The sequence below is a fragment of the Mauremys mutica genome, chromosome 5 (genome assembly GCF_020497125.1).
Source record: "Mauremys mutica isolate MM-2020 ecotype Southern chromosome 5, ASM2049712v1, whole genome shotgun sequence".
Taxonomy (NCBI): domain Eukaryota; kingdom Metazoa; phylum Chordata; order Testudines; family Geoemydidae; genus Mauremys; species Mauremys mutica.
In genome coordinates, this window is record NC_059076.1 from 132,513,148 (window position 1) to 132,657,326 (window position 144,179).

A 144,179-nucleotide genomic window follows, 5' to 3' on the forward strand; every position below is an offset into this window, starting at 1 on the left:
TGCGGCGCTTGTACTCACCCAGCGGTGGTCTGGGTGAAGGGCCCCCCGCTGCCGAAATGCTGCCAAAGACCTGGACTGCCGCTGGGCCAGGGTTTGTGGGGCCCCTGTAGGACCCAGGGCCAGGGGCAAATTGCCCCACTTGCCCCCCCCCACACCCGCGGGCAGCCCTGCTTGAATGTTCAGAACATTAACATTGTAGGGGCAAATCATCAGGAAGGGAAGAGATTGGAGAAATTGCTTAATATGGAAGGGGAGACAAAGGGCAAAGCCCTTCATTTTCCTCACAGACAAAGGAGAAAAATACAGATCCCTGGGGTAAGATCCTCACCCTCTCTCTAGCCTCCTGATGTTGCATTAAAGGAGTGGAGCAGCATAAAGGGGTCTGAAAAACCCTGTAACTAGCCAGGCCAGGATTTCCCTGGTTCAGGCACAGTGGAAACAGCCCTTTTGAGAACTCCCCTGTAAGCCCCAGTGTAGGAAGCTTGTTGGGAGTAGGTCTGTGGACAGGAGGACAGTGTTGGAAGTGAGGCCATAGCACATGGTGTTCCTGAGATGCTGAGCGATGCTGCAGCACATACAGCTTTCCTAGGAGGCTGCAATAACTTAGGCCCCCAGAACTGTGTCTATGCTGTCAGAGCAGCCCAAGATTGTGTGGGCACTGGGCACAAAGGTGCCCTAAGCCTGGGCACTAAGCCCCCTTCTCTTGACCTGCAGGTTCTCCACTGAGCCTTTTAGAGGCACAGCACAGAATGTGACTCCTGGCCTTTTAACCAGCTTTGTACAGAACACACATTTTTTTCTCTGAAAATACAGGCTCCATTCACAATATAAACCTTTTACAACATGCAACTTACCTTTAATTTGAGATGGACCTGAACCCAAGCCCCAGAAGCAAATAGCCCTACACTTTGGCCAAGTTTGGATCTGGACCCAAATTTTGCAGCTTGGCCACTTGAGAGGAAAGCCTGAGGCATTTTCTACTTCACTGTCCAAAATGCAAATAATATGAAACATTTAATTCCTCCAGCTATCAGGGCTAATAAAAAGTTTCCAACTGTGAAAGAACCACATACTACCTTGGGTGAAAGGAGAGAGACTGCCAAAATGGCCTTCCAGTGTGTGGCAGCCTGCCACTGAATCAGAAATGTTAGAAGGTAGACTCACTATGTCAAACCCAATTACCAACGAGACATGGGCACTAGACATGGCTCCCTGATGTATTATCATTGGCAATGCTCTTGTACACTGCTATGCCAATCAACTCATTGAAACATCAGTTGAAGAAAGTTCTGAATGCAGAAACCCTGACCTTTGAGCAATGGTGCATGGGAAATTCAGTAGCTCTAGCCTCACAAACCTTTAAACCAAATGCTGTAGGGCCTTCAGCTGTTAGAGCTTTGGTGGCATCCAAGCCTCAGTGAGTCCACCCATCAATGGCACTTGTGTTCAAGAATCATAAAATAAAAGGAACTTCTTACTGTTGGTTGAGTGGAGGAATGTAACAGATACTTAATTAGCAGTGCACATTGCAGCTCAGCATCTAAAGCAGATAAATACAGCTCCAATCAATTAACAACTCGTCCTTTGGTTTCAGCCCGTTCAAATGTCTGCGGGTCCATTCACTTCGTTGAAGGCAAAGTACATTTTAATAAATGTCCTTCTCATAAAGGGATTCTTATATACTAAGGTCTAAATTTTCAAAAATGTCCGGTAATTTTGGGTGTCGTGATTTTGTGTACCCAATTTGAGACAGCAGATATGACTGAACGCTGAAGGAGTTGCTCCACAGGGTAAGAGGGTGCTATTTTTACATTCATTTTCCAAAAGGGTGGTACAAATGCACCTTCAACTGGATTAATCTTTGTCAAAGAGAATGGCATTTGGAGGACAGACATGGTTAGGATTTTGGCATGCTAAACACTCTCTTGCAATGTCACTCAGAGACTTGGTATGGTTTACAAAGTAAATTTGCCTGTTTACAATTGGACATGGAACACACAGCACAGGCAGGGGGAGGACAAAGGTGGCTTTAAGTTACCTGTCCCCTCCGACATTCTGGGCTGCTGTCCTGATGCAGTAGAGCGCTGAAGTACAGAACCCCACGAGTTGCTCTAATTTATGTCAGCTTTGCATCACTGGCTATTTCTGGGCTGCTCCACAAAATTATCACCATTTTTCAAAATTTAAAAATGTTAACAATTGTTGAACAGACCTACCTCCAAGGTACTTCAAAGGAGGCCTTAGCAGGTTGACAATGATTCAACTTTGTACAGTTGGGAACTGCCTTCATATCCTTCCTTTTCTTCTTGCTTGCTTTATGTATATAGCACTAAAAGTGTGGTAGGCTATAAACATAATTTTATTTATTTAGATTTACATAATACAAAGAAAGCTATAGGCAACCTATCACATGCTTAATAATACAATAAAAATCCCAGCCGCATTTAATTTACCTATAAAAATGTCCTTTGCAGCCTCGCATCATTCCAGGAAAAATACCCTCAACTTTCTCCAAAAAATCCTATCGAACATGATTTTGTGCATATTGACACCCCTTTTGACCTGACATTTGGAGTCTTTTAGGTTTTTCAGTTGTTGGAGAAGTTGATGATGGAGTCTGGTAGTTTTGATGCAGTCTTGTTTATTTACAAGGAATGCATCAAGTCCAGTTTATCTGAACACAGGAGAAACCAAAATAAGAGGAGATAGTTTATTTGTGTATAGCCCCAAGTCTCTTTTATTCAGCTTGTCCAAGGTGTGTGTGTGTCTTCTGCCCCCTCTCAGTCTGTTTTCTTCTCCTCCTCACCACATACCTCCTCATACAAAGACAATCCACAGTGAACCTCAGAATAATCCAAACTCCTTTGTTTTAGGTAGGGGGCTGCTAAGCTGCTTCTTACAACTGTCTTAAATGAGAGGTGGAGGGCACACACAACAGTGTAAATTAGGTTTAACCCAACCCACAACAATATATTTTAATGTGAATTTTGGGACCAGTCAACGTCCACTGAAGTCAATACAAAGACTCCCATTGACTCCATTAGACTTTGCATGAGAACCTCAGAGTTCATTTAAGGTGTTGAATTGACAGTCCTGAAGTTCTTTCTTTGACCACAAAGGTACAGCATGGACAAGAGCAGTGTAAGCTTCCTCCATGCTGTATCCTGTCCATCACTGACGAGGAGAGAACCACCTCTAGGAAAGAGGCAAACCAGCAGAGTGTGTTTGTGATGTGATATGGACATTTATTCCAATAAGAACTGTCCTGAGACCCATCAACTCATTGACTAGGCTGGCTCAATTCAACTTCCCTTTAAAGAGTTACTCATTCATTTGCAACAAGCGTGGCTCTTTCAATACCAAGTGCCCTGCATCTCAGAGGCAACCGAGCAAACGCTGTCATTGCCTCAGGCAGCATTAATTGATATAACCTTCTCTCCTCAAAGGATTCCAGGTTGTTTCTTTTTAGTCTAGAAATATGCTTATTTTACAGTGCTCAGCACAGCATGTGCCTCTTTCACCTATTTGATCCCATTCAGGCCCAAAGGACCCCTGTAGAGACACAGACGGCGTGATTACTCTTTATAACTTGCCTTCATCACAGTATGTCATAGCAAAGTGGGTGTTTGCTCAAAATGGGGAGAAGTAGTCACTAAAGTCCTGATCCATAACTCCTGGAAGCCAACGGGAATCCTTTCATCAATTCCAATCAGCTCGATCCAGCCCAGATCTGCTAAATAAATAAAATATATGGAGATATACCTATCTCATAGAACTGGAAGGGACTCCAAAGGGTCATGGAGTCCAGCCCCTTACCTTCACTTTTGTCCCAGATCCCTAAATGGCCCCCTCAAGGATAGAATGCCAAACCCTGAGTTTAGCAGGCCAAACTAAGTGATTGGGCAACAAAATGGCAAATGAAATTTAATGTGGATAAATGTAAAGTAATGCACATTGGAAAAAATAACCCCAACTATACATACAACATGATGGGGGCTAATTTAGCTACAACGAGTCAGGAAAAAGATCTTGGAGTCATCGTGGATAGTTCTCTGAAGATGTCCACGCAGTGTGCAGAGGCGGTCAAAAAAGCAAACAGGATGTTAGGAATCATTAAAAAGGTTCAGAAAAGGGCAACTAAAATGATTAGGGGTTTGGAGAGGGTCCCATACGAGGAAAGATTAAAGAGACTAGGACTCTTCAGCTTGGAAAAGAGAAGACTAAGGGGGGATATGATAGAAGTATATAAAATCATGAGTGATGTTGAGAAAGTGGATAAGGAAAAGTTATTTACTTATTCCCATAATACAAGAAATAGGGGTCACCACGTTAAATTAATAGGCAGCAGGTTTAAAACAAATAAAAGGAAGTTCTTCTTCACGCAGTGCACAGTCAACTTGTGAAACTCCTTACCTGAGGAGGTTGTGAAGGCTAGGACTATAACAATGTTTAAAAGGGGACTGGTTAAATTCATGGTGGCTAAGTCCATAAATGGCTATTAGATAGGATGGGTAAGAATGGTGTCCCTAGCCTCTGTTTGTCAGAGGATGGAGATGGATGGCAGGAGAGAGATCACTTGATCATTGCCTGTTAGGTTTACTCCCTCTGGGGCACCTGGCATTGGCCACTGTCGGTAGACAGATACTGGGCTAGATGGATCTTTGGTCTGACCCGGTACGGCCATTCTTATGTTCTTATGTTATGTTCTTATGCTCAAACCACTGAGCTCTCCCTCCCCCCTAAATGGAGCACTGGTCCTGACAAAGAGTGTAGCTGGTTGATCTCATTGGAAAAATGTCTCTTTTCTCCTTCTGCCTTCACCTTCACCTCCACATCTCTCCCTCTCACAGCTGTTGTCCTTTAAAATGTAAGCGTTGTCACTTTTAACCCCATGAAGCATTTGTATGGGGGAGTTATGCAAATGTACAACACATAGTGTCATGCTTCTTTGTGTGTGGACCTCTCACTCTGTAGACTCACTTGTTCAATGGAACGTCTGTTTCCTGATCAATTTATTTATTTATTTTTATGTAAAACCTTAAGGACCAGAACGTTGCCTCTTGAGAAAGTTTCTCTGGAAACCCAGAAGGCGACTTTGGCTGTTTTATGACACAACTTAAGTGCTATCAGCAACACCCACACAGTTCATTTCAGTCATGGAGAAATAACTCTCCTCTTTGTTTCTGAGACAAGCATTAACACAATAGACATAATGATGCAAGGTTACAAAAACTATATTCTCTAGTTAACTGACAGGTAACTGCTTCTGAAGCAGGAGCTATAGCAGATTCAATGAGAGAAGCCCCTGCGCAGTATTACCCTAGATAGGGGGTTTCCTGGAGGAAAGTGATACCTGTGCTGACCTTAAGGTGGCTGCGTGGTGCAGCAGGGAGCCAAGGACCTGGTCAAAAGGACCTGGAGGCAGTGCAATGTCACAGACTTTTATTGGATCTCGTGATATTCTTATGTGGTTTGGGGCAGAACCAGCTGCCCATTCCATCCTGGAGCAACCTGCTTCCCCAGGGAACAACAGAAAGGAAGCTCAGTGAGGGGGAACACACAGAGTTTTCCTGTTTTGCAGGCCCATCCTATGGGTTTCTCCTTGGGTGGGATAGATCTGGGCCTCATGGAGAAGAAAGGGTTGCAGGTCCCTCAACCTCCACCCCAGCCTGGCCATCCAACAGGCTATGACTATTCCCACAGCAAGAGAAATAACATAAGTATTCCCTCAGTGTCTTCTCTTTTCCTGTATACCAAGCTAATTGAAATGCTGTTACAATGTCTTAGTGAAAAGTGTCTTGGATTTGAGCAAGTCACCTAAGTCCTCAACCCCTAATTTCACTATCTAGGCAACAGAGATAACAGCACTTATCTACTTCACAAAGCTGTGGTGAAGATTAATTAGATTATCTATTTGTTTTAAGGTTTTCTATAGCAACTCTTTCTCTAGTGAATTAAATCTGCGTGGTGAAGTCCCCAGTGGGCTTCAGAATAACATAAAATGTAAAAGGTCTATTCGAGTGCTATTTATAGAAAACACATGATATAACCTATGGTATTTCCAGCTGGAACCTACTGCACAAAACCCAGGAATACTGATCAGAATATTGAAGACTATCTCTAGCTTGGCCGGTCAAAAAAACCCAAAAAAAAACAATGAAAGATTTTCCCATTGGAACATGGAGTTTCATCAAAATTTTCTGCCGGGAAATCTAAACAAGCATTCCCCATTAATCTCTGCAGTCACCTGAGCCTGCAATATTTTATGCAAATTGTAGTTCTGGATCTCTCATGCCCCTATTTTACCTATGGGCCTGGCTTCCCAGCTGAGCTATGTCTGCTGTGATGCATCATGGTCTTTCCCTATGGCTGAGCTGCCATAGTGCACAAAGAACAGTGACTTTTCCAAACATCTAGACATTTCCTTTTTTTGTTGTTTGTTTTGGAACTTTCATTCTGCAAAATGTTTAGATATTTCAACTTTTTGTCTCAATTCAAGACAAAAATGTCAAGATATCAGTATTTTCCCCAAGAGAAACTGCAATTCTATCAGCTTTACTGTGTAGCTCCAGTATTTTTCAAAGGCACCTATCACTGTGACTTCTAAGTGCCAATTCTGTCAACACTTCAACGTGGGTTGCACTGGGGAGAGTATTCAGTTGAATGAAGGACTATCAGATGCTCTGCCGGAGAGATTCGGAGTTCCCAGACAGTATAGCATAGTCATGGTGAGTGTGGCACTTCATTTAGGTGATGTGTAATTGCCTGGCATGTGTGTGAAGCTACCTGAGAGGCCAGTGATGTTATGTCACCTTAGACCAAGGACTGCGCCTATCAGCTGTAGGATCTCTCTAATTTCAGTTGACAGTATCTTTCCTGGAAACCCGTGAACGGAAAATGAGGCTGAGATGCCAGCAGTAATGAGCACAAAGTGGATACAACATGGAAAGGAAATCACTAACACCAGCTTATACAGGGACTCACTTTTCGCAAAGCATCAGACAGTGGCTACTGAGGAGCTTTTAAGAAAACCAGATGACTGGAATAAGCAGAGCAATTTATAACGTGTCCCTCTTTTTCCACCTAGTCTACACCCTTCAGGGAAGGGATACAGAACAAGGTATAGTTGCAGAGGGACCGTGTTTAGAATTGTAACTATAGAAGGGCAAGGAACTGAAATAGATTTGCTTCATGGAATTGCATCATTTTCACAGGAGAGGTGACCTTTAAAATATGTATCACATGGGTGGGGGTTTGGGTAGCTATTTATACTCTATTAATCTTGCTGGCATATGTCATATTTTGTATCTGTGACCACCAAATGCTTTTAGAATCATAGAATCCTAGAATATCAGGGTTGGAAGGGACCTCAGGAGGTCATCTAGTCCAACCCTCTGCTCAAAGCAGGACCAAACCCAACTAAATCATCCCAGCCAGGGCTTCGTCAAGCCTGACCTTAAAAACCTCTGAGGAAGGAGATTCCACCACCTCCCTAGGGAACCCATTCCAGCGCTTCACCACCCTCCTAGTGAAAAAGTTTTTCCTAATATCCAACCTAAACCTCCCCCACTGCAGCTTGAGACCATTACTCCTCTTTCTGTCATCTGGTACCACTGAGAACAGTCTAGATTCATCCTCTTTGGAACCCCCTTTCAGGTAGTTGAAAGCTGCTATCAAATCCCCCCTCATTCTTCTCTTTAGTATCTTAGTTGCAGGGGCAGCGTAGCATAGTATGCAATAGCTTCCTGTGTCAATCACAGTCCAGCTGGGTAGCACCATTTAGGGAAGTTTTGATATCCATCATGCTAAATAAGGACCTGACACAATGCCCACTGAAGTCAAAAGGAGTCTTTCCATTGACCTGAAAGGGTGTTCCAAAGAGGATGGATCTAGACTGTTCTCAGTGGTAGAAGATGACAGAACAAGGAGTAATGGTCTCAAGTTGCAGAGGGGGAGGTTTAGGTTGGATATTAGGAAAAACTTTTTCACTAGTAGGGTGGCGAAGAACTGGAATAGGTTACCTAGGGAGGTGGTGGAATCTCCTTCCTTAGAGGTTTTTAAGGTCAGGCTTGACAAAGCCCTGGCTGGGATGATTTAGTTGGGTTTGGTCCTGCTTTGAGCAGGGGGTTGGACTAGATGACCTCCTGAGGTCCCTTCCAACCCTGAGATTCTATGATTCTATGATTCTCCTGGGATGGCTGGCTGAGAGTGACTTCCTGGGACTCTGCCCCTCCTGAGTTATGCCCTAGCTATGAGTCACACTATAGACACCATGGCAGCAACTTCATTTTTCCAGTTGACAAAGGCAAGGTGAGAACTGAGGCTGCTTGGTACAATTCCATGGAGGGCTCTGAACATCAGAACAGAGATTTGAGCTCAATTTCATGGTCTATATTGCCCCCTTTCCCATAGTATATGAGCACCGCACAATATCTAATGCATTTATCCTCTCCACACCCGGGAGAGGTAGGAAAGTGCCCATCCCCATTACAGATGAATAAGCAACTTGACCCAGGTCACACAGGAAGTTTGTAGGAGATCAGGGAATCACACCCAGGTCACCCAACTCCCAAGCTATTGCCCAACCACTGTCATATTCAGTGTGGGAGCTGGTGCACAGAGCAGAGCATGAGGGTGATGTTTTCACAGTGACTTGTTTTGCTAGCAGATGGGCTGCTGCATTTTGTGCCATGTGGGTTCATTTCCCGAAAGAGTAATTGGCAAAAACCAAGCTTGGAGGTCAGGAAAGCATGTATCCATATGGCCAAGTCTGTGTCTGATAGGATGGGGCTCAATCTTCCAATCTGTTAGAAATGAAAGTCGGTGGATGCTTTTTTTGCTGCCATGGTCTTTTTGCATACAGTAGCATTGGGATGTCCAAAAGGACCCAAAGTCTGTATGTGGACATAGCAATCTGTGGGGAGATGCCCTTGGTAATGGTCAATGTTGTAGAGGAAACATGTTCTTCAAAGAGTCTCCATCTTTCCACCAACATTAGCTCAGTTCTCCACTTCTGTAGACCTCAGGCAACTCACAGGAAGAAGAACTCTTCCCCGGTCTTCTCTCTACACATGAAGCCTGTGGTGGAAAAATGTTTATGTTTTCACTTGAAAAACCTCTTTAGTAACTGACTCACATTTTGATGCTTCATTTTGTGTGCAAAAAGGGCTAGAGACTTACTATTATTAAAAATAAAAGCTTAGTTCTACAGCAACCTTTTGAATGTTCACCAGAGCCAATGATCCTTAGCAATGTTCCAAGTTCAAACATTAACAGCTCTTGAAATTAAGCTTTATTCACCAAAGCTTCAATGTCATGCACTTGACCTCAGCTACAGGGCCATCCAGTAAACAAAAGTTGTATTTCTCTCCTAATTTCTGTGGTTTTGCTATGAAGTGGCATAAATAAATGCATAAAAATATATAGAAGGTTTCTTGATATTTTTTAGTGACTATCCCTGTTTTTGGGGTGACCATTCTGGAATTGTCTGATTCACTGTACACAATGTAGAAAATGGTGTATGCTGTAATGGTGCGCCCTTGGCCAGGTTAGCAGCGCAGGAGCTGGAAACTTATGACTGCTGTGTCTAAAATCATGACGCTCTACTGCCTGAGCTAAAAGACCCAAGTGTTAGAGCCATGTTTAATCTCCTGAGGGCTGTACTGCTTTGGTCTTATTCTGGCGGTTGGGCTTGGTGTTTGGGTGGGCAGGTGGTGTTTAGTGGCCTACGGTTAAGGATACATTTTAGTCACAGGTATTTTAGTAAAAGTCATGGACAGGTCATGGGCTAAAACAAAAATGCTCCTGTCCATGACTTTTACTATATACCCATGATTAAAACTTGGGGGAGGGGTTCAGGGGGTGGCCCTGGGGGCACCATGGGTGCTGGGTGGGCACGGACCAGGGGGGCGAAGCAGGTACTCAGGGGGGCGTGGGTGCTTGGGAGGGAAATGTGTGTCCTTGGGGGGCAGGGGCACAGCCCATGGGGAGGTGACACGGGTGCTTGGGGGCAGGGGTTGGCTGGGCTTTGGCAGGTTCCCTACCCGGTTCCTGGGAAGCGGCACCCTCCAGCTCCTAGCTCCATGTGCTGCCTCTACTCCGCCCCCAACCCAAGTTCTGCAGCTCCCATTGGCTGGGAACCGCAGCCAATCGGAGCTGCGGAGGTGGTGCCTGTGGGCAGAAGCAGCACATGGAGCTAGGAGCTGAGGGAGGGGAATTCCTGTCGCCCTTCTGGGGAGCTCCCCCCAGGTAAGCACCACCCCGCACCCAAACCTCCAATCCTGAGCCTCCCCCCACATCCAAAATCCTGCTGCGGGAGCCTGAGACTACCCCAGCAGCAGCACGAGTTTCTCAGTGGCTCTCAGGCCAGCCACACGGGCTGCTGCAGAGGTCACAGAAAGTCACAAAACTCAGAAATCCTATGCTCTGGCTGCCCTCAGCTGCTCCAGAATTACCGTTTTCTTGCCATTGGAAAGTCATTTGAGGTGTGTGTTGGTCCCAGTGGCGGAATGGAGAAGAAAAATCCTTTTGAAGGCAGGGCCGCCCAGAGGATTCAGGCGGCCTGGGGAAAAGCAATTTTGTGGGCCCCTTCCATAAAAAAAAGTTGCAATCCTATAGAATACTATATTCTCATGGGGGCCCCGGTGGGGCCCAGGGCCTGGGGCAAATTGCCCCACTTGCCCCCTCCTCCCCCCAGGCAGCCCTATCTAAAGGTGCCAGTGGCTTCTAAAATTGTAATTCAGAAAGACAAGATATTCGTTATTACTATATAATGCCCCCACCTAAGGGACATTTTGCCCATCTCAACTTGGATTAAAATCTCCCATTCTCTTACGATATAAGTGTGATAGGCTGAGAGCAATACAGAAATGTTTGCTGTAGAAAGGGTGATGGCAATTACTGAAATGATGCAAACTGTTTGAATTACTCACCGTTTAACATATCTTTATAGCAAACCAAATAGATGGAAATAATGTACTAGAAGCCTTGCAGGAAGAGACTGTTAATCAATAGCTGCTTCTTAGCATGTGTGCTAGACTTTATTTGTGGTTAAAGTTTGTTTAAAACATGAAAGGCAGAGGGAAGGGTTTGCTATTGGTTTCATCTGTTATATATTTGGCTGTATACCGGTATATTTTTCCATGGAATCATTTAAAACTCCCAGTTAATATGTTTCACATGGTTGACATTCTTTAGCAGCTGAGTACAGTATACAGTCAAATTAAAAAAAAAAAAGACATACAAGTTTAATTTGACAAAAAAGCAAGACCAAGGAGGAATAAAGAGGTGCAGCGAAGGGTAAAAGTGAGAAGTTAACACACATAATTAATTAATTTCTACAATCTGCTTTATTATATGCTCTCATAGACACAAAAGCTGTTGTAGGAGGTGAAGATTTTAAAAGCAAAGGGAGAGACATTATCACTTCCTTTGTTAGCAAGGCAGAAAGCCCTCAGTTAATGTCATCTGAATAACAGGAGTCATGTTTTAGCACAGACTCCTGGGCTAAACCTGGAGAATGAATCACTTATGAAAATGGACGAATAGAACAAGGACTCCTGGCATTTGGCTATTGTTCTGTTTTCAATTGTGTTTGAAGAGTCCTCAAAGAGGTTGTAGGAAGTTGTCTTTAAAAACATGTATGTCTTATAGAAAGATTCCTATGCTCTTGGATCAAGCTCATATAGCTCTTTGCTAATGGAGCCCGCAACCCCCCTTTACAAAGAATGGGGAATATTTTCTAGAGAGGGAAACTGAGATTCAGAGAGGTGAAGTGATTGCCTTTTGGTCACCCAGCTGATCAGTGGGAGAGACAGGACTAGAACTCTGGTGTTCTCACAGCCAAGCTGATATCCCAGCTCCATGCACCATGCTATTTTTATTATTACTGCAGTAGATCCTGCGAGCCCCAGTCATACCCTGGGCCCCATTGTGCTAGGTGCTGTACAAACCCAGAACCAAAGTCCATGTGCCAAAGAGCTTCTGTCTCCTGTTTAAATATTCATTTCTCTCCTGTTGTATTTGGGGTCAGCTGGAGAGATGGACTGAGGGTATGTCTTCACTATCTGCCGGATCGGCGGGCAGCGATCGATCCAGTGGGGGTCGATTTATCGTGTCTAGTCTAGATGCACTAAATCGACTCCTGAGCGATCTCCCGTCGACTCCTGTACTCCAGCTCAGCAAGAGGCGCAGGCAGAGTCGACAGGGGAACGGCGGCAATTGACTCACTGCAGTGAAGACACCACGGTAACTCCATCTAAGTACGTCGACTTCAGCTACATTATTCACTCAGCTGAAGTTACATAACTTAGATCGATCCCCCCCCACACACAGTGTAGGCCAGGCCTGAGTGTTGGCAGTCATGCTTCTCACGTAACAGCCCTGAATGAACGGGCCGTGGACTACAATGAGAGGTTATACTAAACAAAAACAGGTGAGGCTGACTTGAAGTGAAATAAAATAAAAAAACCAAAAACACACTTTTGTCACCTTTACTTTTAAAATGTCTATTAAAGCAGTTTTCTTTGTTTGCTTTTAACATCGGCTAAATCATTGGCTAAATCAGACAGTGCACTTGCAGGGCTTTTCTGTTGACTCACCCTGTTTGGAGATGTTAAGTTCTGCACAAAGCTCTGCATTGAATGCTGACTCATTGTGACAGGAGTGGCTTGTTAATTCCTCCCTGGTTCTAAGAAAGGCGGCGTGGAAGGTAGGCTAGAGAACAATTGATCACCTGGTATTGGAAAGCAGGGAGTGTTCCCAGGATAGAAAGGCTCTTTATGAAGAATTTAAACATTTAAAATTTAAATGGGGTAACCTTAGAAAAAGCACTACTGCATTTGTATCACTGACAGATGCTGGCCATTGGTGGGCGGGATTGAACCTGGGACCTCGGGAGTTTAGTGCATGAGCCGCTACAGCATGAGTTAAAAGCCACCTACCTGTTAGCTAAGGCTGTAGAACAGACTCATTTTCTCTCTCTCTAAGCGGTCTCGGTGCCACCAGATGGGACAGAACACCACATCCAGGCAGCGTGTGGGTGTAAATGGGCTACTCACCGCCGCGGCGCCTCCTGCTGGTTTTTCCGGGGAATTAGCTCTCTTTCAGCCCGGGGCGCCCTCTGCAGGCCGGTGATCCCCCTTTTTCCTATCGGCCCCATGTCCCTCCCAGGACCCGGTGCCCCTTTAACTATAATTGGGTCTCCCCCTCCCAGGGGAACCTCCACCCTACTATCCCCACTTCGCCTCAGTAGTGGCCACTGACAGTCATGGTCTAGCCCCACACCCTGGGGCAGACTGCAGTATCAGCCCACTCATCACAGGCAAAGGGGTTTGGACCTGCTGCTTTGTCCTACCCCTGGGTTGTCCCTTGCAACCCCCAGTACCTCTTGCCCTTTTCTAGGCCGCAGCCTGGGGCTTTCCAGGCTGGAGCTTCCCTAGCTCCTCAGCCTGTCCCCCAGCCCTGCTTCACTCAGGTACCTATCCTCAAGCTAAGCAGCCAGGCCCATCCCTCTCTGAAGGCAGAGAGAGACTGTCTGGGCTCTGGCTTCCCTGCCCTCTTATAAGCCCCAGGGCTTCAGTTTGGGGCGTGGCCCCAGCTGTGGCCACTTCCTTACTCGGCCCAGCTTCCAGAGCCACGCCTCTCAAGCCCTGGCAGGCAGCATTTCAAGCCCCTCCGGGCAGGAGCCGGGTCCACCCTGCTACAGTGGGTTACACATTTTCTTAAGACTAAAGAGCAGGGTAAGAGAGTGTAGTGGCATGAATGTACAAGGAATATAGGTGCTTGGTCTACACTACATATTTATTTTGGTATAACTAAATTGCTCAAGGGTGTGAAAAATCCAACCCGCTGAGCAACCTCACCTTACCTATCTTAACCCCGCCTGTAGACAGAGCTATGTCAGCAGGAGAGCTTCTCCCATCAACATAGCTACCACCTCTCGCAGAGGCGGAGTTATTAAGATGACGGTAGAGCTCTCTCCCATCAGGCTAGAGCATATTCACCACATGCACTAAAGCAGTGTGTAGTAGTGCAGTAGGGTAGACCTGCCCTTAGTAGGTTGGTGGTCATAGACTCAGTAGGTGAGTGTACTTCATCATCAGATAGATGAAGATGTAGGAAAGAGACGATTTTGGTGGGTATTGAATGGGAAAAGTTAGGGTGGGTAATTCATAGTTTATGTGCCCTGTTGCCAACCCCCTGTGTTTAAAAATAATCAGATTAAAAAAAAATAAGGAGGGTGGTTTTTATTTGTGTATTGTATAGGAACTGGGTAGTATCTTTTTGTTATCTGTTTTTTTCCCCTTTAAGGTTCTTGTTTTCAAGCTTTCCTCTGTAACTATGAATGCTAGAAGCATTCTTTATTTTTTTTAAATGAAAGGGGACATTCTCCTGTAATAACATGACCCCAGTGTGCAGGGCTTTAAGAAAAAAAACACCAAATATTGTGAGGCTCTCAGGAGAATTGTGAGAGCTGGCAACACTGAAATCCACAACACAATGTAGGGCGCTGTCCTGTAGTCTATATACAGTACAGGCAAGACATGGGCTGACTGCATAGGAGTTTTTTTCTGTGTAAAAACTACAGAATCAAGTCTGTGATCTGAATGCAGAGACTGCTGTGTTTAATTAAGGCTAAAATGTGTCTTATCTGTGTAGGTACTATCTGGCATTTATCACTGCCATTTGAAAACAGTACTGTTACTAAGGCCATGCCTACACTAAAAAGTTAAGTCAACCCAGCTACGTCACTCAGGTGTGCGAAACATCCAGAAGCTGACCTTACCCATGGGGCAGACAGCACTAGGTTGATGGAAGAATCTTCTGTCAACCAAGCAACCGCCTCTTGGGGAGGTGGATTAACTACAGCGGTGTGAGAACCCCTCCCATTGCTGTAGCGAGTACTACATTGAAGCACTACAGCTTTAAAGACGCTTTCAGTTTTAATGAGGTTTTAATTCAGCCCATCACAAGGTTTCACCCAGCTCATAACAGTATATTCACTGTCCTTTTATGCTTGCCCCAGCATTTGAAACAGGACATTTTATTTTAAAAAACTTGGAGCGAGGAGGCCTGGCAGGAAGCAGTGCTATGAAAGTCAGCTCACCCCCATTATAAATACTTGCTGGAAACTACAAGCTGAACTGCCAATGTCATGTTGGTAGTAGGCGAGATGAGTCCACCTTCATCACAGAAGTGAAAGAGGCATTCCACAAAGAACTAAACGGGGAGCTATTTTTATTATATTGAAGAATCATACAAGTCAGAGATGAGAAAAACCTATTAGGTCATCCAGTCCGTCCCCCTGCTAGTGCGGTATTGTTCCCTACTGCACGCTACATTTGTCAGCGTTTTGTCCACTCTCTGTTTAACAGCCTCGTGCAATGAGACTTCCGCCACAGCCATTGGAAAAACTCTTAAACAGTCCGGCACGTTACACTATCAGCTTTGTGTGGCTTTAAGATAAAAATGGCCAGGACATCTATTTGATTTCAACACAGCCTCGCACATTGTCAGCTTTATCTCAGGCTCCATAATGGGTTGCTAGGCTAAACGCATTATAATAACTGAAATGAAGCAGTGAGGGTTTGATCTAATGAAGTCAATGGGAAGATGCCCACTGACTTCAAAAGGTGCTGGATTAGGCCCCAGTTCAGCACCTATTGATTGCTGCCTGCTAAAGAGGGTGCAGAGCATTGGGGAAGAATGGGAAGGTGGAGAGAGGAATATTGTTCTTTATCTTCAGGTCTCCCACTGCAATGTTTCACCTAAAACTAAAATAGAGACTCTTGTTTGGGTTATTTCCTTTTCTTACCAATGAACCACAAGACAGCAGCAAAAGGAGAAATAATTTGAAAAAAAAATGTAGGAGATGGCAAGAAAAAGAACACATCAGACATGTACATTGCAGAAGCTCAGCTGCTGCTGTGTTTCACTGAAGCTGGGAGGTGAGCTGACAGGCCTCATCACTCAGCTTGCAGATGACCAGGCCCTGGGGTGATGGATAGCCAGGCTCATCAGCAAGGTCAAAAGGAATTTCACAGCACAGGTGGGGAAAAACTCGGAATGATCAGTTTGACCACTGCTACCATCTATTGCTGTTTCTCTTTTAACTAAAGGCACATTGTGTAAAAGAATTATTGTATTCAGTGTGTGCTGTAATTATTTCTGCAGTGTGGTTTTTATATAACTTTACACAACAGAGAAAAGGCAAGGTCTCTGCCCTGAAGAGCTTACAGTCTAAGAGCTCATTCTACAAATGCTTATGCTCACCAATACAGTGACACCCGATGGAGTCTGATTGAAACCAATGGGACTTTGCATGGAAATAATGAAGGCACTGATCCTGTAGCTGACTCCATGTGGCATCAGGGTCCAGCTGCATAGAGTTGAGGTCTCTGCTTACAGGTACAAGTGTCTTCTGGATGAGGCCCAAAGAACATGTCTTGTGCTTTACACGTTACCTACAACAAACAACACCAAAATAAAAGACAATGCTAATTAAAGTTGCAAAGTCAACCACCCCAAAGATAGGAAATTCTAACATTTATTATTTATTGGTATGTAATTTCCTAAATTTAGGTATTTAAAGAAAAGTGAAAAAACAAATGTTTATCATGTGAAGCTGTAACAACCCTTTCAGTGATGGGACATCACTGGGGTGCGCACCCATGACGTCCAACACTGCCGCACACCTCTCTACTACTTGAGTTTTTAAAAGAGTAACAGCATTAGATGGTAGCAGTGATAACCTGTTATCCTCTGTAGATCATCCACTGGGGAGAGACACGTAACACTCTGAAACAGTGGCTCTCATAATGACAAACACTTACCCAAGTGAGCATTTTTATAGCTAGATATCTCTATAATAAAGCAGTGCCTCTGAAATTCTTAACTGCGTTTCCAGAAAATAAACCTATAATGCTAACAAGACTTCAGCTTTCAACATATATTATATAAGAGCTAGATATTTATTATTATTATTATTATTATTATTATTTAAAAGCTGTTATTTCCACCTAAGTGTAACCCCTGTGGGGCATAGATCAGTGTTCATATCACACTCCCTGTCAGTACCTGGCCCGGGGAAGCTAACAATCCAACACCTGGACCAAATTCGGTGATGAATCCTGTTGTGCATATGCTAAGAAGAAGTGGAACCCCATCAGTGATGGGGGAAGTGGCTCTTATACATGGCCAAGATGTTCAAAATTGAGTGCCTGTAATTAGGTTACTACTGCACATTCATATTTAGGTGACTAAGTAAGGGACCTGATTCTCAAACGTGCTGAGCATTCAATAGCTGCCATTGACTTTCTTCATCCTCTAAAAAAAATTTTGCTCTGGAGTCCTTCAGGACAAAAGACCCTCTATAAAAATAAGTTCAAATGATTATAATATTATGATATTTTTATTGGTTGAAGGTTTTTTTTCCCCTTTCATGCTTCCTTCTCACCACCCCGAACACACAAGATATATATTTTTTTCAAATTGCTCTTTAAAGTAATACTGTAGGAACATAAACCAAAGTCATTCTATAAGCAGCAGGTCAATTTAAAAACAATGATCTAAAAGCCTACTATTTGTATAAAATAGGGCAATTAAATAGCAGTTTGAAGGCTGTAATTCCAGCTGGTGAGTGTGTGGGTTGTGCTTTATTTTCAGATGCTCGCCTTAGGCCTTCACCAGTCACATCCTATTAAATATTGTCTCTGTTGACCATCGGGTGTGGAGAGCACTGAGCCATTCTGGTCATTGGCTAATTATTCCCCTAAGGAAACTTGAATGCTTGTGCTCTTGCTCGCTTGTGCACCGTTTTACCTCCTGTGTGTGCACAAAATGGACCTCATGCAGCACTAATTTGTTAATGAGAAGGAAGTTATTTAAATTTCAAGAGAAGTGAGTATAGCTTCAAGAGGAGGGGCCTAACTAGTTGCCCACAGTTAAATGACAGACTGATTGGGCCTTTATTAAGCAAAGGCATCATCATGGAAGACACTGTAATAGCCTGAAGTTCCTTCAGTGCTGTCGTTTGAATGAGCGTTCATCCCCTCAGCGTTCATTGTCTTCTCTACATAATAGCTATGGGATATGATGTGCCTGGAGAGTGATGGGGAGTTAGGGCTTCTGGGTTTTATGCCTGGCTGATATTGACTCACTGAGTAGATTTCAGAAAGCCATAACTAACCTCATCACTTATAACAAGTTATAATTAACCAAGGCTACGCATCAGTTTCCCTATTGTCAAATAGGTGTAGTCAGACCTATCCCACAGAGATGTTGTAAGGGTTGGGGAATGTTAGAAAAGAGTGTTGAGATCCTTGGGTGAGAGCTGCACCTTACTAGCCAACTATTGGTGGCAGTGGAAACAAAGATGGGCCTGAGTTGTAAAATTTGGTTCTGGTTCTAAATTTATGAACAATCAAACTAAAGCTCAGGGGTGTATAGACCTGGAGCAGCTGCCCGCGAATGGACCCAAGGAGCAGCCTTCTGCTGAAATGATGTCAGAGCAAGCACCAGAGATGGAGCCTGGTAAGTTTCTGCTGCCTTGCTTGTTACTATTAATATATGGATGGGTGGGATTTCCAGATCATGGCTCTATTCAGTTATTAATACAAAGTGGGGCTTTGGTGTGCTCCCATTCAGAGCAGAATCCTTGCCATTTATCTACCATACCTCCTGCTTCGCCCAACTCTATGTGGAATTTAAATTGGACACCACAAAATGAGGACAATATTTAAACAAGCCATTTTTATGAGATTGCTACTAGTTACTCATTGTTGTAGGTATGGGTTGGGCTTCACAATCAATAGCTTCACATACCCTTCCTGCGTCATACAGTGCACAGTATAGCCGGCTATGAAGGTGCTTTCTCCAAGACTGCTCCTAGCCTTTCCTGCAGTAGCTGGTCTGTATTGCTAGCAGCTGAGCTCCTCTGTCTTTCATCTTTAGAGAAGTCATTGATTTTGCCACTAATGTTCACCCATTGCTGGCTGGTGATGAAAGTGAACTTCTCACGGAGTAGGAACTCCAGTTGATTGGTTGCATTCTGGGGCAGGGCAGATTTATTAAGTCTGCCTCTGTAATTCATGAATCCTCTCCATTCTGAGATGTGCTGGTTGGTCACTGGATGCCTAAATATTTCCAAGAGTAGATGACTGGCTCTCCTCATGGGCCTGGAACAGAAAGTCATGGTTCCGTTCGGGGACATCCAAAATATCAGTGTTCTCCAGAGTTTGACCTTCCCGAAAGGACTAAAAAACAATAGCAAGTGACCAGACCACTCATAAGTCCCCCACCTTCCTGGAAAAAATGAAAGGGATGTGGAAATCATTTTGAATGATTTTTTTTTAAATTTGTACCTTACTATGATGTATGGTCGTTTTCAGTGCTGTTCCAAAAGGCGTCCAAAGTGGCCAGTGTTTTTTGACTGAATAAAATAAAGCCCAGTGATTAAAAATGATCATCTTTTGGCCCTGAATTAATGCAGCCCTTTTGAGAGTGGGAAATACACTTTTTATTATTGTTAAACAATAAAGAACTCTTTCTTTTTCCTTTCAAAGCCCTTCCACTTCTGCAAGGCAAATACACAGCACCAGAAGCCTGAAGGTAAAGACCCACCAACTGCGAGCAAGGAGGAAGAGTGAGCTGATGGAAGAGCTGCCAGATAAAATGAATCAGCAGCTAGAATTCCAGAAGGCTCAAATGGAGTATGAAAAGGATAAGGATGAATGAAGGCGGAAAGAGAGACGGAGGCTGTACAGCCCAAGGAGAAATTGGTGGATAGATTCGTGGTGCATGACTGCAGATTGAGGGCGGGAGACAGAGTGCAGAAGAAGCATCTGTCTGAGTGATTACTTGCAGTCATGGCCACCAGAGCGCGGGCTCCACTTCCCCCTGGATCCATGGTTCCTCACAGCTTTTGCTTAGCCAGCTATGAAAGTGCTTTCTCCAAGACTGTTCCCAGCCTTTCCTGCAGTAGCTGGTCTGTATTGCAAGCAGCTGAGCTCCTCTGTCTTTCATCTTTAGAGAAGTCGATAGCTCCCACCTCCAGACAGGAGCTCCCCTTCGCCCTTCTCTCTGGGGCTGGGAGTTGTAGCTCAGACCATTTCACCGGTGTAAAATAAGCAATTTGCACACAAGGCAAAAAGAGCAAGTTTTATTATATGTAATGTTAAAAGTGGCACAGATTTTCATAACTGGCATAACATGCCCATTCTCAATACATCATAATAAAGATTTACAAACCCTTAACACAGTAATCCATAAACTGTGATTTGCTGTATGTGGCCAGTATTGAGAAAATACACAACACATCTGCATACATGTCATGAAAGTGATTACAAAATTCATAATGCCAATACATTTTAAAAAATCCACCAGCTAACCCACACCCATACACAGCCATTTCATTATCCCTCACAAATAGGACTGTGCAAACCCATTATGTGGGCTCAGGAAGCAGCCCCAATTTCCACTGCACATGTGGATCCAACACCAGTGAAGACAGGTTCACTGTCGGGCTGTGGGTACTGGTTCAGAAATCGAGCAATATCCTGAGTTCACCCCTGGCCAAAAGGTTCCCCCCATCTCCTCGCAGATATTCTGCAGAACACAGAAAGACACAGTAATGAAGATTGCACTGATGACACCAGCATCCAAACAGTTTTGAAGGCAAACCCAACAGGATTTCAATCCACCATATGCATATCCAGCAGTATCCTCCAGCTCCTAACCCTAAACATTCATATGCCCCTTCATGCTTCAGCCACCATTCCAGATGTCATGCTTCAATGCTGATGATGCTCGTTAAAAAAATTATTTGTTAATTAAATTTGTGACTGAACTCCTTAGGGGAGAATTGCATGTCTCCTGCTCTGTGGTTTTACCCAAATTCTGCCATATATTTTGTATTATGGCAGTCTTGGATGATGACCCAGCACATGCCATTGGATTTAAAAACACTTTCACTGCAGATTTGACAAAACACAAAGAAGGTACCAATGTGAGATTTTTAAAGATAGCTACAGCACTCCACCCAAGGTTTAAGAATCTGAAGTGCCTTCCAGAATCAGAGAGGGACGAGGTGTGGAGCATGCTTTCAGAGGTCTTAAAAGAGCAACAATCCGATGCCGAAACTACAGAACCCGAACCACCAAAAAAGAAAATCAACCTTCTTTTGGTGATATCTGACTCAGACGATGAAAATGAACATGCATCAGACCACACGGCTTTGGATCGTTATCGAGCAGAACCTGTCATCAGCTGTGAGTTCCTTGGATTTCCCAATCCAAGGCAGGTGGCACTTGGCCAACTACCATAATTACACCTTCCAAGGAAAATGCCTTTTCTAGGAGAAGAAGTGTTTGTAATTCTGTAGGTAACAAGTTAATATCTTCTCAGCTGGGACTGAACCTTTGTTGTGGGTAATAGATGTTTTAGAAATAGATTCATATGGTTTATATCTTGTAAAATTTGTGCATACTTGTTATTGTATGTGTGAATAGTGATATAGATTAGATAACAAGAGAAAGGGGAACTGCCCCTTTAAGAATGGGGTGAGTGAGCTCCTGTGGAAGTGTAGTGTTCAGTGAGCACAGTGCAATTGCTCCCTGTAGCAGGAGGCTGGCTGGCAGCCGCGCACTGAAGAGTTCTCTTAAACAAGAGACTTGGATTCCCAGACTAACCAATGTTCTCCTTAAAAAGCCAAGCCATACGATCAGGCTTGGCACTACCGAGGGGCAACGGGGGACATTTCTCTTCCCAAGTGATCTTGAAGGGGCACCAAATTATTGTCAGAAAGGCCAAATGCGTGCAGAGTTCTCTGCTGTTAAGGGGTGGAACAGCAAACTGGAGAGCCATCATCCTTTATTGAAATTATAAATCACAGCAAGGGACCGAGACAGTAGCCCAGTTTTAAGCTCTTAAAACCCAAGGTTTTCCAGAGGTTTAACAAGCCCCTGGCCTCCTGGAAGGTTGTTTGCTTTTTAAATAAACAGACATGGAGGAGCCCCAAAATACACAAATTTCCCGCACCCCCCACTAAAGGGACCCTAGAACTCGCCTGCTTGTGATTAAGGTGGTGTCATGGGACATGATGCTGCTGGCTGAATTCATTTTTTTTTTAAATGACATGTTAAATCGCATCCCTAATCATTTCTGATTGTTTAAAACCAATAAAACCCACAGAGCTTTTCAAAATAATATAGACATTGTCCCTGATGTCATTTCAGTTTGGGTAATTACATTCTCCCTACCTAGATTTACCCCTGTCATTTCAGCATTCCTCACACCTGACCAAAAATCAAGCTGGGCAGAGAGGAGTTGACGAATCAGCAGATATTCTATATGTGTTACCTGCAGCAATAAAGTAAGGGCCAGATAAGTGTAGCAAAAAACCCTGCCAAGGATACATCATCCATCATCCTCATGACACTTGGAGGCAGAGAATGGCACATAATACAAGAATCCCTGCAACCCTGGGTCTTTGCAATCTGTATATTCAGCTGGCTCCTAATGTGTTCTGTCCCACTGACACTGGACACTATGTCAAAAAAGGCAGGGGATCATAATCACACAGGGATGAGAGACGAGGAAACACAGCTGGGGACTTTGCTCCCTTTGGAAGTGGAAGAGGTAGTGACAGCTCTGGAGAATAAGGGAGACAGAAGTATTATCTGGGAGAGGAATAAAAGAAAATGATAGAAACTGAGTAACAGATGTATCCTTCCAGGACTCAGCATGGGAGCAATTCAGAGGGCGGCGTACAAGAATAAACACATTACTTGTGCAAAGGGTTTTTATAGTCTGTCTGTGTATGTATGAATGACTGTGGATGAGCCTCTCGCCTCCAGAGCACCAGTATTCAGGTGCAGTGTTGCAGGGTTTTTAGGGACCCTTTTAGCTGTTTTGGTGCCACAGCAATCTGTCGTTTTCCATAGCCTAGCCCTCCAGCCATGTCAGTACACTGTCCATTTCCCTTCCGGGGTCAACAGAAAAGTCCAAAAATAGGCACCTCACACCTTCCAGCCCATCTCCCGACATCAATCTGGAACTTGTCATTCTTGGCCTCTCTTACTCCTTTATCACCTGTGCACCTCCTTTTGATCTGGGGAAGAGACAGGAGAACCCAGGCCTGCCCTCTCCTCTGGGTTCCAGCTCAGGGGCTCTGTTTTAGGGTAAGGACTGTTTCTTCGATCCCTCTGTCAATCCCCTCTTCACTAGGTTTCTGGGCTCTACTATTTCTGCCTGGACCTGTGTTTACTCACAGATTCTCCTTAGCCAGCTATGAAGGTACTTTCTTGAAGGCTGCACCCAGTCTTTCTCTGCAGCAGCTGGGCCATACTGCGAACAGCCCCTCTGTCTCTCGCCTTTAGAGCAGATGATATCTTCCCCCACAAACTCAGCCCTATTCCTGGGGCTGGGGTTGTCTTTCAGGCCTCTTGCCTTAGGAAAGTCAGCTCAGGGCTTTTGCCAGCACCTTTCAGCTGAACATCCTCTCCAGTTAGCCTTCCAATCTGAAGGGATCAGCAGGCCACCCTTCCCTATCAGTGTCTGCCTCCTGTGAGAGAGGAGGCTGACTTTATGCTGGTCTCCTTCTCCCAGTTCCTTCCCAGTTCACTGTGTGAGAAGGGAGTCGTGCCTGCCTTCACTGCAAGGCTTCAGGACCTTAAAAGTCGTGTCAGGATTCCTTCCGCAAGCACCATTCATTCCCAGGAACATTAAATCTCTCTATATATCTATTAGGCCCTTCCAAACTCATAAAGGACCATGCCAGGTGGGGGTGAGCTGAGCACTGGGCATTACTGCCCTTTAGGGCAGGTCCTGCCATCACAATGACTAATTATACGAGTAACAGCAGGCTACCATTTGTGTAAAAGCATGCTCAGTTATGGATAGCTTCCTAACTTATATCTCTGAAAAGTATCAGGCCAGATTGAAAAGGGAAAGCAAAATATATTGTAAAGCGCAGCAGGGAGCATGGTTGAGAATGAGAGCCATGAGAGATCTGGACTTAAATCAATGGAGCTCCACCGATTTACACCAGCAGAGGCACATGGTATGAACTTCAGATTAATATAGCTCTTTAGCGGCACCCCTGGTCTATCTCATTTAGAAGTTAGTGGGCTAGATTCTGATCTCAGTTGCCCTAGTATATATATATAAAGTAATTCCATTGAAGCTAAGAGATTTGCACTTGTGTCACTGAGATCAGAATCTATTTCTGTTTATACCGTGTGTCCCCAGCTATCTGTTCTCATTCTCTCTGCTATCATTCTGTGTGATGCCTTCATGTCTCAGGTTGCCATTTATTGTTCTAAAAAAACTTAAATCAATTTTCCATTTATATTTTTATATCTGGACCATTACTGGCACTGAAACATGTTTGGCAAGATGATCCTTGAATAGAATGGCACTTTGTCTATAAAAGAATAAACTAGTAGTTTAAGCATGAGACTAGGAAACAGGACCTTCTGCATTGTAATCCTGGATCTAATACTTATTGTTACATTGATCAAGACACTTGATTTCTCTCTCTCTGCTTTCCCATCTGTAAAATGGAACTAAACTTACCTAGCTCACAGAGGAAAATAAATTGTTTAATTACTGATAAAGTTTATAGCTGACACAAACATTGAGGAAGTGGTAAATAATGAAGAGGATGAATCACTGATTGAGAGAGATCTGGATCGCTTGGTTAAACTGGGTGCAAGCAAACAATATGTATTTTGATATGGCTAAATGTATATATCTAGGAACAAAGAATGTAGGCCATACTTACCCAATGAGGGACTCTGTCCTGGGAAGCAGTGACTCTGAAAACGATTTGGGTGTGTGGGGTGTCATGGTGGATAATCAGCTGAACATTAGCTCTCAATGTGAAGCTGTGGTGAAAAGAGCTAATGTGATCCTGGGATGCAAAAAGGGGAATCTTGAGTAGGCGAAGAGGGATTATTGTATCTCTATATTTGATAACTACTGCTTAAGCACTGTGTCCATTTCTGGTGCCCACAGTTCAAGAATGTTGACACACTGGAGAGGGTTCAGAGAAGAGCCATGAGAATGATAAAAGGATTAGAAAACCTGCCTTATAGTGATAGACTCAAAGAGCTCAATCTATTTGCCTTAACAAAGAGACGGTTAAAAGGTGACTTGATTACAGTCCATAAGTATCTACATGGGGAATAAATATTTAATAATGGCTGTTCAGGAATTATTTTGGGAAAGTTCTATGGCCTGTGTTATATAGAAGGTCAGATTAGATGATCACCATAGTCCTTTTATGGCTTTGGAATCTATAAACAATATTTGTACAGAACTTTGAAAATGAAAACTGATGGCCTTATATTTACTGTTGTAATATTCTCTCCGAAATCAGCACTATTAAAGAAGAACTGGCTTATTAGCACAGTGTAGGTTGGTTCATTCCCTGGGGTATTATTTATCATGCCTATTTGTTATACATTATTATTACTATTCCCTTTTTAAAACATGCTTTTGTGATACTTTTAAAAACAGACTTGTCCAAAATCCAACAATATTTTTTTCCAGATTACAATTGTTGGTAGACTTTTTTGGTAAATACAAAAAAATGTGAAGGATTGATAGACTGTAAACCTAGTGCTCATTATGGTCATCAACTCTGATCTGCATAACGTAGTCCCTAGAGTTTCACCCTTAACCCAACAGTTCGCAAACTGGGATATCTCAAGGCCAGTTTATTTCAACTTTTCCTTTGAAGAGCTGGCTGCAACCTAGACAATGGCTAATGCCTTGGTTTTCTTTTTAATTGAATTTTAATTGAACGCAGTGCTGGCGATCCACCAAATTGACTATTTGCTGCTTGTTTTCATTTTCCTGGGTGAGCATACTCCGAGATTCTCTGGCACACTGATCATTGCTGCTGCCCAACAGATCCAACATTAGGTTATTCCTTCTCAATTTCTATCTAATCTTTTCTCTCTTGGATGCAGTTCATACAGCCTGGCTGAAAAGCTTATTTGTCTCTAACACTCACATAGCTGCAAAAAGTTCTAGCTAACTTTTTTCTGCCCAGTTGTCTCAACTCAGTGGTTGCACTGGTAGTGATACAACACATTGATGGGTCTATTTCCCCCTTAGGCAGAAGCCTCGTAAAATCCCTGTACACCACTTAAAGCCTGATTTTCAAAAGTGTTGAGGAGGGCCTAGTGGTCAGGGGGGTGGCCTGGGACTTGAGAAACCCAAGTCCAATTCCCTGCTCTGCCAGGGACATCCTGTGTAGCCTTGGGCAAGTCATTCAGTCTTTGTTTGCCTTAGTTCCCCACCTGGGAATTAGAGGTAATAATAAGCACAATAAATACATTAAAGATTATGAGGTGCTCATAGGGGGAATCTATGAAGGGACTTAAACACTGCACTGTTGTGCTGCATGGCATCTACAAAATCCAGAAACAACACTGTGATCCACGATGAGTTAGGTGCCTGGAGTCCCTATGCTATGAATGGGGAGAAATAGGCCCCTTAGACCACAGTCCACAAAAGCCAGCATGGTGGGGGGGGGGGCGCTGTCTAAGATAGCACAAGAGGTGATGCTGATGAGATGCATGTGTGCTAAGCCCCCTGGGAGATAGGCACCTCGCCCTGCTTAGCAATCCACAAACAGCCCCTCACCCCCTGGAAAAAGGTGGCTTAGGCCCCTGCCTCGCTACACAGCCAGAGGAGGGCGCTCCCACCTTGTAATTTCAGCCCACTTTTGTGGCTCCTGCCCTCACTACTACAGTAATGGAGGCCAGATAAGTACCTAGAATAGAACAGGCCTGCAGCAGCGGCAGCTCCAGTTAATTTTATTCAGAACTTCTGATTACTCAGATATTTTGAATATCAGGCGATGAAGGGCTTAAAGGGATTTTGAATAGTGCCCAGGTCTCAGAGGCCGTGGAGGCTCACTGTGAAGGTGGGCACAGGGGGATCAGGGTGGCTGCTATGCTTGGGGAGCGAGGGGAGCTGAGACTTGGGTGGGAGGGCAGTTGGCTCTAGGAAGAGGGGCCCTGGCAGTTCCTACCTGATACTTAGCCTGATCCTGGGTACTCGAGCAGCCATTCCAGCCCCTCCCAGTCCTGCTGTCACTTCTGCCCCCTACCCCTGCTGTGTGTGTGCAGTTTACAGGGAACATTGGGTTACGGGTGCAGCCTGGGACAGTGGGGCCACTGTGCCCACCTTAACTCCCCAGCCTGGGCTGGCTCTCAAAATGCTTTGCTAGTGACAAGCAGCAAACCCCTCCAGGTGTTGTTATCACTCAGCACAACCGCATGTAGAGCCCCCCACACCCAGCTGGATTGCAGGAATGCTCCCAGAGCCACTCATGAATCACACAGAGAAAAGCATCAGCCAAATCCCCCCACCCCCAGCTCCCAGCCTTGTATCTCAGGAATATACTGTCTTGCAAATTTATTAATTGGTTCACCGCTTCATCAGTGGAAAGTGGATATACACCAGCCTTTGCAGACCTGAGCAGATTTACCACACACTTCGGGCAAACTCACTGGTAAAGATAAACAGTTAAACAAATTTATTGATTACAAAAGATAGATCTTAAGTGATTATAAGTGATAGGCAAAAAATCAGAGTGGTTACCAAAATAAAATAAAATATAAGCATGCGGTCTAAACACTCTATCCTATTAGTCCCTTAAACACTGGGCCAGTCTCTTCTGTTGAAGTCTTCAGTCTTCTTCTGAGTGTCTTTGTTGCTTGCAGCATAGGTGGGGGCAGGAGAAAGGCCAAGCATGGGGCCCCTGTGTGTTCTGTGTCCCATGCACTTGGAGAACACAAATCCAGGCATGTCTGGTGGGCATTGCTGTTTGTTTGTTTGTTTGTTTTCCATTGCCACTATCTTCCAGCATGTCAGCTGCTTTGTTTGTGCTGTCAGTAGAAGTGCTGCAGTAATCTCCATCCTTGTATTTCAATATATTTTGCTCTGCATGCAGCAGGCAATAATGGGACTTAATAGTTGCAGTGGAACCAATCATTACTGCTTTTCAGTTGGATCCCGATTCAGATGCTGTTTTCTGCCACTGTCAGCTCACACTACCAACTCACTCAGGGTAGTTACGGTGATACTCATAGAACCGCTAGAGGCAGCAAGATCCCCAAACATCCCAGTTGAGTAGTTTAGAACAAAGTCATGTAGTGTCTGGCATTGGTGATATTTGTTAAGCATGTTGACTTTTTTTCCTTTGTTGGAATAGCTCAGTGCTTTGAGCATTGGCCTGCTAAACCCAAGGTTATGAGTTCAATTGCTGAGGGTGCCATTTAGGGATCAGGGGCAAAAATCTGTCTGGGGATTGGTCCTGCTTTGAGCAGGGGATTTGACTAGATGACCTCCTGAGGTCCCTTCTAACCCCGATATTCTATGATCATTTTATTATTTTGTTCATTGTTCTATGCTTAGGTTACTTTTTTATGAAATATGAAGCTATTTCCCCACATAGTTAGATTCTCAGTCCAAACAGAGGTTCAGAGGAGAAAGGAAATAAGACTAACAAGTAGGCATACCCCAGCACACTATCACATAGAAACACACAGAAAAACACTGTGCTCTTTGCATTGCATGGTGACTAACATTATCCTCTGCTGTACATCCTTTAATAAAAGCATAGCACTGTTACTGTAGAAGCTCTGTAAAGGGGGGGTCTAATGGGCCCTTCTCATCACTGGATGGTGCTGTAAAGCAGTTTTATTGTGATATAATAAAGTAATTGGAGCAGTATTTTATGATATTATATTTGTGATGTAATCGTTTTCTAGGCTCATGGTATAATGGTTGGGGGGTTAGTCCCCCATTTAGAATTGCGTTTAATTTAAGGATAACTGACCAGGGACTATTTGCTGTGCAATAATAAAAGAAACACAATGTGATCTGAGAAAGAGGACTTGAAAAAGAACTGTTTAGCAGCAAGTCAATCACCCACAGAGCATCTCTGTATTTCCATTCAGAGACGATATCTCATCTAATGCTTTAGGCCAGCAGATGCTTCAGGAAATGAAGGATTTTAGAAGTACAGGATTCAGAATGTAGAGGGCTCTAGAAGTAGGAATCTGGGACTTCTGGAACTGCAAGATTCTATACACAACTAGACTGGGGATCTAAATTGCTATGAGGAAACTCTTAATTCCTTGAAGCTAAATCAGGCTACAACACCAATCATCTTCTCTAGCTTTTCCAAAGTTGACCTCATTCTGAGAGTTGGTGATTCTGAAGTTGTTGGATCTCTATGTTCATCAAGTAGGGAAGTTGATGACATGTGTACAGACCTGTTGTATTCTAAGGTTAAATACTTTACTCTGCAACCCTATGGGCCAGATTCTGCTCTCAGCTTACACCAATGTCAATCCACAGTAATTCTTCTGACTTGTGGAGTGACTCTAGATTTATCTCAGTGTCATTGAGTTCAGAATCTGGATCTTCAGCTTTAAGCTGATAAACGGGAAAGAAGTGAAGGTTCTCAACATACAGCATTCCTCATAGACCTTTTCTGTTACTAAGAAAGGGCACAGAGAAATCCTACAGCTATGATAAATATATTACCTACTAGTTGATTGGTGTCATGAATTACATATATACACACAAGTTCTTCCAAACACTTTATACATAATAAATACAGTGAAATCCTACTTTTTAAAAGCACTTTAACACTGTTGACAACTATTAAAGTTTTGTATTTCTTTTCAACATCCATTCATTGTTCATCCATCCTCAGGGAGGTATTGGTATGTCTCGCAGTCAGAAGCAAATTGAAATACCTCCTGGCAGTACCCAGATGACTGAGATCATGGCCTCAATGAAAGAGGAACTTTCACAAAGGCACAAGGCCCCTTTCAGGGCTGATGAAGTGAGTTAGGTCAAAACACCCAACCCATCACTGTTGGGGAGGTACCATAGTCCAGTTTTTTTTTAAAGCTACTGTAGATGACTTCAGTGGAGTCACTTCTGACTTGCATTGGTGTAAGTGACAGAGACCCAGGCCCAATGTGTTTAATTATACAGACTCCTACCAAATTCCCAGTGTGATGGCACCTCGGGGGTAGGAGTTCAGGTCCTGGCACCAGCCTCCTGCTCTCTATGTCCCCAAGAGCTGGAAGTGCTGCAAAGGCTCATCCTCTCTATCCAGCATTGAGGGATTCCGACAGATTTGTAACCAGCCTGCCTGGATCTCAGGTTGGCTTAAAGCAGAAGGTATTAAAAATTGGCAACCAAGGGGAAGAGTAAAAATTGGGTGATGTTAGCAGACCCAGAAATCCTACCAGCTCCTATTTTGCTTCATGTATAAGATATGGATATTGTTTTCCTCTCTATGGATGCTTGTTTTTTACTCCCTGGTCTGTGTTATTGCATGAGTACTTACAGTATTAGAACCAGACAACCAAGAGGCTGTGAAACACCAATGTTTGTGCATCACCACCAGGAGTTCAGGCCACTGAAGCTAGACAAAGCAAGAAGTACCACCCAGCAGAGCCTGAGTTGCAGCCCCTTTCCAGCCTACTGATTGGCCTATGCTGCTGTGGCATATAAACCAAGAAGCCATCACAGGGAGCTGTTGGAGCAACAATAGAGACTTCCTGATTGCCTCTGCTCCTGACCTGGCCTTACTGTGAATCTTAGACTCTGGCTCCTGACCCCATCCTGTCCCCAACTCTGCTATTTTCCTCCTTTCTGTAATTTGGTGCGTGACCCTAAATTCTTGATATCTGGACCCGGCTCGACCCTGACCCTGCTATTTACCTTCTGCTAGCAATTCAGTGCCTGACCCTGACTTCTTGATATCCTGAGCCACCTTGACCCCAACTATGCTACTCATTTCCTGACTGCACTTGGTAACTCACCAGGATACACTGGTTTTTAACCACTGCCCGATCCTGACAGTGTACACAGCCTACCTAGAAGACAGAATGGATGGATGACCCTCTGACCCCTGGTTCGATTCCTCAAGGGCCAGGACCTGTGGAAACAAGTAACCTATCTGCAGGCAGAAAATCTCATTCTACAAACCCAAGCTATGCAATTTACAGCTGAAGTAAAGACCCTAAGTGAACAGCTAGCAAGCTCACAGGGAGAAGCAGCAACTATACTATGTGCCTGAGCAGACCACCCCTTGCCTGAAGCAGATCCTGCAGTGCTGCTCCCCAAACAGTTTGACAGGGATGTTCAGAAATGTTGGGGGTTCCTGAACCAGTGCGGGCTGCTCTTCCTGTTCTGCCCGTGCACATACCCAATAGACAAGACGAAGGTGGGGCTAGTAGTCAGCCTTCTCACCAGCAAAGGGCATGACTGGGCTCCCTCCAATTGGAGCAGAACAACACAGCACTCTCTGATTGGTATGCCTTCCAGCAAGCCTTTGCAACCACCTCTGACAACTCACATCATGTCCTCTCACCACCAGGAGATCAGACTAAGCTTCTGATGGGGGCCCTCTGAAGCTAAACACTGCAGGAAGCACTGCCAAGTGGGGCCTAATGTGGTGGCCCCCTGATTGGCCCATGCTGGTGTATAAACCAGGAAGCTGTTTGAGCAATGACACCAACTGCTTGTTTCTGCTCCAGACCTTGTCTCACTCTGGACCTTAGATCCCGGCTCATCCTCAACTTCACTGCTTGTCTCCTTCCTGTAAACTGGTACCTGACCCTAACTTCCTGGTATCTTGACCCAATTGGACCCCATCTCCACTACTCATCTCCTGACCACACTTGGTAACTCACTCGTGTACACTGGCTCTCCACAGCTGGTCCTGACATACTGTCTTACCTGTAACAGTTAACTAGGGCTGGGCAATCACGTTGTGCAGGAGCCGAAGTCAGCCATGTTAAAGTCTATTCCTCTGAACTTTCATTTTTGTGTGTTTGGACTTGGCAGAATAAGAACTGGGCCTTTAAAAGAAACACCAAATATTTCCAGGCTTGAGATAAAATCTTGAGAGGTGGGCACATTGTGTAGTTCTGAGTAGCTGGACTGGATGCTAGGTAGCCAGGTATAAAAGAACCCTTATCATCCCTGGGATGATGAATAGCTGAGAAGTTCTATCCTCAGTCTGAAGCAACTGATGTGCTGTTAGTACCTCCTTTTTCTGCATGTGGGTGAGAGGGCAGGAAGATCTTCTCACCTCTCCACCACTTTTACCCAGTCTTCCCCCATATACTGCCTGTGAGCAGGAACAAAGTCCACTTGATCTCCCTCCCTCCCCCTGTACACACACACATACACATACACACCCTTGTACAATATAACAGCACTGGTTCTGCTGTTGGAAGAACTTTTGCATCAGCAAAGGAAGAGGGGGACATGATTGTCCTTCTCTCCTTCTACGTCAGCACAACAGTTGTATTGTCATGAGGACTTGACCTATGAAGCCAGACTTCAGTGTGGTTGCACAGGATTTGAGCCATGGCACAATATGAACCAATGGCCCCAGTTCTGCAATACTTTCCCACTCAGGCAAAACTCTGATTAATTTCAATGGAAGTTATGCCAGAGTAAGGACTGAAGGGATTTGGCTTCATGCAAGCAAGGTGTTGCCTCAAACCACAAGTGTGGCTCCTAAGGCTGAGATTCAGCTTCCTAAATCCCTTAGGCAGTCTCAGGAACATTTTCCCATGCATCCTGCCGACGTGATATGTGATGTAATAGAATCCTTAAAAAAAATCAAAGGCTGTGAAAATTGCTCCATTATGATAATATAGTAATTGCAACTGATAAGAGTTATGTTGCCTTGTTCCTATGACAACTGCATTTAAACCTTCCTGTTACTAGTTGGAGCATGTAAAACAACTGAAGTTATAAAAGAGAGTTCACAATTAATTCTTTCTTTTTTCCCTTTTTTCAGCTTGGAATATTATGCAAAGAAGAGTATAAATATTTATAACCATTTAGCTTAATCAGCAATGCCTATGATATTAATTATTCCATTAGCAGAAGTATTCGGGTACAGGGCATGGAGGGGAAGATCCATTTTTTTTTAATTATTTTATTTTATTTTGGGGGGAGGGTTGTTTTACTACTTACACATGTTGACTGTTTTGCTTAGAAGACCATCAAATAACAAGGATCCTTTCTTTTGCATGCTGGGCTATTATTATTTCCCTTTTGCTATTATGCTAGGGTCCAGTTTGGATCCATTGAAGTTAATGGGAGTTTTGCTCTTGAGTTCACTGGAAAGAGTATCAAGATTGATAAATATAAATGAAAACAGGAGGTCATTTGCAAATAATTATTTACCAAAAATAAATATGAACACATCTAATGTATTGGCAAGTTCCAACTAAAGATCTGATCCTATAAAGTGCCGAGCACCCAAAAATGTTTATTCTTGGGGTAATTCTGCACCAGAGCGCACGTGCAGAATTCATGTCCCCTGAAGATATTTTTTTTCTCCACAGAAAATATATTCTGCCAGATAAGCGCTGCAAGTATGCCTTTCAACCACCAGGTGGCAGCAGAGCAGAGAACAGCTGGCTGACCAGGAGTAGCAGCCAGCAGCTGGCTGCATTCCTTACAACACCATGCCCGCAGAGCCAGGTTAGGATGCACGGGATGGGGCGGGGGGCAGATAGAGCAGGTCACATGGGGCTGCTGAGGGGTCACAGACTGAGGAGCAGAAGGGCTAGTGGAGGGACACACTGGGGTAGGAGCTGAATGGGAATGGAGGTGCAGGGCTCATCGGGACAGAGGGAGGAGGGTGCAGGAACACCTGGGGACAGGGGCAGATGTGCATGACTGAACTGGAAAGGCTAGGGGTCAGCCAGGATCTGCATGGGGGAGGCTCCCCAACTCCCTAACAATCCCTCCTGCCTAAAAAATCCTGTTCCATACTTCTCCCACCCACATCCAGCAACCCTCCAGGTTCACTACCAGGTTCCTTCCCAGTAATTACTTCATTTTCCATCAGCACCTCCATTACCCCTGACTCCCCCAAGCCTTTGCACTGCTTCTAAGGGGTGCGGGGAATATGGTTCTGTATTGTAGTTTAAATGAATTATTACTCAAAGTTCTGTATTAATGTGCCTAGTAAGGAATCTATTCATCAAAAAACATTTCCTGAATCCTTTCTGTGATCTGTATTGTTAGACATATTTGCTGGCAGGTATTTTGAAATAAAATACCAAAATAATTCTGAAATTGGTATGATTACATTGTGTTATATCAACAAATAAAATATGCAGAATTTTGCAGAATTTTAAAATACAGCGTGCAGCATTTTTAATTTTTTGGTGCAGCATTCCTCCAGGAGTAAAAACTCAGAATGAAGTCAAAGAGTGAATTCACACCTCTTCAGAGGGCACAACTTAAGGAGTACATAAGTTATGCACTGATCTTGTTCTGTCCCTATGCACTTGGTGTATTTCGCCCAGTGAGCATCTGAAATTCACAACATTTGCAACACAAGATCAATACATTACATAATGCCTCAATATAGGTCTTAAAAGGGGCATCATTAGGGCTTGATCCAAGCTCATTAGACTCAATGGAAAGTCTCGCAACAGGTTTATTGGATGTAACCCAGGAGGCCAGATGAGCCCTGGACCAGATTTCTTAGTGCTAGCACCATTGGGCCAACTTTTCAGAAAATTAAATTTCCCCTTTGGGAAAAGCCAGATTTCCTAAACAAAAGCCGGATTTTCAAATCTGTTCAGCACCCAGAAGCGCCCATATGGCCAAATTTTCAACCGAGTAGGTGGTGAGCTCTTTTGAAAATCTGTCCGTTAGTATCCAGGTCTCCAGTTGACCCTCTGCATAGGGATGAATTTCACCCAGGACTCACTCACCACCTCACAGGATTAGCCCGTAGTTGGAATCTGCCTGCAAAATAGACTTGTCTATGTTTATTCTTTTTAAAATTACTATTCGCTAACAGATTCTAATCTTCATTTGTATTCTGAAAAACATGCAAACATGACATAAATCCTTTGGTAAGGTACAGAGTTGTTCAGAAGTTGAGTGCTCTGTTTATGAAATCCGAAGTATTAATTGGCAAAACAGTACAAAATATTGCTTTCAAAAGCTGAGTCAATCATGTTAAGGTAACACATTTCAAATGGAAAACAATTTCCACATCAAAGACTTTTCTTAATGTTGAAGCCTATTTAAAATGGACCTAAGTGAAACTGGTCATTAATAGTGCATTGTACTGTGAAGATTTTAAACAGAGCCTGTCTAGTTGAAGCTTTGTATGTATAACTGATACACTACTTGAAGAGGTAAATAAATGACAAGGGGTTTAATGAATGCCAATGCCATCTTCAGTCTCAAGTGTATTGTCCACCTCCAGTAGGGGGCACTTACTTTTCAATCAGCTTCACTAGTGAAATGCAGCTGTTGCCAGTGAAGGCTTAATTAAATATAAAAGAAGAATATATATAGTACAAAGCAAGTGTCGGATAAACTGTACAATGTTCTAAACTTAAGCAATAGAGAGAGAACAAAGAAAATCCTTTGGGTAAAAAAACAACCTTTTGAACTTCTTTTTTCAGATCACCAGGGTTATGCAAACCTTTGATTTGTTTTCTTCTCTCATCATCTGGCAACATTTCCCTTTTGAGTTTATAAAACACTATGGAGCAGGTCCTCAGCTGGTGTAAATCGACCTAACTGTATTAACCTCAATGGATCTATGTCAATTTACACCAACTGAGGAGCTGGCCCTAAAAGCTCAAAGTGAAAAGTTAGGGAAATCCATTGAATGTGGCACCTTAACCTGTGTATAACCACAGTTCTGCTCAATAGCCTAAGAGTCTGCTTCCCCAATGCCTTGTACCTCTTGGAGTCACCTTGTTGAAAGAGGCATCACTTTTGGATGATCACCCCAGTATAGAGGGCTCCTCCAGTGTTGTAGAGATAGTATAACGGAGAAAAATAATAAGCTGAAAAAGGCTATTTATTCATTTATCATGAACAAATGGAAAACTTTGAAGAAAATTCTTCAAGAAGTATTTTGACCAGATCTCTTTTCTGCCTTTGGAAATGTATTTGCAGCTGCTATTGGGGTCAGTGCTGGCAACAGATGCTGTCTGAGGTTAGGAAAATATCAAAAAAATAGGTTAAAACAATTCTAAGTTAAGCCACAAAGACCTAGAAACTAATTTATGTAAGTTCTCAGTCAGCACATATATATTACTGTGTGTTGCAGGACTTAACTATAACAGCTGTTAAGGATACAATAAGAGTAGAGGTTAAACTCTTTTCATCCTCTTTGCCATTACTCTGGTTCTGCAAGTTTAAAAGCGTAAGCAGATCTCTGAGCCCACTGGAATTTCATTGATGTCCATGCCCATACTTAAATTAGTAAAGACTAAACCAGGTCTTTAATATGGAAAACTTGGACCAGATCCTCAGGACTGACTTCTACCATGCCTGGCTCAACTCAGGGTGGGGAGGGTGAAGGATAATTTGGACTGTCCTCAGACTATTCATGAAGTTTTAGCGGCAGTTGCTTATGAGAGATGTAGAAATATTCACTTGCTTTGTTTCTCCAAAGGAGAAGTCCCAAGAGAGAGTCCCAGTTATGTGTAGTTAAAGATTTGTTTTTGTGATTTTGGTACTGCAGGTTTTTTACACTGAATTCATTTGCTTAATGGGAGGTAAATAGGGCTAGATTTTCAGCTGGGGTATATCGACTTCAGTATAGCTAAACTGACTTACACTAGCTGAGATTCTGACCCATTAGTGGGCTGAAGAGAGAGATGATTTTGTTCACTGAGAAGAGAGAGAAACTTAGAGAGGAGGTAGGGAGTGACAGGGCTCAAATATACAGAGGAAGAACTGCTGGATGTGGCCTTATGACAATGGTTTGGTTTATTTGTTCATTCTAATGTTGTTGAGTACATGGATGCATCTCAGTATTTGTCATAACATAAGGAAATCCATATAGCTATTGGTCTTGGAACAATATTGTTCACCTTGAATTTTTTTTTTTTTTCAAAATACTTTAAGGAAACAACTTTGGAGTGACCCACATGCCATTCTGCAGGAGCGCCCCATGGCTTTGAAAAATAAAATGTTCCTCTGAACACTAATCATGCCCCTTGTCAATCCACATGAGCCCAGTCCAGTGTTGTGCTCAGCACCTTCAACGCCAGCTGACTCAGGCTCTAATCCTACTCTGAGAACCATGTGGGAGGACTCCATCTGTGTGGAGCCCTTCTGAGGGTAGTGAACTCCATATAGAATCATAGAAGATTCAGGAGGTCATCTAGTCCAATCCCCTACTCAAAGCAGGACCAACACCAACTAAATTATCCCAGCCAGGGCTTTGTCAAGCTGGGCCTTAAATCCTCTAAGGATGGAGATCCCACCACCTCCCTAGGTAACCCACTCCAGTGCTTCACCACTCTCCTAGTGAAATAGTGTTTCCTAATATCCAACCTAGACCTCCCCCACTGCAATTTGAGATAATTTCTCCTTGTTCTGTCATCTGCCACCACTGACAACAGCTGAGCTCCATCCTCTTTGGAATACCCCCTCAGGTACTTGAAGGTTGCTATCAAATCCCCCCTCACTCTTCTCTTCTGCAGATTAAACAAGCCTGGTTCCTTCAGCCTCTCCTCGTAAGTCATATGCCCCAGCCCCCTAATCATTTTCGTTGCCCTCTGCTGGACTCTCTCTAATTTGTCCACATCCTTTCTGTAGTGGGGGGCCCAAAACTGGATGCAATATTCCAATCTGGCCTCACTTGTGCCAAATAGAGGGGAATAATCACTTCCCTCGATCTGCCCGCAATGCTCCTACTAATGCCGTTAGCCTTCTTGGCAGCAAGGGCACATTGCTGACTCATATCCAGCTTCTCATCCACTGTAATCCCCAGGTCCTTTTCTGAAGATCTGCTGCTTAGCCAATCGGTCCCCAGCCTGTAGCAGTGCATGGGATTTTTCCTTCCTAAGTGCAGGACTCTTCACTTGTACTTGTTGAACCTCATACAATTTCTTTTGGCCCAATGCTCCAATTTGTCTAGGTCACTCTGGACCCTATCCCTATCCTGCAGCGTATCTACCTCTCCCTCCAGCTTAGTGTCAGCTGTGAACTTGCTGAAGGTGCAATCCATCTGTAGCAGGGTGGCTACCCGCTCCTGCCCTTTTGGGGCTTTAAAACAGCCCTGGGAAGGGGCTTTAGGCTGGGCTGATTGGAGAAGTGGCTGCAGCTGGGGCCACGCCCCAAACAGAGCTGCAGGGCCTTATAAGAAGGCCAGGGAAGCCAGAAGAAAAAACAGTCTCTCTCTGCCTTCAGAGAGAGAAGGGCCTGGCTGCAGGGAGCTGAGACAAAGTACCTGAGGGTGAAGTAGGGCTGGGGAAAGGCTGAGGAGCTGGGGAGCTCTGGCCTGGAAAGCCCCAGGCTGCGGCCTAGCACAAGGCCAAAAGAGGTACTGGGGATTGCAGGGGGCAGCCCAGAGGTAGGCCAAGGCAGCAGGTCCAAACCCTCCTTGCCAATGATGAACAGGCTGATACTGCAGTCTCCCCAGGACGTGGGGCTAGGGAATGACTGGCAGTAGCCAACACTGAGGCAAAGTGGGGATAGTGGGGTGGGGGTTCCCCTGGGAGGGGGAGACCCAGTTAAAGGGGCACTGGGGTCCTGGGAGGGACACGGGGGCCAGGAGAAGACAGGTGGATCACCGGCCTGCAGAGGGCGCTCCGAACGCTGGACTGAGCTAATTTCCAAGGACGACCAGCAGGAGGCGCCGCAGGGGTGAGTCCGACCCGTTACACCATCCCATCATTCAGAGCAGTAATAAAGATGTTGAACAAAACCAGCCCCAGGACCAGCCCGTGGGGCATTCCACTTGATACTGGCTGCCAACTAGATATTGAGCCATTGATCACTAACTGTTGAGCCTGAAGGGTCCGGGGGTCAGCCTGTGCAGTTCTCAGTACAGGATCAAAGCCTTTGATGGGCACTGAGAACCTTGCAGGATCAGACCACATGTTTGTAATAGATATAACAGCATTTACCAACCTCACAAACACATCCTGCATGGAAGCAGCCCAACCCTGTACTGCTGCAGTCAATGTGACTTTTACCATTGGCATCAATGGGAACAAATTCGGGTTCTTAATGTGCTGAACCTCTCAGTATGAGTCCAGAGTCTGGAAAACTTCATAGAGCTCATGATGATGTTTTGCCAGGAAGTTTTCTAATGTTGATTTTTTTTTTAATTGCACTTATATTCCCCTCATTAATATTTAATGACCCAAATATTTTCACTGTATAAAAGATCATTAGAAATGTCCTCGTGAATCAAACTATAGCAAACTTTTTTGCTATGGCCACAGTTCTGCAATGGGATCCACACGGGAAGACCCCTTTGCCTTTTATGGAGCTCCATTGACTCTGGCATCTATGCCCAGCAGCTAGCTGGAAGGCAGGGCCCCCTGGAAAGCTGATTGTTGATTCCTCTAAACCATTTCTTAACTCTAGGTAAATACACTTGTTTTGAAATGCTCTAACCCTACTGTGACAGTGTGTGTGTGTGTGTGTGTGTGTGTGAGATCTAATAAAAAATAGTTTTAGATGAAAACATTCCTGCTTGTGATTGTTATTGATCAGGCGGATTGAGCTGTGTCCCCACTGATTTATGTCTGACATCGCCTGGAGAGAAACAGTTAAGTTACCACTGCTTTGCATTCTGAGAAACCCCAGGTAACAGAGCCCAGGGCCAGGATTGTGAGGAGAAGGACAAGTTCCCAGTCCCGGGGAGGCCACCCCACTGCTGAATGGCTCCTGTCCAGGGACAAAGCCACTCAGCAGTGGGGTGGCCTTTCTCACAACCGGCACCTCCTCCTCCTCACTGAAGTCCTGGAAGGAGAAGTCTCTGCTTTGCCCTGCCAGGACCGCAGCCTTCCCTGCACCTTGTGCCTGCAGAGATCAGGTCTCACCAGCCATGCAGGGAGCCCTCTGAAGTTTTTATGTCATGGCCCTGATCATTCACTGACCAGCCAGGGGTGTGATAGCTGGCCTCAGGTAGGAACTCCCCCACTGCCATAGGCTCGTCCTCCTCCTTGCTGCACTGGCTGGGGACGGGGGGGTGTCTCTGCTCTGCCCCACCAGGACTGCAGGTTCCTCAACCACACAGGTAGCCCTGCTGTCAGTGATAGGCACCCCCGGCAGGCCCAATGTCAGCACTGCCCTAACCCCACCCCTTCCCCTTAATTTTTCATAACTGTAAAAATAAAAAATGATTTAAAAATCAATATTAATTGTGGAAATTGGGGGGAAAAGATCAAATTCTGCCAAGCCTAGCAATGCTATAGTCCACGGTTCTCAACCAGTGGGTCGGGACCCAAATTTGAGTCGCCAGAATGTTTCAAAGGGTGGCGTGGCAGCTCCTGTGGCTCCTGTCCCCTGGGGTGGGTGGGCTCACCTCCCTGCTCAAGGCTTTGCAGCCTCTGGGGTCCTAGCACCACCCAGGTTTGGCCCAGCCATCATGATGACGGGCATCTGGATAGGCCATTTTTGAGTGAATGGCACTGCAACCGCATGAGCCATGTCACAACCCCACTCGCACAAATTTGCTCCAGTCAGGGGCGGCTCTAGATATTTTGCCGCCCCAAGCACGGCGGCATGCCGCGGGGGGCGCTCTGCCGGTCAGCGATCCCGCGGCTCCGGTGGACCTCCTGCAGGCGTGCCTGCGGAGGGTCCGCTGGTCCCGTGGCTCCACCGAAGCCGCGGGACCAGCAGACCCTCCGCAGGCATGCCGCCAAAGGCTGCCTGCCTGCCGTCCTCCTGGCGACCGGCAGAGCTTCCCCCCGCGGCATGCCGCCCCTAGTACACGCTTGGCGTGCTGGGGCCTGGAGCCGCCCCTGGCTCCAGTCGGGGGGGGCAGGGCTTAATCTGAGTGGTGCTGCAACCCCATAGGTTGCAACACCTGGAGCGGAGAGCCAAGCCCAGCCAGCCCCTCATCACAGGAGCTGCCACTGTGGGGTGAGGGCCAAGAAGGACACAAACCAAGTCATTGCCTCCACCCCCAGACTATTTACTGGGTCACGACAGGCCATAAACATTTATAAATGGGTCCTGAGCCCAGAAAAGTTGAGAACCACTGTTGTAGTCAGTTTCATCATTTAGGCACATGCATATCCCCAGACTCTGCAACGGGGTTTTGGGCTATCAGTAGCAGCCGCTGAAAATGAAACTGAAGAGGCAGCAGGCAGGGGTATACACAAAGAAAAGGGTGGGGAGAGGTGGAAAAAACCAATAGCATGTTTGGTTATTATGCTACAGTCCACCCAAAGACCCCTCTGCACACTAGCAAGGAGGAGAAAAAAATATTTTAAAGAAACTGAAAAATAACTCTATTATCCTATTTAAAGGATCTCTACCAAAAAATTCAGTTTTAAATTCAATTTCAGCAAATGCAAGTTGCCAGTGTCCCTTTAACATGAAATGCATGTGATGGAGGGTCTGCCCAAGTTCCTCCAGGTGGCTCTAGATTGCATATGCAAAAGGAAGCAAATAAAAAACAAGTAGCTCTCGTGAGTGGATTTATGACAGTCATGCTGTCCTTGGTAGACATAGGGCTTGTCTACACACAGTCAGTTCACAGTAAACTGGGATTAGATTCTACCCTACACTAACCTGCCAGGAACTAACTGTTTGTGTGGACCCTGCTGATGCCTATTAACAATTCATTAATGCACTTTGGCATAGAGCTGTTTCAAAGAGGACTAGATCAAAGCACATTAATGAACTGTTAATGCACTTCAGCAGTGTCCACAGTGATGGCTAACCCAGAGTAGGCTAGTGCTGGCTAGATTCAGACCCCACCTACCTGCAACTAAATATTTTTGCCAACGAGTCCTCTGCTCTTCTCTTTCTTGTGGAAAACAAATTCCTGTTTTTCTAGAAATCAAGTTCAGATAGGTCCTGATACGGCAAACATTTATGCTTATGCTTAACTTTATGCAATCGTGAACATAAATTTCAACACGTTTAATTGCTGGCAGAATTGGGGCCAGAGAGTCCATCTACATTTTAATTAAAATAAACTCAGCTATTACCAAAAAATAAATAAAAAAAATTGAAGATCTTTCAGTTTGCCTGAAGTAAGGATTTTTTACCAAAAAATGTATCTCCTTTTATCACACTGGCAGCCAGTGTGATACACAAGTTCCACTTTCCTTCTTCTTGGCATTTGCTGCTAGAATATGTCTCCGTTAAAAATTCCCTTCCAAATTGTTATCCATGTTCATTTCACAAAAGCACTTCCATTGTCTTATCTTATCTGGAAAACAAACCTTTTTGCATCTTCAGTTGCTTTGATTACTGTTACTACAGACTTCATTTACCCTCTTAATGGAAGAGAGTTTGTGACAGGGGTAGTCTGTTCTCTTAAGGACAGTAGGATCTAGGAAATAAGAGATACTGGAAGAGGTGAAGCAGCCACAGGAATAAGTAGTGCTTAAAGGAAAAACCCGTGACTGTTTCTTTAAGATTCTGGAAGCAGGAGCCTTGTAGAGTGGGTGGGCAAGGCTCTGTTCTCTCCAGCCAATTGGGATTTGCTTTGGGGGGGCAGCATTTATGCCCCTCCTTCCTCAGAGGAGGGAGAGACACCTGCAGGTACCCGCTGAGCCCTCCAAGTCGAAATGTAAAGTGACTGTTTGGGGGAAAGAGGCCAGCTGGAGGCGGGCCTGCAGCCAGCGTGAAGTACAACCCAGCTCCATGAGGAGAGCTGGGGACTCCTGAATAGGGGCAAGGAAACTGACCCGGATTCTTATATGGACCCAGAGTATGTGTGAAGGCGAGATATTAAAAAAGAGGTGGTTTGCACTCTGCAAAAAAGAGTTAATAAACCAGATCCCCTGACGGGGTTATTAGGTTTGCAGTAATCTGGTCTGGGTAATTGCCTGGAAGAACCAGACACTGACAACGGCAGACTCACCAGACCATGAGAGGCCACAAGGGGGTGTGCTCCAGGGCAGTGTCCAGTAACAGAGTTCTGTTAACACAAACAAAGTCATCCTATGGGCTTCTTAGCACAAGCATACTCTCTGTCCCAAATCCTGCTCTCACTTCCATTGATGCAAGCATGCAAATTTCAATAGGCGATGCACTGCTGTAAATGAAGGCAAGATTTGGTTCCATTAGGGTATCAAAGACATATTTTTGTGTGGGGGGGTGTGTGTTAAAGACAGACAAACACAACAGTAGGAATCGTATAGACAGATAAAATAAAAAGTCTTAAGAGTTTACATATTTGATATAACTGCAATGCCCTCATCATTCTCTCATGTGTGCTCCCTTCAAAGCGGTGGCTGCAACTCTCAGAGTGCATTGTTTTATTTTAGGGAGGTGGGATTTCTTTTCATACTGTTAACTTATCAGATGACATACTTCTGGCGTGCAGAAACTAATGGTTCAGTAAATAAAAGGCAGAGAAGGTATAAGTCTTAGTTAGTGGCTGCAGCATATGATTGGAATCTAAGCTTCCTGGGTTTCATTCCCAGTTTTGCCACAAACGTAATGCGTCGCATTGAGGGAGTAACTCCACCTCTCTGTTTCCGTTGTCCCATCTGAGAAATAAACATAAGAATATTAAACTGCCTATGTTATCTCATGGCGGATTTGTGTGATTTAATTTGAGGAAAGCAATTTGATATCCTTCACTGGAAACTGACTGCTCTATAATTGAAAAAAAATCTTGTTATAAGTACAAGAAAAAAGCCAGAGCAAACAAGGGAGTTGAAGAAAAGAGTGTGGGTGGGTGTGGGGAAAAGAGGCTCATCGTGTCATATCTCAAGCACATTCATACACGTTAGGCCCAGTCCTGCGAGGTACTGAGCTCTTTCAGCACCTGTTGATTTCACCTCAAAAAAAATCAGTCCCTTTGCTTGAATTAAATAATTCCAATTAGCGTGGATACCTCCTGTATTGTTTAATCAGCCTGCTTTTGTGGAACAAATGACTAACGAAAGTCTCTCTCCTTTACAGCTAGTAAAAGTAAAGCAGATGATATGCACATCTGGTTTGTTTACAGCTTCTCTGAGTGGCTGTTGTAGAGAAAAGGTCTTAGGGCTTTAAAATAAAGACAGAACTTCAGAACTAGAATTATAAAGGTACATTTTAATATTTTGAGCATGAGGCATTTTATACTTGGACATATATATTGCTCCTTTTTTAAACATAGACAATTCTCTCATTGCTTTATTTAGGAGTGCTTCACTTTAACATTATTGTGGTGAATTGTAAAGTGGAAATATACCTATCTCATAGAGCTGGAAGGAACCCTGAAAGGTCATTGAGTCCAGCCCCCTGTCTTCACTAGCAGGACCAAGTACTGATTTTGCCCCAGATCACAAAGTGGGCCCTTTAAGGATTGAACTCACAACCCTGGGCTTAGCAGGCCAATGCTCAGCCCACTGAGCTATCCCTCCCCCCTCAAAAGTAACTTGAGTCTAAAATATGAAAGGACAATATAATCCTGGTGTAGGGATGATAATTATAAATGCTCAATCTCGTTAGGAGGTTCATGAAGATTTTAACCTTTCACTTGACAGGAAATTATGTTGTGATAATTGGGTCTACACATTTACCCTAATTATGAGCTGTAAAAAGTACTTGAAAGTTCATAAGATGTCACAATAACCTATAATAACAAATGTTGGTGAGAAAAGGTCTGAAAGGGAATTAGTCTGAATTAGTCCAAACAAAAAGGCCTCCTGATATAATTCAAGGACTATATTAAGATCATGGAACCAGAAATCAGTGAACAAAAATTGGGGTGCCAGAAAACAGGCATAATTGGTGGACAAAATAATGAGGCTGGTCTATTTCACCCAACTTTTTCTTTGTGGGTCCTTATGAAGAGATTTTAGAGAGAAAAAAAATTGCAATTGGAGTGAGCTTCACCGTGATGGCTGCCACCGCCACTGTCTCCTGGGGCCCTGAATCTTTTTCATCGTAATCCTGAGAGATGTCCTGACCAAATCGAGCCTGTGAGAGGGATCCAGATGACACTGCTACCTCTAACAGCTCCAGCTGAATCCCAAACACCACCTGGGATGAAATGGGATAGGACTTTAACAACAACAGGGACAACAGCTCCAGCTCATCTCAACTAACTTCTTCACCCTTCCCCAAAAGGACAGTTATTACCATGTTTGATACTATCCATGAGATAGTCAAACAAGGTCGTTGTTCCCCCCCCCCATCCCACCCCTGCCAAAGCTCTCTCCAGCTAAAGGAAAAGGGAACAAGGACTGTTGTTAAAATGATTGCCTTATTTAATACTTTACACTTCAAATACTTTACCTGTGTTTCTTTCTCTTTTTTTAATCTTTAAATAAAGGTTAAAAGGATTTTAATGGTGTGTGCCATGGTATTATGCAGGCTGAGGTCTCTGTTTATCAAATACCAAACCTTGCTTAACACCGTCTAATGTTGGATAGTGATTGCGGTGTGTTAACACCTTTGACCTATTTAGTCCATCTACATTAATACCACAGTTCCCTCACTGTTATTTTGTATTACAGAGTCCCATTCAGCTAGGCACCGTATAGACACATAGGAATGGACAGTCCCCACCCTGAAGAGCTTACAATCTAAATAAATAAGCATCTGGGAGAGAGGTAGTGCTATCCCTATTTTGTAGATGTGGAACTGAGGCACTGAGAAATTAAATGATTTGCCCAAGGTCACAGAGAAAACCTGTGGAAGATTCAGCAGCTAAATCTAAGTCCATTGCCTTATCCACAACACCAACCTTCCTCACAAAGGTTATTGTTGGCTCTGTGGCATTTCAGAAAAGCTGAACACAGAGAAGAGAATTTGTTCTTTATTATTTGCAAGAAACTGAATATACAGAATTCCATATGCAAGATGCATCCTGAAAGGACTGGAGTAGAATACTCAATTCACATTTTCCAACCTGCTGCCAAATGAAGGTTTAAAAGAGGAGGCACATTCAGAGGAGTTCATTCTCCAATGACAGCTGATGCAACCCTGTAAACTTGTGTGGCGTTGCACAGCATCAACAGGTAGAGAATTTGGCTCTGCATATCTAGGGTATGTCTGCACTATGAAATTAGGTCGAATTTATAGAAGTCGATTTTTAGAAATCGATTTTATACAATTGATTGCATACATCCACACTAAGCGCATTAAGTCGGCGGAGTGTGTCCTCACTACCGTGGCTAGCATCGGAGAGTGGTGCACTGTGGGTAGCTATCCCACAGTTCCCACAGTCTCCGCTGCCCAATGGAATTCTGGGTTAAGCTCCCAATGCCTGATGGGGCAAAAACATAGTCAGAGGTGGTTTTGGGTATATATCGTCAGTCTCCTCTCCCTCCGTGAAAGCAACAGCAGACAATCGTGTTGCGCCTTTTTTCCTGGGTTACCCATGCAGACGCCATAGTACGGCAAGCATGGAGCCCACTCAGCTCACCATCACTGCTGCTGTTGCGATCTGGAGGCTTCTGCCTCAGGCTGCTCTCCCAGCTGGCAGCACTGCACAGTAGCACCTACCCCAGCCTACCCCTTGATGCCATGGCTCATGAAGCCTGGACAGTAGTAAAGAGCAGTTCAACTCTAGGCTGAGCAAGTGCAGAATGGTGGTAGAATGGGCCTTTGGACGTTTAAAAGCTCGCTGGCGCTGTTGGTCAGACCTCAGCACAACCAACATTCCCACTGTTATTGCTGCTTTCTGTGTGCTCCATAATATCTGTGGGTACGTCCAGACTACCCGCCGAATCGGCGAGTAGCGATCAATTTTGTGGGGATCGATATATCGCGTCTCATCTAGACGTGATATATCGATCCCCGAACGCGCTCCCGTCGACTCCGGAACTCCACCAGAGCGAGTGGTGGTAGCAGAGTCGACGGGGGAGCCGCGGATGTCAATCCCGAGCGGTGAGGACGGGAGGTAAGTCGGGATAAGATACTTCGACTTCAGCTACGGTATTCCCGTAGCTGAAGTTGTGTATCTTACCTCGACACTGCCCCCCAGTGTGGACCAGGCCTGTGAGAGTAAGAGGGAGACGTTTATGGTGGGGTCGGAGGCTGAGGCAAATCGCCTGGCATCCGATTTTGAGCAGCCAGACACCAGGGTGATTAGAAGAGCACAGCAAGGCGCGCTGCGCATCAGAGAGGCTTTGAAAACCAGTTTCATGACTGACCAGGCTTCGGTGTGACAGTTGTGCGTGTTTCTCCTTGATGCAAACCTGCCCCCTTTGTCGATTTTAATTCCCTGTAAGCCAACCACCCTCCCCCTTTGAAATAAAGTAACAACTTTTTTTGAAACCATGCATTCTTTATTTATTAATTTAAAAAAATAGATAACGGACAAGGTAGCCCGGGTGGGGTGGGGGAGGAGGGAAGGACAAGGCCACATTGCTTATTGTAGCCACACTAAAAATCAAACTGTTTGAATGACAGCCTTCTGTTGCTCGGCTAAACTCTGGAATGGAGTGGCTGAGTGCCCGGAGCCTCCTCCCTCCCCTCCCCGTCTTCTTGGGCGTCTGGGGGAGGAGGGCTATAGAACATGGGGAGAAGGGTAGGTGGTTCTACAGTGGATGCAACAGGGGTCTGTCTCTTGTTGGTTTTCCTGCAGTTCCAACAGATGCTTCATCACGTCTGTTTGCTCCCCCATTAGCCTCAGCCTTGCGTCCTGCCTCCACTCTTCGCCCTCACTTAATTCTTTCCTGGCCTCTGCCACTGAATGCCTCCATGCATTAAGCTGTGTCCTATCAGTGCGGGAGGACTGCATGAGCCCGGAAAACATGTCATCACGAGTGCATTTTTTTCCCCTTCTAATCTGCGATAACCTCAGGCACGGAGATGATAGGGGGAGCGTAGAAACATTCTGCGCTCTATGATTCTGGGGGCACTTCAAGGTCACCTGTGCTACTGAGGGCTGCTGAGTTCGCTACGCTGACCAAACAGGAAATGAAATTCAAAAGTTCCCAGGGCTTTTCCTGTGTACTTGGCTAATGCATCGGAGTTCAAAGTGCTGTCCAGAGCGGTCACAATGGAGCACTCTGGGATAGCTTCCAGAGGCCAATACCGTCGATTTGCGTCCGCACTCCCCCAAATTCGACACAGCAAGGTCAATTTTAGTTCTACTCTCCTCGTCGGGGAGGAGTACAGAAGTCGATTTTAAGAGCCCTTTAGGTCGACGGAGCAGGGTTGGGTGTGTGGATGCAGTCATTTTTAAATCGACCTAACACAGCTAAATTCGACCTAAACCCGTAGTGTAGACCAGGGCCTAGTCTACAAAGGGAGAAGAGCAGGACAAGCCAAAACAGGTTAGATCTGATTCTGATAAACCTTTTTGGTTTTGCCAAGCTAAGAATGGGTGGATTACAGCCAGGTTCCATTTATCTCAACCGTAAGTGTTCAAAGGAGTTTGGTTGGAGGGGGCAGGAGAAATGGCTGCAAGTTTTTGGCCTATCTCTAATTAGGAGAAAGAGAGGCATAGAAATTCCCATTCCGGAACTGGCTGTTGGTCCAATTTGCTCCATCTCTATCAGTGGCCAGTGCAAGAAATACTACATCATTCCATTGCCCTATAGCATCCAGAGATACATTCAGGAGGTAGTGAGCATTCTAAACATACATTGAAATAAATGGCAGTTAAAAACACTCAGGCCCTTATTGAATGTCCTGTTATGTCCTGCACTTAACGCATATTCTTTACTGCATTGTAATTTTAAATCAAGGAAGAATACACACGTAAATAAGTGTTAAGCCTCTAAAGAGAATGAATAAGGGAGATAGCAGAGAAGACACTGGCACCGAAGAAATAGAAAGAGACTAAAACACACACACACAAAAACCCTACATGACTGTTTGGTTAGTAAGTCTGATTTTATTTATTCATGTTGGTAAATTCAATTGTTTTCCTGGCAGATGTCCCACAGCTCCATACTTCAGAGGATTGCAGATATATGAACAGAGATCATAGCATGTTGTTATGAGGATCTGAGTCTAATTGCTTTCTACATCTGCTGCCTGGCATATATATTTTAAAGATGTGTTTAATATGATCCCAGCCAAAAATTAAAATCAGAATATGGAGTTTATCGTGAGATGTGATGGCTCTTCCTTCAGCTTCTCAGGATCCTGGTTAGAAGTCTTAACTATGACCAAGAGTGAATGTAAAGAGCCACATAAAGGAAGTCATGTGCAATGAACATTGTCAACAAACTTTATTGGTCCTATTCATATATATCACTTACTCACTTCTCAATTTAGTATAAATCAAATTAAATAAAACCCTCTGTAGGACAAGAAAGAACTTGCAGTTCATTCCTACCAGCTCTGCTGCTAGAGCACATGACATCACTTCCTTCCTCTGCAGTCCATTCTCGCACACTATATAAAGGGATATCAATGACTTTGAAAGGCTAAGGGTCAGTTCCCTGATTTGCTTTTTACCCATGGTGAAAAAGTCATCCTAGATGGCTACTGGAGGATTCTCCCTACGTAGGAGGACCTAGGGTTGTACACAGCTGCCACAGAATCATAGAACCATAAGGTTAGAAGGGACCACGTGGGTCATCTAGTCTAACCCCCTGCCAAGAGGCAGGATTTGTTGTGGCTAAACCATCCAAGACGGATGGTTATCCAGCCTCTTTTTGAAAACTTCCAGTGAAGGAGATTTCATGACTTCTCTAGGCAGTTTGTTTCATTGTCCTTCTGTTCTCACAGTTATAAAGTGTTTCCTGAGATTGAATCCAAATTTGCTATGCTTTAGTTTGAACCCATGGCCACTTGTCCTGCTCTCTATGGCAAAAGAGAATATTTTTTCTCCATCTTTTTTATGGCAACCTATCAAATATTTAAAGACTGCTATCATGTCCCCCCTTAATCTCCTCTTTTCCAGACTAAACACATCTAGTTCCTTCAGCTGTTGCTCATATGGCTTGCATTCCATTTCCTTGATCATCTTTGTGATTCACCTCTTGTTCATTTTTGGTTTCTCTACATCCGTTCTATACAACGGTGACTAAAATTGGACACATTACTCCAGCTCAGGCCTAACCAGCAACATGTAGAGCAGTACTATCATCTCCCATGACTTGCATTTGCTTTTTTTTGCAGCACCATTGCATTGTTGACTCATGTTGAGGTTGTGAACCACCACAACTCCCAGATCCTTCTCAGTAGTGCTGCTGCCAAGCCAGTTTCCCCCCATTCTGTATTTGTTTTTTCTTCCCATAGTGTAGCACCTTACATTTGTCTTTGTTGAATTTCATTTTGTTGACTATAGCCCAGTTCTTCAATTTATCAGGATCCCTTTGAATTTTAGCTCTATCCTCCAAAGTATTTCGCAACTCGCCCTTCTAGCTTTATGTCATCTGAATATGTATCAGTATGCTCTCTATTCTTACATCCAGATAATTAATAGAGATGTTAAATAACACTAGACCCCGAACAGATCCCTATGGAACCCCACTTAAAACCTCCTTCCGATCTGGCAGAATTCCATTAATAGTTACTCTTTCTTTGTGGTCATTTAACTAATTATGTATACACTTAATGGTAGCTCTACTGAGCCCACATGACTCCAACTTACTTATGAGAACGTCATGTGGGACTGTGTCAAAAGCCTTGCTAAAATCCAGGTATATTGTGTCCACTGCATTCCCCCTTTCCATCAAACCAGTTATCTTATCAAAGAAGGAAACCAAGCTGGTTTGGCATGATTTGTTCTTAGTAAATCTATGCTGGCTCCTAGTGATCACCCCATCATCCTCTGGGTATTTGCAAATTGAATATTTTATCCATTGCTCTAGTAGCTACTTGAGAATTGGGGTCAGGCTGACTTGTCTATAGTTCCCAGGTTCCTCCTTTCCCTCCTTTTTAAAGATGGGCACCACATTAGCCTTTCTCCAGTCTTCTGACACCTCACCTGTCATCCATGAGTTTGCAAATATTATTGGCATTGGCTCCAATATTTCTTCAGCTAATTCTTTCAACACCTTGGGCTGAATAACATCAGGTCCTGCTGGCTTGAATTTATTCAAAGTAGTTGGAAGATCTCTGATGTGTTCTTTACTTATCCTGATCTGCATCCCTTCCCCTTTATTTTCTATCATGAATTTGCTAGTTGTCCAGTCACATGTTCTTTTTCTGTGTGAAGGCTGAAGCAAAGTAGGGCATTGAGCAGCTCTGCCTTTTTATCATCTTTCTTTACCAGATCACCTTCTCCATTGAGCAGGAGGCCAGTTCTAGCTCATTCTTTTCCTTGGCTTTCCTGATTTTGTCCCTAAACACTCGTTCTATTCCCTTGTATACTTCCTTAGTGACATGCCCCTCTTTCTATTTCCTTTATATATTCCTTTTGTTTTTTAGATAGCTAAAAAGCTCCTTGTGCAGCTACATTGGTCTCCTGTGGCTCTTCTTATCTTTCCTCTGGATCAGAATAACTTGAGCCTTCAGTATTACATAGCAGCTCCTATGCTATGACCTGTCTCTACAGCTGGGCCAAGGAGAAAAGGCAGTCCTATGCCGCACTAATCCCTGGCTGTAACTGACACCTGACATGTATTAGGGAGAAGTCCTCCTGATGCTCTAACTTATGCTGAGTATATGTTTGGTGACCCTGATTACTCAGGACTGGGGGATCAAAAAAGGGCACTTCTGTACCCACATGTGGCCGCCATAGGTAAGGATCAAGCCCTAAGTGTCCAGTTTTTACTGCACTGCTTTCTAGCCACCAATTTTTCATCTTCTTCCTGCCTCATCTTTCCCCACTCCATCATATACTCCGAAGGTAAATGTCTCTCTTCTTTACATAAAGGCTATTGTACATACCACACTAGCCTCAGATGTTCCCTCCATCCTCAGAGGACTAGAACAACATATCGGAATAGGACATTTTCAATTCGTATGCAAAGACCATATTACTGAAGAAAGCTTCCCAGATCTCCCTTGAACAGTGTGCTTTGCTCTGCGAGACAAGATATACACTGGTGAGGAGTCTTATTAGGTCATTGCATTAAGATTCCCCTTCAAGTTTGGAATCATTTGCAAGTCCCTAAGGGCCTCAGTCTATGTCCAGTGGTTACCTCAGTCTAGCCTTGCTTTATTCATATCAAGCATGCAGAGCAGCACGAACATCAGACTTTAGTGTGCTTTGCGTCTCACACAAGAGGTATTGAACTGTACTAGGCATAGTGAAAATTTAATTTCCTCCCCAGGTGGAAAAGAGATACAGTAAAACCCGCCTTAGCTGCCCCCTCCCGCCCAAAAGAATAACAATAAATTGGTGACCTAGGAGATGTAGTCTTTAAGGGTTGAACCAGATTTTAGGGAAAGATACATGGGAATATGCTAAAGTTTGAGCAACACAGTGGGCTGCCTGCTGGAATTGGTCCTTACTGAAGCTATTGCTGTGTATAGAATTAAAAATACAAATACAAATCTAGCTCCAGGAGGGATGTGGCTTCCTGATGAGCACAAAGCAGATGCTTTATCCAGCAGGCTCCAGTCTTTGATTAACAGCTCTGGGAATTTGCAGGTGTTCAATTAGTCACCAGAGGGAGCCCATATTATTCCATGAACGTGATAGAAACATACTGAAAATTAGCAGGGGTGGATTGGGTGGGAGGGAATAATCCACAGAGTTCAAAAGAAGTCCTGTGTTATACCAATATCCATATTTGAACCATACTCCACAATAATCAGGCTTGCAGTAATTTGTTCTATAATGCGGGGTTTGATTTTCCAACTCTAAAATATACATATAGGTCTGAGGAAAATTTACAAGGACTTTCCTATTCTTGGGCTACTTATTTGCTTAAGTAAAAGATGCGTGCAAGGGAACCAGTTTGGTAATAAAGTTCAGATGCTTGGTACAGCAGAATCTCAATTATTAAACAAACAACAACAACAAACACCACTTGGGTGACACCAAATATGGGTGGATATCCAGGAGGCAAACAGGGAGTCATTGACGATAGGTCCATCAATGGCTATTCTCCAAGGTGGTCAGTGGCACAACCTCATGCTCTGGGTGTCCTTATCCCTCCGAGTGAGAAGCTAGGACTGGATGACAGGGGAAGGATCACTTTATAATTGCCCTGTTCTGTTCTTTCCCTGTGGAGCATCTGGCATTAGCCACTGTCAGAGACGAGATGCTGGGCTGGATAGACTATTTATCTCACTCAATATGGCCATTTTTATGTTATTAGAATAAAATGAGAATAGAGTGTGACATTACCCTCTGGTTTTGTCTGGCCCAGTGATCTGCTAGCCACTCCAACCCTTGAGTCTGGGAGCCAGCCTTACCCTGCTCTGCTGTGAGAACCCCCACTCCTGGGCTGGTCACACACAGCCTCGGTCATGTAAGCTGCTCCCAGCTACTTGCAAGCGAATGACACTAGCCAATATCTTTGGTCCCAGAAACAACCTTAGGAACCTCCATCTTGCAGTGTCCACTTATGCCCACTGGATGCTGCAAGCTTATATAAATTTGTCAATTTAACAAAGAAATTGATATGTACCAGGCTTGTTCTCCCAAGGGGAGTTTCTGACACACTGCAAACCAAATATACTGCTTCAGGTAGAATAAACAAACAGATTCATTAACTATAAAGATAGATTTAAGTGATTATAAATCAAAGCACAAGAAGTCAGATTTGGTCAAATGAAATAAAAGCAAAACGCATTCTAAGCTGATTTTAGCACTTTCAATGTCCTTACAAACTTCAGAGTGGTAGCCATGTTAGTCTGTATCAGCAAAAACAATGAGGAAATTTGTTAGTCTCTAAGGTGCCACAAGTACTCCTCATTGTTCTTACAAACTTAGATGCTTCTCACCACAGGCTGGCTCTTCAGCCAGGCTCTCCCCTTTGATCAGTGGTTCAGTCGGCTCTTGGTGGTGGTGTCTGTAGATGTAGGCAGAATAGAGAGAGCATGGCAAAATGTCTCTCCCTTTTATCATGTCCTTTCTTTCCTCTTGGCTTTTCCCCCTCCCCCTTCAGAGTCAGATGAGCATTACCTCATCACAGTCCCAAACTGCCCAAGGGAAGGGGGTGACTCCTTCCAGGGTCTAACTGATTCTTCTGTTGCTGCCTGAGCCAGTGTCCATTGTTCCTGTGAGGCTGGGCTGGGTTTGTCCCATCCATGCCCTGATGAGGTGTGAACTGCCTCTCTGTCCTTGGAGAGTTTTTGCAAGGGCTTGCTTTAAGCCATGAGGATACATTTTCAGCCTCATAACTATATACATTAAATTATAACCTACAACCTTACTATAACATTACTGTAACAATTACTATAACATCACTATAGCAACCATGCTCAGTGCATCATGAGCCTTCCGAAGACACCCAACATGACAAACTTTGCATTGGATGCCACACAATCATTTTATAAATATGAACATGGGAGTGTAGGGTGTCCCCTCGAAGTACAGAGTCACACAGGGAGACTGGCTGACAGTGTTAGAAGAGGAGATTGGTACAGTGAGGAACTTTATCATGGGGATTATAGTGAACATTTTCCCACGATAATACCCCTAATTGCTTGTCAAATCTAGCCCTCTATAGATAGCCAGTAGCCTTTTTCTAACCTAGCTGGTCACTCTCATGAGTCATGATTTCCAGTTTGTTGCCTCACATTACCAACAATACATATATGTTTACTCAAGCCCAGATAATTTCAGTGTGTAGTGTATCTCTAACCTGTTCACTGCAATTGCTTTGTCCCCATTTATTTATTAAGAAAATGACCCTAAATGAATCATATTTTCCTTAGCAATTATTCTAGTACTTTCCATAGAGCTCTGAATACAATGCCATTAAAATGCAGGTGGGGGTGGGGGGGTGGTAAGGTGATTTACAAGGTTTTTAAAAAGAATATTTTATAGAACTACAATGGTAAAGTCATCTATGCTTTGGGATTCATCAGATTGCAAGATTTTTACTAAGACTATCTGCTTCTGATTGTACAGTAGGCATTCAAGTCAGCCTTTGAGGTAGTTTTGTCATTGTTATAGCCTTTAAGAATTTTCTTATTTTTATATATTAATTCTCTTGCAGACATTTACAAATGATCATAGTATTTCAGAAGCCTTTTTATGTGAAGAGTGAATCATTGGTAGCAGCGCTGTCTTCCTGCCTAATAGAAACGATCACCCTATCTTGCCTTCATCCTTTAATTGCAAGACAATTAAATTCCCTACCATATGCAATATCTGTGTCCAGAATGAGTAATCTCATTGCATCACCTTTTTTTCTCTTCCTTGGCCAGGTGCTTAGCAAGTTATAGTTTAATATTTTTGTGCTCCTGCAGAGCTCTCTTGAACTGTTATTTTTTCTAAGCTTTCCACCTTACTCTATAGAAATTTTTTTTTCTGTCATATTGAAAAAAATATCTGCACTCATCCCAAACTGGTATAATTTTCAGATGCATCCAACAATGCTACATGTGAAGGATATAGTATGTCTTGTGCTGATAAACATAGATTTTAAGGAAAATGATTTCCATCTCCCAGAACTGTATATAATATCGAGCATTTAATTTCAGATAGAATCTCAAGCATTTTAAGCAACACTATGCGATACTAAAGGGAAATGAACTGAAATAGGCTTGGGAGTGATATTTAAACCCTGTTATAGAGATGCCACAAGCCAGACTATAAACTGATTTTATTAGCTCCAAAATTGGGAGTTATATCGCAGTGATTGTAATCGGCATTAAGGTTAAACTTCCCACTCAAGTTGTCATCCTGGATGGGTTCTGATTTTGTTTAACAAAGATATTGCAGATGAATTTGCAGACCTATCAGTTGTGCATATGGGATTTGTGATCTCATTCTGGTTCCTAGCAGACAAGTGACATGTCTGAGACACCATCACCCTCTTTGATACTGATTGTTTCAGCAGAGATGCCAAAACAAGGAATAGCCCAAAGGCCTGGAGCAACCTTGGACACCTAGAAGTTGTCTCTTCAGATCAGGGCTACGGTTCATGGATACTGTGTGATGAAGCTTGTGCCGCCACTTCCTCATGCTGGCAGTCTGCCCCCTCAATGGGAATCAAAGCCTCCTTTCCACCTTCATGTAGGTGAGTTGTGCCAGGTGCCAAGTACCAAAATACTTCGATCTGCTCCAAAATATGTCAGGCCGGTATACACACAAAGTGTCACTGGCTTGACAGCAAGTGTGATTTTACACCTATTTAGTTAAACACACGCAGTGTCCATGCACATCAGTTTAAACTTGGCTCACATTGTGATTCAACAGCGGCAAGGTAAACTGACACCACTGAGGTCTAAACTATTGTCAGAATGTCCACACATAATGTTTTACCCCCTAGCCCAGTCAACTGAGTCCTACCTTCCAGGGCAATAACACGATTCTTTATATTCTGATCTTCCAGTTCTTCTGCCCTCTCCAGGACATTTCCACTCTGCAGTGTAACAGTCCACTAGTCCACTGCCACCCACCTGCCCTGTCTTCCCTGGGAGTTAGTGGCTCTCCTCTGCCAGCCAGAGTCCATGTCCCCAAATCCCTTTTCTCTAGGGTCATTTAAGGAGGCTGAGCAGTTTCCAGGGCACAGTAAGTCCTTCATCCAATTCCCTCTGCAGAGGGACTTTCTGTACTGAACTATATATATGTTCCTTTCAGGTCTCTCTGCACACTAGACCTATCTTTTATAACCTGCTTCCCTCTTCCTTGCTTGGTCTTGCTTTTCAGCCTCTTTCCAGGGACTGCAAACCACAGAATACCTGTTCTTAAAGGGCCAAGACCCAGTAATGGAAATGTTGCATCTGAACCTCCCTTAAAGGCTTAGCACACTGTTTGCAGACACTATATAACTCTAAGATATTAACATTAATTTAAAAGTGAAAATACACCATCATCATGCTCGTTAATTAAATACAATGTTTTCATATTTTATGTCACAATATGCTAATTAAAATATATAATTTAATACACCGGATTATTTTTTTTTTGAAAGGTATTACAAACTTGCCCGGTATGATTAATTGTAGGGTTAAATTTAATTCCCAGATTTACTTATTAATTTAGACATATGCAAACATTTTGAGCCAGATTCCAGTACACACCTTCATGGTAAATATCACCATACTTCATAAATAGTCCCATTTTGTCAGCGGGACCATTTGTGAATAAGGTGCTATCCCTGATGAGTAAGGGAACCATTAATTTTGTAAGTAACATCTAGTGGCCTCAGTCAAGATTCCAAACACATAATAAGAGATAGTCCCTGCCCTAAAAAGCTTGCAGTCTAAATACACAAAGGGCTAGAGGGAAAACAGAGGCATAGACACCTGACATGATAAGGGCAGGTATCCTGACTTCAAGCCTACTGCCCTCGCCTCTGCGCCACACTGCATTTTTAAATAAGAATCTGTCCCTTAAAGTTTCGCTATCGTAAGCTCTAGGTGTGTTTGGCATATATTAAAGGTGCAAAAAGAAACACAACCACATCCTTGAAAGCAGCAAGAAAATCTTCTGTCCAGTTGCAAACTCCTATCCTGACTGCAGACCACCAAGCCCTAAGTTTTGCCACGGATTCCCACAAAAGCCAGGGGGGGGAAATGATATGTGAAATGATTTGTCAAATGTAACATTTAACTTTAATATCCTCCAATTAAGGAAATTTGTATGTTAAAATAACCAGCCAAGCACACACGACAGTGCACGATCTCCATTAGTGAATGAATCTCCATTAGTATGTTTGCTTAATCAGCAGCATCCTACCATATTTTTCCCAGTAGCTAACCTTTGCCAAGACAGTACTGAATTAAGAGAATTGGCTGCCCTAAAAATGTTTAGTTTCCAGGTATTAGTGTTGCCTAGTCAAATGCTTAAAAGTTATTTTCATGCAGTTTTATGGGATGATATTTGCTTCTTTTAAATCCATTTTGGGTATTTCCTCAATAGTCAGCAAATCTCCATTTCAGCACGATATATATTCCCAAAAGAGTCCTCATGGACAAATGATGCAACATTTTTGAGGGTTCCACAAGACTATAAATTAATTATAATGGACTATATGAACTCCTGCCCCTCCTGGCCTTATATTTTACAAGGAAATGGGAGATGTGCTGATTATCACATAATACAAATGCATGAGGTTCAAAATAGCCACCAAGAGGAAAGAACGTGCTTTAGTGTTATCACTTACTATTATGAGAGTGAAAGAACACACACATGTATAATTAACAGCTACAAATATCACACTTTTTTTTTTATTTTGCAGGCAGGCAGGGTGGCTAAAAAAAAGAAGCAACACTTTGTGACTTTGTCTATTAACCAAGTTTAAAGAGTGAGAATTAAAAAAACAAACTTCCAGCCCACTATGGAAGAAAGCACTTCTGGGGTTAAATTCCATCTGTGGTCTATGTTGGATTCTCGGGAATAGGCCTAGATAGGAAGATAGGGATGGATCACACCAGTGGTCCACTTAATCCAATATCCTGTCTCCAATAGCAGCCAGCAGCAGCTACTTCAGAGTAGGGTGCAGGAAACTCTGCAGAAAAGGTTTATGGGAAAGCCCAGGGAAAACATATTTCTAAATCCCATTGGTAAGAAATTGGCTCATGCTGTGAAGTTTTGACAGAACATTTCCCACCAATTAGATAAAAACCCTTTGGTCCTCCCGTCAGAGGCTTGTAGCCCTGTCCTCAGCAACTCTCTTTGCATCTGTGAAGTTTATAACTTCCTATAGGCCTGATTTTCAGAGATGTTGTCGAGCACCCACAGCTCCCAGAGGTTTAAAACTGGAGTCGGGGTCCTCAGCACCTCTGAAAATCAGTCCTCAGTCTCCTTTATCACTTGGGGATATAACCCATCACTCCCCAGAGCGTTATGTGTTTCCCTCTTTTCTTATCTACTCCTTTAGTAATGTCATCCTTTTAATTTGTCCTCATTAGTGCCCACAAATACATCACCCCCAGAGATGTATTGATATGAGTCTCCTTTACAAACAATGATTCTGTACTTCCGTCAATTCATTTTCAGCTACTAAGAATGCCCTACTTTGTTTTCCTTTCTCAAGTTCCCACTAGTTCCCTCTTATTTCTCAGTCCTCCAATATATTTAAAGAACCCTGTATTGTTTATCTTAATATTCCTCGATCACAGTGCTTCATTATTCCCATTTGCGCTTTCAATGCCCTCTTTACAGTCCCCTTGCTTCTTCTCATAAAACTCTAACAATGCTGCAGATTGTTTCCTCCCTGTAATTTTTTAGAGCTCTGATTTTGCTTGCATTCAGCTTAAAGGAGTTTGGGAGTTTTATGCTTAGTTTCACTTAATGGCATACACTCCCTCTGAGCTACCTCTCCCACCTCTTTAATCTTTCCCTCACTTTCATCTGCACTATTTCTTTGTAATAAGTATTACCAGTCTATATCACTTAATGCACTACTAATGGTATTTATATTTGGCCTTTTTAAAGCTTAATTTACCTGTGTTCACAGCCAAAATCCCTCCAACAACTGACATTTGAAAGAGTAACCTCAAGTCACCTCCCTTATCATATCCCTGCTCAAATATTATTCACCTCTAGATATCAGCTACACATAGCAATGGAAAAGCTGGCTCTCCACAATTGTGTTAAGCTCTCCCCACCTTTATCTCCTCATGCTTGAACACAGTATTACATCTGATCTGCAGCAAATTAAAATGCCCAGTTATTACTATGAGCCTGGATCTCGGAGAGCACTATCACCTTGGTTTGGAGATGATAAATATTTTCTGTAAAGACTCTTGATACCTTGCCTTTCAATATGTCAATCCAAATATTTCCACTCTGTTTCTAACTCGCCTATCAAAACTGCCAGAAACAAACTTCAGTAGCCTTTTCTCTATTTAATTCATCTGTTGCTCAAAGGAACAAATGGGAAACAGGAAGTTGTTTGATGTTACAATATGTAGAAGATTTTTTTTAATCAGAAATGATTATGGAAATGATCAAAGTCCTCAGGTCCAGCTAGTATAAGTAGGTGCAGTTCCCTATGAGTAAATGCTGTTTGATAGATTTACACCAGCCGAGACTCTGGCCCCTAATTTATTTTAAAATATCCTGTCATTCTAGATACCCCAGTGGTGGGTTCCCAACTTTTGAGATCCACTGGCCCAGATTTTCATAGACACCAAGCATCCACAGCTCTCATTGAAGTTGTGGGTGCTCAGCTGTACTGAATTGAGATCCTGAGCATTCAAAAATGAAGACAAAAAATTACATGATGGTTTTCACCCTACTTGGCCGTATACAACAGATGGAGAAAAAAATGTTCCATGTGTATAAAAAAGAGCAGAATATCAGAGTCAAACTTCTTTGTGGAGATCTGAGAATTGTTTTTCCCATAACTATGGGATTTATGGTACTAAGAAAATGGGAAGTATATTTGAAACAAAAGGGGAGATTTACAAAGGGCAGGCAAGCACCCAGATCCTATCTGTGCCTTTGGCAATCCCCTCCCAGAGCTGGTAGAATATCTGGGCCAGATCCTCAGCTAGTGTAAATCAACATAACCCCACTGACTTGAGTGGAGCTATGAGAATTCAGACCAATTTCCCTTTGCAGTGCCCATGCCACTGAAAGAATAGCTGGAATGGAAAGTGAGCTGGAAACATGCCAGTAGAGTGGAAAATAATATATTAATGGCAAATGAGAACTTACAAAAAATACAACGCATTAATACTCAAGGGTGTTTGCTATTTGGAGAGAAGACACCCAAATGCAAAAGAAGAAGCTATCACCCTATACAGATAAAGAGATTAGGCAGGAAGTGGTAATGGTGCAAAGCCATAGGCTTAAAGACTGGATATTCATTCAGAAAGCAAACTAATGAAAAGTTTGTGTTACAGGCCAGCTCATTAAAAGGACCCTTAAAGTAAGTGAGAATCAGGCCTACAGACTGGAATGCACTAAATATAGCAAATGAGGCTAGGTGTATTTATTTCTTTTTTACAGAACTATTTTCTTAGCTCAGAGCATTGTATACATGTATTAACAAGGACGGGTGTAGTACTGGAATTAGGGTGACCAGACAGCAAGTGTGAAAAATTGAGACAGAGGATAGGGGGTAATAGGAGGCTATATAAGAAAAAGCCCCAAATATTGTGTCTGTCCCTATAAAATTGGGAGATCTGGTCACCATAACTGGAGTCAAGTTTCAGTAGTACAAAAAATGGAGGCAATGAGGCCATAGAAAGACAGAGGGCCAGATTCTCCTGCCGGAATCAGTTCCTGTGAGTTGCTCAGGCGGTACAAAGGAAATGGAATCCAGAAGGCTCTCTGCAGGCCCTCCAAGGGAGGAGGGAGGAATTGGCTAGGAGACTGTGTTTGGGACCTGGGAGAAGACTGAAGGCAGGAGCAGCAAGAAGGCTTTGCGGTCTGGCCTTCTCAAGCCAGAGAGCCAGGGCTGGAGACGGCTGAAGGCAGGTGGAGCAGCAGCAGAGGGAGTTGTCTGAGAGCTCCAAGCCAGAGAAAAGGACCAGAGAGAGCTGAGGGCAGGGGAGCAGTGAAGGAGCTTTCATCTCCAGGGCCAAAGAGGTGGATCCAGAGAAACTGTGAGAGGGCATGGGGAGTGAAGGATTCATCCTGAGCAAGGTTGCTCCCAGTGAAAGGGCTGTGGAGGATCCCGCTGGGAAGAATGGGGTGGAACTCTAGTTGGCAGGGCTAAGGTGGCTGGCCTGGTAAAAAGGCAGGAGAGGGCAGCATTGGACAGCCCGTGCATGGTGATGGATGCTAGGGAAGTGCTGGAGAACTGGGGCGTAGTGAGAGATGCCAGGACAGCGCTGGAGAGCCGCAGCGTGGGGAAGTATGGCGGGGCAATATGTTGCATGTAATGCCTTGGACTATGCTGGGGGATTTCTGGAGTAGAGTTGTGAGACTGTGCTATGATTTATGTGCATGGGACTTTTATTAGTAAAACCCACAAAGGCTGTGTGCCCTCAGAAAGACTCTGTGGACCACTTCTGAAGGAGGGGAATTGAGGCAGGCATGTCACCCTGAAGCAGGAGGGCTTTCCTGGTTGAGGGTACCTTACAACAGGGCTAAACCTGGGAACTCATCTTAGCCACTCCTTTCAAAACGTGTTAGAGCCTCTGCTGTATTTTTAGGTGCAATGGTGCTTCAGAATCTGAGCGTCTATTTTTGATTTATATTCAGGGTGTTTCAGCTGTATCTTGCTTAATAAAGATAATTATTATTACATAAATGCAAAGGATTATTACTACTCATGCAGCAGCCTCGACAGTCTGTCTGTTTCATTAAGATTCAGGCCTAGGTGGCTGCAGAGTGTTTGAAAGTACATTTCCAATAAAACTGAATTGATTTTCTTGAAGGTGAAAACATTGGGTATAATTGATCTGGATTTCAGAAAAGCATTTGATTCTTTACCGCACAACAGATTAATTTATAAAGTCAGACAGCAGCGTATAGGTAGAACTATTGTCATAGGAGTAAACAATATCCTGAAAAGCAGACAGAAGAGAAGCTGATTACATACAGAAATATGTACTAAAATACTGTACTAAAGTGACTTGGGTTTTGTCCTTTTGGACCTGTTCCAAAGCCCATTGACTTCCATGGGCCAAGACGTCACCCATCAGTCTGTGCTGACCATTAGATGATGTGGATATTCGATGGATAATGTAAGTTTCAAGGGTGGTGCACAGGGCCAGCTCTAGGCACCAACAAACCAAGCACAGGCTTGGGGCGGCACATTTTCAGGGGCAGCATTCCGGCCGTCCTTTTTTTTTTTTGCTTTGGGCGGCAAAAGCCTATAGCCAGTCCTGGCAGCAGCAGCGCGTCAAGCGCGGGGGGCACCCTGGGGCCACTGCAGTTCGCCCTGTAGTGGAGCAACACAGGCATCTTGGGGCTGGAACGGGCAGGCTCTGAAAGGGGGACACTCAGACTGGAGGCCGCCCCACGGGGCACACAGAGCCATCTGCAGGTGCCGCAGGGTGGCCTCCCCCCCAGCGTCACAGCTTGGCAGGGCGGCCAGAAGCAGCAGCAGTAGCAGGGCCATAGAAGGCAGGGCGCTGCCGTGTGGGGCCTGCGTCTCACTCTCCGGGGCTCCGCTCTCTCTGGGGCTACCCTGCCCCAGCTCCTCAGCCCCCTGCCAGGGTGGTCCCCTGGCTATGCCCTCCCGAGTCCTGGCCAGTTCTGGAGGCAGAAGCGCCGGCTGCAGGGACCCTGGGCTGAGGCGTGGCCCGGAGCCCCACTGCTTACCCCGACTCTGCCAGCGCCGGACCGGCTGGAGGTGAGGGGGGAGCGGGCGGAGTCAGCACTAGTGTGGGGGGAGCCCAGGGCTGGGGTGGCAGGGGGTGCGGGTGGCAGCAGGGGGGAAGAGAGAGCCCAGGGCTGGGGTGGCAGGGGGTGCGGGTGGTGGGGGGGGGAAGAGAGAGCCCAGGGCTGGGGCAGTAGGGGGTGCAGGTAGGGGGGAGAGCCCAGCGCTGGGGCAGCAGGGGGTGCGGGTGGCGGGGGGGAAGAGCCTAGGGCTGGTCCGGTAGGGGGTGTGGGGTGGGAGGAAGAGAGAACCCAGGGCTGGGGTGGCAGGGGGTGCCGGTGGGGGAGGGCACATGCGGGGGTGAGAGCCCATGGCTGGGGTGGGGGGCAGCCAAATTTTTTTTTGCTTGGGGCGGCAAAAAACCTAGAGCCGGCCCTGGTGGTGCAGAAGTTCTTGCCGGTATGAACTTCCTGAGAGCCACTGAAGGAACTGTTGCTTAATATCATGCTGGTGAGTGCCCTCTCCATAACCTCTCCTGCACATCTGATGATGCCATCGGAACAGAATTTGTTTGATCGTAGCGTGGAGTAATAATAGTTATATCAGGTGCAAAGAACCAAGCAGAGAAAATACAAATGTATCCAAAGATACACCAGAAGCTTATGCTAAACCAAGATGCTTTTGTGAGGATCAACATTTTTGGATAACTTCTCTTTCCTGCCACCACTTGTGATGAAGCAGAGAAATTTCCCACTGTCACAGAATGGGGTAAAGAGAGCCTTTGGGCCCATCCTCTTATACCTGCAGCCAATGCCAGGCTTGGAGGAGAGAGAAAAGGAAAGAACTTAGTTCAATCCGCGGCTGATTGGTGAAGAGACAGAAGCCAGCTGCCTCCTTAGCTGAGGGGAAAGATCACAAGCCTGCCAGACAAGGCAGCCACTAGGAAACAAGCACCATCTCCCTGGCCAGAGGAAGAGGCGTAGGAACACCTGACCTAAGACAGAACCAGGTGACCAAAGCATGGAGACCTTGTGGGGTTCTGATCTCCCCAAACACATGGCTGACTCACCCAGAGGAACGTGGGTCCTCAACAGAGCTACATCCAGGGTCCACGAGGGGGCATTGTTAGAGAGAAGCTATCACTGAAACTTAGACTATAGGGGCCACACCCACACAGAAGGTACAGAGGTAAGAAGTAGCCCAGGGAAGTGAATATAGACTCCCTGATGGGAGATCTCCTACTTAGGGGTTGACTTACACCAGACCATGGGCTGGAAGACAATGGAGTGGGAGGCCCTGGGTCCTCCCACTCCCTCCACCTCAAAGCCTTAAAGACTGAGGCACCTCCACCAAGGAGAGGTCCGTAAATCGAGCACTCCAACCACTAGGCTGCCTGGCTCTCCAAGCTCCCCTGCTACCCTACCCCTCTGTGTTCACTGCTGCATGCTTCTGTGCTTCCTGGAACCAGCAGTAAGCAGAAGTGTTGAAATTACAGCTAATGTCAGGAGTATTTCCAACCTGGTTCAGTGCAGGAAGAACTGGTGATCTTGTGTGTCAAGCTGCTGTCATGGGATTTCTCACTCAATTTACGGTCTCAACAGATGTGGATAATATTTGGGTAAGTTAAAACTTTGCTCAACTGGTATAAATCAGTATAAGCCCTTTGAAGTTTAACTATGCTGATTGGCACCAACTATATAAACTGTGGACGTTAAGTAAAATCCCAGAAGTGAATGTAGGGCAGTTCAGATTCCAAACCCAGTCTTGGAGGCATATTTGGCAGCTCTAATATAAATTAAAGATGTTATCTTCACTAAACCTTTTGAGGTTTGCTCCTTGCCAAAGGCCGCACTCTATCTTAGGTTAGACCATATTTGAAGTATTTTGTGCATACAGCATTGGTACCACATAAGGCCTTTGTTAGCAAGAGAAAAAAATCAGAAGAGGGTAACAATAATTCTGAGGTTTTGGGGCTGTGAAGCACAAATTAAAAAAAAAATCAGCTCTCCTTGATCCACACCGCTGAAGACAAACAAGGCGAGGGAGAGGCGGGAGGGTGAATTCCAATAGAGATATAAAACGCTCAGAAAAGAAAGGAATGGGCTGAATAACTGCTTTGAGATGGTAACTAATTTTCAAATAAGGCATGGACAGAAGCTGAACCAAAGACTTGAATATAAATAGTTTGAGCAGAACAGTGGAAAGCAAGAATGAGAGCAAATTGACAGGGTCAGTAATAGAAGCAAATGCAAATTAACGTTAGAGCAGGATGGATGGGTGGACAAGAAAAAATTACAGGGGTGTAACAGATCTGTGGCGGTATAATAAGAAATACAGCACCAGCACCTTACTAAATGCAATGCTTTCTTCAAGCACTTTGTTGAAGCCAGAAATTAATTTTAAATAAGATTTGCCTTCACCCACTAGGGATTTCACAGATCATCTCAGTGTAGGCCCTGAAAGGGATTTTACTTCTCAGCTGTTTCCTCTGTAGGCTGATACGCTTCTCAAGCAGGGGCGGCTCTAGGCATTTTGCCGCCCCAAGGACGGCAGGCAGGTTGCCTTCGGCGGCTTGCCTGCAGAGGGTCCGCCGAAGCTGCGGGACCAGAGGACCCTCCTCAGGCAAGCCACCGAAGGCAGCCTGCCTGCTGCCCCCAGAGGCTTGCCGCCCCAAGCATGTGCTTGGCGTGCTGGGGCCTGGAGCCGCCCCTGTTCTCAAGAGCACACACCTTGATGGACTATATTTTATCTTCACATAACTTCTTTATTTTGCAATTATTAAGACACAGGACAGCTGTGACATACCAAGGGCTTATTGATTCCAGTTCTCAGGTGGTGCAAACCTTTGGAATTTGCAATGATGCAGCATAGAACAACCGTAGATGGGATTTTCTAGATGGCTCTTTCTAGGCTAGTGGGTACTAGCTGCTCAGAGCTCAAGAGTGGGGCAAGCCACAGTTCAGAACTCCCGGACAGTAATGACTTCTTCTCCTGCAGCCTCTCAGCTCAACCACAAGAGGACCCAGAAACCAGTAGAGAGCAGCTCCCAGCTCATAGGGCCCCGGTTAATAGGCAGCGTGGACCCCCTAACCCAGCATGCACCCCCAACTTGGCCTCCAGAGACACCTGCACCCCAGGTACTCACCTTTCTGGATGACCTATTTTTTGTCAGGCTCATAGTCCATGTGCTGGCAGTACCTCCAGAGCCTGGACACCATGGAGCTGAAGCAGTGGCAGGGGCTGTCTGGACAGCAGGACCCAGGGGGGCTGGGTGCAGAGTGGCAAGTGAAGGCTCGATGCTGACATGGAGGTGGGCAGATCACAGAGCTTGTGGCTGAAGGCCCAGCAGCACTTGTGGTGATGCCAGGAGCAGCTCTGAGTAATGGGACGTTTCTGTTCCTCAGGGCCCCAGCAGGGGACTGCCCCCTCCCACCAGGTAGCCACACCAGCCTCAACACTCTTTGCTGCAATTACCAATCAGCTGCCCTCAGAAATCTCTCACCCTAGGCCATTGGCTAGTCTGCCTACAGCTAGAGCAGCCTCTGGGACCTGCCTCCCTTTCTTTAGAAAAAGTGTTTACAGGGGAGACAGATTCCAACTTATATTTAACTGTGACTCAGTGAATGCCTTTCGCAGACATGAAGAAGAGATCGGTGTAGCTCAAAAGCTTGTCTCTTCTGATCCCATTTTGCTTTCTGATATGAACATCCACTCCAGAATTTGGTCCAATAAAAACAAATATTTCCTCACCCACCTGGTCTCACTTACATGTGAGAGGCATTTAAATCTCCCTTCAGCATGCTGGGAGTCTCCATTAATCTGTTTACAAAATGGGCAGTGTAGCTTTTTTTCTTTCAAAGGGTAAATGAAAGTTGTGAAATGCTTGCATGGAGCCAGGAAGCATCTCATCTTTCTGTGATGATGTGTGCTTAGCCAGACTTTGGATGCCTGCCTGTTCCCTTAAACCTGGCAGTCTTGAAGCCCCCAAGATGAAGCAACAAGCTGCTGAATTTCCAAGTTAGCATCTGCCCTGTGTGGACAACCACATTCTTCTTGGAGGAGAAAACAATAAAGTTAGAACAACTGCAGTTCCTTCCCCACACTTCCTCTCACACACTCCAAGTTCTTGTCATGCCGTTGCTGTTTGTTAGCCATTGTGAATGGATTTGGTGAGCTGACTCCAGATCCCAGCAGATAGATCCATATCACAATATAACAACCCCCCAATTCACATTGTCAGTCTTAACAAAGTGGGCAAGTACTTGAATGAGTCACAGAGACTGAAAACTATAGGGCTTCAGAGCCTAAAATCTAGCTCAAGCCATAACTTCCAAGTGTTGTCTACACAGCAATTTTTAAAGCACAAGCACAAGCCCTGCTAGCCCAAGTCTGTCAACCTGGGCTGGCTTGCTTACTTCCATTGGCTGTGTAGAGATAACCTTTGAGACTGTCGGTCAGGATCTTAACAAGGGCAGTCAGGACCAAGTGTCAGAGCAAGGGCACACCTGAGGCTGGGAGTAGCAGAGGAGTTTGTAGTAAACCTCCATGCCAGAGTCAACACAAAAGCTCAGAATCTGAGTCAGGTTTCAAGGTCCGGGTCAGGAGATAAAGTTCAAGTCAAGCCAAGGTTGAAGCCAGGAGTTCAGGACCAGGGAGCATCAGTGGTCACAGTAGCTACAGAAGAGTCACACACTTGCCTGGACACTTCCGGGAATGCCCCTTGGGTTTATACAGGGTGGGGAGCCAATCAGGAGCCATGAGGCTGCTGCCTGTCAGCGTATTCTGATAATTAAAACAAGCCTTGATCTCAGTTCAGCCTACAATTAAGAAATTCTGTGAACTGTAGTTCCCGGGGTGGGGTGTGGGGATGGAAATTGTAGTCCAGGCAACAATGCATGCTGGGAAAGGGAGCAAGGAAATAAAAAGAGCTTCCTTCTCCTCAGGGAGATAAAAGACCAGGTTTGTTCGTGGGGATTTCCAATGAGGAGGGGGTAGGTAGGATGTGCAAAGATCAATCCTGGGGGAACAAGCCTGGGAAAGGGCTAGGAAGGAAGCCTAGGGAGAGGAAAATAAGGATGCTGGGATTGGGTAAGTTTTTCATCTGGTAAAGACAGTGTATGAGCTCCTGGACACAGAAGGTTGAGCCCTGAACTGTGAGGTGAAGGTCTAGACTTGTGCTAGAAAAGCAGGCTAAGGAAATGGTCTGGGACAAGTGAAGTAGTATGGGCTTGAGGACTGGAGTAGGCATCTGCCTCTTGTTCGGGGGTCCCAGTCTGGGATAGCACCCCTTTTTCACTCCCCTACATCAAGGTGGAAGTTTACTAAGATCCTCAACAAAGGGCTCTGGCCAACAGAGTAATTGGAAACTGGCTGAAGAATGGTTTGGTGAAGCCAGTTTGCTTTGAACTTCTGTTTGACTCTTATTTGTCTAATTTATCTAAAGGATTAATGAAACAACCCTCCCAGCTCAGAGGGAAATTGAAGACCACCTAAAATTGGAAGCAGAGATAGTAGCTACGTCACCATGGGACAAAGCAAAATATCCCTGATGACAGACACCTAGATCTATATATATATTGCTAAATAAATGGCCTGATTTTAAAAGGTGCTGAGCACCCATCAGCTACTACTGCCTTTGGTAGTGCTTCAACGCTACTGGAAATCAGGCCACCTATTAAAGCATAAAAAATAACCATTTAGGAGCCTAAGTTTTGGCTCCCATTTTTGAGACGTTTTGGTTGTGGACTTTACAAGTGTGTGTGTGTGTGTGTGTGTGTGTAAGGGAAATATAGCCTAGTTGAACTTACTATAGGGCAGATGTACAACTGGTTGGAAAAAAACATATTCAAAGTGTAGTTATCAATGGTTCAGAGGCAAGCTGGAATAGCATATCAAGTGGGGGTCCTGCAGAGAATTGTCCTGGGTCTGGTTCTATTCAGTATGATTTGGATAATGACATGGGCAGGACACTTATAAAGTTTGAGGACAATATAAGCTGGGAGGGGTTGCAAGTGCTTTGGAGGACAGAATTAGAACTCAAAATGATCTTGAAAAACTGGAAAAATGGTCCAAAATAAATAGGATGAAATTGAATAAGGACAAATGCAAAGTACTACATTTAGAAAGAAATAGTCAATTGCACAAACACAAAATGGAACATAACTACCTATGAAGGAGTACTGCAGAAAAGGATGCGGGGATTATAGTAGATCACAAACTACATGAGTCAACAACATAATACCATTGCAAAAAAAAAGCAAACATCATTCTGGGATGTATGAACAGGAGTGTTGTAAGCAAGAGTTGAGAAGTAATTATTCCATTCTACTCAGCACTGGTAAGGCCTCAACTGGAGTACTGTGTCCGGTTCTGGACACCACATTGTAGAAAAAGAAGTGGACAAATTGGAGAAAGTCCAGATGAGAGCAACAAAAATAATTAAAGGCCTAGAAAACATGATCTATTTGGAAAAATTGAATATATTAGATTTATTTAGTCTGGATAAGAGAAGACTGAGCAGGGACATTACAACAGTCTTGAAATATGTAAAAGGTTGTCATAAAGTGGAGGGTGATAAATTGTTCTCCATAACCACTGAGCACAGGACAAGAAGTAATGGGCTTAAATTGCAGCAAGGAACATTTAGGTTGGATATTAAGAAAAGCTTCCTAACTGTCAGGGTAGTTAAGTGCTAGAACAAATTACCTAGGGAGGTTGTGGAATCTCCATCACTGGAGGTATTTAAGGACAGGTTAAACATAAGCCTGTCAGGGATGGTCTAGATAATACTTAGTCTTGCCTCAGAGCAGGGGACTGAACTAGATGACTATCAAGATCCCTTCCTGTCCTATATTTCTATGACTCTCTCTCTCTCTGTATATATGTATAGCTGACATGGCACAATCTAGCCCATTGAGTTTGCCATCAAAAAGTGTGAATAAAGGAAAGATAAAAAAGCTTATTACTGCAATAAGCCAGGTGTCTAATGAGTTCCAAGAACATTGTCTCTGATAGAAAACAGAAGATTGAATCAAGGCTCCTATACAGAAGCATTCCAAAGGATATCCTACCTTAACCTTCCTCTGTAACAATCACAATGATTTAACATGTAGCAAGGATTTTTAGTGCAGCATTACCATGATTTTAATTAATTTTTGCATCCATATGCAAGCACTCAATTAAAGGCATTGCTTCCTTCCCATATGCTCTCCGTTTTTCTTGTTATGTTTAGATATGCATGTTGCCAAGAGAGAAGAAGGTTAGAGCGAACATTGCGTAAAAACAAGTACAGTACATACGCGATTAGATTTCTCTCCACATATTAAAAGAAAAACAGCCTTTTCACTTTCTCACCATTGAGTATATCTCAGCATATGGGCAGTGCTTTGGAGACCATACACAGGTTATGGTGTTCCATTAAGGGCACGCAGGGTACAGAACATTGCAATACCAAGTTCCAGACCAGAACGGGGGGTTCTGGAGAGAATAATCCACAGCTGCCTTCTAATTTGAAGTGTGGGACAGCCAGGAATCATGGCATGGCTGCCATGGTCAAAGAAGCAGCCTTCCATCAATACAGGGAGAGGTCTGAGGAGAAAAACAGTGGCAGTTGGGTCTCTTCAGGGTTTGTGTGGAAGGAAGCATAGAAAGGACTAGGAGGAGATCTAGAGGCAGGTGATACCAAAAGACCCTGGGGAGGTAAAAGACTAGTTGAAATCCCCAGATATAAAGCAGTGAGCTTTGTACTGAGGGGTGAAGGGGTTTGGCCTTTTGTTTTGTGGGACTCTCCATCACCCAGGAGCTGGATGGATCTTGGCAGAATCTCTAGCAAGGACTATAACCTAAGGAAAGAGGTGTGTGTGTGTGGAAGGGGGGTTGATCTTCTGGTCTCCTTTAGAACATCCATTACTCCAAGAGGAGAGGACTTCTTGCTTTTCATCACCCTAGTCCAGAGGTCGGCAACCTCTGGCACGTGGGTCACCAGGGTAAGCACCCTGGCAGGCCGGGCCAGTTTGTTTACCCACCGTGTCAGCAGGTTTGGCGGACCACAGCTCCCACTGGCTGCGGTTCGCTGTCCCAGGCCAATGCGGGAGGCAGGAAGCTGCGGCCAGCACATCCCTCGGCCCGCAGTGCTTCCCGCTGCCCGCATTGGCCTGGGACAGCGAACTGCAGCCCATGGGAGCTGCAGTCCACCGAACCTGCTGACGCGGCAGGTAAACAAACTGGCCTGGCCTGCCAGGGTGCTTACCCTGGTAACCCGCGTGCCAGAGGTTGCCGACCCCTGCCCTAGTCTCTGAATGTCTATACAATATGGTAGTTAAGAGGCTACACATAGGACCAAAATCCTCAGCTGTTAAAAATTGCCAAATCTCTATAGACTTCAGTGGAGCTATTCCAACTCTTACCAGCTGAATATTGGACCCCTGATATTTAAATAACTATTCATTCTTTCTCCTAATTTAAATACATCTTTTGCTGCATTTCTTCAGCATTTACTCTATGAATGGTCTTTACAGGAGAAAAAAAGTGATAGGTATAAGCCTATAAAGAAATAGATGTATGAAAATGAATAATTTGGTATGCAGTTCTTCTCTTAATTAAACCTTATCAATGGGCAAAGGCAATGAGACAGGATTAAATTAATGTTATGTTGTTTATTTCTATTTTTCAAAAACTTCCTAAAATACAGTTGTTCAACAAAACATTGTAGCTAAAAGGAGCAAACACTATTACGTTTTCTTCTATACTACATTGACTTATATAGACTGTAAGCCAGGGGTCGGCAACCTCTGGCACGCGGCTCGCCAGGGTAAGCACCCTGGTGGGCCGAGCCAGTTTGTTTACCTGCTGCATCGGCAGGTTTGGCCTACTGCAGCTCCCACTGGCCGTGGTTCGCCATCCCAGGCCAATGGGGGTGGCAGGAAGCGTGGCGGGCTGAGGGATGTGCTGGCCACGGCTTCTAGCCCCCTGCATTGGCCTGGGATGGTGAATCATGGCCAGTGGGAGCTGCGGTCCGCCGAGCGTGCCGACACGGCAGGTAAACCAACTGGCCCGGCCCACCAGGGTGCTTACCCTGGCGAGCCGTGTGCCAGAGGTTGCCGACTCTGCGGTATGCTCTTCAAAACAAGGAATCCACCTATTATTTTTGGCATAGTTCCCTTATCCCACATTGCTTTTGATGGTTGCAATACTAAATGAATAGTTTTAAGCATGAGGTTTATGATCCTTTGTAGATTGCTGCAGAGGAACAAATGGTGAGGTGACCATATAAAGGAGATTTTAAAAATTCCTTTGTAATGATCCAAGTTGTTCGTCACAGAGGGAGGGATATATGGTAGGATAGAGTTTGTCAGTGCCCCTTTAACACAGGAAGAGTTTCAGACACGTTTCAATGTGAGGTTGAAACTGTAGGGGGAACTTTCCATTCAAGATTTCTCTGAGGTATAGGGCTAGTTGGTGACTTGGACTGCACACCCACGCAATGGAGTAAGCGGGAGGCAGAACCCTATTTATGCTCGTTCATGGAGTACCTGGATCTTGGATATGGGCATGAAGAAGTAAACAGATGCTCCATGCCTGTGTTCTACCCACCCCAGAACAAGTGGCTGGGGAGTGAGCAGGAAGGGATGGGAAAAGGTGGATCCTCACCCCCTTCCACACACTCACAGGACACTGCAGATGAGCTGGTGTGTTTGTGGGGGGTGTATGTGTGTGTCACAATTTGTTGCTAATGTAGACCAGCAGCTAATAACTCTGCCTTCAGATCAAAGGTGGAGCAGGGAAGGAATCGTGCCTCAGGGGTGTTCCGGAGGTGTAAGGCCTCCTGGGATGTGGCAGTCTACACACTGCTCCCTCTCAGGACTGTGCCTAATATTCCTGTAAAGGAACAAATCAGCTGGTCACCCTGGTGTTATAACAATTGGAGGAGACAAGAAGGTGATTCAAGGATACTGCCATCTTAATGAATGCACAGGCTGGTGCCTGCTGCAGCCACATTTAAGGATAGACACCGGCAAGCAGCAATAGGATGAAGAGATGGCTATCAACACAGAACTCACTTCTCTGGAGAAGAGTGGGGATGCAAGCCTGAACTGCAATGAAGATAGCAATCTGACAGCTTTAACATCTACAAGTGAATATTCTCAAGCTGTTTTAAACAACATTCAGCCTTCCATTTATCACCACTCAGAAGTAATAAAGGTTGCCACTCGTCCGGGGGCTCAATATCAGGTAGACAATCTGACTACAACAAAGACTTTAGCTTCAAAGGACTTAAAAGATAGATAAAAATTGAATGCCATTTCCAGCACAGGCAAGAAGGTTAACTTTATAATGCTTAATAACATCCCCAGTTGGAATCGTGTCAGAGTGAAGGGATAGTACGAAGGATGGAACCTTTGGGAATTCAGACTGATTGCCCCATTGTAGTAGAGAGAAATCTATTTGCAGAAACAAATTGATCTTGCCAGCTAGATAGAGACACGGATCTTAAATGATGTAACTGTGCCTCTGATCATCTGAATCACATGTTGCTCTCCTGTGGCAGCCAAGGAAATAGTGACTCCCTTTTTCCCCAGATCAATAAAATTGTTTGTCAAGACTATCATTCTTACTGGTACCACACATCTCCTGGGTACTATGAGAGGGTCTAACGTTAATCTGATAAAAATAGCTGATGCCGGTAACTAGCAACCTTTGCTGCCAACTCTCATGATGGTTGGCATTTTCTTCTAAAAGCTCCAACTCCTGGAGTCACTTATTTTTAATGGAAGCTGATGTTCCCATATACTTACATAAGTTTCTAGCTCTTACGTTATGCAGTATACTTGTATCTATTGTACGGGGAGACTTTGGGAAACCAGTAAAGTGCCTGAAACCACTATGGCTTATTGTTAAAGACAGCCTAGTCAGCAAGCTGTTAAAAGCAAGTCTCAGCTTGACCAAGGCAGGAGGGGAGGAGGGTTTAGGGTGCGACCGAAAGAGTGGCTTGACCCCATGTCCTTCCTGATAATAATTGGGTTGAAGTTGCTGCTACATGCGTTTTAAAAGAGTAGGCTATGCCCCAGGAATGTCTACTGAGGTCTCAAGGCTGCAAGTTCTGGAAAAACCCACACCTGGTTAATCAATAATCAGAAGGAACCTCTTGCTTGAAACTGCTTACTTAACAAGGTTTCTTTAAGGGACATGTCATTCTATTACTAATGTATAAATAAGAGGGAAAAGCGTGAGAAAGGCGGGACTCGTTTCGGGACTGGCGTCTCCCTCTGGATGCATCTTCTGTTCCCCACCGGCAGATGGGCTGCTGCTGTGTCACTCGAAAGCCACAGTCAGTGTTGGTAATTATCAAGGGTTGGGGGTGTTTTACTAACTTGTTGCGGACGTGTGTAAGTGCTTGAGACTAAGTAAAGTTTAGCTTTAAGTGAAAGCACTCTTGTGTTGTCCTGTTTGTGCCAGCCATCTATCGATCAGACGGCCTTGTCTCCCCTGATTTATTTCCTGACACCTCCTCGCACAGAGTAAAGTTACCAAGAGCTTTGGGTTGAAAGAACCCCGGGTAACACTATGTTGGTCCCAGGATATTAGGGAGACAAGGTGGATGAGGTAATATTTTTTATTGGACCAACTTCTGTTCATGAGAGAAACAAGCTTGTTTCTCTAGCTTGTATGGTGGCAGATAAGAGCTTGAAAATGTAAGTCCTAAAGGCTCAAAACCCAGAAGGCAAATAAAATGACACCTCTCCCCTCCCCGGCCCCAAATGCTCACACCTTTTTGTTTTGTTTTGGTTTTGGGGCCTTAGAATGCAATATGTAGAAATGTTCCAAAAATTCTGTCAACTTTTTTTTTTTTGGCTATTAGGTTAGACAAACACCTGTCAGGGATGGTCTAGATAATACTTAATCCTGACGTGAGTGCAGAAGACTGGACTAGATGACCTCTCAAGGTCCCTTCCAGTCCTATGATTCCATGTTGTCAAAATGGAAATGTCTGCAGGAAAAAGTCCCATTCTGACCAACCTTAAAAACCAAAACTAGTTTTGGTAACTGAAAATGGAGATTCCATGAAAACACAAAAATTTTCATTGGAAAATACTGACAAAAAATGTGTTGATAATTGTCTGAATATTTCACGGTAGAAAAAAACAACAATATTGCCTAACCATTTATAACACTGTGGTTTTTGGTACTGTGGTCTGTTGGGGTACATCTACACACCAGCTGGGAACTACAATTCCCAGCTGGGGTAGAAATACGTGTGCTACCTATGCTTAAGCAATTTCCTAAAAGTAGCAATGGGGCTGCAGTGTTATGGGTGGCAGCTTGGGCTAGCCACCTGAATACATGCTCACATTTTTTGGAGGAATTGTACTCAGGCAGCATGCCCCATGTGTAGCCTGGATTACACTGCTAATTTGAGTATGTTATCTTGAGTAGAACTAGTGCATGTATTTACTCAACACAGGAATCACACATCCCAACTGCTGCATAGACATACCCTGAGAGATACTTAAATCCCCTATCCCTTTAAATACAATGCAGTCAAAGAGTGTAGCGATCTAGGCTCACACTTAATATATTGGCTAGATTTGCCAAGCAGAAATGTTTTGAAATATAGCTAAAAAAGATTCATTCTTCAAAGCATCATGTCATGATTGCATCACTGTCTGTCCTATCTGCTAGGAGCAGGCAGACATTCACCACTGATGTAAGTATGAGAGTTTCCCTCTGTCATGCTCTTTCTTCCTTTCAACTATCCTGCCTGCTCTTGACAAAAAGATCATCTGCCTGGGCCAACCTCACTGGTTCCTTGTAAATTTCTTCCTCCCTCAGCCAGATAGGAGCCTGGAATCACATATGCTAGGAGCTCAGGGACACAATTATCTCAGTCCTATGCCTCAGTCAATATTCCTACAGACCAGGCTAATTTGCTTTGCCCACTCCAACCAACTAAAAATGGATCCATAAAGAATGGTGCTTTAGTGAAGCCCTTTGCCTGTAAGTAGCAGGCGTCCTGCCTTCCCTTTTGTGGGGTCACAAAACAAGCCACTTGACACCAGAAATGGGCATCAACCAAAACCCCAAATCCAAAAACCCCTTCACTTTGCATCTCACTCTGAACTCCTTGGCTCACAGCCACAGCTGTAAGATACAGCTGTCTCCCATACACCTAATGGAGGGTTTCTTGCAGCTGTGTAAATGGCAGCCGTTTCTGTTTACACTTTTATTTGTCTAAAGGCAGGTTTATTCTGTACCATCTTTCATTTTAGTTTGGAGCTCTAGCTTTGATCAAATGCAGCAGCTCAAGGCAAAACTCAGTTAAAACCCAAACCTAATTTCTTGCTGAAATGACTGAGTTTTACATTGATTTGACATCAAGCCACAAGCTGGACCAGAAAAAAAGCAGGGCTCATGTTGACTCAGAGCCAGAGCCACAGCTGCTATAAATCAGCATAGCTCAATGGGCAGAAGAAAGTATTTTGAAGAGTTTGCAACCATGGTACAGTCTCCAGTGATTACAGGTTCACACTCACATTTGGTTAGTTTGTTCCATAGTCTATAAGAGTACTCTTGGAAATAATGCTGAAGCAAATCTCCTCAGCAACACAGGCTACCACAAGCTAATCAAACCTGTCCTCCACCCTCTAAACTGACTTCCAATACAATTTTGAATCGGGTGAAGGTCTCTCTCCTTATCTTCAAAGCATTTCATGATCTGGGTCCAGGTATCTAAAAGATCACCTAAAACTCTGAGATGAAGATTGTGATTAGCATCTTTGCTCCTCTGGCCCAGTGGAACTCACTACTGTAAGGCTATGTCTGCACTTAACACCACTGGCGGCAGCATGCCGTGTATGTGTATGTGTATGGGGTGAAAAGCAGACTTTATCCACACTGTAGTGTAGTGATCCACACATTAGTGAAAGGCTCTGGCAGAGGAGAGGCAGCAGGGAAAGGCTCAAGGAAAAGCTCTGGTACGGAGAAGGAAGTAGGGAAAGGCTCATCCTGAGTCTTTCCCTACTGGGAGAATCTTTTCCTGAGGAGAGGAAAGTCTCTAGTGGAGGGAAAAAGGCAAGACAGTACCCTGCTAAATCAGCAGTGAAGAGCGGGGGAGTAGAGAGCATATAGTCTATGTACTCATATACATACCCACTCCCTTCAGGTGTGTCTTTATTTGTCTAAGCTGTGCTCACTAGCTACATGGGTTATGCAGGTACATATACTACACATTGCTGAAAGACGTGTGCAGTGCTGACGGTGCTTAAGGATAAAGACTGTCTGAGGGAGACCGAACTTTTTTGGGGGGGCAGCCCAAGATTGTGGAATGAATTCCCCCAGGAACTAAGGGCCGTCACACACCTCCACCCAAGAGGAGCACAAGATAACAATGATATGGTGCAGGTCAGCATGAAAAGCAGTGGTCTCAGCGCACCCACTCCCTAACCATTATTGAGTATCTTCATGGACTCACGAGAGAGGAGAATTTTAATATAGATTTAAGGATAACAATGTGGGACTAACAGTGAGTTCTATGTGCATAATAAAAAAAATCAAGTCAGCTGAGTTTCAGGCTTGTGTGGGAAAAACAAAAAAATTATATAGAAGACAGTTCAATGTTCTTCCATCCCCCACCACACCTCCTAGATTCAAATAGCTTAATATTTTATTTCTAAGGGGAAACCAGACAATTACAAAAGCATATCAATAATATAATGAGTTATATTTATAAGAATCTGTTGTGCCATCACTCAGGGCTCTATACAGATGATTAATATTAAATAATAATCATACACAAATGTTATAAATGTACATTATAAACTAACCAGAAAAAATCCAACTGCCAACATAACCCTGAAAATACACAAACATGGGATTATTAAATGCAAAGTAACGCAACATGATAAATTGTCCACACATCTTACTACTATATTAGGGTTTTTTAAGGTGCCTGCAATAGGTGAATTTTGTGTTTTCATTTATTTAACATTTTTCTGCTTATGTTTTTATATCAAAAGTCTTCAGATGGGATTTTCAAAAGTGTCAAAAAGAGTGGAGAGTATGCTCATAAAAAGCTCCTGGGAGGAGTTGCTAGCACTTTGAAGGACAGGATTAGAATTCAAAAGGACCTTGACAAATTGGAGAATTGGTATGAAATCAACAAGATGAAATTCAATAAAGACAAGTGCAAAGTACTCACTTAGGAAGGAAAATCAAATGCACAGCTACAAAATGTGGAATAACTGTCTAGGCAGTAGTACTGCTGAAAAGCATCTCAGGGTTATACTGGATCACAAATTGAATATGAGTCAACAATGTAATGCAGTTGCAAAAAAGAACAATACAATTCTGGTGTGTGTTACCCAGAGTGTTGTATGTAAGACTAGAGGAAACTGTCCCGCTCTGCTTGGCGGCGCCTCCATGCAACACACTTTAAGAAGAAGGTGGACAAATTGGAGCGAGTCCAGAGGAGAGCTACAACAATTATAAAAGTTTTAGCAAGTCTGACCTATGAGGAAAGGTGAAAAAAACTAGGCATGAAAATCTTTTCAGCTCATTGTCCTATCAGCCCATGACTTTACCAACAGCTTTGAAGACTCCATGTCATAGCTCTTTTAACTTAGACTGGTACAAACTGGGTTGTTTATTTGCCTTTAATTTTTGCTGATTTTTATAAACAGCTTTATGTAAATGGCTGAGTTGTACTTTTATTACATTAGACAATTTAAGGTATGTCTACACCAGGGGTTCTCAAACTGGGGGTCAGAACCCCTCAGGGGATCATGAGGTTACTACATGGGGGGTCGCGAGCTGTCAACCTCCACCCCAAACTCTGCTTTGCCTCCAGCATTTATAATGGTGTTAAATATATTAAAAAGTGTTTTTAATTTATAAGGGGGGGTCACACTCAGAGACTTGCTATGTGAAAGGGGTCACCAGTAAAAAAGTTTGAGAGCCACTGGTCTACAACGCACCCTTCTTTTGGCAGTGTGTAAAGTACCTACACCTAGAGCACCCCTAGCATGGGTTTAAATAGCAGCCTAGCCAGTGAGGCGTGGCTTAGATGAGTAAAGATGTGCCTGATGTGTGTGGGTACATACCCAGGTATAGACCCAGGTTGTGCCTCCCTGCCTACACTGGAATATTTAGCAGTGCAGTGTCCTGCTGCCTCCACGCTCTGAAGGCTTTCCACTCCCCAAGAAAAGGCTCCCTATAGCAGGGTGGTTACCCCACTCCTGAGATAAGAGGAGTGAGAACAGCTGAGGGAAGCTGACTGAGTAGCTGACTACAGGTGTGGCCAGGTCAATTAGGGCCCAGCTGGCCCTGGTAAGAGGGCTGTGAGGGAGGAGCTGGGGGAGACTCTCACTCCTGCCTTGGAGTGTGAAGGACCTAGCTGTCTGGCAGGGCAGGGCAGGGCAGGGCAGGACAGGGTAGGGCAGGGCAGGGGGCAAGAGGAGCTGGGGAGCTCCAGCCTGGCAACTCCTCAGGCTGAGGCCTTGTTAAAGGAGGCACTGGGGCTGCAGAGGGGCAGCCTGGGGATAGGCAGAGGTAGCTGGTCCAACCCCCTTGCCAATGATGAGTGGCCATTACAGACTGCAGTCTGCCCCAGAGAAAGGGGGCTAGATGATGACTGGTAGTAGGCACTGGGGTGAGGTGGGCATAATGGGAGGGGGTTCCCCTGGGAGGGGAGACCCAGAGTGTGGAGGCACTGCTGTGGGGCAGCACCCCGAGGAAAGGGGCATTACGGTCTGGGAGGGACATGGGGCCTGTGGCAGGTGAGACACTGGCCAGCAGGAGGTGCTCTGAGGCTGAGAAGCTAATTCCCAAGGCAACCAGCAGGCGGAACTGTGGCAGGAAGTGCTTAACTTGCTACGCTCCCCCAGCAGGGAAAGACTCTGGCAGTGGGGAAAAACTCTCCGAGCTCTCCCATGCCAGAGCCTTTCCTCTCCTCAGTGAAAGGCTCTGGCAGCATGAAGCTGCTGAAGCTTTTCCCCACCCTCTCCCCCTGCCAGGGCCTTTCACTGATACATGTAGCTCCATACGGCAGTGTGGACACATCATGGTTTTCACTGGGGTTTGTGGCTACACATACCGTACACTACAGTGGTGTGTAGTGCACATGTAGCCTTAGAGTACAGGTCTCCTGCACAACACCACTATAAAGCTTACTTCAGCCATGTTTCATGGATATCTTCTTCCAACGTAGGATTCTGCTATCTGCTTTATCCACGAGTTCTTAAAGACTTTCACTAAAGATAGAGGAAAAAATGCTGATTACCTTTCAGATGCCATTTAGTTGTGGAAAATAGCTGAGGCCATCACTCATTATGACAAGGTTAGACATACAATTTGCTCTCTGACAAGAGGTGAGACCCAATGTGGGAACACTGATTATGAAAGGCCTTTTAAAAGAGAACACTTTTAATGACAGGCCTTCTTCTTTTCTCTTCTTGCTCCCTTTGTTTTTCCTGTGTGCACCCAGCTTCATTTTCTGAGCCTAAAATTGCATTGTAAACTCCAAGCTGTTCTTGTCCTTGTATACAGGAACAGAGGGACTGATGGATACACTTGTTCTATTTTGTTTCATCTTCAAAAACAAAAGGCCTGAATGAAGACTGTTCTCACAAAGATTAAAAAGAGAAAGAGAGAAACAAGGCACAGCAGCTTTAAAGTCTTGTTGAGAGTGCAAGAAAACTGTGTTATTACTTAGAGAAGGGAGAAAGAAAGCTATCAGAGAGAAGAGAAAACAGACGTGCTGTCTGTGTTCTGTGATAAACTTCCTTTTGAAAAGAGAATCGAAACTGCAGTGCAGAGCTCAAGGCAAAAAGATTTTGATTGGAACTTTGAACTTGTGAAGAAAATTCACCTCTCACAAGTCAAATGATGAGCTTCAAGCACCAGAGCCGGGAAGGAACTCGAACTCTTAATTTGCACACTGATCACAGGAAATATATGAGAAATATCAGTAGCTGTTGGAGTGCATTGGAGAACTAATCTCTTATTTCTGCAGACCTGGGTTCAAGTCTTTTTATATGCCACAACTAAAAAGGAATTTGGAGGCCTTTTCCTAATACCCATTTGTCCACAAAAGTTTGGCACCAGTAGAAATTTCCACACAAGAGAGGAGCAGGGCTAGAATGACACAGAATGTCACAGGCCAGAGATGAGTTGGGGGGAGAAAAAGTGGGGCATGATCATAGAATCATAGATTAGGGTTGGAAGAGACCACAGGAGGACATCTAGTCCAACCCCCTGCTCAAAGCAGAACCAACCCCAACAAAGTCATCCCAGCCAGGGCTTTGTCAAGCTGGGCCTTAAACACCTCTCAGGAAGGAGATTCCACCACCTCCCTAAGTAACCCATTCCAGTGCTTCACCACCCTCCTAGTGAAATAGTGTTTCCTAATATCCAACCTAGACCTCTCACACTGCAACTTGAGACCATTACTCCTTGTTCGGTCATATGCCACCACTGAGGACAGCTGAGCTCCATCCTCTTTGGAACCCCCTTTCAAGTAGTTGAAGGCTGCTATCAAATCCCCCCTCATTCTTCTCTTCTGCAGACTAAACAAGCCCAGTTCCCTCAGTCTCTCCTCATATGTCATGTGCCCCAGCCCCCTGATCATTTTGTTGCCATCCGCTGGACTCTCTCCAATTTGTCCACATCCTTTCTGTAGCGGGGGCCCAAAACTGGATCCTGTTGCTCTTCCCTTAGGATTTTGGTTTTACTGCAAGGAATGAATAAGGCAGCATATGTTTGTGCTGCTTCACAAGCAAACTAGGGCCCATTTGTGACTCAGTTGCAATTCCGTGTTTGATTTTCTACTCCCATACTCCACTGTAGTGTGGTCAGTCCTACACCTCAAGCAAATCCCTCCCCTTTATCTGTCCACTCAGCTGTGCAGGCTATTGTTTTAGGAGTAGGAGCCCAGGCTTCACCTACTGCCCACCCATATAGCCACCCAACAAAGTCTTCTCTCTGACAACACTGCAACCTGCATTCTGAGTAGCCCACAGAGGAAGAAGAGGATGCCGTATGTCCCTTATGCTACCTGTGCTAGTGCATGATGGACAGCACAACTGTTCCTAAATTAGAAGTCTTACTGACACCAATGAATCAACTCGTGAAAAGCGCTAGAGTTGGGACATTTCCTGATTGAACTGAATAAAAATTTATGGGCTTTTGGAACTATATTATGGAATTCAATAGAGAGTTAGATTCCTGTTTTTGGATTCTATAGCATAGTTACAAAGTAATTTTATAAATTAACTGATTTTCTATTCAATTCTATTATGGGTTGTTAAAGTGATTTTTATGGAACCCTCTTACATTTCAACAGAATCTTGTTGTTTTTCATTCCTACTAACTCCAATAGGACTCTTGCAGGAGGGTCTACAGCCCTATCTTTATTATATATTCCAGTACTGAAGAACTATTGCCCCCCCCAACAACACCCCCAACAATAGGAACAAGTCAAGTTTCATAAATGTAAAAAAAATCTGTAAAGGGTTAAAAACAATAACTCTTCATGAGCTTTCTCTCCCACCATGCCACTTGTAACCAATTTCTGATCCATCAGGTAGCAGTGAATATCCAATAATTTATATTTATTATTGAAAGATTGACACTGATATCTGAAAGAGTGCAAAATGGGCACTGCATAGCAAATAAGTTTTATGGCCTTTGTTACTCAGGAGCTCAGACTGGATGATCACGATAGTCCCTTCTGGTCCTGGAATCTATGAATTAATAACCTCTTTGCTCTCAGAAGGGGATGCACTAGTGTCCACTTTTCAAAAGGTAGAGTAAGTGAATTTGGAAGAGAGGTAGATAAGGAGCAGCAAGAAGAAGAGCTATCAAGGGAAGTTCATAGACATTTAATGTCAGAAGACACCATCGTGGTCATCTTGTCTGACCTCCTGCAGAACACAGAGCACAGAACCTCACCCAAGAATTTCTGCATCAAGCCCATAACTTCTGTTTAAGCTATAACATATCTTTTAGAAAGATATCCAGGCTTGATTTAAAGACTTTAAATTCTGATCCATAGGGACATGTCTAAGAATTGTGCCACTTCCAACCACACAGTTAATATCTTACACAATTAAAGCTGGTCACTTTTTAATTTTGCAAAAAATCAAAATAATTTTAGCACCTCTTACTTATTTATCATGAAATTGCTTTTTTTTTAATGTTTAAAACAAATATTTTTAAATCTTTTTCAGCTTAGTGACATGATGTGATTTTAAAAAAAAATCAACATTTTAATAAATTGTTTTCAGACACATTTTGAAAACAAGAAACACAAATAAATTCTATTAAAACTGATGTAGAAGGGGCCATTTCTCAACCAAAACAGTGCTAAACAAAACTTTTCCCCGATTTCAGCCATGAGAAATTCATTGTCAATAGGAAAACAATTAGATAAATCTCTGAAACAAGTAAGAAATAAACAGCATATGTACAGGTAAAATGTGAGGTTTAAGGGTAAGTCAATGGTATGTCTATTCATAAGGATGGTTGTGGTTGTTTTTTAAGTCATCCCAGCCAAAATGGCAGGAGTGAGTTCTTAGAAGGATCAGAATGAACAGTGTGAGTGGCTTGGCAAACAGGTTGGTTTATGCACAGAGGCAGCGTGGTAAAAAGCAATGATGTGGGAAAAAGGAAACAAAGGAGACACTGATCACAGATCAGAGAGATCTGAATGATGCCTTGGAACCAATGCAGTGGAAAACCAGAGAAGAGATCTATCACCATTCTAGCAAGAGTTCAACCCAAAATAACAGTATTTAGCTAATCTTGTAATTTCCTGTGACTTGCACCAAAGTTTCACAAGACCACAGCTGTTCTGATGAGACTAGATCACGTTAAAAAATAGGCCACTTCTGGTTTTAAGATCCAACCGTTAGCCCAGGGGTAGGCAACCTGTCGCACACGTGCCAAAGGGTTCATGTGAGCTGATTTTCAGTGGCACACTCACTGCCCAGGTCCTGGCTACCGGTCCAGGGGGCTCTGCATTTTAATTTAATTTTAAATGAAGCTTATTAAACATTTAAAAGACCTTGTTTACTTTATATACAACAATAGTTTAGTTATATATTGTAGACTTATAGAAAGAGACCTTCTAAAAACATTAAAATGTATTACTGGCACGCGAAAACTTAAATTAGAGGAATAAATGAAGACTCGGCACACCACTTCTGAAAAGTTGCCAACCTCTGCTTTAGCCAAAGCTGGAGGGGGTGGGGTCAGTTGTTCAAATCTTTCCCTGTTCCTTCCAACATCTAGAGAAGTTTGGACTAAGGACTTCATTCATTCCTAAACAGTAGGAAACTGTGACTTAGTGATCTCCCATCTACTGATGCCAGCAGAGCCTACTTAGCTGGTGAGATCATAGCAAAAGGTGGTATGTCTGTGCATATTTATAACTATTCTCCAAGGGAAAAAAGTTCACTATTGCCGTTTAGTAATTGTTCTGTTGCTTCAGAACTCTAAAGAGAGAGAATTAGTTGGACATGCTGCTGAATTACTGACAATGCACACATCACTGAGCGAAAACCTCTCTGACTTTTTACTTTGAAGAGCTTAGAGAGAATAATTATCTAATTTACAGCCACTGCAGAAAATGACTGTAATAAATGAAGGTCCTGATTTAGAACGGAATGCATCATGTGTCTAGTCTAAAATGCGTTTAAATCGGGGCAGGGGGAGGAATGGGGATGCAATTTACAAAGAAAAAATCAACATGCAGTAGAGATGCTATGAATAAAGCCGTGAGATGTGCTATGTGTTTAAAAATATCTGCACAATGAATATACAGAGAGAGACTACAGAAGCAAACCCATAGAGGGACCAATTTTACCGCTTGGGTTCATTTCTAACAGTTAATGGAGTCTGAAAAAATCTTTCAGGCTCACCTAATGTTAACGGTCCACTCATTTACATCTGAATTCTATCAGAGGACTTAACATTCATCTAATCTATTTATTAATAAAGATCAGTATATTGTAATAATATGGTGTCGAAATCACAGAAATAATAATTTAAAAAAACAGAGAGGACCAACTCAACCAATAATTGTCTCCCTGTGCTCACAAGAAATGGATTGTATGGAATATGCCTGATTCCTGAAGCAGGAAAATCCCTTTCCATACCCAGATTTTGTAATCTGCATGATTACAGTACAGTATAGGTGAGCTGTGTATGTTTAACTACTGTATGATAAAGTCTCTAATCTAATTTAAACTTTGATAGAACATTGGTATCCAAGTAAGTGTCCAATTTATCTTGAATTATGGAATTATACATAAATATCACGTTAATAAATCTGAGGGCCTGATTCTGCTGTCACAGAGCAGATAATCTGTGCCTGACTCTTACATGATCTAGAATAGAATAATCATTAAGAAGCAATCATATAATATCTGTGACTTTAAATACAAGGATGAACCATTTTCCAGACAGTACCTCCAGCCACCCCATATAACACGCTAAAACATGTATGGATGGTGGGGAATGTTTCAGTAGCAAAGAATGAGGCTGAATACAGGTTAAATTGAACAAGTGGAACTTTATTAAACACTGTGCACTGCTCTTACCATGTGGCACAGTTGCTTCCAGCCTAACTCCCCACATTCCTGTTTTCATGGTGTTCAGTCAATAACAGCCCCTCCAGAGAACCTGATCCCTCTGACTTCAGTTCCACTGATCATGATGCACCTATTTTATTTTACATCTATTTACTAACATTTTAATATACACACTAGAAACAAATAATTGATACCCAGAACCCACTCCTTGTCCCTTCAGCCAGAGTTTGCTAGCACATAGCCATCGTGGAGTCTTGTCTTTACCACAGACTTGTTACAGAGTCTTTGAGATTGTTTGGTCTCCTCAATAGGTGACCACACCAGGAGTGACCGATCTCTGTCTACCTGTCTCTAAATTTAGCAAACTCTCTCTTTGTAGATTCTCCTCCCTCTCTGTGGGGTTGGCCTCCAGATGGTTCTCAGTCTCTTCATTCTGTGGTGATCTCTGTATCTCTGTAGGTTTTCTCTGGGTGTTGCATCAGCTGACTCATAAGTATCTCCTGTTCCTTCAGATCACATGTCCCTCTTGCACAGTCATTTTGTATGGTGCGGGTTCCAGTACACATCCCATGACTCCTTTAATCCACTTCTTCTGGTGTCACTCTGATGGCTGGATCCTTACAGGAGTGCCTGTCCCCAAGGCCAGTAGGTCCTTGACTGACCCCTTGCATTCTAATGGCTGCTTTCTCTAATTGTTGGCCATCTCTTCTCACGGTGTCCTTCTGGCTGCAACAGGTCTCCCCTCATTAGTAGAAGGGTTTTGGTCTTTCATCCCATCAATGCCTGTACTGGACTGTTTTGACTCCTGTGTGATGGTGTATCCCTATGTGCCAAAAATGATAACAAGCTGTCTGAACCAGAAGCAACACCCTCGTGTAACAGTCTGTTAGCTGATTGCACCTTGCCATTACCATTACCCTGTGGGGAGGAAGTGTGGTGGCCAAATTCCCATTGGCATGCAAATTCCTTGAATTCTTCTAAGGCAAATTGGGGTCCATTGGTGAATGCAGTGTCCAGAATGCCATATATTGCAAAATGGACCCTCAGTTTGCCAATCACTGACTTGCTTCTTGCATTAGGCAGGGCATCCTCCTCCCAGAAATTTGAATAATAGTGCACTGTAATCAAGAACTGCTTTTCACGGAAAGTCTACTTGCTCCTTTTCCCATGCTTGGATGGATAGCTCATATGGTAACACGTCTCTTTGTGCTGGCAGTTAGCACATGACCAGCAGGTGTGTGTCAAGAAAAAGAGTTGTGTATTCATTCATTGTCAGTAAACTCTCGGGAGGTCATCTATGGCAGCTGTCCATGCCAAGGCGTGAGGCATGTACTTTTTTCATGACATCCTTATATAATGAGATGGGAACAACTGCTCTCTGTCCCCCATTCCTGCACACTCAGCTCATCTTTAATTTGAAAATATGGCTCTGCTCCTACCAGTGCTTGTCTTTTGTCTTCTGGCCACCCTGATGGTTTGCTCTGTTTACTGCATATAGTTGGATGTCCTTTTTTGTAATCTCTTTGATTTTCAACAGTGAAGCATATTAATGGATTCAATGTCCTGATCCTCTACCCTCAACGCACTGATATTTGCTCTGCCTGGGTGTCAACTAATGCCAATAATCATCTTGGACAATATCTGATCTCTATCTGGTAGCACAATGGAAGCACATCACCACAAACTGCAATCTCTTTGGCGCACTAAGAAGGGGTTTTGCCATAATTGTCTCTAGGAGTTTGTGGTCTGATTGCATTATTAGTGGGTAGCCATATATGTACTGAAGGAATCACTCCACTCCAAATACCACAGCCAGAAGCGCCCGTTCTATTTGAGCGTACCCAACCCAGTCTCTAACAAGACTTTGCTGGCATAAGTGACTGGCTGTTCCTGGAAAAGGGCAATACCCAATCTTTTCTCCAGTGCATCACATTGTAGTGTCAGTGGCTCTCCTGGCTGGTCGAACTTCAGGACAGGGCCCTTCATTTTCATTTGCTTCAACACGTCAAACATTTCCTGTTGAGGACCTGGCCAGGCCCACTCAACATCCTGCCTTGTAAGCTGATGTCTGGGTTCTGCTGCTGCAGTCAGGTGCAATCAGAATTTGGACAGGAAATTTATCGTTCCTGTAAAGAGCTGTGCCCTTCCACAGCCACTGGACCACGTATGTCTCTCACTGCCTTGATCCTTCTGTGGTCTGCTCAGTCCCTCTGCTGTTAGTAAATGCCTAACTTATGTCACCTCATGCTGTTTGAGTTACATTTTTTTCTGTATTGAATTTTATGTTCTAGTCCCTGCATCACTGCAGTTTTCTGTCTTGGTCTCATTCAGTTTCTGTATCATTGAACCTTTCACCTACAGTACGGATACTATCTACAATTTATTTTCACCCCAAGCAGTCCTTGCAGAGATTGGGTGCACATTCACTGGAACCCCTCTGGTGTTGGGCTTACGCCTATCAGTATGCACAGTCATCTGTAGCAACCAAATGGGGTTCCAAAAGTTGTCAACATGCCAGACTCTTTATGGCTTATGCCAAAAGCTGTTCTTCACATTACAGACCGTAAAGATTCTGGCTTTGGAAAGTTCTGGCAAGTTGTCATCAATTGAGAACAGTGCATAATGGCTTCTTTTCATTGCTGGTTCAGTGACTTTGGGTCTATACAGATACATAATTTGACTCATGGCTTCTTTACCATCACCAGGCTGCTTACCCAGGCTGTGCTGGGCTATGATACCCCTACTCTGCAGACTTTCAAGCTGCTCATATACTGGATTATATTAGTGCCACTGGAACTTTTCTTCATGGTAAATACACATTTTCCACTGTGGGATCTATTTTGCAGCTTTTCTTTGAGGAACCTGTTGCCTTTGAAAACCTCTCCATTTGCTTTTAAAATTTATGCCATATGACTCCCCTTTTTGTTTCCTGCATTGCAGCTATAAAATTCTGATGCTGCACCCTGATCAGATCCACGGCTTGTATGGCTGTATTCCCTCAGAGAGGTCTGCAGTGCCTACCATCCATCACCACAAACGGTAGGTAAGGACCGGAGGGCCTAGGGCTAGCCAACCCTGATTACTGAAAGATGCAAACCTGAGAAGAATCAGAGGATTTCCCTGTAAAGAGCAGCTGGAAGTAGCAGTGAAAGGGGATGCTCAGGGAGAGCAGAGATTGTTAGGAGTGAGAGACTCAAGCAGAGTCCAGGGACTTGGGCCTAAGACTCCAAGTAGGAAGGACTAGAAGAAGCCTGCTAAGGCAAGAGAGACCCTGAGCAAGCAGGGGACAGACAAAAGGGATTTCAAAACTCTCCAGGCAGCAAGGGCTGGGAGAGACCCTGACCAAGCAGGGGGAAGGGTACAGAGTTCTTCAGGCAGAGAGGACAGAAAGTAAGAAGAGAGAGATTTGTTTGTTGGACTTTAATTTGGGACAAGTTTTATTTTGACTTTATTTTCTTTGAATAAACCCAAACCCATGAGGGGTGTTTTGACCCCAGAAAAAGTGTGTACAGTCTGTGTAAGGGGCCCTGAACAGGGGGAAACTGAGGCAGGGTCAGAGGGACCTCTGGCCATGAGGGAGCACTCAGGAGGTGGCCAACCCTGTTCCACTGAGGAATTCAATTGCAGGAGGCTCCACAATCCATATGACATAGCCCAGGGCATTTCCCTGTTAACATTGTTGAATGCGTGGAGGCTGGTATTGTCTCTTGTTGCGTTCATGAAGCTGATATTCTCTTGGACTCAAGGGGAGCCATGATGTCATCACTGCTCTCTGATGCCATCCTTCCCTTGTACAAGTCTCACTGAATCTTTCTGAGAACTTCCTCTGCTCTTGTGCTCACTGATAAAATAGTTCAACTTGCCACATATGTTGCAATGCTGTCCTAGAGCAGGGTGCATCAACTTCACATGCTCTGCTGTCTTCCACAGCGAATTCATCTCACTACAGGTATAGAAACCCGGCCACCTGCTCTCCTTTGCTATTGTCTCATTGCATGTATTTCTGGGGCTCTTGTTCCTCCTAGGGCTTTCAGCCTTTCTCTTGAGACTTCCACTGCATGCCCCAGGTCTAGGCATTTGTCTAATGTGAGATCACCTTCCCGGAGTAGCTGCTCCTGCAGGTGGTGATCCCAAGTGCCACAGACTATCCTTTCTGACATTAGGAAGTCTATCAAGTCCTTACAATTGTATGTAGCAGCCAGTGTGGGTAAGGCAGTAACATATCTCCTCCCCTTCCGATTGGCCTCTAGTGAAAAAACCTGGTTTGCGCCACACTTTCGTTCTGCTTTGGGAAGCAATAAGTCCCCAGGGCTCTGAGGACCACTGGGAGGCTTGAGACACTGCTGAGCTTCAGAGTGGGGAAGACTTCTCTGTCCTGTCCTCCAGTAACATAAAGTAACATTTTTATTTTCCCGCTGCTGTTCCCCTCCTGAACAGCCAGGTCTGTGGACATCTCAAATTCCTCCTTCCGTTGGGTCCATCACTGGGCTGGGTTTGTGTCTGCAAAATCCAGGGCTCTGGGCAGCTATAGAGTTCCATGGCTCACACTGCCAGTGGCTGCACTTCAGAGCACTCACCGCTCAAATGACACCACCATCTTTCTTTAGCAAAGAGTGAATGCAGGTTAAACTGAACAAGTGAAACTTTATGAAACTCTATGCACCGCTCTGTCCATGTGGCTGTGTTGTTTCCTGCCCAACTCTCTGCATTCCCAGTTCCACAGGTTTCCCCTCAATAACAGTCCCTCCAGGGAACATTGACCCTCTGGTTTCATTTCCACTGATCATGACACAGGAAGGAGGCTTACCTGGAGTAATCAGATGCAAAGATAGGACAGAAATTGACACAGTTTAGTCACAGCACTGAATAGAATCCTCAATCAGTTGGAGGACAGCTCATGGGAACACCATTTGGGTCCAATAAATGAGACGTATCAAAGAACCTTGAAAGTTAACAGTCCAGGATGAACCCTCCCATCGCTTGTATCCCGATAGCACCTAAACTTAAACTAGTGTAGTCATTTGCACCGTTGGCCCATAGAGCGGGTTCAAATTTTGAAGACAACCTTTTTTTATGATATTGAAATCTTGTTGTGGAAGTTTTCATTGACTAGGCAGACATTTGGACTAAAATACAAATTAATTTCTCAACCAACTCTACCTGTGGGACTAAAGCACCACCACAGGCAACAGAGGCTCCTTACTGAAGGCAGAATAAGCTTTGTCATTCCTCTTTTGAGGAGACATTATATGACTTTTTTTTGCTTTCGTCCATTGTCTGACCTAGTCGATCCTTTTTTTTCTACCCACTTGGAGCGCACACCAGCCTCCACTAACCCAGAGGACGTAACAGTAAAGACAACCCTACAGATCCATTGGCAGATCCATTGTTCATCAACTGTGCCCTTACTTATCCATCGTTTGCATGGCTGCAAACTATAGAGACCCCATAAGCTTTGCTTGTCACCAGGAGGCCTTGGTGAAATTACCCTTTGTCATGTATATTTTGGAGTTATATTATTCCCATGGGCTTTCAGTGTCAAAGCTATAGTTCCCTCCTCCTCCATCAGGATGGATTCATTTTCTTCTTTTTACCCTAGGCACATCTGAACTTGTTCTTATCGACTCAGCCCCAAACCGTAGGCTAAATAAGACTAAGAGTATGGTCTCACTGAGGTCATACAGTTAGGTTGCTCCTACTCTCCAGAAAACCAGTAAGTAGTCATAAGCAGAAATAAAAGAAAACCATGAGCCAGGTCCTCAGCTGGTATAAATCAATGTACGGTAACTTCACTGAAGACAAAAGAGCTATGGAGATTTAGACTCACTGAGGATTTGGCTCTGATAAACTGCATCAGCACTGATTGAGTCAGAAAAAGTAACCTCCATGTATCTCCCACCGTGAATGTACTAATTTACTAAGAAAAGAACTGGAGTAGCAAAATGCCCTCCCAAGCTCCTATCAGCTACAAAAGGTGAGATGTTGAGTACAGAAATTTGATCCTTCTTATGTATACAGTAATATTCCCTTTGCTCTGCTACTCCTGGAGATGAAAAGGCAAGGCTGGATTGTACCTGCTTTATATAAACCAATCACAGAGCAAGAAAGATATGTAGGAAACTTGAAAACAGGGTGGTAAATCAGCTTCAAATGGTCAGACTCTGTATATCAGCCATGTTCCTGAATCAGGAATAAGAGAATGTAACTAATAAGGGGGTGGTCTCAGAGTATAGAACATTGAATGGCAGGCGTGGGATTGTTGCAGATCACCAAAAACCCAGTAGAGTAGCACATATTTTTGGAGAGTAAAGAACATGGAGGCAAACTAGCTACCTACTGTCAGTGGAAAACTATTTACAATATATGTATGTCTGAGAGGTCTGTTTGGTGATCTTATCTACCCTGGTAACTTTATTACAGCGACTCTGTGATCTAATGATAATGTTTACCAACAGTATAGTTTGACTATCTATATGGCATACTTATCACTTTAAGTTTTCGAAGTTCAGCAAAACATTAAAGGCTAGATTGGAGCAGGTATGCCCTAACCATGCCTAAGGGGTGGTATGCAGCCACAACAGAAAGATTGTGCCTCAGCCAGGCAAAATGTATCTCAGTATGGATCTTTGCCCAGGAGGGGTGTGCAATCTGCTCCATTTGTAGCCGCCTTTTTGATAATTGCAACATTTCGTACCCTCTGGTCCTCTGATTTTAATGAGAAGTGTTGCCTGCTTTTGCAAGCAGCCACTTCATTTTTTTTAGATCCTTTGGAACTCCCAGATGTACACCATCTGGTCCTGGTGACTTGTTGTTTAACTTATCAATTTGTTCTACCGCTACCTCCTTTCACACTCAGTTCCTGACTGCATCTCATTTCTAAAAAAGAGTGGCTCTGATGTAAGTATCACCCTTACACACTCCAGGGTTTGCTGATGCAAAGAAATAATTTCTTTTCTTTGCTATTGTCCTCAATATATTCCTTTACAACCTGTATATTCAGCAGGCCCACTAGCTCTCTCACATACTTGCTGCTTCTGACGGATTCATGAATGTCAGGGTAAGAAAGGACCAATGCCAATCTAGTTTGTTCTCTTGCATAACACAGACCAGAGACTTTCACAAGTGATTCCTAAATCTACTCCCACAACTAGAGCACATTTATTAAAAAGGCATCCTGACTTCAGTTGAAGACGGTAAGTCATAAAATTTAGCACATCCCTTAGTAATTTGTTGCAATAGTTAATTACCCTCTGTGTTAACATTAGCACCTTAGTTCTAGTTTGAACTTGGCCATTGGATCTTCTTATGCCTCTGTCTGCTAGACTGAAGACTAATATACTTACATTTTTTGTTTTCTTTCTGTATATCTTTGGCTAAAATGTCAGTTAACTAAAATCTTTGGCTAAGATTGAGGGCCAATGCAGAACAAGGAGGGAAGTGGGTAGGAGAGTGGGAAACTGATGGAGTCAAAGTAATAATTCTGTGCCATTTCTGTCCTTACTATAAGAGTTAGTTCTTTCTGTCCATATCCCAGGTGACTGCTAGTGAGTGAGACATACTTGCACACATTGATTGAGCTGGGGTTATGGCTTGCTGGTCTTGTTTTATTAAATCTGCAGTGAAGGGCAGACATTGGGTATTGAATGTCGAGTTCTAGGCCTATTGGTGGGAAAAGGTGGTTCCCTTTGAGAATAGGATTAACGTGCTGAAAATATATTACAGGGAGCAATGTTTTGTGAGGGATTGCTGTCAGCCCTGTTTGCTCCCTGGACAGAAGCAACACAGTAGGTTGAATCCAGATGGAAGTAGGGGCAAGAAAACATCTGCCACCTTCGGGATGCAGCAGGTCAGCTTATCTAGGATGAAAGGCCACTCTGCTGTGCAAGGCCAAATTGAGAAATAACCTCCCACTGAACAATGGAGGGCTGTACAGGTGAGGAAGAAAGAACAGAGCTCGTATGAATATAGTACAAAACCTGATTCTGAAGAGCCACTCCCTCTATCTAGATAGCCGAAGGAAATAGGGCTGGAATAACTCCACAGCAAGGAACCATTAAAACATTGCATTTGCCTGAGGAATGGGCAGTGACGGTGTTAGGCACCTGCAGCCCATGCAGTCTTGGCGGGCCTGGAGTCAGCAAAGGGGACCCTTAACATGGTAGCTAAGTCACTTGTCCTTGGTGACAAAATGAATTGCAAACCCCACCCAGTGTGATGATGGAGGGGCGCAAACTCTGCCCAGCATGATCGGGGGCAACACAGGTAGTGGCCCAGGAACTGAGCTTTGCAGGGTACCACCATGGGACAAACACTACCACTGCGAATGGGGGTTAATCGTCTCCTTGGTGAATGGTCTGTTACTTCGGGTTTGGAATCCCCTAATTGGTGATGTGTGAATGGGGACGTCACTGTTATCCCCAGTCTTTGAGGGAAGGGATAGGACTCTTTCCTTTCTCTGTGAGCCTGGGTCAAAGCACACTGAAGTCAATGGGAGCTTTTCCACTGACTTCAGTGGGCTTTGGATCAGGTCTTATATGAACTGCACATCAGAGCTGTTAGCCTTTGTGCCTATACAAAACCCCTTAGTCCCACTACCTACAGACACTGAGTAGGGGTAGGATATAGTCAGGACTGTAGCTGAATGTCACAACCCAGCCCTGAATCGTCCATCACCGCCCACCAAAATACATTGGGCATAACAGCTAGGGATATATTTTCTCCTACTCTAGGCTGAGTTGGTAGAGAAAATATGAGGGGAAGACTGAGATTGGTTGGGGAACTGGAGGAGACTGGGAACTGGAGGAGACTGGGACTAGCAATGGTTTGGCAAGGAGATTAGAACTTGGAATTTGGGGACTCTGGAGGGGTGAATCTGGGATTGCTGAACAGGGACATTGAGACTGTAATGAGAAGCATGAGATGTGGAGCCTGGGACTAGCTCGGTGAAGAGAATAGGACTGGGATGAGGAGTCAATGGTGAATAAGAGACCAGACTGGGACAAGGACAGGATGGACCTGATGGGACAGAAGGGGTCAAGCTTTGAGGAACAGGCAGAAGATTCTGTGCCCACTAGACACAGTCTCCTTCAGAGCCTGAAATGGAACCCAAGGTCAGGGCCGCCCAGAGGGAGGGCAAGTGGGGCAGTTTTTCAGGGCCCCTGGAGCGGGGTCCTTCACTCATTCTGGGGCCCCCGGAAAACTCTCGCAGGGCCTGGGCCCCCGGAGCTTCTTCCGCTCTGGATCTTCAGCGGCAATTCGGCGGCGGGGGGTCCCTCTGCTCCGGGACCCGCCTCTGAAGTACCCTGAAGACCCATGGTGGGGGGTCCTTCTGCCCCGGGACCCGCCGCCTAAGTGCCGGGTCTTCAGCAGCAATTCGGCGGCGGGGGCGCCCCGCCACCAAAGACCCCAGACCCCCTGAATCTTCTGGGCGGCCCTGCCCAAGGTTCCTAAGTCTCACCATTCCTCTGCAGCCAGCAAATATCTGTGAAACCTTCTGTTCCCCTCCAGTGCTGGTCCTCATTGAGGATGGCAACCTACTACTTCTCTCCGTTACTCTAAATAGCAGAAGTCTAGGAGAAGGATCTAAAGGTTCCAAGACAGCTGATGACCCATCTGGGTGGCAATGTGACGTCACATGACAGAATTTTTGTTTTTCAGTTTAGATTTTTTTTAAAAGCTAGAAACTTGCATTTACCTCTCCCACCCCCCCACCTTCCCACGTTAGTAGAACATTATTAAAGTTGAAAAATTAAGCACTAAAAAGTTAAACAACAACTAGGATTAAGGTTGACTGTGCAAAATTAAGGCCAAATGAAAGTTGCACAGTCACATGCTAATTTATGAGTGCTTGACTTTTGCAACCTGAATAATGTTATTTTGTGTGTTTGTGCCCAATTCCCATTGATAATAAATAAGAGTCACCCTTCTGAATTATGGAGATAATAGGCCTGTTCACTAGTGGTTATATGTTGTAACTGTTTTGTTTTGTTTTTGATTAAGTCATTTTTCTTCACAGCTATTGCAATAGCAAATTGTTCTGTCATTAGGTTCTCCTTAGTAATCTACTATGATTTTATTAAAAGGGAAAAGTAGCTATGCCCCAAGAGTCTAAAGAGATTTTTTTCATGCAGTTAACTCATTTCTGCTTTATTTGAAAATTGCTCTTTCATTATTAACACCCCCTCCCCCACCTAAAATCATTTGTGTAATGTCTATTGCCATCTCCATATTCCTGGCTATAGAATGGGCCTGCTGGCTTGTCAGATTTAATAAGCAAAAAGCAGCAAAGTCATTGAAATCTGTCAAAAATGTGTGTGTTAACGTTCGATTTAGCCCGGGAAAGGAAGGAATGGAGTGTGAAGAATATGGCTGAATAGACTAATTCAATTTTAATGGAACTTCAGTTCTGTTTACTGGCTTTGTGTTTGTCAAAGGGTTTATTTCTTCTGTTGTTTCAAAGATTTTCAAAGTCTTTAACAAAACACTGGTCATCTGCCATGCTACCCATAGCAAGTTGACCCACTCACCAAGGAAATAAAACCCAGTCATACATGGGGTTAGGAATTCATTAGTGAGGACAAATGCGAGGTGGAATGGCAAATTCATCAGGATCTAGGACAAACACAGAACAAAAAAACAGCCCTCCCCCAATGCCTCACAATCTAAGAAGAAGACAAGACACAACAGATGGATACAGACAGAAGGAAGGGAGTACAAAGAAAAATGAGACATGATAGGCAGTGGTCTAAGCACATGAGCAGTAGCAGCTAAAGGCTTCAGCAGAACTCAGGGTCCCATTGCACTAGTTCTGTACATTTGCATAATAGAGAGAATACCTGCACTGAGATAGGGAACTGATCACAGAGAGGGTAAGGAAACTGCCCAAGATCCTACTGGCTACGTCCACGGCAGAGTTGGGAATTGAAGTTAGATCCTCTGAGTCGCAATCCAGTGTCTTACTCACACTTCATACTCCAGCAGACATAGGTGCTAGGGACAGTAAAGATAGCAGCGTTCAATCTCTGCTATAGCAAAATTATACTGTATCTCTGATTCGCTGCCTATTCATTAGAGACAAGTTAATCTCTCTGCCTTATCACCACAGTATCTGAGCACCTCACAATCGTATTCTCACTAGACCCCTGTGAGAGAGGGCAGTGCTATTATCCCCATTTTACAGAAGGGAAACTGAGGCATAGAGCAGTCAAGTGACCCGCCCAAGGTCACAAATGAGGTCTGTGACAGAGCAGGGACTTGAGCCCCTCATCTCTCAGGCTAGACTGCCACCACTCATCTTTCATCATTCAACCACTCATCCATCATTCTTCTCCTGTCCTGGTATTCTCACTCCACACATAGAAACCTCTGCCTGGAAACATTCTATAACTCACCCTGTTTATTTATTAAAGATTATGTTAATACCAGAGGAGATGGCATTTAAGTGTCATGTCATTTCAGAATTTCAGTTCTGTATTAGATTTTGGTGCTAAAGTTTCTATGGTGTAAGTGTTAACTCTGGTATTTAATTGTAAATTACCCATTTTATGAGCCAGACGGTGGAGGTGTGGGAGGAGCTAAACTGGCTGTTATGCTTTTATATATATATACACTCACTTAGTATGGCATAAAGTAGATGTGTTTTAGAGATTAAACTACAAATAGGTACTTCTGCTATGACCGGGGTAGTCTGTGTTTGTAATTAATTACCTATATAGTAGACAACATATATTCATAGATACTGGTGGTATGTTTAGAGTTATTAAAATCTCTCATTAAAATGTTCTGAGCAATTGATTTAACTCTTTCATCACTAGTCAGTTTCTGTTGCTCTAATGTATCTCCTGTTATCATGTCCCAGTAACTGGATTCAGAAGTGCATCAGGTGCCTTCCATCTGGGAGTACCTGGAATGTTCGGCAGCAACTGATCATTTTGAAATTCATTGAAATAACATGAATGCACTGATTACTCTGAAACTAGAGGTTTGTTCACCTTCTGCTGAAGAAGAGAATTATTTGAATTGGGAGAGTGGCATGGAAGATGCAGCCAGAAGATGACAGAAGAAGGAACTGAGCCAGAAGATAACAACAGGTGGGGAGTGAAGAAATTGCGAGAATACATCTCTATCACAGATCTTGTTATGGGAAGGGAGATTGTTTGTAGACAGAAGGTCATGGGACTTCACAGAGGCTTCTAGTAATTTCACATATTTTGGACAAGCTTTGGCTAATATCTACAAATTTAGCAGTGAAATTCATCTAGGCTTGTGCTCCTAAGTTCCTTAGGTTTTTTTTTTTTAAATCTCCCCATCTTCATTTTTTCCCTTTTGGTTGCAGCTAGTGGAATTAGTACAGAATAAATGGTTTTGCCAGCCCAATGGCTAAATGCTGATTTAAAGGACTATGTAAGTACTATTGTATGAATACTTGGAAGGGAATAGGAATTGTTGTGGGTGGTAAAAGAGGGGTTGGCTAGTCTGTGGAATGGTGAGAACTGTCAGACTGACCAACAGTCTCTCAAGGGAGCAGTGGAAAAAGCCAGACCCGGTGTCATTTAAAATTAGACAGGACAAAGCACTAGAAAGTATGTCTTAAGGCACAACTCTGCATTGGAAGGAGATGAACTAGCATGATTCTGAGGTTGCATAGTAGACCTTATTATAACAATTAGGATGTCTAAAGAGCCATCTTCCCTCCCATTAACCACTGTGTGAACCACCTCCCTTCCATTTGCCATCATATACTGGCCGTGACACCTACAGAAACTGTTTAGCTGGAAAAGCAGTATTAGGAGAGTACATGCCTAGCCAAATAAACTGCTTTGCATGCTGTGTGTATAACCCACTCCTTTCTGGTAGCACCTGTGCCAGAGAGGGCTAATGGTAGGGTTGCCCTTTTAAAGGATTAGTTTCCCAGCATGCCTTTTGAGGACCGGCCCTTTAAATGTGGCAGAGGCAAGCCCCAGCAGGCCTAAAGTAGTGATTGTAGAATAGGCTGCTGCTTGCTGTCTTCCACCTGGTAAGTGTTTTTAATTCCACTGTGTTTTTCTCTTCTGATTCCTGAAAAGATAGTATAAGGGCAGATCAAGCAGAGGTCAGGTAGCCACTATGCTTCAGGTGCAGAGAGTTAGTTCCCCAGGATGAAAGTCACCACAGAAGAGGCAAGAAAGAAGCAGATTTACACACACACACACATGCACCCCACCAGTTTTTCCATACCAGCCATCAGAGTTGTCTGAATAGGATGGGGGTACACACAGACCCCATTTCTAAGGCAGGCCAGTGTCTGTCTGGCTGTTTTTCAGAAATTCTCAAAGCTACATCAGTGTGACACTGCACTGTTCTCTACACAGTGTTGTGCTGAATGGCCAAAGGAAGACAGGGACACAGCATGGAAGTGGGACCATGGGGGAATGTGTATGTAGCAGCCATTGTGCATTCAAAACTGGTAAATGGTATATGTATATGGTATATGCAATAGGGTGGCAGTATGGTTTGTTGGAGTTGTTACTATTTTCATTTCTTCCACTGATTTATTTTGGGACCCAAGTTAAGCCTCACTTCCCCATGCCTCAGTTTCTCCTTCTGTAAAATTGGGATAATACCCTCACAATGGTATTATGGGGCTTAATTCAGTAATGTTATGAAGCACATTGATAGCGCCTTCTATTGTAGGATATCAGTGTGAAAAGTACTCATTCAAGTTCCACTACAATGAACTCTTTGGGCTGGATTCCCTCCGTGCTTCTAACCCAGGCTGCAGGGGACCCCCAGGAGCAGTAAATCAACTCAGCAGAAACAAGCCGCTTATGAATTTACTCTGCAGGGTAGGAACAAATTGGTGCAACCCCAAATGGGCATGAGAGCTCCCACTGTAAGGCACCGATTCCCTTTTCCAAGCAGCTCCAGTGCTGTGGCCAGATTAAGGCAATCAGAGGTCCTGAGCACACTCCATGAAGTCCCCCATGGTCCCACTTCCATGCTGTCAAGGGAGCCAGTGGATGCTGCCCAGAGGAACTCTGCCCGGATGTGTGAACGGACGGAGGATCGGAAATAGGCCCCACAGTCTCAAGATGGCCATTTTAGCCAGGGCCAGGAGGTGGTTGACCAGGAGGTCCTGTGACTTTGTGGGGCCAGGTGTAATTAGGTGACCAGGTTTCAAAATGTGACCCCCACAGCCTAGAAAAGTAAAGACTTAACCACATTTTTAAAGGCATTCAGGTACCTAACTCCTATTGATGTCAATGGGATTGCAGGTGCCTACATACCTTTACAAATCTGGCCCTCAGGGCTTGTCTGGATTGCATTGTTAACTCAAAGTATGAATTTGCCCCTAACCACACTCCTGTCCACATATAAAAATTGATAGCAGGAGTTAAGTGGTGCACGTTGCGGGTACAAGTTTAAGTGTAAGTGCTACTGGAGCTAGGAATGCAGTAGCTCCAGGTACAACAGCTCATCAGCTGCTAATCACTCTACCCTCTCACCAGCTTTAGCAGCAGGGGGACCTGAGGCTGGACAGCAGGTGTGATAAATGAATGGGGGAGGGGGGGTAACTCCCTTTTATGGACACCCAGCCAGCCAGTAAGCTATACAATCCCTCTTAGTAGCTGTTCTCTACTTGCTTTACCTGTGAAGGGTTAACAAGCCTACACTAAAAGGAAAGGGAGTGGGCACCTGACCAAAAGAGCCAATGGGAGGGCTAGAACTTTTTTAAAAAATGGGGAAAAAACTTCTCTTTGTTGTGTTCTCCGGGAAACAGGCAGCAGTTATGCTATGAGAAGCTTTAAGCCAGGTATGATCATAGATCATCAGATCTTACCTAGAACTACTTATTTGGAACTTCCAAATGTGTAAGTAGAGCAGGAATATTTAGAAAGACACAATTAGGTTTATTTCTGTTCATTTCTTGGCTTGTGGACCCCACTGTGCTAACCCCAAATGCTTTTTGTTTTGCTTGTAACCTTTAAGCTGGACCTCAGGAAGGTTATTCTTAATGTTTACATTCTGTAAGTATTTTTTTTAATCAGGCAAAAGCCTAAATTCCAGATGTATTTTCTTCTTTTTTGTTTTTAATAAAATTAACCTTAAAAAAAAATGAACCCTTTTACCTGTGAAGGGTTAACAAGCCCACAGGTAAAAGAAAAGGAGAAAACAACTACTAAGAGGAATTTTATACTTAGCTGGCTGGCTGTCCGTAAAAGGGAGTTCCCCCCACTTCATTTAACACAGAAGGGAATGAGAGTAGCCCAAAAATGCATGTGTTAGGAAGAGGCAACCTTCCCCTATGCTCCCATCTTGGTTTTTTGCTTAGCCATTGGTTGAGCATAGAGGGAGGAGGCTAGCTGATTGCTTGATGGGTCCCCCCACAGTACCTATTTAAACTAAGCCTTGGCTTTTCAAAAGCTTCTGTTCCCCCACTTATCTAGCCAACCTTCCCTCCCCTTACTTGTAGATTGGGAGCTGTGCCCCTTATGGTGCTTAGGGTCTGATTGATAGCCTGATTTTTGGGTTCAACTGGCATGTTGTCCAGGGGCTTTTTCTGTTTGCCCAGCAACCTCCCAGTGGCACCAATGGGGTAGAAATGATAGGGTTTGAGGATGATATAATGCTGTTAACATTACTGCCTTGTTGCAACGGTGGCCGACGTCCCAGGCTGGTTAAAGGCCAACGGTCCAGAGGTTAAGACCCAGGACTCTGCAGCTGTACCTTGCAGTCATGGGAGGGGTCTGGGGGAGGAGCCTTCAGTCTCATAGATTGCGTCCCCATCACAGCCTTGTGGCTTCTGTCACTCCACCCTTCCGTACCCAGGATGGTTTCACGACTGAACTGAGTCTGTGGGGTCGACTGGGAAAGATCTACCCTGAGGTACTGTTTGATTTGAGGTACAGCCCCAGAACCCAGACCGGAACCAATTAAAGGCCTGGTGTGTGAAAGCAGGAGGTGGGACAGCGTAGTGTCTCTCTCCAGGGTAGAATTAATAAAGTTGCAGCCTTCTACTTAAACCCATCCCATGGGTCTGTTCATGGTGCCTGCTTGTCCTGGTCAATGTGCTGCTAATCCAATCACTCTGTAGCTCAAGCATTGTTTTGCCATGTGGTCCCTTCCCCTTCAAGCAAGGCTAGTGGAGTAACTTGACTGTACTCGGTGGTGCTAATGTTACACCCTTAACACAGAACAGCTGATCAAGGGGAATAATGTTGATTCTGGGAATGGAAACCTTTGGCTTTAGGAGCTTCTTGCAGACCGACACCTCCTCAGTGCCCAGTTGCAGATGAGTCTCCCCTTGTATGAGCAGCATATACACATTCTGCAGAGTCTGTAACCCCTGCAATCACTCACATCCCTACCCTGATCCCATTTCTCTGATTATATCATTTTAAGATCCCCATTAACAAAAATATATACAATAATATCCCAAATTATTACTAACTATAAACAACATGGATCTATTTCTGGAACCTCTATTCTAGGGACCTCATGCTAACACTGCAGTGAAAATAACCCTCTGTTCAGCAAGTAGATGCCGGGAGACACTTGTACTTGTGCAGAGCCCTACTGACTTGAGTGAGGTTTGTCGTGAGCACAAGCCATTGCCTGCCTGCATCCATTTTCAGAAAGAGCTCCTTAAGACAAGAACAGTGTCTAGACACCTACAAGAAAGCAGTGTGAATGAAGATGCCATTTACCATTTCTGAAGGTTGCAGGAGGTGGGCCATGCTCTTAAGGAAGGCACAGTGCAGGTAGCTTAAGGAGGATAATTCAACATGGGATAGTGGAGGCACCATCAGTGCAGATCTTCAAGAATGAATTGGATGCGATCATGTAGGATTGATATAGTGCAAGTCCTGTAAATTACTTGGATAAGACTGGGTGACCCAAATGACTTCCTGCTATTTTGTATTTCAATGATTATGGGAAATGGTTAGGGGGTAGAGAGACTATTTTGGTTATGGAATTTGACATGGTGAATTGAAATGAAACATTGAATTAGCATGATTTTTAACTGAAGCCAGAAACAATGCTAGGCCATTATGTCCAACATATTGAAACCTTTTTCAGTAACACACATTAAATTAATTTCTTGTGATTGTTTCCTATTTTTACTGTCCTTTTGGCTCCTAGTCATGGTTTTCAATTTTTTCCTGCTAATTGAAATCTTTTCTAGTTTGGAAATTAGCCTCTCAACTGGATTTAATGTGACTCCCAGATTGTCATTCAGTTCAGTGCAAAAGTCATTTATAATTTACATTAGATAGAATAGGTTCAAAGAGGTTAGCAGTAATAGGTTTGGAACTTGTTATGTCATTCTAAATCTTTTTTTTCCTGCTGTGACTACTTCTAACAATTTGCCCCTTGAGCTTCTGTGTTTTGGGAAGGTTCACATTGGTGCTAGGTCATGTAACATACTCAGAAGTTGTAACACGGTTGTACCATGTTATCTTTATTAGGTCATTGGAAAGCCACTTTCTACCAACAAAGGAAGCCTTAAGACTCAGACCATGGCATATTAGGGGAAATTATTTCAGTCAAATATTCACTTCTGATTTTAGCATTCTAAATGTAAAACATGGTCTTTGTTTTAAAAAAAAAGTTGGATTTCTATTTAAGTTTTAGTTCCATCTTTATTCATTTGCTTTCAATATCTCTTTGAAAAGTTGCAAGAAATAACTGGTTCATGTGAGGGTTGCAAGATTGAATTTGGAAAAAATAAAAGGAAAGAAAATTGATCTTATAAAAAACATCCAAATTTCTGATTTCTGGCTGAGATTGGACATAAGAAAACCCAGAAGTTCCATATGAAAATCTATTCTGAGGTTTCATGACCAGCCCGATTTTTCAGACTCCAAAGATGACATATGAATCATTTAGCATATGAACACTTTTTAAAATTCTGGTAATACTTTATATCAAGTTCTGGTTTCTAGTAGGGACGAAAGTGGAAAGTGTCAAAATACCATGTCTAAAGCAGTTCTTGCAATATTTCTAGCTATCAGTGGAAAGTGTCTCACATCTCATGAGAGAACCTGTTTTTCTGAAACTTCCAGTACATTTTACAAACATGGGACACTCGCATGCATTGAACAATCATCCAAACTTAGAGAACTGAACTGTACTCTGAAACTTTTGTGGTTTCCCCTGTTACTAATCATTACTTTCTATTTCATTCTATGGCTATAAAAATAATTGAACCTCAAAATGGAGACAAATAGACAATATCTTGCATTTGTAGAAATACTGGAAGTAGAAACACAGGGAACATACAAACTCACAAGATCTCTGGAGGGCAGTGGAAAATAATGCCCAGTTATCCAAGCTGCTAGTAAAGTAATTTTAGAGAGACAGCACATCTTTCTCCAGTTGACCTCCTGGATAAGGAAAGGGTACTCTATTCATTAAAATATGTTCTTTCGTCTATTTAATTCAAACTGATGTGAGTATGTGGACTACAAATACGTAATCCTCATAATTGTGCTAACCCCCCGCCTGCTTTATGCCTGAGGGCAACCTTAGAAACAATCTAGAGGATAAAAGTTGCAATGGGACCTCTGGTTCCTACAGCGGCTGCTTGAATTTTTATGGCCAATCTGGAGCCTAACGTTTTAAACCAATTTAATAGGCAGGTAACTTTGCATGGGCTGTACATAAACAGCTTCCTTATTGCTAAAAGTGATGTGCAGCAGGCTTCTGAGTTAATCAATAAATAGCTCTCCAAGATCACCTTAAGTACAGAGGATAAAGGGCTCCCTTCCGTGGATGTAAGAGTTTTATGAAGCAGCAATAGCACATTTCAAAATCCTTGGCAGGGAAAGGACAATGTTTCAGGGTGGTCTATGTTGTTCAGTCCATGTCCACCTAAAAAGCTGCAATAATTTAGGCTGTCATCCCTGTTACCAGTTAATCAGAAAATAACCTTTTCTCCATGGTGGCAGATGGGCATATAGCCTTTTTGGGGTCAGTGAACAGGCCACTTTGGGGAGTGTGTATTACCTGGGTTCTTCTGTGCCTGAGTTTTCAGTAGCTCCCAACTAGGGGATGTAGATCTACAGCTCAATCTGTAGATACCCATCCTTTTAGCTGTGGAGTGCGGAGTTCAGTCTCCTGGTGATAACCAAGATGATGATGGTTACATATGCACAATGCTAATTGGAGCTCTGAGGACCCTAATAGGAACCTGGCATTGCACCACCTGGGGAAAAGGGTATGTCATCTGTTGCTGCTTATGCTATTGGTTCCCTGTCCCTCTAGAGAGGTGGAGGCCAGCAATTGCACTAGCCTTGCAGAGGAGATAAGGACTTTCATTGTGCTTGACCATTTGTGCAGACATAATCAGGGAGCCAGTTTCCTTGTGTACTGCACAAGGGGCTGGAAGTGTCAAGCCCCATATTTGCAGCTCTGGAGGAGATCCCCTCTAAATTAGGGATTGGCAAACCTGAAAAGCTTGAATGTGGCTTCAGCCTACATTTTATTTTTTATATTGGAGATATACCAATCTCCTAGAACTTTCAAGGTCCCTTCTGGGTCATTGAGTCCAGCCTCCTGCCTTCACTAGCAGGGCCAAGTACTGATTTATGCCCCAGATCCCTAAGTTGCCCCTTCAAAGATTGAACTCTCAACCCTGGGTTTAGCAAGCCAGTGCTCAAACCACTGAGCTATGCCTCCCCTCCCACCAATAAACATTCAAAGCTTTGAAGTTCTAAGTCCAGATATTCAAAACAGTACATGCTTTGGATATGATTGTCCAACACCTAATGAGCACTTACTGAAGTCTACAGAATTGCCCTGGAAATCCCAATCAAGGTAGGCTTCCTCCCTTGGCTTGTAAATATTGCAAGAAGAACCATGCTAATGGTACTGGGGTATTCTGGTTCCAGTCCCAGCTGGAACCCAGAAGCGAGAACCTATTCAAATATTTTAGAACTTTGCACAGTCAATTAAGATTTAATTATAGCAATTTTGATTGTCTTTGGGGAAAAACTTCCTATTTTATTCTCAAATCAATTCATGCATCTGTACTCCAAACTAATAAGAGGTCTGAATTAAAACCTCACATCAAAACACTGCTGAACCCAGACCTGGATTTTCCACATGCCTTTGTAGCTGAGAAACCTCAATTTTGATGTAAAAATGATTATTAATAATGTTTATTTTTATAACATTAGGTCATTACAAATTTGTTTATGCTTTTACTGAGTATTACGCTAATCCTATAGTTATATTATACACTGGATGCCTGGAGAACACAACAAGACATACTTATATTTTTGGTTGCTTATATTATGCTATGTCAGGCTAATTCCAAAAGGTTTCTGCTTTCTGTTACCCAGGGACAAGCCAAGCCACCGGGAAAGTAACTCTTTGTAGCCATAAAACCATGTTTATCACACCTAAGTATTTATGCAATCTCTAAAATGCAGCTTTTATAACTCCTACTTACGGTAGTTTTAATTCTGTACTCTTTTCCTTATGCTGTTTTTCAAATGATGTATTGGCTATTGCAATTTGTGCTTTATACGAAATATTTAATAGAAATTTTACATGAGAGTTGTAAATGCTATAAAGGGCAGATCATAAAGCCAAGGATCATTTGGGACAAAAGGCAAAAAAGCATCTTCTTAAAGGACTGGACACCTCACCCAGTACAAGATACCAGTTTGTAATTGACTTGATCTTTCTCTCAAGAAAACAAACTTGTATGAGATTTATCTTTTAGAAAAAGGGCTGGTTGCATGAAAGAATGTCGGGATGGTATGAATTCCAGACATTCCAAATAAGAATGTAGGGATGTGTTATCAGACCTATAAAATTAAGTTATAAAACAATTTTTTTCTCCACACAGCCCCCTCCCCGAGAGGGGAAAAAATGAGTTTAAACCTCCACAAATTCCAAAGGTGACTGTGAAGAGTTACGAAGGAATCTCACAAAAATGGGTGCCTGGGCAACAAAAGGGCAGATGAAATTCAGTGTTGCTAAATGCAAAGTAATGCACCTTGGAAAACATAATCCCAACTATACATACAAACTGATGGGGTTTAAATTAGCTGTTACCATTCAAGAAAGAGATCTTGGAATCATGGAAAGTTCTCTGAAAATATCTGCTCAATGTGCAGCAGTGGTCAAGAAAGGTAACGGAATATTAGGAGCCATTAGGAAAGGGATAGATAATAAGATAGTAATTATCATAATGCCACTATATAAATCCATGGTACAGCCCGACTTTGACTACTGCATGAAGTTCTGGTCATGCCATCTCAAAAAAAAAAAAAGATGTATTAGAATTGGAAAAAGTACAGAGAAGGGCTACAAAAATGAATAGGGGGATGGGATAGCTTCTGTAGAAGGAGAGATTAAAAAGACGAGGGCTGTTCAGCTTGGAAAAGAGATGACAATGGGAGGATAGGATAGAAATCTATAAAATCATGAATGGTGTGGAGAAAGTGAATAAGGAAGTGATATTTACTGTTTCACATAACACAAGAACCAGGGTTTCACTCAATAAAGTTAATAGGCAGCAGGTTTCAAGCCAACACCAGGAAGTAGTACTTTACAGAATACATTCAACCTGCGGAACTTGTTGCCAGGGGATGTTATGAAGACCAAACATATAACTGGGTTCAAAATAGAACTAGATACATTAATAAAAGATAGGTCCAACAGTGGCTGCTAGCCAAGATGGTCAGGGACTCAACCCTATGCTATATGTGTCCCTAAGCCTCTGACTGCCAGAAGCTGGGACTGGACAACAGGAGAAGGATTACTGAAAAATTGCCCCATTCTGTTCATTCCATCTGAAGCATCTGGCACCAGCCACTGTCAGAAGACAGGATACTATGCTAGGTGGACCATTAGCCCTTCTTATGTTTACAAGATTTTTTTATTGAAAGATAATCTTTTACAACTAAGCACTGTAAAGTTTCATTCTTCAAACTCTAAGAAAGCTTTGATGGTTTACCTCATCGTAGCATAGATGTTTCCTACATCAGTGGAAGGGAGTTTTTGTTTGATGTTGGTAATCCACATTTCAGAGGCACTCAATTCTTCTATTGACCTTGCTGCATCTACAGTGGGGGCTAGGTTGACCTAACTATATCTCTCAGAGTGTGAAATTTTTACCAGCCCTGGGCAATGTGGCTAAGTTGACCTAATTTTCAGATGTAGACCAGGATGTAGCTCTCAATGAAATGGCTTCTGGGTAAGCTCTTTCCCCAATGCCATCTTCTCCCTGGCTTACAGATGACCTGTGCTACTGATGCAAGAAAGAAGAGGGCTAGAGAGCTGGTTGCTGGAGTCTCGTGCCAAATTATGACAGATTGCATCATAAAGATTTTTTTTAAGATCATAGTGCGGTTGGGTGAGCAGTAAAGAGGAGGTCTGTAGTTGCAACTAAACCAGTCCATGAGCTTGTGTGGTGGACAGCCCAGATAATCCTGGCCACCTTCACGCAGGTGTCATTGACCCCTTTTGAGTGTGTGCATCCATTTAAACTAGGCATAACCTAATGACACGGTTACGCATAATCTTCCAATTTCTTTTTCCAGCAAGTTTTTAGTCTTGAAAGAAAACATTTTGGTGGCGTTGGTTTTGTGTACATGTTTCTTTGAGGAAATTGTAGCAAGCAGCAATGGAGTTTGTCCTCTGTCTTAATCTCTCTGGCCAGAGTTATTTTTTCCAGGCAGGGCTGCTCTCTAGAAACCAGGCACCCATGCTTGGTCTGAGTTCCCTGAAAGAGGGGTTTTCTTGTGTGCCATTTGTGAGCCACCTCTGTTCCAGGACTAGTGTATATACAGTAGTGTGAACTAAGCAGGTTGCATGAAGAATATACCCAGATTCTACATCACTGAATTCTGCCCCAAACTCAAGGCCTTATCATCTGCTACCACTTGGCTCAGGGTGGTGATAATTGATTTATCGGGTTTGTAGTTTGGGATTACTGTGAGATCCCTTGCTGTTGTAAAACACTCATAGAAGAGCAGTGACCAGGTTTTTTTTTCCCATTTACATCTGATGAGGAAGTTGCTCCCTATTTTTTTTTTTCAGATTTAACTTTGTTACTTTACTGCAGTGCACATCTCATGGATTCAAAGTCCCCAGAACTCTTTGGTGTCCCAAGTCCAATTCCAAAATGATAATGTTGCAGTTTGGAGCCCTCTGCTCTTAGCCAGATCACTTTGTTATATGTAATGTGGAGGGGATTGAACGCTACAGTTCAGTGGTCTGAAAATAAAGCCATTATAGGCATGAAACTTAACAAGGCGTTAATTGGGTATCAGATGAACATGAATAGGAAGCGCAGAGAATTGTGAGCTGCGGATTTCAGGAATGAAGGATCAGTTCAAATGTAACGCTCTGTGAGCTGAACCTTATTTCTTTGCGGTGCAGTCGTTGTCACAGTGCTGTTGAATTGGTTATGTTCAGGGCCTCGTTGTTATATTTTGTACTTCTAAATGTTGAAAATGTACCAACAGGGAAAATATTTAGTGGACTAAGATTTTAATCCAGAATTATCAAGGGCTTCATCCAATATCCATTGAAGTTAAAGAAGAGGTGTCCATAGATTTCAATGGGAATTGGTTCAGGTCCTTAATGCCAGATTTTTTTTCCCCCAGAGATAGTAAGCACAAACTAATGTGAGTGTTGGCAGCCGTGAAAACACAGCAATATAGAATATAGATCAAGGGTGATACTATTGGCCGATTTTCACATCATCACGATTTCTGCAATTGATCGGTTCTTTTTCTCTCCCGTAGATGGCAGTGGAACACACATACCCCAGCCAGCTCATTAAAGATAGACTGTGGTAATGTAGCTTTGGCTCTTTAATCTTGAACAAGTCTCTACAATCATGTTCTGTCCAAACTTCTCTGTACTTGCTACAAACTGATTTGTCTCTGAGCAGCAGAAAGCTGAAAATCTGGGCAACATACAAGATAGCAACCAAATGCTACCCTATTTTTTTCTTGAATGTTAAAACTTCCACTCTTACACACACACACACACACAAATTTTGTGCAAAAACACACATTATATATGTATATCATCTTGAGTCTCTAGCTTACCATGCCTTGTAATAGCTATAGGGTGGGCAGAGAAAAGACGGGGTGTGTGTAAATGTGATACAGAACAAAGATATGATCTTATAAGTTGCTGAACCTCTCCATCAAGGCACAATGTACCTTAAACTTTCAAGCCTGCAGTAAACTTGATCGGAGTTGAGGAAGTACCACACCTCTCCCAGGAGCCACCAAATAGTCTTTGTTCTCAACACTGTGTCATTACAATGAAAATTACACATGAAAAGGGAGAGGAATCTCAAATTGAAAAGATGTTGCCAAAAATGAGAAGCTACATATTCCGATGTATTGGGACCCAGGAGCCGTGGGTTCTGTTTCCAGTTCTGCTACTGATTTTTTGACTTCTTTGTGCCATTTTCCCCTGCCACCCTTCATCTGTCTTGTTTTTTTAGCTAATGTTTCAAGGCAGCAATTGTTTCTGTGTGTGCATGGGACTGATTTCAAACCACAGATAATAAATGATAACATTTCCAATGAAATCTTGGATCCCACTTAATCACTTGGGACCTTCTTCTCAGAAGAAACACTTATTTCAAAGCTCTTTGCTTTTCAGAATGCTGCCTGGGATGTCTTCCATCTGTCTTGGCAGGTATGAGTAGAAAATGATTAGTTCTGCATTAGGATCAGTCCTTGGATGTTTGTTTATGGAAAAGAATTAATGTACCATGCACCTTGGAATTAGTTTTTACACTGTTATTGACTGATTTCTATAATATGTTTTCACCTAAAATGTAAATGTGGATCTCATTAATAATGCTGCTCTTCACGTTAGAAATGACAGTCTCTCGTACTAAATATTCTAGCACTGGTGACAGGCTATATCTGGCAGAATTCAGGGGAAAACTGGGTAATTTCAAGTCTGGATATGTTACAAACCTTTGAGGTACTTTATTGTTCACTGAACTGGGTGGATCAGACCGAAACGAATACAGAAGTCTCAGAGCCCCTTAATTATTGTGGTCACAACTCACTGCTTTTCTGTGTCATCGCAAGGTCCTCGATTCACTTCTTTTTGTCTAACAGTTGTAGACGACCACCTGCATCTATAAAGCTACTAACATATTGTTAAAATATCGAAGCAAATAGACACACAAGTTCATTTTGTGGTGACTATTTTGTGCCCAGTCCTACAACAGTTGATGCAGTGGGAGCTACTTGGTGCTTTTTTGTATTAATTTCCAGTTATTACAATGGCTGCTAAAATCAGGCCATTTACTTTGGTGGCTAGCTACAGATTTAGGCACCTAAATTTTGCCCTTAAACTCTGCCTCCATTTTCCCCATATGTATGATGTGGATAATGCTAAACTACCTCAGAAAGGTGTTCTGAGGATTAATTAGTTAACATTTACAACTGTCCTCCAGAAGTAAGAGCTAAATTCTATGTTCTTCATAGTTAAAATAATCATATTTTTTTAATGTTGGTAGCATTCCCAGCACTGTACTGATTATGGAATGGCTGAACTCCAAGCCCCAAAAAGTTTTCAATCTAATGCAAACAAAAGGAAACAAGTCAAGACCAATTCACAGCACACTGGGAGATGGGAGGGGAGTGGCAAAGATCAGAAAGTGGCTTCACCTCACAGCATTGCAACGTATATCATTTTTAATTGTTCCCTGGATAATAGCTCTGCCCAAGGTGATGGATTAGGACTAGCAGACTATCACAGACTCTATCCATCCATGCAGATATGTATATGCCCTCACCACCATAGTATCTGAGCACATACCATTATCAGAGCTGGTCCAAAAAAATTAAATTAAACCAATTTTTTTCACAAATTTTGATGAAATTTCATTTAAAAATATTGGGGAGGGGAGCATTTTGAAATTGTCAGAATGTCTCATTTTGTCATTTTTAGGATGAAAAGTTTTGATTTTTTCTCATTTTGAAATGATTTCTCATTACAAAGTTTGCTTCATTTTATATTAAAAATCGAAAAGGGTTCAAACTGAAATGACAAGTGTGAAATTTATCAAAACACTTCAGTTGGCCCAAAACAATTTTTTTTCTGCCTTTTGTTGGCAAAAATCTGTATTTTCTGTGGCTTTTTCTGTATTCAGGACTACATTTATTTATGAACTCTCATACTTTTTTGCAAAACAGAAAATCAGTTTTCCAACCAGCTCTACCCATTACTTAAACACTGTTGGTATGCGCGCTCTCTCTCTCTCTCTCTCTCTCTCTCTCTGCCTTCCCTACCCAAAGAAGCAGTCTTAGATGATTAAGATTTCTAGGTAAACAAATCTGAGAGAATGAGGGAACTTGCCTGATAGAACAGGCTGGCTTTACATTTGACTCTTAATATAGTGAGCTTGATGGCTGATCATACTTGTAGCCTGGATTTCTGTATTCTTGATCTGGCTTCTATCTCCCACAGTCATGAACCCCACTCTGTTGGTCAACAGCAACACTGTCCCAGTGGAACTCAGCTGTGGTGGAATATCATGGTCAGAGAGAGGGACAGAGTTTTCTCACGTTAGTCAAGACGTATTTCATGTAAGGCTTTGTCAGGTTAATGACCTTGAACTGGCCTTTGTTTTCAATGGGGGGGCCAGTGCCCACAGCAACCCACTGAGGTGATGCCGTCTTGGTGACTTGTGTTGCTGAGTAGGCAGGGAGCTGAATTTTAAGCAAGTTACAGCTTCCTCAGGGCATGAGGCTTCCTAGTTAAATAAAGAGCATGCATATAGCTAGAGGAGACATTTGAAAGAGTGGGTGTTTGCTTCACCAGCATAGGGAGCATACCCCAAGTGAAGAGGCGGCATGGAAGTGAGGGAGGAGGTCATGAAACATGCAGCCATGCATGGCATGTGGGCAAAACAATGGGAGTAAGGTGGTGCAGTAGAGAAAGACAAGACAAGATGTGGGTATGAGCAAGATAGTGCAAAGCTGAGCTGAGGAAGAGGAGGAGTTTAACCTGCAACAGAAGAGACAGTGGAGAGATTCAAAGTGGGCATGACATGGTCATTGTGGTGGGTGAGGAAGATGAGATACTTTGGGAATTTAGGAGAGAATGTAGATGAGTAACGTGTGACTACGGGAATCCAGAGAGAAGGAGGTTGTATTAGCCTGGATGAAAGGTGACCAGATCACAGAGAAGTATTTTAGTTGTAGGGATGGAGAAGAAATAATTGGATAAATTCGTCCATGGAGTAAACTCAGATTAACTGGAAGTCTTGGGGCTAGTGAGGCAGACCATGAACAATGAGTCAGTGGCAGGAATAAGTACTAATGATTTGCTTGGTCCTGGAGTTGTGATCAAATCACTAGCCCACACTGCTTTGCATATATATTTACAATTAAATAATACCGATTGCACTGACAGCAAACTCTGAAATGATATATATTTGCTAATCTTGCTAGAAGTGGTCATACTGTAATGGGATTCCTAACAATCTGCTCGTGACTGGAAAGGCTGCAGCCAGCCATAGATTTCTAATGGACTTTTTAAAGCTTTCATTGTTTTATGTAATAATGTTGTTAGTATAACTGCATGTGTGTGACACTCCTCCCCCATGTCTGCTTTTTAGTACCTCTGTCTTTGGCCTGGGAGTACCATGGGTAAGAATTGTCATCTTGTCCACTTGCAAACCCAAGTGGAGTCCGCAGCAACAAGGGCTGGGTTCAATATCCAGGGGTCCCTCTTAACCATACAATACAGAACTGGGCCAATACCCCACCCAGTAATCTGGAGAAATTAAATACCACCCCTGGGCACCTGTAAGAGGCAGTACTTCCCCACTTGCAAGCACTGAGTCTGTGTACAGCAGATACAACTTTTAATAAAAGGGGAAAGGAACCTGATATTAATTTGGGGAAACACTGCAACCATGATTTGAACACATCGGGTCATGAGCAAAACTCCCCAACCTCCAGAGAACATTGAACAGTGTCATTTGCCTCCATTTCTCATCTTCTGGTGTGAAAGTCCAACAAAGAAATGTCCCTTTAACATGCCACTCCCCTCTCCCTCTGCCACACTCCATCTCCATTCACAGCTGCTGTCCTTGAGCAGTGAAGACCCAGAGTTCAGAGGTACATTCACCTCAGTTCATTTCCCTCCCGGGAGGGGTGGGGGTGGGGGTGGACAGACATAGAGCAGTGCCTTGGCGGCTGCTCACAGTTGCCGCTGTTCACTGTGTCACTGCCTGCTGCCACCATTGCACTGTTGTTCACTCCACTGCTGTCATTTGTTGTGCTATCACTTTCTGCTGCCACCTGCCTCTCTATTTGTCACCTCTGCAAGTCGGCCTCTTGAAGTTCCACACACAGGGTCAGCTCCAGGCACCAGCTTAGCAAGCAGGTGCTTGGGGCGGCCACTCCGGAGCGGGGCGGCACGTTCAGGTATTCGGCAGCAATTCAGCGGAGGGTCCGTCACTCCCGCTCGGAGCAAAGGACCTCCCGCTGAATTGCCGCAGATCGCGATCGCAACTTTTTTTTTTGCTGCTTGGGGCGGCAAAACCCTTGGAGCTGGCCCTGTCCACACAGCTCTCAGTGATATCAGCTCTCAGTGGGGGACCCTCACTTCTAATGCAGGCTGAGCAGAAACACGCAAACGCTGTCCTACAGCAGATCTAAGCAGCACTTAGACCTGATTATTAGAGTTTTCAGCTGTAGTGATCACTTAACAAAACAAGACACTGGATGGAATCTAATTACCTCTATCTTGAAACAGTTCAGAGGGGCAGGTTAAATGGCACTTAGGACTCTTAGGCAGAACTCACACCTGCAGGCAAGAACACCTGTCCCCACCCCCTCTCACTCTCCACTGGGATCTGGCATCCAAACCCCAAGCTTAGTTAGTTCAATTCAGTTAGGGTCACCCCCTCAATCAGGCAAGTACAGTTCTGCTGCTCTTTACTCACACAATAAGAATAACAACATTTCATTATCCCTGCATTCAAATTTTAAAATGTTGATTAAAGTTAATGTTAAAATTATCTAATACACAGGTTAAAGAAAGAGCTTCTGTACATCTGGATATAATGCTTAAATTATCCAAAAGTATGAAATGTGGTTTAAAAAGTCATATAAGACCTATAACACATAATCTGCAACATCCCAAATTAAGATTAATGCATTTAACAACACAGTTTAAATATTAGCATCCAAATATTCAGCTACATCACTCATACAAAATTATATTAAGTGTAGCTTGTGGAAAGCAGACATAGCAATGAAAGTAGATTGTCCCTCAGTAACTGAGAATTTAGGATAGATTGTTCCTGAGTAAATACAATCCATCAGAAAAATATTTCAGTGACTTTCCTTCCTTTGCTTCTCAATTGCACTCTAGCTCATTCCTCCAGTGACCTGTAACCCAGCACCAGCCAAAATGGATCATTTGGGCAGCACAGCTCTGTCTGTCGGATACATAGGCAGAGTAGGTATGTCCATGAAAATACAGTTGGGGCCTGATCCTTTTCACTCCAGCTCATCACTAGCTGTCAGCAGAGAGCAGTTTCAGGCCTTGCTCATATAATAATAATCATAGTAATTATGGCTAGTTGCGTTATCTTTGAAATACTGAATTTACTGCTCTGCAGATGGAACAATATATGCTGCAGAAATGAATCAATTGACTTTATATTGTACTCAGCTGTATAATAGGATGTGCCATTTGGATTTTTCCTCCCACATTTTGTCTGTGTAAAAACCCCAAGATTCTGGCATGTCAGGCACTTTTGTTTCTCAGTATAGAGCATGAGCGGTTGGGGTTTCTTTAAGTAGCAAATCAGCCTTTTGATAGTTTGTTAGCCATGCTTAACCTCACGTGTGCTAGTCTAAATGGATCGCTGCTCATGTTGCTTTTGTTATTTTGCCACTTCTTTGTACAGGTATTTGAAAAGGTCCGCCCTCTTTTTCCAGGTTATTATTGCTTGCTCACCATATGTTGCTGTTAGTGGGGTGGGAAAAGTGGTGAACTTTTCCATAAGCTATAGTGAATATCTAGTGCTGTGGCTTGTAGAGCACAGAGAATTTTGAGAAATGGTTTATTTGGTGAGAAATGATGCTTTGGCCAACCCACATCTATTCATAAATTGGTGATAATTTCCAGGCCTGTGCTTGGAGCACTCACCCGGGATGTGATAGACCCAGGTTCAAATCCCCCTCTGCCTAATATGGAGATGCGATTTGCAGTTGGGTCTCCCCCCTTGCAAGAAAGCATTCTAGCCACTGGACTATGGGGTATTCCAGTGTGGGACTCTTTCAGTCTCTTCTGTTGAAGCTGTTCCACTCTGGATAAATAATTAAACAGTCACAAGAGCAGAGACTTGAACTTGGTGCTCCCACAACCTAAGTGTGTACTGTAGTCACCAGACTAGACACAGCAAAGAGTCCTGTGGCACCTTATAGACTAACAGACATATTGGCGCATGAGCTTTCATGGGTGAATACCCACTTTGTCGGATGCATGTAGTGGAAATTTCCAGGGGCAGGTATATACCGGTATATGCAAGCAAGAAGCAGGCTAGAGATAACGAGGTTAGTTCAATCAGGGAGGATGAGGCCCTCTTCTAGCAGTTGAGGTATGAACACCGAGGGAGGAGAAACTGCTTTTGTAGTTGGCAAGCCATTCGCAGTCTTTGTTTAATCCTGAGCTGATGGTGTCAAATTTGCAGATGAACTGAAGCTCAGCAGTTTCTAGAAAGAGAAACAGTGTGTCACCCAGTCTTACCAGTTGATACTCATGGCAACATTTTACCATTTTATTTTTCTTCTTTATTGCTGCCAGACCACCATACTTTTGATACACCACTGCCCTTAATATACCAGATTTAAAATGTCTGTTCCCAGTACCTGTCATGGTGCTGCTATTCCCTGTAGAGGGAAGTAACCTGTACACTCAATTCACTCTACTGGTGTCACCCCATGACTATTCACTGTCATTTACAGTGAAACTTCTACCACCTTCAGCTCCTGCCAGACCCCAAACAAAATATTTCAGGTCAAACTACATTTTTTTTCTTTGACTCAAATCAGATGTGTTTTTTCCAGATCACTGAGTATTTTTGCTACTTTCAGATACATTTCAACCCAAACTGATTATTTTCCTCAACTTGCAGTGAACTGAAAACCTGAAGAAGAGCTCTGTGTAAGCTTTAAAGCTTGTCTCTCTCACTGACAGAAGTTGGCCCAATAAAAGATATTTCCTCACCCACCTTATCTCTCTAATATCCTGGGACCAACATGGCTACAACAAAGCTGAGTACAGTGAACTGAAAAGTCAGTTATTTGCGCAGCTCTAGTGTCTAGTTGTAATAATCCCCTTTGGGTTAGCTGAGAATACACTTCCAGAAATAAAGGGTATTTTGTATTAAAAATATAAGCAGCCCTGATCTTAGGTTCTCCTTCTGTTGATCAAAGCCAGCACACCTTAACTATTATTTGTATAACAATAACACCTAGTGGGTTCATTTTTAATCAGGCTCTGTAAATACATGGTGAGACAGTCCCTGTCCTGAAAAGCTTAAAATGTAAGCAGATAATTAACTAGATGGAGATATACACCTATCTCATAGAGTTAGAAGGGACCTTGAAAGGTCATTGAGTCAAGTCCTCTGCAGTCACTAGCAGTGACCAAGTAGTAATTTTTGCCCCAGTTCCCCAAGTGGCCCCCTCAAGGATTGAGCTCACAACCCTGGATTTAGCAAGTCAATGCTCAAACCACTGAGCCATCCGTTCCCCCAGACAAAAGGCACAAAATAGTAAAGTACACATGGATTTCCCAGGCTTACACAGCCATTGGATGATTGAAGCAGGAACAGAACCCACAACTCCTGACTCCTTGCATACCTTCCACTGCGAGGAAGAGAAGATGAGTGCATCTGTCATCAGAATTGTAGCCGTGTTAATCTGTAGCAGCAAAAACAATGAGGAGTCCTTATGGACCAAAAGGACTCCTCGTGGTTTCTGTCATCAGAGCTAGCTTCAAAAGAACAGGCCGTAAAACTGCACATATCACAGTATTTTTAAATAGTTAGCCAGTAGCTTAAGGAGCCAATGGATGACACTGAAGAATAATTTTGAAAGATCTTGGTTCTGTTCTGCATTGAAACAGAAAGGAATGTTAAAACCTTGAGATGTTTGGTGAAACACAATTCTTGTATTCCAGCCAGCCCTATTAAAAATGTCCTTGTATTTTAAAATAGCAAGCATTTTCCTGCTTATGGATCATTGAAAAGAAAAAGTTAACCAAGGGATAAAAGTAATAAAATAGCTTCACTAACTTTTGGCAATAGATCTCTCTGTTTTATGCTATTATACTATTATATTAGCTGTGGTATGTGCAGCATATTGCCTTATTAAGGTAACAAATCTGCACTCCATCTGACTTAATTGCACTTTGCTTTTTATGATATAGCCATGCACAAGTTGAGAAATGTTGTTCTAGTCCAATCAATCATCAGACAATTGTTATCTGTCTGTACATGTCTTGGAAGGTCAGCTTGCAAGGGAACTAAATAATGAATCCAGACTAATTGTTATGCAGGTAGCAAAGTAATGCATGTATTTTATATGCCATTCAGTGAGACAGCACTTTTATTTATCCCAGCTCACGTTTCTATTAGATTTATTCATGAAGGATTTGAATCCAGTAATGTACTTAACAAATGTGAATGCAGCTGTTTATTTTGTAAACACATGTAAGAAATATGTTACCTGTCATTAGCAATAAAGGCTTGAAATGAATCTGTGTTTTAATACATTTTTAGTGAGTAAATAAATACTTACATTTGTAACATAATGCACATTTATCTTGGAAGGGATTTTCTCAGAATTTGGCTTTGATTTTCACTGACATCAAGTCAGTATTGCCAACTCCAACCATTCAAAATTCAAGAGCCAGTTCTTACAAAATCATGAAATTGGTTTAAAAATTATGTGATTTAAAAATATTAAATGTTAATTTTATCAGCCTTCTGGTGTTGGAGTGTTCAGTGTTCATGTCTTCCAGCTTTTCTCTGCAAACAGAAGGGCTAGAAACAGGGGTGGCTCTAGACATTTCGCCGCCCCAAGCACGGCGTCATGCTGCGGGGGGCGCTCTGCCGGTCGCCGGTCCCGCGGCTCCAGTGGACCTCCTGCAGGCGTGCCTGCGGAGGGTCCGCTGGTCCAGCGGCTCCACCGAAGCCGCGGGACCAGCGGTCCCTCCGCAGGCACACCTGCAGGAGGTCCACTGGAGTCCTGCCTGCCGTGCTGGGGCCTGGAGCCGCCTCTGCCTAGAAACTTACTTTTTTGAAAATGAAAGCGGGGATTCTCAGGTAAGCACCTGATTCCAGGGGCTGGGGCTTTAAGCAAAATGCCAAATATTGAAAGACTCATGAGAGTGGGCAATACTATAAAGGCCCCTTTAGGCTGCTTTTGGAGTGGGAGGTCCCTTTATGTTGCTAAAACTGTGTGGAAAGGGCCTTTTTGTAACCAAGCAACAAGCCCTGTGTCTTCAAATGGAAGGTTTAATCTGATATTTGAAACACTTAGATTTCCTGGAACCATGTGTGATAACCCCTCTCTTGGCCAACTCACTGGGGATTGAACCAGAGATCTCCAGAGCTAAAAGCGTAAGTACCTATAGCTTGAGCTGCAGAACCAAAGTTTTTAGTAGGAAGGGACTGAAACAAATAGCTTCTGCATGTGGGGAGGGATAGCTCAGCGGTTTGAGCATTGGCCTGCTAAACTTAGGGTTGTGAGCTCAATCCTTGAGGGGGCCATTTAGGGATCTGGGGCAAAAATCTGTCTGGGGATGGGTCCTGTGTTGAGCCAGGGGGTTAGGCTAGATGACCTTCTGAGGTCCCTTCCAACCCTAATCTTCTATGATTGGCACACCTGGCAACCTGTAACACTCACCAGTGGATTACACATGCTTGGGTTCAAATTCCTGCTTTCACCTTTATGAGACGGCTACAATAAATACTTTTACTGAATTTGGATTTTTCAGATGAGACTATACAAAGAGAGGTCCTGTGTGTTCGGTGTTGTTATTAAACATCACCAAGCATCTCCTTCCCCTCCTGCTGTGTAGAATGCTCTATACTGGCTAGCTGCTACCCCCATACCAGCTATCCTGTGGGTATGTCGATAGGACAGTCTCTTGCACCACTTATTGGGGTGAATGATCTTTACTCATGCAAGTAGTCAAACTTCTCTAATCTCTTGTCAGTCATTTGCCCTGCACTTGTACCACGAAAGTTTTAGCTAATTTTCCTTTAATATGATTTATTGCTTTTACTGGCAGAATTGATATATATATATATATATATATATATATAATCAATCGAGAGAGAGAGAGAATATAGATATCTATATATATAATTTGACTTTAAAAGTATCGTAACTGATGATTCACTATAACCACAAACAACTTTCACTGCCCCCTCCCATCTTAATTCTGTCCCTTCGTTTAACTGATTAGGCTATGGTGATAGTTGCTGTGCTATGCATTTGTGTGCTGTTTGTAGAACATATTTATGCCTGTTACGTACTTTATTATTAGGAAGGTTTCTGAGTTCATGTAATATTTATATAACTTGCATTATGAAACAATGTGCTGGTGAAAGGGAAGTTCAGTGTATAAATAGATTGGGAATATTTTTATTTTCTTGTTTATTATTTGTATTGCAGTAGCCCCAGTCACGGACATGGGTCTATGTGCGCTAGGTACAGTACAAAGAAAAAAGAACAGGAGGACTTGTGACACCTTAGAGACTAACAAATGTATTTGAGCATAAGCTTTCGTGGGCTACAGCCCACTTCATTGGATGCATAGAATGGAACATACAGTATGAAGTGGGCTGTAGCCCATGAAAGCTTATGCTCAAATAACTTTGTTAGTGTCTAAGGTGCCACAAGGACTCCTGTTCTTTAGGCACAGTACAAACACGGAACACAAAGGTGGTCCCTGCTCCAAAGACCTTACAATATCATACAACCATTGATTAGAGAGATGTGTGATATTCTGTGCTGAAATGCACCTTTGATTAATACTTTTTGTGTGTGTAGACCTGTGGCAGGTGGGGCTGCTGTGTAGCACCATGTGGAACTGAGCATGGTAATTGTAGGTGTAATTCTGACATACTCCAGTCAGTGATAGCTGGGATCCAACCTGAGACCTCTGGAGCTTAACACATGAGTTAAGAATAGACACATTTCTCTTAGCCAAGCGTATAGCAGGCTCATCATCTCTAGATGCCACTAAATGCCACCACAACAGACCTGGGTTACATACTTCTCCTAGCTGAGGAAGTATGTTTCAAGCTTCAGAAACTGCCCAGTTGATATCCTGGATGAGACTTCACTTGTAACAATGATAGATATTGGTTGTTGATGGCCGGAATCAAGACAGGAACCTCTGGTGCTTAATGCATATGCTTTTACCGTATGGGTTAAGAGACACATTTCTCTTAGCCAAGCCTACACTGGGGGGTAGGTTGGTATAATTGCATCACTCAGGGCTGTGGATTTTCCATACTCATCTTGATATAACTGTGTCACCCAAAAGTCTGAAGTGCAGGTCAAGCCTTACACTTTATACTGTAGCAGCGTAAAAAGCCTTAAGATAAATGAGATTCAGGGTCTGACATGTCTGAAGAAAGCTAATGAATTTGGTTCCCCTCTTGAGCAGTGCAAAAGCATCACATTTTTTTTCAAAAAGCAGTTGTCATCATTTTGTTCCAAAATATTCTGTCCCACAGGATTTTGGGCGTGTGCAAAATTTCTGCAAAGTAAAAATGTTTTTGCTGCAGCCTAATTTCATCCAAAGTAAATTTTGGTTTTGAAATATTTTGAAGTACAGTTGCTCAAAATAAAAAGTCATGACTCTTTTTTCCTAAATTGGATCATTTTGGAAAATTCCAAATGAAATAAGAATACAACTTGGTTCTGTGCCTAGCTAGTCTATTCATTGTAAATAACATTCTACATTCTGCACACATCCAACACAGGTACCAGTCATGCATTGTGGATCTGAGTAGACGGGTAAAGGGATCAGATCATCAGGATCAAATTGCAGAATCAAGACCATGATTGGTTGTGTTTGTATTCTGAGTCTCAATGGGGACAAAGCTTACCCATTAAAACAGGAACATCTGAAGGACCAGGGAATTCCAAGGGACTGCCAACTAGATTGTCCACAATCAAAAGGACACGGGATAAAGGAAATGGACAGCCTCCATTCCTGTCTTCTTGTGAAGTCCCATTTGCTGTTTTCATGCCTGCCCAGTTGCTTGAGCTGTCATCCTTCCACAGGGGTGATCTTGTCATCTCCATTGGCGGTTGACTTGACTTCCTAGCAGGTGTTGATGTGCTTGCCTGAAGAAGAGGAAAAATGAGTTGGTTGAGAGCCAGAGCTCTAAGATATATGGCTGACCCTCTGCAGTGCTGTTAATTGTCAGCTTGGCTGCTGAGGTTCCATTCCTTCCTTCCATTCCACAACCTGAGTGTGGGAAACAGCAAACTCAAAAGCAGCAGGCTTTAGATAAACAGGAAAATGTTTGGCTAAATGCTTTCGGTTTTTTACTTTCCCCCACCTCTTCCCATTTATACACCCTTTTGCTATTCCACCATGGAATGGGAGCAGGAATGCTGAAATCACTGATCTTCTCGTATAATTTCTGAGTCATCCAGAAGCAGGCAGCACCAGAAGTCCTATAGGAACTGGATTGGAGTCGGTTTACTCTTCCTGATCATGCTTTTGCTTCTTCAGTTGCCCTGTCCTTGGGTTCCCCATGTATGCGTCTAGATTTGTGTGGTTCAAGTAACATTCCCTTCTCAGGGGTCAGGTTTATTACAAAACACAATGCATCCTCAGGCTCAGCATTTCCCTCCTAAAACCATTTGTTTTCCCAGCTGAACCTTCTACTCTGTCTCAGTGCAGATATCTCCCACCAGGCCTTCTATCTGGATGGACCAAAGAAACCCTTTCCTATGGCTCTCTCTCTCCCCTCACTGTCTCTAGACTGATGTCATGTGACACTATGTCACCTGACTCAGATGCAGGCATTCTTGTTGCAGGTACAAAGGAATTGTCTCTAGTTTGTACAGACATAGATTCGCGGATTTCAAGGCCAGAAGGGACCACTGAGATAATCTAGTCTACGCTCCTGTAGAACACAGGTCAGACAACTTCCCCAAATAATTCCTTGAGGATTTATTTTAGAAAACATCCAATATTGATTTAAAAATGGCAGGGATGAAGAATCCACCACACCCCTTGGTAAATTTTTCCAATGGTTAGTTATGTTCACCACTGTAAATTTATGCCTTATTTCCTGTCTGAATGTGTCTAGCTTCAATTTTCAGCCATTGGATCATGCCATATATTGCTCATGTGATTTTTCTGGATGCTTATCTAAAGTGAACCATCTAGCATTTCCCAGTTCATTCATCACCAAGGAAAATACTCCTAGAAAGTGGGATGGCGCAAAGACAAATGGGGGTGGGGGAAAAACATGGCATTAACTAATGGAGAAAAAGAGGTATGAAAACATCTGACCATTTATATTTTCTATAAAAAGATAAGAGCAAATGGGGGAAGCATCATGCTCTACCTGACCATACCTGGCCCGTTCTTTGGGATGTCATGATTTGATAATATTCTTACCTCTGGGTCACCTTACTTAATATGCTAACCACCCACTAAAGAAAATAAAAGAAGCGGTAAGTTCTTTAATACATTAACTCTTGTATAGAACTACAGGAGGAAGTGATGGGAGGTACCAGATCCCACCTTGTTACATTATGAGGTGTAATGGCACCTAGAGAATGGCCTCTTTTCAGATCTTAGACATGTCGTGTGTTTCCTAAGAGAAATGTCTCCTCCTTCCCAGCGCCATGGTCAGCTGTGTGCTAAGTTCCCTTTCAAGATTTTCAGAATGCAAAGGGGGCAGTTTGTTAATATTGATACTGGTATTGCCTTAAGATGCTTGCTTACCCCCACTCCCTCCAGAGAAACATCAATTCATCGGGGATATACAAGATGTGGTACCTGTGGTCACACATCAAGAACATTAGCTTAAATCCATTTCAAGCAGGTCTTAGAATGAAATAACATAATTTGGAAATAAACCTTTATCTCCCTTTATCTCTTCTGCTAGCGTTATGTATCCTCTGTCTCCTGGAATCTTGATTAGTTTGATTCCCTGGATAACTATTGTCTGAGGTTTTTAAGATGTAACCCCTAAATGCTGAGTAGGGCTGGTTTAGCCAGTTCTTCGTTGCACCGCTTCCCACCCAGCAGCCAGAAGACATTACCGTGTGGAGACAAAAGAGAGGAGGATGTTTACATCATCACTTTATAATATGTGATGGCAATATGACAGTGAATTACAATGACGCTATGTCGCCTTAAACACGAAATAACGACGTGGCGTGCTTATTTGGTGGCTCCATCATATAACACTGGGGCTTTCCATCTGGGAAAGGCTGAGAACAACTCTGGAAGGCATCCCTCTCTAGATGAATGTACAAAGGATTAGATGTCAGTAACTCATAATTTAAGAATGCTGATTTCTATTCCTGTTCTGTTCTCGATTGGTTCTTATACTGCTCTCACTGTCGTGTCCGAGAACCTTCCTGCAGTGCATTAAAGGATGTGACAAACATCTGCCCCGTGGTATTTGTTCTCTTAGCCTGTCCTTTGTGGAAGAAAAGTGTGGGAAAGTGGAATGTCTTGTTTTGGTAGGCAGTTTTTAGGTTTAGATGTACATGTTGCCATGTGTTCTAGAGAAGGCCAAATTAAAGAAATGTACCTGGTGCATATTGAACTGTGATTTTTAGCAGCAAGGTACCAAAGCTTCCATATCTTGCATGCATGACTCGCTTTATTCTACACAGAATACTGAACTGGTGTGGGGAAAGTTCGTATATTTCTAATTCCTGCACCCAACTTACCTCTTTGGTGTTCATATATATGTATTGTGTACAGTCCATTCATTGATACCTCCTTACTGATTGGATTAGTTTTACCTCTGCCAATATCATCCTCATTATTTTGTTCCTCTCTTCCATAGTCATGCAGCTGTAGCTGATGTTAATTCTTATCAATTTTTACTTGTCTGTTAGTATATTAATGATTAACTGTTTCTCCTTCAGTAACTAATTCCCTAGCACTTGTGCTGAGGTTGTGCAAATATTTCACATACTTTTTCCTGTCTTCTGCAATTAAACCATTTTTTAAAAATAAGTGATTTTTTTTTCTAAATCACCCTTATTACAATACTTCCTGTTTAACAAGGGAAGAACTGGAAAACATTCATTTCTTTTCCTCCTCCCCGCCCCCGACCCCATGAAGAGACAGAAAAAAATAAATGAGTGGTTTTAGCTAATGCTTCTGTGAGGGTCGGTCTGACCCCTTTAATGTGTGATCCTTTTAGGCCAAATCCACATGTTGATTTTTGCCCTGAGGCGACAGGGTAGTGGTGAAGCTCTGGTGATTTTGTTTTTGGTGGCCCTTTCTCCTAGTTCAGTGGGTTCTGAGCTTGAGTCAGACTAGGAAAAGTGGGTCCAGAATACACAGGGATATGTCATGCCCAGGAAACGAGGTGAGTCATAATGGATTCTGTATTCAGTTTGTACTCTGAATAGGTCACACTGAAGAATAGCTAGATAGAAGTTACTTCCTTTCCATTGAGTGTAGGAATAAGAGATGGCATTTTGGTTCTATTATTGACTCAGGTAGTCAGCCTGGTGGCCTTGTAACCTGCAATGATCTCTCTGAGGTACAGTATAGAAAAGATTTATTTCCTCCCAGGTTGGGATTGGAAAACTATCTCCGGAGAGGCTTCTATGGCACAAGAGTCTGAAAGAGGAGTTTTAGGGTAGCAGCCATGTTAGTCCGTATCCGCAAAAAGAACAAGAGTACTTGTGGCACCTTAGAGACTAACAAATTTATTTGAGCATAAGCTTTCATGGGCTACAGCCCACTTCATCGGATGCATGCAGTGGAAAATACAGTAGGAAGATAGATAGATACACAAAGAGAACATGAAACAATGGGTCTTACCATACACACTCTAACGAGAGTGATCAGTTAAGGTGAGCTATCACCTACTGGTAATAGCTCACCTTAACTGATCACTCTTGGTAGAATGTGTATGGTAACACCCGTTGTTTCATGTTTTCTGTGTATATATATCTTCCTACTGTATTTTCCACTGCATGCATCCGATGAAGTGGGCTGTAGCCCATGAAAGCTTATGCTCAAATAAATTTGTTAGTCTCTAAGGTGCCACATTTACTCCTGTTCTTTTTTTGAAAGAGGAGTGTGACTATTATCTCTCAGAACCATTGACTTGCTATATGTTTGTGAACCATGGGTGATGGAATAGAGCCTGTGATTTAGGAGTGCAAGACTTTTATCATGAGATGTGGTAAGCCAAGTAAGTAAAAGGTGCTAGCTACTTTTGCTATAAAACCGTCTGGTTATCTCTGCTTGGCAGTATTGACCTTAGGCCTTCAACAGCCCCTAATAACTTTCAGGTGACTAGTGAAAAATGTAAGATTGTAAAGTTCAGCCTTAAGGTTTGAAGAATGATTTCTCTACGGAATAAGGGAGTGTCTCTGGGTTTTTGAATCCCAGTTGCACAGTGCTTTTCTCTCTGGAGCACTGACTCAAAGTGTAAACTTGAATATCTTGGTAAGTTTTGTTTTGTGGTGTTCCTATATGGCTGGTATGAAAAAATCAAATCAAGAAATCAAAAGCTTGTATTAATGTTTCATTATCTAGATCAATATTATTGCTTCTGGAAAGATATCTTGCTGTTTGTAAATCTAAAACCAGAAAATGGGAACCACTAAAAGGAATGGCTTTAAATTCTACCTTCTAATAAATCTGGTGCAAAAAAAATCACCGCATTATAATCCACCTGGAAGCATGCAAGTCTCAAGAAGGGAAGATAATTTTCTGTATTTCATAAGGCTTAGGCAACAGTGGCTAAAGGAAAACAGCATATGCATTTCCTTCAGGATAGGATTAAATAGTTTCCAGTACATGACATAGATTTAGGGCCAGGGTTTTTTTAACCTTATTTATGCAAGCAGATTGACAAGGTGCAATGGAACTGCTTATGTGCGTGAAACAAGCTGGATTTGACCCGTAGACGTCTGTATAGGTCTTTATATCACATTTCTCCCCATGGTGTGTGAATGCCCTTAGCTAGTAAAAGCAAATTATGTAAATGGCCATTCTCTATTTCTACCTCTGAATATGTCAAATCTCTTCAATTATAGGTGACATGCTCCAAATCCATTAAGCAAACAATAGCTGTGGAACTAAAATGAGCACTCGGCAGTATAATATTTTGAGATTTGCCCCAGCTTTTTGGAATTGGAGCCAGCAATTATTTTCTCTACCTGTTTTCCCAGGTCATGGTGCTCTTTGGAACTGCCTTTTGTGTTGGTTTCCTTTTTAATTTTAGACTCACTGAAACTTTACCCAATAGAAGGGGGAACAAAATTATGCAACTTCAAGATACACTGCCTGTGTTACTATGGCAATGTCTGTAACCACTCTGCACGGTATATGACAAACAAGATTATACTGCCGGATACTAGAAAGTGATAGAAACACCCCTCCTCCCTATAAAAAAAACTGTTTTATGTTATCTTAACCAATAAATGTTTTAAGTTACATGAAAGCCTTTCACCATCATTTTATGGATTCTTCTCTCTTAACAGGAAGAAATTGATTTTATGCTAGCTGCTAACAATTTGCTGTGGTTAATATACTTGTATTTGTAATGAATACCTTGAGTCCTGTTTTCCCCCCTACACCCTCCCTTTTATTGGCTTCTATTTATTTATTTTTGGCAGTGGAGGGAGTTTACCTTTTAGTGATCAGTTTCTAAATATGAAAGCATTGCTGTGAAATGCTTTTTTTTTTAACATATTCAAAAGCTGTACACCTCTAAGGAATGGGAGAACACCAGAGAGAAATCTTTGCCTTTTTAAAACCTAACTACTGTATGTCTAGGCACTGTCATTAAACCTGAATCCAGTAGATTCCCAATAGATCTGTAAATGTCTATGTAAGTTGTGCAAACTGAAATACATAGCTCTACAGTTAAGGGAACATCATTGTTAATGACACCCTTTAGTGCAGTTATGATTTCCTTCCAAGAGTAATTGGACTCTGGGCATTGCCATGCCATATGGATATATATTTTCTCTTCATTATGAAATTCCAATATGAACATCACCTCCCTCTTTTATTTTTTTTCCAGCCTTTTGATCTGGGGATGTTAGTGCTCCTCTTAGAATTAGAACTTGTGTGGAGGGTAAATGTAGCACGAAGAATTAGCTGGCTCCTGAATGGGTTAACTCTGCATTTATGCCTGTTTTCTGTTCAATTTAGATCATTAAGTCTTTTAATTTTTCATTATCCAAATGATAATTTGGATAACAATGGAATGCTAACATGATTTTAGTACTTAATGTATTTTTGTTGATCCTTAACTTGTAAGATATCATACGATACACAAGGATCAGCTGGCTTAAAAAAGAAAAGGACACAAAAAATAGAGGGCTACTCAACTCCTCATGGTTATCACAGTGCTACATATCATGGCCATTAAAAACTTCTCAGCAACAGAACATGGATAAGAACATAAGAATGGCCACACTGGGTCAGACCAAAGGTCCATCAAGCCCAGTAACCTGTCCTCTGACAGTGGCCAATGGCAGGTGCCCCAAAGGGCACAGGATAACAGACAGGTATCATCAAGTCATCCATGTCCTGTCATCCAATCCCAACTTCTGGCAAACAGAGGCTAGGGACATCATTCCTGCCCATCCTGGCTAATAGCCATTGATGGACCTATCTTCCATTAATCTAACTAGCACCATTTTGAATCCTGTTAAGTATTGGCCTTCACAACACCCTCTGGCAAGGAGTTCCAGAGGTTGACAATGCGTTGCATGAAAAAATACTTTCTTGTGTTTGTTTTAAACCTGCTACCTATTAATTTCATTTGGCGGCCGCTTGTTCTTGTTTTATGAGGAGGAGTAAATAACACTTCCTTATTTACTTTCTCTATACCACTCATGATTTTGTAGATCTCTATCATATCCGCCTTTTTTCCAAGCTGAAAAGTCCCAGTCTTATTAATCTCTCCTCATACGGAAGCCGTTCTATACCCATAATCATTTTTGTTACCCTTTTCTGAACCTTTTCCAATTCCAATATCTTTTTTGAGATGGGGCAACCACATCTGCCCGCCGTATTCAAGATGTGGGTGTACCATGGATTTATATATTGGCAATATGATATTTTTTGTCTTCTTATCTATCTCTTTCTTGATGATTCCCAACATTCTGTTCGCTTTTTTGACTGCCGCTGCACACTGGGTGGATGATTTCAGAGAACTATCCACAATGACTCCAAGATCTCTTTCTTGAGTGGTAACAGCTAATTTAGACCCCATCATTGTATATGTATAGTTAGGATTATGTTTTCCAATATGCATTACTTTGCATTTATCAGCATTAAATTTAATCTGCCATTTATGGATCCTGTAGCTCCATACCTCATATCCCTCCCAGTTGAGCTAAATGAAAATCTTTCTGTTAGCTGATTGGTTTATGGCCCTTGACACATAGTTCACAATTCTAATTCCATTCAGTAGAGGACAGTATTGTATATCTCTATTAGTTTACCTAAAACATTTTATGCTGTTGCTGATACTAGAACAGAGAATGTAGGTCAGACTTTCAGGATGGGGGGGGGCTCTATCCTCGGAGGCAGTGATTCCAAAAAAATAGAAATGGAGGCCATAGTACATAATGAACTAAAATGGGCTCCCAGTGTGATGCTGTGGCCAAAAGAGTTAATGTGATCCTTGGATGCATAAACAAGAGAATCTGAAATAGCAGTAGAAAGGTTACTTTATCTCTCTATTTGGGACAGGTGTGGCCAGTACTGGAATACCATGTCCAGTGCTAGTGCCAAAAAATCTAGAAGGAAGTTGATAAATTGGAGAGGGTTCAGAGAAGAGCCATGAGGATGATTAAAGGATTAGAAAATTTGCCTTATAGTGATAGACTCAAAGAACTCAATCCAGTTTAACAAAGAGAAGGTTAGAGGGTGATTAGATTAGTCTATAAATTCCTAGATGGGGAACAAATACTTAATAATGATCTCTTCAATCTAGCAGACAAGGGGATAGCATAATGCAATGGCTGAAAGTTGAAGCTAAATAAATTCAGACTGTATTTTTTTACATTGAGAGTAATTAACCATTGCAATAATTTACCAAGGGTTGTGATGGGTTATCCATCCCTGACAATTTGTAAATCAAAATTGGATTTTTTTTTTAAATAAGTGCTCTATGAATTATTATGGGGAAATTCTATGGCCTATGTTATAAAGGAGGTCAGACTAGATTATCACAATTGTTCCTTCTCCGCTTGGAATCTAGGAATCTATGGAAAAATATTCTAATAGTCAGAAATGGCACAAACAGATTCAGGGCTTGTGTTCTTCCATCTAAACATGATTGTTCCTGTACAATAGCAAGGAAGTAAATTTTCCATGCCTCTTCATGTGGTGGATTTTTCATAACAGAAGACTTACTCTGAAATGTGTTGCTTCTTCTGTCTTTATTTATGCCTGAGTTTGACAGCATTTTACACCAGCTGAAACCTGGTCCACATTTTAGCATCTAAAACAAGTGGCCTGATTCTAAAAGGTTCTGAGCACCCAGAGATCTCAGTGAGGCTGATGGAAACAGTGAGTGCTCCGCCCACATCAAAATGAAGCCAGGTATGTAGCTGCTTGACTTAATCACTCACATGTGGAAACTTTGCTTTGTGTTTTTCTCCTCTCCTTTCCCCTCTGCTAGCAAAGTCAATTGTGGGTACATGGTAGCTGGCTTTTATGTGGGTGCACAGAGGTTAGGCGGTACAAACAACCATATTGCATCACCTGCATAAGGGTCAGCCACAATTGCAGCCCCCACATTTGGGAGCCCATAGGTACTGCATACTATAGTCACCCCAAGTGGGTAATAAAGGAAGCAAGTTCATGGGCCTGCTCCCAACTCTGTATTGACTTACAGCTCTGACCAGGAGAGCAGGCTGCACTATCCTAAAGGATCATACCGATTTTGTAACACTTCTGCACCAGCAGCTCAGAGAATGACCATGCCACGCTGAGTTGGAATCCCTTCCTGTGCTCCAGCTGGAGTGATCTGGCTCTATGATGCTCCTAGTCCAGGGTACAATCGAACCCCATTCCTGCCTTACACTTTTCTATGTTTTTGTATTTGGCCCCACCTACTTGCAGAACATTTTCTGCTTTTGTGGGTTTTTTTGTTCCTATAACATGCTCTCCTTGGTGCAGCTGTTGCATTTCATCTACATTTTCATGCTGCTTTCACTTTTTTTGTAACAGCCATTTGTGTGTGAATGCATGCCACTGCCCTCTTCTGGATGCTGTCAGAACTGCTCAACTGTGTCATGGGCCCTCTACCACTACTGGAGATTCTCCTTTAGCTTATGTGCTGATAGCTTATACATTTAAAGGAGGAAGATTAAGTTCTGAATGTCCATGGGGTGCAGCATAGTGACAACCATAAAGTCCTAGGTGGCCATAGTAAATACCTTTCTGCTCTCCTCTTGAGTCCCTGGCAGCCTTTATTCTGCTTTACTCTGTTCTAGGAAGTTTTCACAGTTCCCATCCATAAGTCATTGCAGGAAGGACACAGTGATTGAAAATGTGATAAATTACTTTTCATGATACGATTTAGCTTCCCAAATGTTCTTCATCCCACCAGCATTTTCCCTTCACTTGCTCCATATGCTCACTCTCTGTCATCACCAGCTGGATCTAAGAAATGCATTTGGCTCTAGACTCCCAGTCATGTCCACTTACAATCACTGTTTTCTGGGCCATGCATTCTTTAAATACTGTCTTCATTTTCACCCTTTTTATCAATCATGCTTTTGACTCCAATGTGCCGTTCCTTAGTGGGCTCTGTCCCTGCTCTTGTCTGCTGCTTCAGCTATGGGAATGAAGTCATTAATGAACACTGACATGATTTAGAAATGCCATGTTTGCATGAGTAACTCTTTTTTCAAATCTAGTCTTCCAAACCCTTCATTACAGATGACCAATGATGGATTCTAGAAAGAGGACAATATCAATCTGTTTCCTGTTATGTAGCTCATTTCATTGGTGCACAACTGTTCAGAATCCACAGGTGGCAAAATGTCCAGGAAGGTGCTTTATAACCCCAATAAAGGAGGTCATTTTTTGCAAGTTTATGGGGCTATGAGAAGACGCTTCAGAGTACCTTCTGGTATCTATCTTCTTCAGCTTTCTCATAGTTCTGCTGTTTCCTACACCATACTACCTATAGATAGTCCAAAGAAGTCTGACAGAGAACCCCTACTATGTAAAGTAATTCAGTTGCTTTGGAGACCTACTCCCTCCTATCTGTGGGATCAGAATACTCCCTTCTCAAATCTGCAGGGGAGATTCCCCTCCCCCAGTGTGGATTTCTATTTCAGAAAGACACATCTTGGTACTCTCAGAACAAAGCTGGGCACACACTGACTCCCAAATGCCATGCAGGTGCTAATACTGTTGTGAGCAATAAATCCTTGCATCCTTGAAAGGGAGAAAAATTCAGTGCAACACCTTTTTTTTTTAGTATTACTATTTATTAATTGAATTGCAGTGGTGCCTAGAGGCCCCAGTTGCTAGTAAGACACACTCCCTTTCCCAAAAACCTTACAGATCAAATAGACCAGGGATCAGCAACCTTTGGAACGCAGCCTGTCAGGGTAAGCCCCTAGCAGGCTGGGATGGTTTATTTACTTGCAGGGTCTGCAGGTTCAGCCGATCGCAGCTCCCACTGGCCACAGTTTGCTGTTCCAGGCCAATGGGGGCTGCAGGAAGAGGTAGCCCGGCCCGCGCCACTTCCCGCAGCCCCCATTGGCCAGCAATGGCGAACCGCGGCCAGTTGGAACCCCGATCAGCCGAACCTGTGGACGCTGCAGGTAAACTGGCCCGTCCCACCAGGGGCTTACCCTGACAGGCCACGTGTCAAAGGTTGCCGATCCCTGAAATAGACAAAGAGAGTGGGAGGAAAGGAAGTATAATCTCAGTTTTACAGAAGGAGAATACACACACACACACACACACACACACACACACACACTGATTTGATTAAGGTCATGCAGGAGATTTCCCAAGATCTGATTTCCCAGTGCCTGAAGCACAAGACCAGTCTTCTCATTTCTTGTTGCTTACCTCCTGATTTACCTATGTCTTTACATAATCCTAGGGTGGGCTTATTTTTATGCAGATAGCTCAATCAAAAGCAAACAACCACAAACGAATTGACAGTTAAATGAGCATTTTAGAAGGAAAAACTGATTCTAGTGAAATGTGGATAAAAAGAACCTGGGTCTGGTGCTCAGATGAGAGACAACTTCATCATCCTATTGAAGATTCCACTATTAATGGAAATTTCTTAAAGTGGAATCCCAAATGAAATGTCTACACTTATTTTTTTTATTTTATTATACTTTCAGGTATTTCTGATCATCTGGGTATTTTTTTCCTTCCTCACCTTCCTTCATTCTTACCTACCCTGTGAGACTGTGTTGAATGTGCTTGCTGCATCTCAGGTTAGAGGTGCACATTTCTTCATGGGCTGCAGCTGTGAAAGGGCATGTGTGTGCGTGACTACAAAGCAAGGCCTTAGAGCAATGGACCTGAGCCACAAAAATCTGGCTCTTATGGGGGGTGGAGAGGGTCTCACAAGAGACATGGGTCTTGGTCAGAATGATTATGAAGGAAAGTCTTTACAGAAGATGCTAAACATGGAGAGAACCCTGAAGCATCTCCCTTGTTCTTTACCTCCCAGACGACGGATTCTCCACCTGAAGGTCATAAGCAGATCTAGAGAGTTCCAACCATCTTCCTTTCTTTATGGCTATATGGATGGGAAGGTCTCCAAATTTTCTTTTGTAGTAACTTGGGGTCACAGTAAGAAAATAGTTGAGCATTAATGTCCTAGGCTAATCAAGAGCAACTCATGCTGCTTAACATCACTCTACTAGGTCTCAATGAAGCCTACTCTGAATGAAACCATCATAGAATGGCTTGATGATTATACTACTATTCTACAGATCAGTTATGTTAGCATCCATGTTTTTGGTTTGGGTCCATCTCTAGTATAGTGCCAACTATAAAGAAAACAAGAAGATATATACAGTGGTCCCATAGTTCTAGTAATGTAGCAGTATTCACAAGGTGCCAGTCTTGCTGGCAAACACACAATGGGAGAAAGAGGGGCCGAATTCATCTTTGAAAGCCAATGAGAGCACACATCTGCAGTAGGCATTAGGCTATAAGAATAGCCAAACAAGGGCTAGGCCTGAAGTTTCATTTCCCTTCTGAACTCTTTTTTGCTTGAGCAGAGTGGAGGCAAAGAGATAATCAGAATAACTGGTGTGCCAGAGATTCCAAAGCCTATAAACAAGGCTAATCTAAGCTTCCTAACCTTTCAGATCAGGTGCTCACCATTTTTTTCTCTAGCATATGTCCATCTAACCTTGCCCCTGAGGCCTGGCTGAGTTAATCCGATTGATTAAGCTGAGTGTGACTAGTGCCACTGACTCATTCCTAGCTCTGGTGCACCATTGAAAGCAATTGAGAGTGTCCCAGGCAAGGGAGCATGCTGTCACCCTAAAAGTAGCACAGTTTGCTGTTGATTTTGCAAGCTTGTTATGAGAGAGGTTTCCCAGAAGTGGGATACAAATGGAAAAAGGACTCTACAGCTTTGCAGGAAACAGAACGGCAAGTAGACAGGATATCTATTTCAGCAACCACTTCAAGGTTATCTCCCATGACTTCTTCCTTCAGTCTAGTCTTAAGTGCCCCCAAGTGGTAGGGTTTCTGCACAGTCCAATATACCACACAATTAACACAGGAAGTAAGGAGAAGAACACGAGCGTAAGATCCCTTTCATTAAAGATGTTTGCTAAAGCACTTTGAACATGAGAAACATTCCAAAGCACTTTAGTATTGGTGACAGCAGTTGTGTTATCAAGAAATGATCAGTCACCGCTGTGACCACTTTAGTTGTTTCCTTCCACCCTTTCCCCAGACCTTGTTTGTCCGTCTTTTAGAACATGGGGATGTCAGTACTGTAAATAAAAGGCGTGTTCTTAACTCTGGTTAGCTAACTCAGGTTAAAATTGCAGTGAAGAGACAGCAATGTGGCTTTTAAATTGGGTTAATTGCTTGAGTTCAACCCTAGGCCATCCTGCAGAATGGAATTTGAGCTGCTAGCCCAAAATCAAAACTGAGTTGCCATGTCATCACTGCTATTTCAACCTGCGTTCCGAACACACCTAGTTTTGCAGTGTAGATATGACTTCTTTAGAGCAGGGACAGCATCAGTCCTTGCATTTCTGCAGCTCTTAGCACTTTGTGGAGGCTGCTGAAAACAAAGCAAGACATAAAACAACGATAATAAATAGAGCTGGACCAACTGTGAGCAATTCCTTAGTTCCTTTTTGAAGAGAGGAACAGGGCTTAAGCCCTCAAAGATGGATGCACAGGCCTTGAACTGAGGTGAATGTGAATTCTCTCCATCAGACCTGCAGATCTAGGTGTCAGGTTTGTGCAGTCCCCAGGATTCCACCTAGAGAAGTGGCTCACGACACTGAGTGACGCACCTTGAGTGACTTTCTCCTTACGTGACACCCTGCTTTAGTAACAAAGTCTTTCCTTCAGTCACTCTGTCTAATAATGGAGCTTACTCATGTTATAAAATGTCAGATGCTTATCACAAGGATGATATCCCATTGGTTCCTCAGGAGGAACCTCAAGTGTATTAATCACTGGAGAGCGTGCTGACATTCCTTTAATTAAAGCAAACAGGCAAAGAGCCAAGTGATTAGAAAAACTGGTTCACTGATTTCTGAGGAGGATTTGGAGCCCTGGACTCCCAAGAAGGTTTATGATTGAGCAAGACTCTATGAAGTTTTGTTTAAGCCCTGACTTAGGGGAATACAGGGGCAGGGCACTACAAGGACACACCTGGCCATGAGGGAGCACTCAGGAAATGGTGTCCCTGCTACAGTATTAAAACATCCTGAGGGCCAAACTAAGATTGGGATCCACTATCGTAGGCATTATACAGAGACACAGTATGAGACAGTCGCTGTCCCAAAAAGATTATCATCAAAGTAGAAAAAAACCTATCCAAGTAGAGATACAAAAAGAAAGTATCAATATTCTCATTTTACAGAAGGGGAAAGTGAGTCAGAGAGAGATTAAATGATTTGCCCAAGATCATGCAGGAAATCCTTGGCAGAGCCAGGAATTTGACTCAGATCTCTAATCGAAGGCCTTCACAGGAGGACCATCCTTCCTTATGCCAAAAAAGTCCTCAAAACTAGGGTTGAGCAGGAAATTATTTTCCCATCCCATGAGAATTTTGGAGATTTTGAAAAAGCGCTTTCTTTCTAAATCAGGACAAAAGTCGAAATCCCAGAAATTTCTGTGAACAAGCAAACCAAAACAAATTTTGCTTTGAGGTTAATTAAAGCATTTTGTTTTGATAATTTCAAAACTTTTGGTTCTAAATATGCTGAAATCAAGCTCTAATAAGTTCTCAAGAAGCATTTTTCTTACGCTGCCTAGCTGTAAATTTCTATCATTATCCATGGAAGTATTTTTTTTTGTCGGGATATGTGTGTGCAAAATTAACATCTACCAACACACACCAATAAAAATCGAATCCTTTCAAGCCTATTTATGTATTATCAAACAAACCAAAGAAGCCCTTTATTCCTCTTTCCCAGCAGCCGGGGGAAAGATTTATATTTATTATTTTATTGTCCTGGATATGTTCAGATGCCATGGTGATGGACGCCCATTTCAGACAGGCTGATGATAATGAATTTCATTTTGAAATATAACAAATAAGATGTATGTGATATGCTAATCTCTCTATCCTAGGTATTTATATGGTTTTCATCTCTGCAATATCTGAGCACCTAAACTAAAGCTTCTCTTTATTAATCAAATTCCAGTTACATTAACCTGGTTATTCAGTAAGAAAAAAGCTGCAGGATTAAAATTGAGCCCCACTAATAAGGTGGCAAGTGAATGCAAACATATTATTCTTCATAGCAAAGAGTAATAATACAAAATATAAATCAATAAGGAGCTAAATCAAAACTGGGGTTGGTTTTTTTGTGTGTGTTTGTTAGATTATTTATTAGAAAAGCCAACAAAATTAGGCTCTTATTGATATGATAATCAGTAAATACCAACATATTGCTTTCCAGATCACAAAATTTTAATAAAACATATCAGTAGACAACTAAGTCAAAGCTGCTTTTTATATCAATCAAATTCCAATTAAATGAGAGCAGAGTATTCAGGAAGAAAGCTGACAAACTTAATTCCGTATTGATGTATTTGTAAGTGAATGCAGATATGTTACTTTCCAGATCAGAGTTTCAAGCCAAAAAAAAAAAGTGTATATACAGTAAATTAATATCCTGACATGTGCCAGAGATGCTGGCTTGCATTTTACATAAGTCCTTAAGTACTTACCTCTTTTATGAGCCCTCATGGAAAATAAGGAGTAGATTGGTACGCCCACATCTTCAATACTGCATACAGATGTGGTCTCCTCATCTCAAAAAAGATCTACTGGCACTAGAAAAGGTTCAGAGAAGGGCAACTAAAATGATTAGGGGTTTGGAACTGGTCCCATATGAGGAGAGATTAAAGAGCCTAGGACTTTTCAGCTTGGAAAAGAGGAGACTAAGGGGGGATATGATAGAGGGATATAAAATCATGAGTGATGTGGAGAAAGTAGATAAGGAAAAGTTATTTACTTATTCCCATAATACAAGAATTAGGGGCCACCAAATGAAATTAATGGACAGCAGGTTTAAAACAAATACAAGGAAGTTCTTCACACAGTGCACAGTCAACTTGTGGAACTCCTTACCTGAGGAGGCTGTGAAGGCTAGGACTATAACAGCATTTAGAAGAGAACTGGATAAATTCATGGAGGTTAAGTCCATTAATGGCTATTAGCCAGGATGGGTAAGGAATGGTGTCCCTAGCCTCTGTTCGTCAGAGGATGGAGATGGATGACAGGAGAGAGATCACTTGATCATTGCCTGTTAGGTTCACTCCCTCTGGGGTACCTGGCATTGGCCACTGTTGGTAGACAGGATACTGGGCTAGATGGACCATTGGTCTGACCCAGTACCGCTGTTCTTATGTTTTAATTTTCAGAAAGGCAGCCTTCCTAAGCTTCCCTATGCCCTCAGCTTTGCATCTGCCGTCGAATTCTTGGCACTTGAGCCCCTACATTCACTTCCGGATGGTGGGTTCAAATCAGGTTGTAAGAGATGCACGTGCTCAGAGTTGCTCCCACACCTCTGCCCAAATCTGCCACTCTTGAGAGTAAACTGGCATCACGAGGACTACATGCAGAGTAAGGTATTTCTCATGGTGCTCGGCAGGGTGTGGGCCACAGAAATGGCCGGGAGAAAGTGGAAAGCTAGACCAAGCAAAGGAAGCAGAAAGGAGAGAATAGAGAGGCATTTTCTCTATGGATTTTTCAAGCAGTGCTTAGCTCATCCTTTCCATTTTCTCCTTCACTTATGTGAATATGGAATAACTACTGAGATAGCAGAGGCTGGGGTTTAAGATTCTCAGCAATATGTGATAGAGTGAAGTCCTGCTGTTTGAGTGAGGCCCGAGGCTTTCTTGCTGTGCAAGTAAAGCTGTTCCACCTGATGTACATCCAAACCCCATCCATAACAATCTGTTCTGCTGCAGTCACTGCTGAAAGGATCAGCGGAATGCTCTCCACTAGACACTCACTCCCATTAGCTTGGACTGCAGCCATTTGTTACAGGGATCTTGAAGGGCTTTGTTGTGGGAGGAGAACAAAGATTCAGTTTTCTTTGTTAACATGAACAGACACAGTGAGTGAATTACAAAAGATAGATTCCCTCCCTTTATGAGGTCTATTGTAGAAGTTGGAGAGCAGTCTCTTAGCTAGAGCTGGCTGACTAGTGGGAACAGACATTTGCAAATTTATCCGCAATGTTTTGGCACAATGCAATGGTTTTGTTTGCTTGTGTGGTACACTGTATAGGCAGCAAGTAACCTAACAATTCTTTTAGTGCCAGCCAGAGAGAAGAGACTTCAGTGGTGTTATGGTCATCCTCTAAAAACAACTGCATCACAGCTGACATTAAGCATTTTTTTATTCATGCTTTAACTCCTATATGTTACAGTTCAGATCAATGGAATTTCTAATGCCATTTGGAATGACACCATCCAGTGACTTCCAATAATGTTAAAATATTTGCTAAATTTGACTTGTGATTTGATCCAAACATATTTGTATTCCTTTTTGGGTCACTTTTTATGAACAGTCACAAAACTTTTTTGGGGGGGATGGGGAGAGCACAAATATTAGGGGATAAGCTTGATTCATGTGAATAAGGGCATTGGCATGAGATGATGCTTATTCTCTGCAGAAGGAATCACTTGATCTCTTTGGATATGTGACAGCTTCCCTCTTGGCCCACACATGGGGATTGAACCAGGGACTCCCAGAGCTAAAAAGTCATGAGCTACAGCAGGGATCTGCAACCTTTGGCATGCAGCCCATCAGGGAAATCCGCTGGTAGGCCGGGAGGGTTTGTTTAGCTTCAGCATCCGCAGGTTCAGCCAATCATAGCTCCCACTGGCCGCGGTTCACTGTTCCAGGCCAATAAGGGCTGTGGGAAGTGGGACAGGCCAAGGGATGTGCTGGCCGCTGCTTCTTGCAGCCCCCATTGGCTGGCAATGGCGAACCACGGCCAGTGAGAGCTGTGATCGGCCAAACCTGTGGACACTGCAGGTAAACAAACCGTCCTGGCCTGCCATGGGCTTTCCCTGAGGCCGCGTGCCAAACGTTGCTGATCTCTGAGCTACAGTTTCAGCTAAAGCTCTCTAGCAGCAGCTGTAGCAGACTCCTATCTAGAGGTGGTTGAGAAAAAAATTGAAAAGTTTTTTCTCTGAAAAATGCAGTTTATCTAAACCAAATTATTTTGTGGGTACGTGGATTGTGATGACATTTGACAGAGAAAATCTAAACAAATCATTTTGACTTTCATATTTTGTTTTGATTATGTCAGAAGGTTTTATTTTGACTTATGTTATAATACCATTTTAATGTTTCTGATATTTATATATTCTATTTAATATTTTAATGTAATATACAAGTTGCAACTAAAAGAATCAAAACAATACAGTCAAAAAGACACATCAACATCACATGTCTTAGAATTTTCCTTCCATGAGAAACTTTGAAATTGCAGGGGGGTTGTTCCGATTTAGAATGAAAATAAATTTTGAAATGGTGGAATTTCCTGCAGAACAGAAATGTTTTCCGACCAGCTGTACTCATAGCCTTTTTGGATCAGGAACAGAGAGGGACCTGTGACACATACTCACCAGTGACTTACACATACATGTGTTCATTTGGTGGGGATGTGTCAAGGAAAAGTGGAGTGGGGTTTTTTTTCTTTTTTTTTTTTTTTAAATCAATAGCCAATGAATCTGGCTTACATCTTTCTGTGTCAGGCAAATGGGAATGCAGCTCATTTAATTGTGAACTCAAAATTCAGGAAATACCTAACAGTGCTACAACCTGGTCAAAATATTCTGCTTGTGGTAAGGTTTTCAAACACACATCATCCACAGTTAGGGCCAGACTGGAGCTCAGCTCCCAAAAGAAATGGCTAGATTTTCAATGGAATTTAGCACACTGATGTGATCCTTTTTTAAAAATTTGGTGATGAGTGTCATGGTGAAAGGTGCAGACTAGAGAGTACTGAGCCTCTTTGAAAGTCTGTCCTGTATTTAGGTGACTAAATGGGAGGTGATTTCCTGTGAAAATGTGGCCCTTGGTTTATAATATGTATTTCTATTCTCCCTACTAAAGGCAACCAAAGAACCTCTAGATGCTGCTTTGTCCTATCATTTTCATTCCTTCTGTCTGATATCTTTAGAATACAGGCAATAAGACGCTCATGTGTAAATAGTGGAAGGAAATTAGAGCTTTAATTCAAATTTATATTAAAGATTAAAAAGTTTCCTAATTAAGTCCCCCTCCCCCTGCCCTTCTCCCTGTAGAAATGTTTCTGCTTGTATTTAAATTTCAGTTGGGCTGACCAGCAGTAATAAGTAAGGAGGTCTAAGAAGATGGATGTCAGCAGTGCATGACAGGATTGACAACTAGCGTACAAAATCATACAGTTTACTGGATTATGGAACCTTGCTGCATATAACTTTCAGCAGGAGAATACTTCAGAATTACTTCTGTAGGTTTTTTGCTTTGTGAATGTGAATTTGGTATTTGCTTTGAATTTCAACACCCCTAAAATATTAAATCATAATTTTTGCATATTTAAAACAGGAATTTTATTGCAGTCTGCAGATGAAATAAACACAGAAATATTCATATAGGGCCTGTTCCAACTCCAATTAAAGTTAAGAGAAAGGATGAAGTTGACTTTAATAAAAGTTTCATGGTGCTTGTAGTTAACAATATTAGTTGACTAGAGTGGAATCTCTGTGGGTGCATGGGAGGGCTGGTCATAGAGATGCTGCTCAAGAGAATTCTTCACTCGTTTGCACACACATACGCTCTGGCGCTGCTATTTGTCTATGGACATTCAGTCTACAGAGGGATTTTATGGTGAGCAGAGGGAGTGGGAGGGTTGGAATCAACAAGTCTATGATCACAGTCCTCTTTAAACAGTGGGTGTTTATTAAAGAAAGTAGCTACAACTACAGCCACAAACAGGTTTCTACACAGCTCTAGTTCCACCTTTGTCTCCCTTGTTTACCAGGACCACACCCTTTCTGGAACTCTGTACAGTGCCCAATAAATCTAGTGGCCAAATAACATGCTACAAGTAAATGTATCATTTACCATGTCCATAAACTGTGAGGATGTAATAATCACAAATCTTATGGAGCGTGGCACAGTAGGAACCTATGGCATGGTAGCCTGTGCCAGACTCTTGGCTGAAGTGGAGCATTCTGTTCCTTGATGGCAGTATGCTGTTTCTTTCACAATGTTCACTTTGACCATAGGCCTTACCTTTGGACATGTGCTTAAAAAATCAGCATGGGCATCTACCTTGACCCCTTCTGTTCTCTGTCTGCAGTAAGCACTGGTGCTGACTTGTATTTTCCTGGTGGGTGCTCCACCCATGATCTGCCCCAAAGCCCCACCCCCACCCCTGAGGCCCTGTCTTTGCTCTTCCTGCCCCCACTTCGCCCCTTCCCCCAAAGCCCCTCTCCCACCTAACCCTCCCTCCTTCCTCTCCCCCGAGTGTTTCCCACATGCCAAACAGCTGATGGGCATCACTGGGGGTGGAACCACTCTGCCTGGTGGGTGCTGAGCACCCCCTATTTTTTCCAGGGGTGCTTGAGCCCTGGAGTTGGTGCTTATAGCCAGTAAGAGTAGAATTACCCTCTGTTTCACTGTAGTAGAATTCTTCCTTTCAACACCACATGCTGATTGCACTCTGTAATTCCCCCTCTCCCCGAGGTGAATATTATTGGCACAAATAGGATTTAGCCAGTACTGTGTCATCCCAGCATTTATACACTTTCCAGGCAGCTTGGAATTTCAGGCACCATTTTTAGACAACAGAACAACTATTTCATATGTACTAAACATGTACTACAATAATTCAGGTGTCCAAAGAAGCTTTGGTTTATTCCTCAATATAATTAGCCAACATTTATAATTTTTAATAATTCTCATCTTCCTTTTGCTCATATACCACAGTTTTGGGTCCAGTATAAACATCGATGTGGGGAGAAGATAGTCTAGAAACTCTTTTAGTCTAACAGATCATAACATGATCCAATGACTGGAAAGTAAGGTCAGAAAAACTCAAACTGGAAATAAGACACGTTCTTAAGTGGTTTCTTTAGAATAGTTAATAGTAATTAATAACAGCAGTTTACTAGGTGATATAGCAAAGTCTCCATCATTTTAAGGGTCTTTCAGTCAAATTGGGTTGTTTTCCTAAAAGATATATTTGAGTTGCACCACATGTAGTTGTGCTTGATGCAAGATACTGGGTGAGGTTCTACAGCCTGCGTTATGCAGGAGGTTAGAATAGATGGTCCTTGTGACAGATGTGAGACCTTGTAATTTTGGTGAGTGGGGCTTTCTATGGAGGATCAATATGGGTTAGAGAGACTATTATAATATCTTTATCCATCCACTACACATCATTCCATTGGTTTCCTGGTTCTAAATGCTCCTTCCCTGTCTATGGACAGCAATTTTTAATTTTGACACATAATCTCTAGCATAATTAAATTAGCTGTAGCATCTCCTTTTAGGTGTGGACTGATAAACTGAAACCAAACAGCTGGTCTTATACTGCCAGATGGAAATTCTGCCCTTAATAAAAGTATTTAATGCATGTACAAACCCTCCTGGTTAGTATGCACATGGCCATCTGCTAGGATGATATTTGCCTACTCACACATGGGTTAGATCACTACCCTAGGCAATAGGTGCAAGGTAAATGATGGATTAAGATGGACAGCTGGCATGGCACTGAAATTGCCACTGATTACAGAGGAGATTCCTCTTCTGTGCTACTGCCGAAGCCGTGGCCTCACATCCCACCTTAGAAGTGATCACAGCTGTTGTCACTTCTTTGCCAAAAGAATGAATACCTGACTGTACAAAAATAAGAGGGGTGGGAAGTATTCCTCTTTAAAGGCAAGGGGTTATGAGTCTGTTTCACAGTTTGCCTGAGAGTTCTCTCTTCTGGATTGACATTACTCTTAGGTTATTCATTGTTGTTATTAATCAGCTGTAATAGCTCTGCAAATTTATAGGGTACTTTATAAGTGTAATTTAAACAGATTTCCTGACAGAATGAGATGAGACCATTAGTTTCAGTGAGGAAAAATGTGCAGCGATTATTGGGGAGGAGCTCACAGTAGTAAGGATTCCTGAAGGAAATGAGTTTTTAAAGAAGGAAACTGAAGGAGGAAAATATGCAGACTTATGAGCAGTGGATGGTATGTTTACAAAGGGTGACGCCAAAGGCTGGAGGAGAAGGCTAAAGGAATGTTGGAGGAGTTTAAAGGGAAGCAGGAGGATAGGACATTAGAAAGGTAGATGGGGGGTGTTGTTATATTAGCTATCTCAAGGGTAAAGCTTGTCTCTGAAGGAAACAGGCTTCTCAGGGGCCAGTCCTTGACTATGGAATTAACTTCCCCAGGAACAAAGGGCTCAAAGACTTTAAAGTCAGAAGGGACCATCACGATCATCCAC

At 43.2% G+C, this 144,179-nt stretch overlaps 1 long non-coding RNA gene across 1 annotated transcript; it reads right to left on the bottom strand.

The window, feature by feature from the left end:
* Nucleotides 1-15,525: 15,525 nt before the first annotated feature.
* On the bottom strand, nucleotides 15,526-95,341 carry LOC123370614. Its single transcript, XR_006579482.1, has 3 exons — nucleotides 95,211-95,341; nucleotides 80,334-80,413; nucleotides 15,526-16,463 (listed from the first exon to the last, which is right to left on the bottom strand). It is a non-coding gene; the product is annotated as an uncharacterized LOC123370614 (long non-coding RNA).
* Between the last annotated feature and the right edge of the window lie 48,838 nt (nucleotides 95,342-144,179).